The sequence below is a fragment of the Balaenoptera borealis genome (genome assembly GCF_965194805.1).
Source record: "Balaenoptera borealis genome assembly, chromosome: 21".
In the NCBI taxonomy this organism is placed as follows: Eukaryota; Metazoa; Chordata; class Mammalia; order Artiodactyla; family Balaenopteridae; genus Balaenoptera; species Balaenoptera borealis.
The window spans coordinates 32,240,570-32,351,327 of NC_138880.1; the positions used below are offsets into that span (position 1 = coordinate 32,240,570).

The following is a 110,758-nucleotide window of genomic DNA, read 5'->3' on the forward strand; positions in this document are numbered from 1 at the left end:
CATTTTCTTAGTTCCTCTGAGCTAATTTTGAAATACTGTTATATATTGTTTTTGGTGTGCTCCTTTGTTGGTACATTTTTCGAGCAGTTTTTTCTTACACTTTCTTTGACGAGCCATCAATCACGGCCCTTTCCTGTTGCTCACGTGTGATGGGTTTGGATGGAGCAGGATGGTATTCCACCTTCAGTGTTTGGGTGCCCCCCCACCTGTGGGTCCTGTGAAGTGTGAAAAATAGTGTTCGTCTTTGCAGTTACCACTAAAAAATACTCTCCGAGATCAGCTTCCTCGGGCCCCTGCTCACTGATGTGAGGGCTCCGTCTCTACCGCATCAACTGTGTTCCTGCCTGCTCCATTGGGATTCTGCTTCCAGCAGTATTTCCTCAGAGTGGGCTCTGTCCTACCCAAAGGGTGATTTTTTTCTTGTGAGTTCCTAATTATTGGGAACCTAGGCTGACCCAGCATCCTCTGATCTCTTGGCAGCCCTTTAGCCCGTGCCTATGGTCTCTCGGCACTCTCCAGAATTCCGAAGTCTGCAAATTTCTGCTCTTTTTACCATTTGTCCCCCGAATCTGCTTGCTGATATATTTTTACTAAGATGTGGTCCTCCTCTTTTAGAGATGAATATTTGTAAGCCATTTCTGAAGTCTGGCTCTTAGGATCGTCAAACCTCCTCTTATTTCTACCTCTGCACAGCTGCTGATATATGATCATCTATCTATCTATCTCTCTATATATCTATCTATATCCATGCCTATATCTCCACACAGGACTGCATCTCGTCCTACCTACTCGGCTTCTGGGGTTTTGGGTGGTATCTTGTCGCCTGGTTTTGTTGAAAATATTGTCCCTTGAGATCTGTTTTTTGTCTATGTCATTGTCCCTCTCTGTAAGGGAGCTTTGTGATGCTCAAAACTATGCTGCTGCCACTGCTTTATTGATTCGCTATTTAAACAAATATGACTATAGACCAAGAAGCACATTTCTCATGAACTCTTTTCCCTGATTCGCTTATTTCCAGCCAAAGTGAAATATGTCCATTTGGACTGCTAGTCAAAAGCACTGGCAAATCCACAAAGCCCTCTGCTTCTCTGTTCATCTGCTTATGGGGCTTGTTTTCCTTACAGTCTGTCAGTTTTTCTTCACATCCCGTCCTTGTATGGGTCCCATGAGTGAAGGTGGTTCTCTCTGTGGTTCTCTGTGCAGCACCTGCCTACCAGCTTGATTTTTAGGAATACAAACTCCAACATCACAAATGAAAGGGTGCCTGTGTGTGAGCACAAGCGCCACAGAGTGGTATAAAAACATGGCTGCATTTTTCCTCACAGGGATATAAAGATACCCAACTGGATAGTCTTATGCACTGAGTTGTCATCTGCAGAAGGGTCTGCGCAGGTACAATTAAGACTCAAGGTAATGTTATGGGAGGCTGACCAGAGAAATCCTGGCACTTCACATTTTCTTTCAGCCGAATGACATTGCAACCCTGAGGTTGACAAATGTTTCAAAGGAGTGGTTTTTTTGCTGTTAATATTTTTTAGCAGTGAAAAACAATTTCCTACTTTTAATTTGAAACAGAAAATATCAGTGATTGGAAAGATAAAAAAATCAAGAAAATATTTAAGCAGGTGAAAGAAAGATAATGAGACTATATAAGTATATACTCTTAGACAAAAAGAAAAGGAGATAGAAATTTTGATAAGTTTGACTTTTAGACTTGAGTGTCTCAAAATTGAATAGCCTGTTTGCAAGGGATAAGGAAATTTGGATATCAACTAGACCATCTTTATTACACTCATTATAAAACTATCTGAAAACACTCCTCCAGCATGTGGAGGACATACAGCAATGAAACACAGCAGCTTGAGGGAAGTGACTTCCTAACCAAGAAAACACAGAAACAATGTGCCCAGAGTCCAGGAGTACATGTATGTTAAGTCCCAAATTGGGACTGTTTGAAAAGGTTCTAGGGGCACTCAGCTTCTTATTCATTGCAGAGAAAATACAGTCTTCTTAGTGGTAAACTGCTTTTACCTCAAAGCATAGCTGTGTTCCATGGGTTCTTTTTCTATGTGTGAAAATGATAGTAATTAAGGAACAGTGCCTTTTACACACATTGGGAAACATGAAGTGATCCTATCAGTTTGATGTATTAACATTATACTTTAATAAATCTTAATGATTGAACATTTTAAGCTTACTTCCTGAGATAAATCTGACTTTTTGGCAAGTGTGGAAACCTGTTCAAGTAGCTCTCAGGAAGTGTAGGAAAGTGGGCTGTGTCTTCAAAGGTTTCCTTGACTCAGCCTGAGTTTCTGTGATGAGAGCTAGTTTTCCAAGCATCAGTTAATGTCTCTTTAAAGTTTTCATGATAAAATGGAAACAACAATGTGCCCAGAATCAATGACTGGTTTCCATTGCTTTTGGTTTGGATGTTAGGTAATAAAACAGGACAGAGTGGGAAACTGTGTAATTTGTTATTGCTTAATTGAGCAATATTTTTTAAGTAGTGTTAAATGAAAAAAAAAAGAGTATAAAATACAGAGAACGGTGATTCCTTCTGTTTGACTGACAAACTTGTGAAGATATACAACCACACGTGTTGTTCCTATTCAACATTTTTTCAACGTAGTAACAATTAAATGATACTTTAAAAATTTCTCTATTGCTGATTTTTACTCTAAAAACTAGAACTTTCTGTTTTGGTTTTCCCACATTTGCGAAAACCAGGTTGGTCTCTATATTTATGAGGTTATGCTGTGTGAATAAAAACAACTGTTACAGATAGTGAGCTGACGGAAAATTATTTCTGAACAATGAGTACTGTATTATAATCACAAATGACAATCTCTTAACAAAAAATTTGGCCAAGATCAACGTGAGAACATGAAGGTGAGTAATTTAAAAATTATTAAGTCCAAGCAGGCCAGTGTATAACAAATTCTTGAGACGGTATTTAATCATTATTTGTACTTTGTGCTTTTAAATTATACTTCCATTTAATACTGCCAAAGAGCACTTGGGGAATAGTTTTCATTTTAATTGAAAAATGTCATGTATATCCATGAACAAGCTATGTGAAATAAAACAATCCATTTAATTCCATAAAATTAATACCACGCAGAACATTTTTATTTGCTTAAAATTTGATGTCAAATGTATTACTTAAACAAAAAATAGTTTGAAAAGAATCTCATTAAGAAAGTTTTAGGTACTATGAAGGAGAAGGCTCTTGCTTCAAAGGCAATGAGATTATGAAAAAAGTTAGGGAAGAATCTGCTACGTAAGATAAATATATGGAATAACAGGAATGAGATGAGATATAAAAGATCTGAGAGGTAGGCTGGGTAGAACAATAGCTGAATGTATATGTATATGCATGCTCCTGTGTGTGTGTGTGTGTGTGTGTGTGTGTGCGTGTGTGTGTTTAAGTGTAAAGAGATGTCCTAAAGTCCAGGAAGCACTGAAGATGAAATTTGGTACCCTCAATGTCTAACTGTTCTTAAATAGCTTTATTGACGTGTCTTTTATTTACTATAAACTAACTGAATTATAGAGCTGTGCAAGCGTCACCACAAGACACTTACATTTTCCTCATCACATAACGTTTCCGAGTGCCCATTAAATACAACTCCTTACAGATCTGGTCTTGAAATCCTCACCCCCCACCCAGCCCCAGAAAGTACTGATCTGCTTTCTGTCTCTGTAAATTTGTCTTTTTTAGGCTCTACATTAAACGGTATCATAAAATATGTAGTCTTCTGTGTCTCACTTTTTTCACTTAGTATAATGTTTCTGAGGTTCTTCTATTTTGTACCGTGTACCAGTAGTTTGTTTCTTTCAGTTGCGGGTTTTCCATTGTATAGATATATCACATTTTGTTCATCCATTCATCAGGTGATTGTAATTTTGGAGCATTTCCAGTTTATTTTTTTTGCTATTATGAATAATGCTCCAATCGACATCCACATGTGAGTGTCTACGTGGACATATGTTAGCATTTTCCTGAATAGATAGGGGTGGAGTGTCGAGTCCTGTGGCATAGGTTTAACATTTGGATCAACTGCCAAACTCTTTTCCGAAGTGGCTGCACCTTTTTACATCCCCACCAGCAATGAATGAAGGTTCCAGATTCTCTACATCCTTGCCAAGGCTTGTTATTGTACATAATTTTTTCCGTCCTGGAGGATATGCAATGGTATCTCATTGTTGCTTTAATTTGCATTTCCCTAAAGATTAATGATACTGAGCATTTTTTCATGTGCTTTTTGGCCACCTGTGTATGTTGTTTGATGAAATATCTATTCAAATCTTTTGCCCATATTTAATTGTTTTTGTCATTATTATTGAGTTGTATTTTTTTATATTTCACATATTTGTCCTTTACCAGATATATAATTTGCAAATATTTTCTCCTAGTCTGAGACTTACCTTTCTTGATAGTGTCTTTTGACACTATTTTAAGTGTCTTTTAAAATCGTTGATGAATTCCAATTTGTCAAGTTTTTAAAAAAATGGATTGTGCTTTCGGCATGATGTCTAAGAACTCTTTGCTCAACCGAAGGACATGGAGATTGTCTCCTACATTTTATTTTAGAAATTTTATAGTTTTTCTCTTCCAGTTGTATTGAGGTATGCCTGACATAGAGCACTATATAAGCTTCAGGTGTCTGACATAAGGATTTGACTTGCATACATCCTGAAACGATTATCACAGTAAGTTTAGTGATCATCCATCAGCTCATATATTAATTAAAGAAGTAGAAAAGTTTCTTTGTGATGAGAACTCTTAGGATTTCTTCTCTTAACAACTTTCAGGCATAACAGACAGCCGTGTTAATGACACTGATCATGCGCACGTTACTCCCTAGCATTTGTTTATCTTATAACAACTTTCGTAGATAAGAGACAGCATGTTAATTACACTGATCATGCTGCACGTTACTCCCTAGTATTTATCTATCTTATAACTTGGAGTTTGCAGTGCCTTTTGATGGCCTTCGACCAGTTCCCCTCCCTCCACCCTCCATCTCTGGTAACCACAAATCCGATCGCTTTCTCTCTCTCTCTTTTTTTTTTTTTAGGGTCTGTTCAAATCTTTTTCTCATTTTTAATTTGTTTTCTTATTATTGAACTTTTAGGGCTCTTTATATATTCTGATATGTCCTTTATCAAATATGTATTTTTCAAATATTTTTCCCAGTATGTGTTTTTTTGCCTTTTTCTTCTTTTTCTTTTTTATTTGTTGAAACTCTTACATTTAGGTCTGTGGTTCATCTTAGAGGTGATTTTTGTATGATGGAAGGCCCCTAAGTTCTGTTTGTTGTTGCTGTGGTGGTGGCTGATGATGCCACAGAGTTCTATGGTTTTTATCTGAAGTTCAGGAGTTTGGCAAAGCAAAAATGCTGTATGTCAATTATATCTCAATAAAACTGGGCGGGGGGGACCCTGCCAGCTGAGCCAGGCCAAATTACTGACCCACATAATTCTAAGCAAAGAAAACAACTGCTGCTTTAAGCCACTTAATTTGTGGTGGTTTGTTATGTAGTGATTGATAGCTGAAACAATATATCATATTCACTTCATATTTTCTCTGTAAATAGTTATGCCTGAACAGGACATCTTGTAACAGACGTTACAGGAATTTTTACTCTACTTCAAAATTGTTAAGCATATCTCATATCAGAAAGTATAGGCTTTCTGATCTTTTGTACAGATATATGTCTTTTGTATACTTTTTTGGTACAGTAGTCCCTCCTTATCCTCAGGGGATACATTCCAAGATCCCCAGTGACGCCTGAAATAGCAGCACCAAGCCCTGTATATACTATGTGTTTTTCTATACACACGCACCTACGGTAAAGTTTAATTTATAAATTAGGCACAGTGAAAGGCTAACAATAACTAATAGTAAATTATGGCAATTATGACTGTGAGTATTGCCTCTCTCTCTCACGAAATATCTTATTGTTCTGTACTCACCCCTCTTCTTCTTGCGATGACGGGAGAGGAAGTGAGGTGAATGACACAGGCATTGTGATGTGGCGTTAGGCTGGTACTGACCTTCGATGACACGTCAGGGCAATTGGCTGCTTCCAGTGATGCTGGATCATCAGCTGTGACCAAGTGGATGGCTGGATCGACAATGTCGATGGCTGGGGCATCCCAGGCAGGTCAGAGCTGGATGGAGAGAGATTTCATCACGTGACTCAGAACAGACACGCAATTTAAAACCTATGCATTGTTTACTTCCGGAATTTTCCATTTAATATTTTTGGACCACAGTTGACTGTGGGTAACTGAAACCTTGGAAATCAAAATTGCAGATAAGTGGGGAGGACTACTGTATAGATATATATCTTTTGTATACTTCTGTATAGATCTTTTGAACTTGTGCTTATCAAGTTTGACATTTATGTCAAAGTTAGTGAAATCAGTATTGCTTTTGTGGGATTGCATATGACTTTTAAAGCTGTTGGCTGTAAATATATTAGATCCGTGTCTCAAGTTAACATCTACCAAAGTGGCATTTTTTGCTTCTGTTGCCTCCAGTACCTCTTTGAGAAAAATGCAACTTTTTGGAAGAAGGGAAAAACTACTTTTCATTACAGATTCTTTAATCAACAGCAATCAACTCTGCCTTTTATAACCACTTGCAAAGAAAATGATTCCTAATTTCCCAGTTCCAAAATGCCCTAATGTAATAGATTTCTAATTACGTAACTGAAAAAGTAAACACCGTCTAATGGTTGCTCAGACATTAGGGTATATAGGTGTGATTACCAAATGTGTCTGTTTTCCTAGACACCAAATGCTAAATCTATTAGGATTTCCTGCTATTCTTCTGAATGTTGAAGACTGTTTATGTAAATTGAAAAGGTCAATGTATAGACACATTTCTGTGACTTTCTCCCTCTTAAAAGTATAGACTTGATAAAAAAAAATGGAGCAAAAATGAAATTTTTAAATAAAACTCATGCACAGTTCAAATCTGTAATTTCTTCTTACACTGAATACAAGTTATTTTTGCTATAGTTACCTAAATAAAAATATGTCCATATAACTGTTAACAGAACATCATATTTTTAAGTTGTTTGAGGAACTATATGCATTTCATTAGTCCAAAGTTAAATTATCTACCATAGTGCTTTACTATATAGCCACTTAGATTCTAGGAGCCCAACACCTATATACAAGCTTGAAGAAGATTTGACAATTGATTATAAGAACACATTTTAAAAAACGTGTAGCCCAATGAATATTACTTTTGTATTTAAAGTAGCAAGAATCTGAAAAGGCCATCCAATGGAAAATATGTGAAGTAAATATTTCTGCTATTCATTCCTACTTGGAAACAGCTTTGGAGTAGGATTTGTTCAGTTATAATTTTGTTTCATCTTAGCATGTCTCTGGCCCGAGAAAATTTTTAATCTTGACAGATCATAGAGTAGAAAGATTCCTTTTGTATATAATGCAAATATTAGACACTTAGGGAAGGGGGTGGAGGAGGAGGGTTCAGACTCCAAGTTTCTTCATAATGTTTCTCCCAAACGGACTCTGTAGAAACTTAAGAAGATTGAGTCTAAACCTGAGGTGCTGTCTTATTTGTCCTCAAAGATGTGATGGCTATATTTCTAGGCAGGCAATTTCACTGAAAAGGTTGGCTATCCTTTTATTTTAATCTGAATGAGTATGCTTTGTTTTTTTTAAAATAAATATTCATTCTCCTTTTAGCGATCCCTCTGAAGTCAATCTAATTCTTCCTTTCAAAGGTTTTTCTGTGTTTGGGCTATTGTGAAATTGTGACTTTACTGACCTGCTGCTCTGCGGTAAGCGAGCTGGGAAATTGAAGGAAACTTGTAAAAAAGAAAGAGAATTTCTTCTTCCTTTCACGGGGAAGATGGCCGTTAAAGTGTGTTCCACAGACCAAGGGCATCTGCATCATTTGGAAGATTTCTCAAAATGCAGAATCTAGGGCCTCACCTAAGACCCACTGAATTTGAATCTGTACAATGACAAGATCCCCCATGTGACCCTAAAATTGACATGCACTACCCTAGCAGAAAGCACTAGATAAAGCCCATCAGCCTTCCCCTCCCCAGTGGCCCTCAGAAGGACCTCCCTCTTCTCTGGGGTACCACTAAGAAAAGAATACAGAGGCAAGCAGCTCTGGGAGTTTGCTTCCGCTAGGTCTGGCTTTGGGGAAATAGTTTAATTTCCAGGCTTCTGTTTGCTCTTTGTCAAATGATCTAGTATTTTGTGACATACCTCTTGCGGGTTAGCATGTTATGACTTACTCTTATTTGTTAACACTGAGCCCAAATCATTATTTAGGAAGAAAAAGTCTCCTCCTTTACCCAGGGGACAAACATTCACTTCACCAGCACATACTTATCCTAGTTTAACACATGCCAACTAAATTAATTTAATTTGTTTCAATTTAAGCTACCATACACTAGATTGATACAAATACAGTTGCCACTGAAACATATTCTTAGGTAAAAATAACCAATCATTAATATATTAGTTGATTTACATATCATATTTTTCCAAAGGAAAAACTGTAATGAACTGCTATTCATTATAGTTATAATACATCATGTCTTTAGTTAGTTAGCTTCTAGGAAACTACTTGAGATTATAGTATACTATAAACTTCCTGCTGCAGATATATAAAGATGTACATACTTAAATTTATCTTTAAAACTCAAAGGAGAATACTAAAAACAAATATAAAATATATTTTGATTTACAAATTTACAAAGCTCTTCACCCACATAAGTTCATTAAAATTTGAAATCTATGCAACTTTCCATTTTATCCTTCTATCCTTATCCTTTTATCTTTATCTTCCTTTCCATGCTATCCTTCGTAAACTGGCTCTTATTGTAGATTTTGTAAATTTCTTTGAGATCTTTCATTTAAAGCATCATAAAAGTGGGTTTATTGTCATTTATTATGCCATAGATATATCTAGGATAATTGTTTCATAATTGTTCCTGTATGTTGGTGTTCTAAGGGTTCAGGTTAAGGAAATCGCTGTGTTTCCCCAGAATTCCTTCTCACTACATATGTTAAGTCCAGTATGTTCAGCCTGAGTTGACATAAGGTGCAGACACTGAGGCACCAGTTTACCAGGGCTGATAATACTTAAGACTGATACTCTTACCTGATATCTCACTTTCAAGATATATGAGGCATTGTAGCCTTTGGCATAAGAGCTCCAGATTCCACCCCAGTATTTCCATCATCCCCTCTCCTCCTGCCTACCCTCCACCTCCCAACGTGCACACCGCACACAGCACACTACTCTCTAGCGTCCGTCCAACCACTTTCCCTTCCATGCCCTCTCTTAACCTAGACCTTCTCTTATCCTGTTACTTTTCCATGGAATGCTCCATTCCCTGCTCCCATTTACCCCTCCCTGTCCTTAGAACCAGAACTGGAGAACTTGTTTCTTTTATTGGAATTACCCAGTTACTCTTAAATTTACGTCTTCTCCCCTGAGGCTCACTTTATCCCCGCATGGTAAGGCTGCCTGAGGGTTGAACACTGCCTAGGTCACTGTTACAACCTGTCAAACGAGGATGTTTGATGATTGCTAAGTTAATCAATATTAGAAAGTTCTCACTGCAGATGGATTTAGTATTCCTTCCACACATGTAACCCTGTGAAAACCAAGCAGAGTGCGTGAGCTTGGGGGCGGACTTGGAGAGGTAAAGCGTGTTAATTTCCAGTGCGATGGGCATCCTGAGTTCCACACAGTCTGTGCTGCATCAGGATGACTTGAAGACCTGGTGTAGAAACCGAGGTCTGGCTCCTGGGTGGTTGTTATTCTAGCTAACGGCAGTGATCATACTGTCGCACTTTTGTGGATATCTAATAAAAACTCAGAGAACAGCTTGTAAAAGGCAGTACTCATTCCCGCTGAGAGAAAAAGGGAAACAAGTGAATCATCTACTAAGCAATTTCAAATGTTTCTGCTGTAACCTTAAGAGCATAATTTTAACTTTTTGGCACTGGGTGAGGTCGGCCTTAGTGTACTTTGAACTACGCATTATAACTGGAAAATTGGATGCAGAGGTAAAGGGGAGTTTCCTTTTCTCAAAAGTTGTTTAGCCAAGATACACAATCCGTGAACAAGAGTAATTTGGTGAGAACACTAGTGAGGTGTATACCTGGATAAATATTTGTTTTCCCATGTTCTAAAATACCAAAAGCTTACTTCCTTTAGGTTCCCATTTATATTTATTATTAATTTCATGTCATATTATTTTCATGTATTTTAAACTGCAGACTGGGTAATTTATTTTATTCAGGATATTTAGAAATCTAGGGGGCACCATTTAAAATGAGTATTTCTTGCCATGAATAGAATTTTAAAAATTACATTTGACTGTGAGGAAATAAGGGTGTATGCAAAGCTTCTAGCATCTAAAAAACATGCTTAATTTCTAGTTTTAAGAAAGCGATGACAACTTTTCCTTTTTCATACTTCCAGATTCTTCAAGGGCCATTCAAGTCAATCGTTTGCTAATAATTGCATTGGCATTGTGCTGGCTTGAAGTGTGACCAAAGAGAAGCATGTTTCAGTATAGATTACCAATCACACTATTAGCAATTCAGGCAAGTTAATGACTAATATTGCATTGGTATAATGGTAATCACTTTCAGGTCATTCAATAAGAACTAATTCCTAACCAAGACAAGAGTATAGTTAAAGAAAGAGTATACGAAAGGATGATAGATACAGATTTACAGTAAATCGTTTTTAACTGAAATCCAACTATTAGTAAGAGATTATCGGGAAGGGATTTACTTGGGTAACCCCCCATAATTTAGTGCTATTTTTCTTCTGAAGACTACCTAACACATTTCAACTTCTGGAGTATGTAACCTGGGCTAGAAATCTCTCGGGAACCAGCTCCCTCACGATCTTTGTGGTATTTCCTGTTTGAGTCAGACTGGAAATATCCCTAACAGGCTCCGCTTTAGGGATTTAGCCCTTCACTTCCACAAGTAAGAGAACCAAGAGACAAAAGAAGCTGAAACAAGAGAAAGGCAGCCAAACCATGGTTTTAATTTTTCAGAATCTCCTGCTTCGTTTAAGGAGAAAGGTTTATGGATTGTGGTCCTCAACCAGCCATTATATATAAAACAGTATTTAGATCCTTTCTTTGCCTACTAACTTAATGCATCACTGACTGTAGTTCCATTACAAAGTGCTTGAGTCAAGGTTTGGAAGATTTAGACAGAGACAAGTCTGGAGCTTCATAAGCAGAACAAGGGTGACATAGCATCATAGTTACATGAGCTATAAATCTGTGAAGAGAAGATGTTGATTGTCACAGGTTCATTTTTATCTTGCTGCAGAGCATTGATGGTCAGTGATCTACTTTATTTTGCAGGGCTATTAAAGGAATTCTTAACCATGTGTTGCGATTTTATTTAACAAGTAATGGTGCCCCTTTGAAGAGGATTTGTACATCCTGTTTGATACCTTAACAAGTTAAGCCAGAACTGAGATATATTCTAATTTCTCACCTGGGCATAAAAATAAATAAATAAATAAAAATAAATAGAAGGCCAGAAAAGGAAGGGGAGAAAAAAGCAGTTGCCATTCAGGATTTATAAAGAATAGTTACATTTGACAGCTAAGATATATAACCACTTATCTTCGCTGCTGGTCAAAGATTATTTCCTCTGGTTCTTTCTATTTGAATCCACCCAATAATGTATAAGGTGTTTTTCTCTTAAGAAAAAAAGGTATTCTCTGAAATTACATGAAATTTAAATGATTTAAGTCCTAGTTAGAAAATTTAGCTTGAAATGTAATGGTGATTGTCACCTTATATTTCAGTAATATTTCATTTCCCACACCTGCCTTCAAGGGCTGTTTCAATCATGAATAACAGTTGGGGAGAAAAATGATAAACATTATGCGTGCAGCAGAGGTCTTAGTAGTTATGAGCCAAGCTGGAAAGAGGAACAACTGTCACTGCAGGGCTGGACCCGGTGGGGAGCCTGGAGTTCTGCCCTAACAATCCCGGACTCTGCAACTTTATATGCTCTCTGTGGTTTTAAAAAGACTTGATCTTTCTAATATTACATTCTGAAAGCCAACTTAATAGATACTCTATTTCTGGAGAGCTTTGTAGCCAGAATGATGGAAAATTCTTGTGGTTGTTGCCGTGTTTCTCGGTGAAAGAGCAAAGCACAGCCTAAGTGTGGCTGATCTCTGTGAAGTTTGCATATCCACTGACAGTGGTGCCGGGGTGGAGCCTTCTTTATGCTGTAGGAGAGGAGAAGCATTCTTTCCAGCAGCTGGAAGGTCGTTTCGGGCTTGGCCAATGTGCTTGGTGTGAACCTGGGAAAGTCAGTGCAGAGTTTGGTGAAGGAAGGAGAGAGAGCTGGCACTTTCCAGTTGAAGCAGGTGTGGCCCCGTGTGATGTGATGCGATGTGAGAAGAGTGAGGAGGCTTCATGGTCAAATCCATCACCTTATCGTATAGAGTTAAGCACATCCTGTTTTCCTTCATTCTCTTTCCATGTATCACTGATCATCTGATGTTTAGCACAAAGAGTTGGGGGTGCTCGGTCTCCTTGCTCTATAGCCCCAGCATTCCTTCACCCCGAACTTAATTCTCCTCACTTATTTTCCAAAAAATAAATCACTTTCTACCCCCTCCTCGGTTCTACTGCTACCTGAGCATCTCTGAAGGCTCATGATCGATCTCTGCTGCACAAAGGGCTATAGGTCCCCTCCTTTAAAGGTATAGGAAGTGGAGGATTTTAAAGTCAATTCTTTTTATTTTCCTTTCCCACACATTTCAGATAGTAACTGAGAGGGGTGTAGACACTTAAACTGCTAGAGCAATTTCCCTTCCTTAAGAGCCCCACCCAATGCAGGCAGCAGCTACAATGAGCTCGGCTCTAATCATCCCCCCTTGTCTTTGTTTCAGAAGTGTGTTCTTTAACATGATTCAGTTCAGCAAAAGTAAACCATCACGTGTTTTTGAGAGGCTATGATAAGGATCTCTGCAAGATAATGCTCTCTCAGGTCAAGTCCCTGACAATCATGAGTTTATAGTCTACCCAGAAAGGTTAGAGACCTATCAGAAGCAAGGGAATTCATTACACATAGAAAGCAAGTAAGTGTTGAATGCTAAGTGATGAATCGGTGATATAGAATATACGAGCTATGCTTTCTCAGTGTCCTGCACTTCTTCATAGCCTTTATCGCAATTGCCATGAAAGGAGTTATCTGGATATCGTTTGTTTAACATCTTGTGTTCACCCTGCACCAACCCCTTGGTTCAGGGTCCTTGCTGGATTTTTGGTTGCCAGCCTATCCCAAGCGGAGAACCGTGAATCCAGAAATTCAGAGAAGGAAGCACCCCTGTCATCTGGGCCAGTTCCCAGCCGTGGCCATCAGGGACGGCTTCTCAGAGGTGCTTCAGATCCAGCGGAGGGAAAGTCCAAAAATTGCCGTGGATTAGTCATGTCGGCCTAAACCTCTGTCTACGCCACAAGCCTGTAATGACACACTTCTTTATCTGGGAGTCCCCAACCTGTTGCTAGAATCAGGAAATGGTGGGTGCCCCCCATGCCGGTGTGGCTTGGACAGCCTGCCAGTGTCATCTGGTTTGCTCCCAGGTGTGGCCCGGATTCAACTCACCCCAGAGACGTGTCAAGTGCCCACGGGTTTGGCATGGGTGATGGCAGCCTGGGCTCCCAGGCAGCCCCCAAACCCGGGCGGTTAGGACTGTTTACATTTTGAGAGGAGCCCCGGGCAGCACCATCCCACTGAAAGTCCTTACTGTCTTCAGTGTAAGAGTTCTCTGTCTTCCATTCTTGTTTCCAACTCTCCTAGGATTCAGGAGAACATGAAAAAGAAAACTACAGCCAGCCTTTCTGTGGGATTCATAACTCTGTGTACAGCGTAGGCTGAATAGGAAGAAATCGTTGAACCGTAAACAGGCTTTTTAACCTTCTCTGCTGCTCCCGGAGAAGAGAAGCGGGCAGCTGGTAGCACATCTCGGCGCTGCTCCCTAAGACCTCCCCTCGCTCGCTCTGCAGGAAGAGAATGAGTCATCTCCACCCAGTGGTGCTGTGGTCACCATGCATTACGATGCACAAATAGCAGTCTAGCCTTTGAGTCTTTCTTTTCCTATTTCTCCAGACAGCTTCAGTCCAAATAAGGATCTTATCCCTCCTGAGATAATTCCTAACGTTTCTAAATAGGTTTCCAATTTCCCACTAATTCCACTATCAGTAACGAGCACCACTTTTCACAAATGGGCCAGTGGGTCGTACAGATGCCCATTTTATTTTGCTTGAAATACTTTTAGGAACTATGGAAAAGGAGTGGTTGATTTAGAAATCAGGGGTAAACACAACCTTACAATTATCACGTGAATATGGGGCATTAGGAAAGATTAGAAACACCACCACTAGGAGCATTCAAGTTATTCCACCCTTCCTTCATGCCTTGAAATACTATGCCTTTCGTTCCACTCATGTGATTTTGGTCTCCATTTAAAAAGTCACTTTAAGAGTCTTTTGAATATTTTCTGTGGTGATAGAAATTTGTTCTTTGAGGATTGACTTGAATTTAGGGAACCAAAAGATAGAACTAGCCCAGTGAATAAGGTGGATGATCATGGCAGGTGATACCAATTTAGTTTTACAAATAAAGGGAAATGGAAAAGATTTTCTCCACAAGGTTTTTTACACTATAGCATCTGCAGGCTAATACTGTAACCTTACCAAATGCCTCTTGTAAGAGGCTGACCCTAGATTGGTAGGTTTTTTCCTCTTTTCATACAAGTTCTGTGTATTGTGGTTTTATTTATGCTCCAGTTTGTATGGAATTATGTCCCTAAATAATGCTGCTGGAGCTCGGTCTTACAAGATTCCTGGAATTCTAGCCCACTTCAAACAAGTACTTAATAGACCAAATTAAGATAATTACATTGTGCTTTTGCTTTGCAGAACACTAAAAGCAAAATCGCTCCTAGATTGCTAAAACCATTTAAAATGCTTTTGGAAATGTTAAATTATCTGTAGGTGTGCACACTAGATTCTTCGTTCAAGTCCAGTTGGTACCTTACATTGTTTTGGTCACTCTTAGAACATGGGTTCAATTGAAGTTGTCTGAGAGGGGAAAATCAACATTCTCCAAATACGCAGGCAAAGCTTTCGTCCACAGGGCAGAAGAATCAATTGTTCTCCTTCTTGGCTTCAGCCGTTCCTTTGTTTTCACTTTTCTTCCCCCCAAGTTCACACTTAAGGCCCCTTTTAATGCTGTGTGTCCACCACCTTTTTCCTGTTATTGTGTTTCTTATTATAGGCTGCCCTCCTTAGAACTCTTATCTTTTCATCACCTCCTCATCCTTTTCATTGAGATGAACTTACCAGAGGCGGAGAAGGACTCAAAGGACTCTTCCTACCTGAAGGGGGACCACACCATAATCTGATAAAATAAAGGATGACTGTCCAGTGCATTTACCCTTGAGTTGTGGCTTTATATTGTTGTTCGAACTGCAACCCAGAATGGAACTTCTTTTAAATTTCAAAGACTTTTTTTTTTTTTTAACCTCCAAGCCTTTTTAAAAAAAAAATCTAAGTTTGGACCTTAATGTGTCGACAGGTCTCTTTTACATTATTTTTGGCTAAAGCCAGAAACAAATTGTGTTGAAAATTATTATGAGAACACCTCTCCTTCTAAGATTTCTAACTCGGTAGAGTAGACTCCAGAGGTTTGGATTAATCAGGTAAGCCTTAGAAAAACATCCGCTGTTTCAGACGATCTGCTTAACCAAATCCCAATGCTGAACTGCTAAAGGTTTTCTTATCTAGAATGAACTGTGTGTTAGGGGAGTGACCTGATGAACTACTACTTATATATGAAGGGAATCTGAAACCTCACAGTTATACTTTTAATAATGTGGCCAAAAAGTCACGTTCATATATGTTTCTAAGACCAATATATATTTTGCAAGATGCCCGTCTCTGACATGATTAAAATATGAACTGTGTGACTGAATTAACCTAATTATTCCATAATAAAAAAATACTATTTTTTATCAAACTACTCATTTTGAGATTACTTAAAAATACATTTTACGAGAGAGGACCTTCAGGATGGCGGAAGAGTAAGACGCGGGGATCACCTTCCTCCCCACAGATACATCAGAAATACATCTACACGTGGAACTGCTCCTATAGAACACCCACTGAACGCTGGCAGAAGACCTCAGACCTCCCAAAAGGCAAGAAACTCCCCACGTACCTGAGGAGGGCACAAGAAAAAAGGAAAAACAGAGACAAAAGAATAGGGACGGGACCTGCGCCATTGGGAGGGAGCCGTGAAGGAGGAAAGGTTACCACGCACTAGGAAGCCCCTTCGCGGGCAGAGACTGCGTGTGGCGGAGGGGGGAAGCTTTGGAGCCGTGGAGGAGAGCGCAGCCACAGGGGTGTGGAGGGCAAAGCGGAGAGATTCCCGCACAGAGGCTCGGCGCCGAGCAGCACTCACCAGCCCGAGAGGCTTGTCTGCTCCCCCGCTGGGGCGGGCGGGGCTGGGAGCTGAGGCTCAGTTTCGGTCGGATCGCAGGGAGAGGACTGGGGTTGGCGGCGTGAACACAGCCTGAAGGGGCTAGTGTGCCACAGCTGGCCGGAGGGAGTCCGGGAAAAGGTCTGCAGCTGTCGAACAGGCAAGAGACTTTTTCTTACCTCTTTGTTTCGCGGTGCACAAGGAGAGGGGATTCAGAGCGCCGCCTAAACGAACTCCAGAGACGGGCATGAGCCGCGGCCATCAGCGCGGGCCCCAGAGACGGGCAGGAGATGCTAAGGCTGCTGCTGCCGCCACCAAGAAGCCTGTGTGCGAGCACAGGTCACTCTCCACACCGCCCCTCCCGGGAGCCTGTGCAGCCCGCCACGGCCAGGGTCCCGTGATCCGGGGACAACTTCCCCGGGAGAACGCACGGCGCGCCTCGGGCTGCTGCAACGTCATGACGCCTCTGCCACCGCAGGCTCGCCCCGCCTCCTCTGTACCACTCCTTCCCCCCGGCCTGAGTGAGCCAGAGCCCCTGAAGCAGCTGCTCCTTTAACCCCGTCCTGTCTGAGAGAACAACAGACACCCTCAGGCGACCTACACGCAGAGGCGGGTCCAAATCCAAAGCTGAACCCCTGGAGCTGTGCGAACAAAGAAGAGAAAGGGAAATCTCTCCCAGCAGCCTCAGGAACAGCGGATTAAAGCTCCACAGTCAACTTGATGTGCCTGCATCTGTTGAATACCTGAATAGACAACGAGTCATCCCAAAACTGAGGAGGTGGACTTTGGGAGCAATGAGATATATTTTTCCCTTTTTCTCTTTTTGTGAGTGTGTATGTGTATGCTTCTGTGTGTGATTTTGTCTGTATAGCTTTGCTTTTACCATTTGTCCTAGGGTTCTGTCTATCCGCTTTCTTTTTTTTTTTAACTTAAAAAATTATTTTTTCTTAATAATTATTTTTTATTTTAATAACTTTATTTTATTTTATTTCATTTTATCTTCTTCTTTCTCTCTTTTTTTTCTCCTTTTTATTCTGAGCCATGTGGAGGACAGGCTGTTGGTGCTCCAGCCAGACATCAGGGCTGTGCCTCTGAGGTGGGAGAGCCAAGTTCAGGACACTGATCCACAAGAGACCTCCCAGCTCCACGTAATATCAAATGGCGAAAATCTCCCAGAGATCTCCATCTTAACGCCAAGACCCAGCTTCACTCAACGACCAGCAAGCTACAGTGCAGGACACCCTATGCCAAACAACTAGCAAGACAGGAACACAAACCCACCCATTAGCAGAGAGGCTGCCTAAAATCATAGTAAGGCCACAGACACCACAAAACACACCACCAGACGTGGACCTGCCCATCAGAAAAACAAGATCCAGCCTTATCCACCAGAACACAGGCACTAGTCCCCTCCACCAGGAAGCCTACACAACCCACTGAACCAACCTTACCCACTGGGGACAGACACCAAAAACAACGAGAACTACGAACCTGCAGCCTGCAAAAAGGAGACCCCAAACACAGTAAGATATGCAAAATGAGAAGACAGAAAAACACACAGCAGACGAAGGAGCAAGGTAAAAACCCACCAGACCTAACAAATGAAGAGGAAATAGGCAGTCTACCTGAAAAAGAATTCAGAATAATGATAGTAAAGATGATCCAAAATCTTGGAAATAGAATAGAGAAAATACAAGAAACGTTTAACAAGGACGTAGAAGAACTAAAGAGCAAACAAACAGTGATGAACAACACAATAAATGAAATTAAAAATTCTCTAGAAGGGATCAATAGCAGAATAACTGAGGCAGGAGAATGGATAAGTGACCTGGAAGATAAAATAGTGGAAATAACTACCATAGAACAGAATAAAGAAAAAAGAATGACAAGGATTGAGGACAGTCTCCGAGACCTCTGGGACAACATTAAATGCACCAACATTCGAATTATAGGAGTCCCAGAAGAAGAAGAGAAAAAGAAAGGGACTGAGAAAATATTTGAAGAGATTATAGTTGAAAACTTCCCTAATATGGGTAAGGAAATAGTCAATCAAATCCATGAAGCGCAGAGAGTCCCATACAGGATAAATCCAAGGAGAAACACACCAAGACACATATTAATCAAACTATCAAAAATTAAATACAAAGAACAAATATTAAAAGCAGCAAGGGAAAAACAACAAATAACACATAAGGAAACCCCCATAAGGTTAACAACTGATCTTTCAGCAGAAACTCTGCAAGCCAGAAGGGAGTGGCAGGACATATTTAAAGCGATGAAGGAGAAAAACCTACAACCAAGATTACTCTACCCAGCAAGGATCTCGTTCAGATTTGATGGAGAAATTAAAAGCTTTACAGACAAGCAAAAGCTAAGAGAATTCAGCACCACCAAACCAGCTTTACAACAAATGCTAGAGGAACTTCTCTAGGCAGGAAACACAAGAGAAGGAAAAGACCTACAATCATAAACCCAAAACAATTACGAAAATGGTAATAGGAACATACATATCGATAATTACCTTAAATGTAAATGGATTAAATGCGCCAACCAAAAGACATAGACTGGCTGAATGGATACAAAAACAAGACCTGTATATATGCTGTCGACAAGAAACCCACTTCAGACCTAGGGACAGAAACAGACCGAAAGTGAGGGGATGGAAAAAGATATTCCATGCAAATGGAAATCAAAAGAAAGCTGGAGTAGCAATTCTCATATCAGACACAATAGACTTTAAAACAAAGACTATTACAAGAGACAAAGAAGGACACTACATAATGATCAAGGGATCAATCCAAGAAGAAGATATAACAATTATAAATATTTATTCACCCAACATAGGAGCACCTCAACACATAAGGAAAATACTAACAGCCAAAAAAGGGGAAATTGACAGTAACACAATCATAGTAGGGGACTTGAACACCCCACTTTCACCAATGGATAGATCATCCAAAATGAAAATAAGTAAGGAAACACAGCTTTAAATGATACATTAAACAAGATGGACTTAATTGATATTTATAGGACATTCCATCCAAAGACAACAGAATACACATTCTTCTCAAGTGCTCATGGAACATTCTCCAGGATAGATCATATCTTGGGTCACAAATCAAGCCTTGGTGAATTTAAGAAAATTGAAATCATATAAAGTACCTTTTCCGACCACAACGTTATGAGACTAGATATCAATTACAGGAAAAAATCTGTAAGAAATACAAACACATGGAGGTTAAACAACACACTACTTAATAACCAAGAGATCACTAAAGAAATCAAAGAGGAAATCAAAAATACCTAGAAACAAATGACAATGAAAACACAACGACCCAAAACCTATGGGATGCAGCAAAAGCAGTTCTAAGAGGGAAGTTTATAGCAATACAATCCTACCTTAAGAAACAAGAAACATCTCAAATAAACAACCTAACCTTACACCTAAAGCAAGTAGAGAAAGAAGAACAAAAAACCCCCCAAAGTTAGCAGAGGGAAAGAAATCATGAAGATCAGATCAGAAATAAATGAAAAAGAAATGAAGGAAACGATAGCAAAGATCAATAAAACTAAAAGCTGGTTCTTTGAAAAGAAAAACAAAACTGATAAACCATTAGCCAGACTTATCAAGAAAAAAAGGGAGAAAACTCAAATCAATAGAATTAGAAATGAAAAAGGAGAAGTAACAACTGATACTGCAGAAATACAAAGGATCATGAGAGATTACTACAAGCAACTATACGCCAATAAAATGTACAACCTGGAAGAAATGGACAAATTTTTAGAAATGCACAACCTTCCGAGACTGAACCAGGAAGAAATAGAAAATATGAACAGACCAATCACAAGCACTGAAATTGAAACTGTGATTAGAAATCTTCCAACAAAGTCCAGGACCAGATGGCTTCACAGGTGAATTCTATCAAACATTTAGAGAAGAGCTAACACCTATCCTTCTCAAACTCTTCCAAAATATAGCAGAGGGAGGAACACTCCCAAACTCATTCTACGAGGCCACCATCACTCTGATACCAAAACCAGACAAAGATGTCACAAAGAAAGAAAACTACAGGCCAATATCACTGATGAACATAGATGCAAAAATCCTCAACAAAATACTAGCAAACAGAATCCAACAGCACATTAAAAGGGTCATACACTATGATCAAGTGGGGTTTGTCCCAGGAATGCAAGGATTCTTCAATATACGCAAATCAATCAACGTGATACACCATATTAACAAACTGAAGGAGAAAAACCATACGATCACCTCAAAAGATGCAGAGAAAGCTTTCAACAAAATTCAACACCCATTTATGATAAAATCCCTCCAGAAAGTAGGCATAGAGGGAACTTTCCTCAACATAATAAAGGCCATATATGACAAACCCACAGCCAACATCGTCCTCAATGGTGAAAAACTGAAACCATTTCCACTAAGATTAGGAACAAGACAAGGTTGCCCACTCTCACCACTATTATTCAACATAGTTTTGGAAGTGTTAGCTACAGCAGTCAGAGAAGAAAAAGAAATAAAAGGAATCCAAATCGGAAAAGAAGAAGTAAAGCTGTCACTGTTTGCAGATGACATGATACTATACATAGAAAATCCTAAAGATGCTACCAGAAAACTACTAGAGCTAATCAACGAATTTGGTAAAGTAGCAGGATACAAAATTAATGCACAGAAATCTCTTGCATTCCTATACACTAATGATGAAAAATCTGAAAGTTAAATTAAGAAAACACTCCCATTTACCATTGCAACAAAAAGAATAAAATATCTAGGAATAAACCTACCTAAGGAGATAAAAGACCTGTATGCAGAAAATTATAAGACATTGATGAAAGAAATTAAAGATGATACAAATAGATGGAGAGATATACCATGTTCTTGGATTACAAGAATCAACATGGTGAAAATGACTCTACTACCCAAAGCAATCTACAGATTCAGTGCAATCCTTATCAAACTACCACTGGCGTTTTTTACAGAGCTAGAACAAAAAAATTTCACAATTTGTGTGTAAACACAAAAGACCCCGAATAGCCAACGCAATCTTGAGAAAGAAAAACGGAGCTGGAGGAATCAGGCTCCCTGACTTCAGACTATACTACAAAGCTACAGTAATCAAGACAGTATGGTTCTGGCACAAAAACAGAAATATAAATCAATGGAACGGGATAGACAGCCCAGAGATAAACCCACGCACATATGGTCACCTTAGCTTTGATAAAGGAGGCAAGAATATACAGTGGAGAAAAGACAGCCTCTTCAATAAGTGGTGCTGGGAAAACTGGACAGCTACATGTCAAAGAATGAAATTAGAACACTCCCTAACACCATACACAAAAATAAACTCAAAATGGATTAAAGACCTAAATGTAAGGCCAGACACCATCAAACTCTTAGAGGAAAACATAGGCAGAACACTCTATGACATAAATCACAGCAAGATCCTTTTTGACCCACCTCCTAGAGAAATGGAAATAAAAACAAAAATAAACAAATGGAACCTAATGAAACTTAAAAGCTTTTGCACAGCAAAGGAAACCATAAACAAGATGAAAAGACAATCCTCAGAATGGGAGAAAATATTTGCAAATGGAGCAATGACAAAGGATTGATCTCCAAAACATACAAGCAACTCATGCAGCTGAATATCAAAAAAACAAACAACCCAATCCAAAAATTGGCAGAAGACTTAGACATTTCTCCAAAGAAGATATACAGATTGCCAACAAACACATGAAAGAATGCTCAACATCATTAATCATTAGAGAAATGCAAATCAAAATTACAATGAGATATCGTCTCACACCGGTCAGAATGGCCATCATCAAAAAATCTACAAACAATAAATGCTAGAGAGGGTGTGGAGAAAAGGGAACCCTCTTGCACTGTTGGTGGGAATGTAAATTGGTACAGCCACTACAGAGAACAGTATGGAGGTTCCTTAAAAAACTACAAATAGAACTACCATACGACCCAGCAATCCCACTACTGGGCATATACCCTGAGAAAACCATAATTCACAAAGAGTCATGTACCACAAAGTTCATTGCAGCTCTATTTACAATAGCCAGGACATGGAAGCAACGGAAGTGTCCATCAACAGATGAATGGATAAAGAAAATGTGGCACATATATACAGTGGAATATTACTCAGCCATAAAAAGGAACGAAACTGAGTTATTTGTAGGGAGGTGGATGGACCTAGAGACTGTCATACAGAGTGAAGTAAGTCAGAAAGAGAAAAACAAATACCGTATGCTAACACATATATATGGAATCTAAAAAAAAAAAGAAAGAAAAAAAAGAAAAAAAATGGTCAGAGAAACCTAGGGGCAAGACGGGAATAAAGATGCAGATCTAGTAGAGAATGGACTTGAGGACACGAGGAGGGTGAAGGGTAAGCTGGGACGAAGTGAGAGAGTGGCATGGACATATATACACTACCAAATGTAAAATAGCTAGCTAGTGGGAAGCAGCCGCATAGCACAGGGAGATCAGCTCGGTGCTTTGTGACCACCTTGAGGGGTGAGATGGGGGGGGTGGGAGGGAGGGAGATGCAAGAGGGTAGAGATATGGGGACACATGTATATGTATAACTGATTCACTTTGTTATAAAGCAGAAACTAACACACCATTGTAAAGTAATTATACTCTAATAAATATGTTAAAAAATACATTTTACTAGTGAAAATTTGTATTCTTATGTTTGTAAGAACAAGCAATTAAAAATTTTTTTCAGTTTATGAACAATGGTATTCAGTAAACGCTTTGAGAATCTATTCAGTGCTATGACAGGCACGGATGATAGCGGGGTAAGAAGACAGTATCCCTACCCTCGAAGAATTCTATCTCATCAGAAAGACAGGCAAGTTAACACACATGTGCAATGTAAATGTGCTATGAGCTTTAACGCAATCAGGTAGAGGGCTCTGTGGGAACAAAGGGATTGGCACATCTACTGCTGCAGGTGACACCTTAGATAACCTACACAGTGGTTGGAAAATCCTGAAGGTAAAGTATAAATTTTCCCCATGGTGGGAGGGTCAAAGACGTGTAGGCCATGAATTTTGGGAACAATTTCATATGCCAGGTGATAAGTTAGAAAACCAGATGCTGTCATTTCGTGTAACTTAACATTCTCTTGTACCTACGTTGTGCTATGCTCTATACTAAACATTATAAACTCTCAGGGCCTTAGTTTTTCATGTGCAAAATTGGGATCATGTTAGGTTTCTCTGAAGATTAAATATTTTAATCCACATAAAGCACTTAGTGCCCAGAATATAGTAATAATAAGTTAACTATTATTAACTATTATTTTCATGTCTATCCATTCTCACTGATAATGCTACCCAGCAAGGCGGCAGGGTGGGTGATCAATTCATTCACTTATTTACAAACATTTATTAAGCACTTATAGGCACCAGGCATCGGGGATTCAAAAGTGAAACAACCAAGTACCTGCTTTCATGTAGCTCAAAATTCCAGAGTTGAGATGAAAGAAAAGCAAGTAAATCATCAAATGAATAAATAATATAAATTCAGAGATCAATAAGCATTGAAAGAGCATGACAATTCTTGGGGGTGGAGGAAGGCATTTCATATACTGTTATCATTGAAACCCTCCTGGAAGAAGTGGTAACTTGAATGTTGAGATGGAACCAGCCCTGTAAAGACCCCAGGTAGGAATACACTTGGCATGTTCCAGAAATAGACAGAAGACCTGGATTTGGAATAAAGGTAATGAGAGGAATAGAAATAGGGGATGAGGCCGGAGAAAGAGACGCGCACAAGGTCATGCAGGGCCAGGTAGGGAAGGTAAGAGGCGTGAATCATTTCAAGTGTAATGGAAACGCTCTTCACTATAAGGCACAATCAGTCAGTCTTTCAAAGAGCTTCCTTTACCTCATTCTGCCACCAAGCACTCTGCTAAGCATGGCTCTCCTGAACTGTTGATGGGTCCTTCAGGCCCTCCCAGCCCCCTTCAAAGGGTAACCTAGAAAGCATGCGGGGATATATCCTTACTCTTCTTCTAAACCGGGTCTGCCTTTATACCTTGGTAATACCATTTGAGTATGTTTCTTTCCTTTTATCTTTATTACCACATCCTTCTCAACCATAATATGTGCAACACTTGTCCTGTGTCCCAGGCACTGAATGAGCCTCCATGGTTAACTCTGTGAAAAAGACACAGTTCTTGCTCTTAAGAAGTTCATTGCCAAGAGGGCTCAACGGACATATTAAGAGACATCAAGACATGGACTACATGAGTGTAGTGATTGGGATGAGCTCAGGGAGAGTGTGGGAGAGCTCATGGAAGAACCCCTTCCCCAGGGACACCGGTGCCGAACACCATATGTTCTAGAGAAAGAAAGCAGTACAGTGTGATTTGAGATGAAAACAACTCCTAAATTTCATTCAAATTCTGTTGCTTCTACTTCTCTTGAGCCATGCTTCCATAACTGGCCACTACTGCCTTTTTTGTCAACCTGGTTTTAAAAACAGTATGGGTTTTGGCAAGATATTGACTCTGAATATCAGTCATTTAAAATGCAAATTCATATGTCATGGTGAGTTTGAGAGAACTAAGTCCACACCTTCCAGGGTGGATTTATAATTGATCCATGCCTCATGGGGGTGGATGTGGCTAGCAGAACTGGTATAGAGAAAGTGATCAATAAACATGGGCCTAGTTCCGTGCCTCAGGTGTTTTTAAGAGAATATATTGATTGTTCAAATTCCTCAACACACTACTATTGCTTCCATTACTTACTGAGGGGCCTCTCATTCTTTCTACGTTTTCCTTAAACTCTCTGTACTGTATTACCACTCCTGTCCTCATCTTGTCTATCCCACACCTCAACTAAAATGTGTGCATTGACTCCCTTTTGAAAGCACCTACTTTCTGTATGTAAACCTCCTCTCAGGTTTACAATATTGTAAAATCTTTTTCATCCTTCAGTATCTTTTACAGGTAGTTTTCTATGATATATTGTGGGAAGAGAAATTGTGAATTCTCCCAGAATGTAACTTCTTTAAATCTGACAATCCATAAATCAACTCTGATAAGCCTTTCCTTTTCAGAAAAAAATGAGATTGAGATATATTTATGATTTTTCCTTTTTTCTCCATTATCTAACTCTTTTGATGATTAAAATGAATAAAACCTCTAGAGATATTTTTCATATTTCCATTCTTTTTTTCCATCAAATCTTTGAGGAAATAAAAAATAGAATGAGGTCATCTTGGGCTCAGATTTACTGATCAAATACCTATGCTATGATTGTCATGCACACACCTTATATGAAGCTTTGTGGTTGAAGAGGGCTCTGTGTTGAATTTCCTGGTTTCCTGGGACGCTTGAGGCAGATGAGGTACAAGCCATAAGTCAGGACCATTCAAGGATCTATTGACTTGGAAACCAGCTAAGACAAGCTAGCTGGATTCTACATCATAGAGTCAAACTAAGGCCTTCAAAAGTTTAATAAAGTTACAAGCAAGTTCTTCTGTTCTCATGACCTCATTTCACCAGCTCTTTCCTTTGTCCTATTTGGCACAAGGATTGCTAGACACATGTTGTTCCAGACCTTAAAGGAAAACTGCTGGCAGTCTCTCATTATAGAGCTCTCTTGTCTCTTGAAATAGATGATCCTTGTTCAGCAAATGTGAATTCAACCTATTTGAATTTGGATATAAGTGTAACATAGGTTTTTCCTCTATTTGACTCTCAGAAGGTGAGCCCATTTTATACAAGAGGAGAAAATGAAAATCCTACCAAAAGTACTAGTGAGCTTCATTTAGCAGTAGCACTCATCATATCTTACCCCTTCTTTGGGTCCAAAGGATTGAAAATTTCATTTTCACCTCATTTTAGGGAGCTGGTTTGGATTGAAGTCACATACAAAATGAACTTTCTCCAACATCTACATCAGGAAGTAACTCAAGCTCAAGATAAATGTCACTGGTGGGGCAACAGGCTTGCGTTGCTTATTCTGGCTTCTCTTTCCTGTCCTGGAGATTAGTTGGAAGAGCTACCATGACTTGTTCTTTATAAGGTTTAAATGTTGAAATAAAAGCTCTTGTATGTTGATTAGCACTTCCCTTGATGAAGAATACAAGTGTCATGTAAAACAAAGTGGATTCTGCTCATGATGGATTTGAATGGACATTCCACCAGGGTATCCTTGAGCCAAGACCACAATATTTTGGCTCCTACTTACTCATGGAAACTTCTGATTGATTGCTTCAAACCACTTGCCAATTATTGCTCTAAAGAACAATCCCTTGAAGTAGAACTTACATGGGTCCATGTGTCTCTAATGCTGAAATTTATTTGAACTCTATTGTGTCTAGGATTTTACCCATTGAATTTATTTGGAAGCTTCATGGGCTATTTAACAGGAGATTATATTTGAAGAGATATTAGTGTAACATGTGAAATTCTAAATAATTCACCATCTTTTAAAATGATCATTTAACTACACCATTTGAAAGGCATTAAAAGACAATATTTATAAGAGGTATATTTTTCAGATGTAGAATGTTTAATTATCTTAAGTGAATTATAAAAAAATATCTGTTGATAGTTAAACTGATTTTAAGGTTACTCAGTGAAAAGCCTTAAAATAGAGCAGTTTATGTAGGTATAAAACACTTATTAAAAATTATCTTTTTACTTACATGGTAATATGTTTGACTCTCCATATTTTGAAGGAAAAAATACATAAATGGACTTACATTGGTCAAAGATATTAGAAATAAATAATCTATTCTAATTTGTGAAAGGTTTGTTCCAATGTCCATATCTTCCTGAAATTTCAAAGAAATGAATTCAAAACATTTGTAAAAAATTAAAAATATCAGTAAAAATAAAGTGAAGTAATAAGTTAAAAGAGACCAATCTAATTTCTTCTAGTGCCTAGTTAAACCAAGGATTTTTTTTTAATAATTATGAAATTCTATGTAATACTTTTAAAAAAATCAGATAAGTAGTAATATTCTGTATTTTTCATCAAATTTATATATAAATACAATATTACATAAATTGAATAAAGTTTTTAGATATTTCAGTACTCAGAGTACTCTGAGTATGTTTTGTGAACATGGGCTATGGGAAAGTGTGTTTCATCTGTATCTATATTCATTCACTTATTAATTTTTTATATGAAAGGCACTGAGGAATACATTGATGTTTAAGCCAATGGGTTGTACAAAGGGTCCTCCAGAAAAAGTCACAACTATTTAATTTATGGTTCTTGATTTCAAGTTACTTTAAAAACTGCCTTTTTTCTTAGACATTTTAATGTTTATCATAGAAATTTTTAACAATACATGTGAGGAAGAAAACATTACTAACATTTTTCACCACTCTCAACATTATGGTATATAGATTTTCAGTCTTCTTAGATGTGTACATCTGTCTTTAGATGTTCTATGTAATAGCTTAAAGGCTACTTCTCAGAGAGCTCTTTATTGTGTAATTAGGTCTGTCTGACCTGTTATCATAGTAACTGGATTATGCATCACATTCTATAATTTTATTTATTTGTGTATTCTGCTAAACCTCTCTGATCCTCTCAAATACTCAGCTGAATTCTATCACACACAGTGGGCTTCGATACTGATTGCTTGGAGAAGTAGAGAGAAAAAATTGTGTTCTTTCTTTGGGTCAATGCAGTAGAAAAGATAGCATAGAAGGCATGATGTGAGCAGGATCCAGATTTCACCAGGACGAGAAATCAGGACAAGAGGTGACTATAGGACCATGAAATCATTCCACACTCCACGCCCCCTTATGTGAAGGACAAGGGCTAAAGCACTGTGAGCTCTTAAAATGTTGTTTCTTTTGCTGACATTTAATTCACTCTCAGCCCAAGTGTTGTGTACTTACATTTCTTTAAATTTCAGCTCCCAGATACTTGACAGCCTCTCTAAAAAATTTTCCCTTGCTGCCTTTTAGTCTTAATTGATTAAAACACAACCTTCATATTTAGTTTATCCTAAATTAATCACGTTTAGTTTAGCTTAAATCAAACTTATGGAAACTTCCTTATCAATAAAGTGATTGGTATGTTAATAAAATAAAGTGTACAACACGGACTCAAGAACTTTGAAGAATTTTATCTGCAAGTGCTAAGTATCATTAAAATTAGATTCACGTCTTTGTTCTGCCATTTATTAGCTTTGAGACTTTGGGCAAATTGCTTAACCTCTTTGCGCCTGAAGTTGCTTATTTGTAAAATGACACTGACTGTGCCTGGTATAGATGTGCTATGAGGTTTAAAGGAGATAAAGAACATAAAGCATGTAGCAGAGTGTTTGGCACTGGTATCTACTCAAGAAAATTTAGTTCATGTTACTCTATCTGGACTAAATATAGTTGCTGGGGTTTCTTTGTTTTTTAAAAAAATATATCAGTAGGAAGTAAAATGGAATTGGCAGAGAAAAAAAAATAAACCACGAAATTCAAAGTTATCAGGCCAAGTATCTAATTAAGAGTAAACCATGGGCAGGGAATAAAATTATACATAGGACATAAATTCTAATTATATGGATTCAAATTATTCATAGATAATTATGTTTAAAAATCAATGTCAAATTTTCCTCTCAAATGTACGATGTGTGTATTATTGTATTCTGAAATATAAATATGGCATTTCTGAGAAATTTTGTTGCTTTCAATTTTTTAAAGTGAAAGGCAGGGAGGCCCACTAAGGACACAGTTACTGCTGACAATTCAAATAGTCACTGCCCATGCTTGCCCTCAGCTGTGGCAGTAATGACAGAAACATGCACTTGAAATTACTCTTCTTCACCATTGCTATTTCTGGGCTTGTAAACAGGCTTCTTTCCCCATAAGGCTTCAATATCTGCAAAGCACTTTTAAATCTCTATTTTAAATTTTAACTTAAAAGATTTTTATAAATATAGGTCACAATCAAGTTGTACAATTTGATTTATATTTTATTGTCTTATTGACACAAATATTTAGGCTTTACTATTAACTGCTGAATGTGTTGCCATCACCAATGGTAAGATTTTCCTTATAATCATCTTTAAACTTATAATATCAGCCAATAATATGGTTATATTCATTCTTAGTGAATTAATGACATTGGGGAGTCAATACTGATATCACAGCCAGATACCAATATGTATTATTTTGATAAATCATATTCAAGATCTTAGAAAACAAAAATGTCATGACTTTCATCATCCAGATGAAATAGATATAAATTTTTAAAATGACTAAAATGCTCCTTTACTAAAGGCGAAAACACTCAGAAATTTCCAGAAGCAAAATTAATAGCTATTTACCCACATGCTTATAATAATCCAGATCAATGTATCTCTATATTTGATTTGTAACTTTCTCTTCAGAGCTTTTTGTTTTTCAATTTTTATTTTGCTTGAAATCCTTTTGACACCCAAGAGGTTTCATATATAAAAAATGAACTAAGACTTTTTAAAAGATACACACTGAGATTTCCAACTGGATTTTCTAAGATGAAAGACTCTGCTTAATTCTCTTTTAAGAGCAATTTCCCCGTTCCTTCCTGTTCTCCAATTGCATATATTTGAAAAATCAGTCCCCCAAAACACCCTGTGTCAGCTACCTCTCCATCTATAACAATAATTGTTATAAGTGAAATAACTTTTTTCATATGGGTGGTTGTTCATTCTTTCCTTTAGTTAGTGTTATTTAATATTTTTAAAGACTGGAACTTTTGACCTTTTTCTGGCCACATTTCATTTTCAAAGATTTGGGATTGAGGCTTCACAGAAAACTGAATAAAGAGACTCTTCTATTATTTCCTGATCAAAGTATCATCTCAAAGTTTACCATTGAATTTCAAACACAAGTGTAAGAAAAACAAATAGATCTGATACTATCATTATTATCTAAGAGGAAGTAGAAAACAGCCTTTACAACAGATACAAACCAGACAATTGAAAATTAAGTACTATATTTTCTCTATACTGCCTACTACTTGCTCTCTTATACTTTTTATCTTGCCGTATGAGTTTTTCTCTCCCTAGTTCTTTTCTCCTCATTAATTGCCTTTCCTTTTCATCACATGGATTAGATCTCCCAGCTGCTTCCCCCTTCCTCCCTGGTGTATTTCTGAACCACCAAGTTCTGTAATGAACTTGGATAATTTATAAACAACGACAGTAAAAAAGACATACTATGTAAATCTTGTATATCCCATCTAGCTCCACATTTTACCTACATGATTTATTCCCATATAGGACACACATTATTTTTACCCGATTCCACTGCTTTAGGATAGAGTCATCAGACTGTTTTAACAAAGAGCATTTCAATTTAAGATGCACCTGCACGATGTGTGCAAATATTCCCACGTTCCACAGTCGATCAGTGTTCTGATTCATTTCGGTGCTAAAATTTTAATTCACATGAAATATTTCTAAGTAAGCAGTGCCAAAACGTTCATTCTGATCTGGTGTTTCTGCCCAATTTAACAGAAAAAGAGAGGACGTGGAATAGTAAATCCTACTGAAACCAACAGTGATGGAGAGGACAGTAGGATCTCAGGTTCATTTATGCAGTCATGTTGATGGATTAGTTTATATTATACATGGGTTATGTGCCAAATGATGCCTTTTGATTCTGATTCCAAGGAAAACAGCAGGGATCTTGAGCACTGAAAGTCCTGAAGGAGTTGTTATTTCTGGCCCTTTGGTAGAAATAAAGGGAGACTCATGGCTAAAGAACATCAAAGTGTCAAAATCAGCTTCACATGTAGTTCCCTTCTCTGATGAGACATAATATGAAGAGTTAGAGCGGGTCATGATTCAACAGAGTTTGACAAAGTTTCTCTGTGTCCCGTTAGCTGAAAGGCTTCCTTTTCTGTGTCTCAGGTACTGGGACGTCTGTGCAGTGAGGTCTGAGGTCAGCCTCATCTTCTCAGGCACCTCCCTGTAGCATGCGAAAAGCAGGTAAGCATTCCCGAACACCCCAGGAAGTACACAGAAGGGGCTGAGCAGACAGACAGAGGGCCTGGCGTCGAGGCTGAGGAGCACATTGGAACAGGGACCCGACGGCTGAAGGCCATGGATGGATGTCAACACCAGCAGAAGAGGCAGCAGGACAGGGGTCAGTGCTCAAGGCCAGAGGGACAGGTCTTGCAGGGGCCAGCGAGGGCAAGGTGGGACAGGACAGTCTCCCCTCCTTGGTAACAGGGCAATGGAAAAGCCAACTCAGCAACCCAGATCTCACCCGGAAGAGGAGAATTAGAGATGTGAGCAGGGCGCTTCCTGAACTGACAGGTAGATACCCCGGACTATATGAGGTATACCTTGAGTGTACGAGGAAGGTATGTCACTACCAAACAGTCCTGGAGTCTCATGAGCTAAGTTTAATTACAGAGAAATAAAGCTACATTTTTGCACATCTGGGTGTGTGACAAGGTAAAATGTCAATATTCTACTTCACAATGGGCTACACGTACAGAAGGCAGATTTCCCATTTCATAGTAAGTGACAGAAAGTACTCCCTTTTATTAATCTAATACCAGTCTGTAAGTTTATAACAAGAAATGGCTTTTTGTCCTTTGATTTTTTTTTTTAGAAAATATAGGATTTACAGCACAAACACTCTTGTTTGTGTTTCCATTCCACTGTCATTTAGCTAGATTTAAATGAAGAGAAAAGAAAGCGAGGTATCAAATATATATCTATATCTATCTATCTATCTATCTATCTATCTATATATATATATACATATTTAGTATTATATAGATATATATTTAGTATACATATATATACTAAGTCTGCATTTTTTAATACACTCTTTCATGGTGATATTGATATGAATGTCAGATTTGCTGAGAGGTAACATTTAGTCACCCACATGTATAAGTAGGGTCTTTGTCCACTAATGAGCGTTCTTTCTTGTTACTGGTTTTGTAAAGCCTTGAACTGTGAATGGACCGTCAATCAGCTCACAGCTGCACTGAGGCCGTCAGATGGCCGTATCCATGGTGACACGCCAAAAATGGCGACACAAATTAATCCATTTGTGTGAAATTCTCAGTGAGAGTCCACTTTCATCTTTCAAAGACTACTGTTAGGAAGTGGAGTGGTCATGTGAAATACGGAACAAAAGCAAAATAGTGACGGACTAGCCACAGGGTCTTCTCCCCGCAAACGGTGGGGCTTCTTTTCCTTTTTATCTGCCAGAGATGACAGAGAACAGTTGGGGATTTGATATTGCCACCATAATGTTCTTTTAATAAAAGTTATATTAATTTACTGCTCACATGTAAGCTCTTTTTTTACCTTCTCTCAGCAATGCCATCTAATCAGACCTGAGAATAAGTACAATGATTTACACAGTGGTACAAAATTAAAAAGTAACCTTTTATCTCGCTGTTTTATTGCTAATAGTACTCGTGTAACATACAGCACGAGAGATGTCTCCAACATCAGATTTGTAATTGTTAGCCTGCTCTCTTCTATGAATAGATGAGGCTAAGTCTTTGTTTTTTAGAAAAGTAAAAAAACAAACAAAAAACCCCCAAAAAACCACTGAGCGTCTTCTTTGCCTTGTTAGAACCTTATATTAGTCCTGCATCTCGGTAAGTCTGCTCTTCAATAACGTCTTAGAAAACCGTATTATTTTGCCTGGCTTTAGAATGAATTTATGTAAAGTGAAATTACAAATCTTTTGTCAAAATTATTTGGTGGACTATTGAAGCAGGGTAACTTTTCACAAACTGAATGTATATGGCAGATACTGCCTTTTAATTTGGAATTTAAGTTCATTGTTAAAAGATATTAAAATGAAAGCAAAAAAGTAATGTATTTTATCTTTTCTTGTTACTCCTTAGCTTGGGGACCTGAGTTGCATTTTTACATACCGAAATGAAAGGAATTATTCTCTATTGTGTTGTTCTTAGTTTTTCAAATCATTCAACTCTTTAAGAATTTACTAAAAGCTTTAGACCCCTTGAAAAGTACACAGTATGTATGCTATACAAATTTGCCTGCATTTTTAGGTGATTTATAGAGCACAGATTAAGCAGATGTTGGTCAAATTAGTATTTAAAATTTCCTCTTGAACATTCAGTTCAGACCTCCAGTTTCAGTCGCAACATTAGGAGAGCTTGGAAGTTGTAGCTTCCACACTTACAACAAGAAAGCATGGAACAAACTGAAAATCAATGACTTTTCTTGGACCTACTAGAGAACTGAGGTTGTGGCACTGATTACCACGCTGAAAACCAGAAAGATAAGTGAATCTAGAGTCAAGCTGACATCTACTTTCCTGGAGCAGAAACAGCTACAGCCACAAAAATGAAAGAACACGGAAGTGGTGTTTCTGATGAACGGCTGGAGGCTAAGAGTACACTAGCTTGAGTCTGACAAACTCCAGTCTTACGGGGTCTCCAAACTTTCCTAGGTGTATTTCAGAAATTTCATCTGGTTCTCATGGTGAAGAACCCAAAACATTCCCTTCCTGGTTTTGGCAGGGGGAGGGGTAAAGTAACCTATGTAAAATACCCCCAGAATGTTCTGCATAACAACTGTCTACTCTACAGGGAAAAGACTTTACCTGAACCATGTCACAGCCAGAAAGGACATTCCTCCTACTCTGTTCCCAAGTTGCCTTGTCTTATGCAAGGTGGGAAAAACATCTGCCAAGGTCACAGCGCAGAGATATGGGCAGACTAAAAGACTGAGATATTTTCATAAGATTATAGAATGCTCCTCCCAGACAACTGACATGCTAATTGGGGTCCAGTATAATAAATAACAGTGAATTACAGCTGAAAGAGTTGGAAGACACAGACTTTCTCCAAGGAGGATGACTTAGGAGAGCTCAAAGGTAAGAGAGGAAACAAAACAAGGACAATAGCTGTAGACTTGGGTACCTACAAGCACAGTGATCATCAGTTAAAGCCCAGTCCTAGCCAGGTAAATGCAAATCCTCACACTAAAGGCCTATTTACCTCAGTCACTATTATCCAATATACAATGTCTGGTTTTCAACAAAAATTTATAAGATAGAATAAAAGGCAATAAAAAAAAAAACATAGACTGAAGCAAAACAATAAATCATTGGATCCAGATGCAGATAGAACACTGGTATTCCAATTACCAGGCAAGAAATTTTATATAACTACAGTTCATAAGTTAGCGGCTGTAATGGAAAAGGCATGCAATATGCAAAAACAGCTTGGTAATGTAAGAAGATTAGAAACTAAGAAAGAATCAAAAGGAAATGTTAGAAATAAAAACACTGTAAGAGATTGAAGAATATCTTTGATAGGCTCATCAGTAGACTGGACACAACCTGATAGAATAGAAAGAAGAATGAGTAAATTCACTACTATAGCTTGAGCCGTCAATAACCCTCTTTCCGTAATTGATAGATCAAGCAGGCAAAATCATCAGTAAGAATAGAATTGTCCTGAACAGCTGTGAGGCTAGCATTTCCCAAATATCAAAATAAGATAAAGACATTATAAGAAAGGAAAACTAGAGACAAATATCTCTTATGCCCAAGAATGTAAACAAGATATTAGCAAATCAATCAACAATGCATAAAAATAATTATACACCACAAAGAAGTGAGATTTATTCCAGGTATGCAAGTCTGGCTCAACATTCAACACCAATCATGTGATCTACCACATCAACAGGCTAAAGAAGAAAATGCATATGATCATATTTGAAGCAGAAAAAGCATTTGAAAATAATCCAACACCCATTCATTATAAATTTTTTCAGCAAACTAAGAAAATAGGGGAACTTGAGCAACTTGATAAAGAACATCAACAAAAAAATCTACAGCTACTTAATGGTGAAAAACTGGATTCTTTCCCCTAATACTAGGAATAAGGCAACTATGTCCTTTCTCACTACTTCTATTCAACATCATATTGAAAACCCTGGCTACTGCAATAATACAAGTAAGGGAAATAAAATATATACAGTTTGGAAAAGAAGGAATAAATTGTTTTTGTTTGCAGATGGCATTATTGTCTACGTAGAAAATCCCAAAGAATTGACAAATGAAAAATCTCCTCAAACCAATAAATAAGTACAGTAAAGCCACAAGACGTAAGGTTGATATAGAGAAGTCAGTTGCTTTCCTATATACCAGCAGTGAACAACTGGAACTTGAAATGAAAAATAATACACTTTACAATAGCACCCCCCAAAATGAAATACTTATATATAAATCTAGCAAAATATGTAGAACATTGATAAGGGGAAAACTGCAGAACTCTGATGAAAGAAATCAAAGAACATCTAAACAAATAGAAAGGTATCCTAAGTTTATGGACTGGGAAAATCAAATTGTTAAGATGTTAATACTTCTGAAATTGATGAAGCAATTCAATGCTTCCATCACAACCTCAGCAATCACAACCTCAGCAAGCTATTTTGCAAGTGTTATCAAACTTATTCTAATGTTTATACAGAAAGCGAGAAGATCTACACTGGCCAACACAATACTAAAGAAAACAGAACAAAGTTGGAGGACTCACGTTACCCAATTTTAAGACTGACTGTAAAATAGGTAATTAATAAGAACCTACAGTATAGCACAGGGAGGTCTACTCAATACTCTGTAATGACCTATATGGGAATAGAATCGTAAAAAGAGTGGATATATGTATATGTATAACTGATTCACTTTGCCATACAGCAGAAACTAACACAACATTGTAAATCAACTATATGCCAATAAAAATTAATTTAAAAAAAGACAGTGTAAAAGCAACAGAAATCAAGACAGTGTAATATTGGTAAAATACACAACTGATCAATGAAATACAGTCAACTGATCTTTGACAAAGTAGAAAAGGCAATTCAACGAAGGACAAAACTTATAACAAAAAAATTGCTTGTTCAAAAAGAAAATGAACCTAGATAGAGATCACACATGTTTCACAAAAGTTAACTGAAAGTATGTCATAGACCTAAATAAAAAATACAAGACAGGGCTTCCCTGGTGGTGCAGTGGTTGAGAATCTGCCTGCTAATGCAGGGGACACGGGTTCGAGCCCTCGTCTGGGAAGATCCCACATGCCGCGGAGCAACTAGGCCCGTGAGCCACAACTACTGAGCCTGCGCATCTGGAGCCTGTGCTCCACAACAAGAGAGGCCACGATAGTGAGAGGCCCGTGCACCGCGATGAAGAGTGGACCCTGCTTGCTGCAACTAGAGAAAGCCCTCGCACAGAAACGAAGACCCAACACAGCCAAAAAAAAAAAAAAAATACAAGACAATAAAACTTATGCAAGAAGACAGAGGAGAAATTCTACATGACCTAGCATCTGGTGATGGTTTCTAGATACAACACCCAAAGCATGATCCTTGAAAGAAAAAATAAATATATTGGACTTCCCTAAAATAGAAAAACATTTTTCTCTGTGAAAGAAGCCGTTAAGAGAATGAGAAGACAAGCCAGAGACTGGGGGAAAATATTTGCAAAACATATATCTGATAACTTGTATCTAAAATATACAAAGAACTCTTCAAACTGAACAATAGAAAAACAAAAAACCCAATCAAAAAATGGGCAAATGATCTGAAAAGACATCTTACCAAAGAAAATAGATGAAAGAAAATTAAGCACATGAAAAGATGCTAAAAATCATTTCGCATTAGAGAATTGCAAATTAAAATAACAATGAGATGCTACTACACATCTACTTAGTATGGCTAAAATCCAAAAAGACTGGCAATACCAATTGCCAATGAGATTGCGGAGCAGCAGCAACAGTTATTCATTGCCGGTAGGAAGGCAAAGGGGTACACAGTCCGGAAGACAGTTTGGTAGCTTCATACAAAGGTAAACATAGTCTTACAAGGTCCAACAATCATGCTCCTGGTATTAGTCCAACTGATTTGAAAACTTACATCCTCACAGAAATCTGCATGCAAATGCTTATAGCAGCTTAATTCATAATTGGCAAAATCTGGAAGCTGAGATATTTCTTAAAAGGAGAAAGGATAAACAAATTGTGGCACACCCATACAATGGAATATTATTCAGCAATAAAAATAAATGAGCTATTAAGTTGTGAAAAAATGTGAATAACTTAAATGCATATTACTATCTGAAAGAAGCCAGTCTACCTACTGTATTATTCTAATTACATGACGTTCTGTAAAGAGAAAAACTTTTTTATTATGGAGAAAATAAAAAGATCAGTGGTTGCCAGAGGTTCACGGAGAAGTGAGTGAGCTTGAATAGGTGAAGCACAGGGTTTTGTTTTTAGGATGTTAACAGTTCTGTGTAATACTTTAGTTTTTTGAATTTTTCAATTTTATTTTATTTTTTTATACAGCAGGCTCTTATTAGTTATGCATTTTATACATATTAGTGTATATATGTCAATATATACTGTGTAATACTTTAATTGTGTACATGACACTACACATTTGGCAAAATTTATAGAACTTTACCACAGAGAATGAAACTTGATGTATGCAAATTTTACATAATCATTTTGGAAGCTGGGAAATCTCAGGATGAAATGCAGAATGTGACAAAATAATCTATACTTTATGTGAATATAAGCATGAAACAGCCTTACTGAAGGGGTGGGGAAAAGGTGCTGACCTAAGTTACTTTGGAAATGAATAGAGTCTGTAAGACTACAGGCAGAAAAGCAACTGCACACAAGCACTTTAGCTGGTAAAGTTGGTTCCCTTGGCGGGTGGGCTTAACAATTCAGACACTGCTATGCATGTATGCTGGAAATGAACAGTTAAGTGAATGGATGGAGAATTATGTATGCTATCTTAACCTTCAGCCAAAAGATCGTCATTCTCACCTAGATTCCCTTATTGTTTTCTAACAAATCAATTCCTGAGCCGTTTAAGATATTTATAAACTCTAGGCATGCTTAATTTTAGAATCTATAATCCTCATCGTATCAGCTATGTTAAAATACTCCCACATCTCACATTAAAAATGATATTTTGCTTTGGGAATAGTTTTTAAATTTGTTTATGAAATTATTTGGTGGTAAGATTTTATTTAATGTATAACCAGTTAATATTTTTGAGAAAATTTATGGTTGCTTAATAGAAATTATCATATACTTAGGACTTATAAATGGGAAGAATTCAAGTCTCAAATTGTTTCTTTTCCAAATTTTTTTAATCTAATAACATTTAGATTTTAAAATAAACAATTTTAGTATATTATTTTTATAGACATTCAATTAAACATTTGTTAATTTTGTTGTTGTAGCATTCTTTCTCAATAGCCTTATGAGATTAGTACTATTTTTCAAATGAGAAAACCAAAACACACAACTCTCTTAAGACAGCACAGCTAAGAAGTAGCAGAGCCAGAACGTGAAACCAGGGAATCTGGTCCCAGATCTTTACTGTAAGTCATTACCCTCTTCTGAATACTCTAGGAACATTATTCTCTTGGCTTTTAGATAATTTTTGTGCTTCAGGTCCCTTGTGAACATGTTTGTTAACTAGGTGATTCTGCCCAAGTATATTAAACTAGAGACCAGAGAACTCTGCCAATATACAGAGCATACCAGCTAGGTATTTCATATATGTAACTTTTAGATAGATGAGATAAAAAGAAGTGTTACTTAATGACACCATTTTTAAGAATTTTAAGAATTACTATGCTTTTAATGTATAGTTTTTAAATTCTTAATCAGCATAATCTGTGTACCAGACATTTCCTTTCAAAGTCAATACCTTGCAAGTATGATCTCCTGATTACTGCTTTTTCCCCCTCACTGTCAAGGGTACAAAGCATAGTATTTCAGACAATATGATGCTTGAGTGTAAATCATTCATCAGTGTTGTTGCCACATTTGGTGAAATGTGTGTTTTTCTTTATTAACAAATGCTTCAGGTTTTGAGTTACTTTATGCTGTGACTCTGATCACGTTAGAGAAATTTACCCTGAGATGATTGCCAGCAACCATGCCCTGGTTCATGCAACATACAGGCTAGTTTTACTACTTCTGGCTCACACATCAGTAATCTTTGACTTTTGAGGTTACATATGGCATTCTTCTTGCCTGTTATATTTATAACTTTTGGAATCCACTTTCAGGAAAGAATGTTCGTTAACAAGGTAGCTGTCATGTTCTACTAAGGCTAACTTACAATGAATTCCCAAGAGCTGCAAAATGTGACTACAGTGTCTTCATGCAGGTAGGCAATCGGTGGGAATTAAATGCAGCTGTTATCTATTTACTTTTCCTTATTTTGATATTATTGTCAAATTTAAAGTGGCAGTTGTGAAGGTTTACTAAATGTACTAAGTTCTAAATGTTTTAAACAATTTAAGTGTAAAGGTAGATTATATGCCTGTGACGTGGCCAGGAAGGAAAAATATGATTATTCCTGTGAGACCAGATGTAAAATTGTAACTCCTACTAGCTTTTTTCCATTCTTCTATCCCTTATTTTTCTGTCTGCTAAACAGATAAATTTTCTGTAAAACGTGTCTTGAGAAAATTTAAACAACTCAGCTATTAGAGAGAAGTCAGCAGAGAATCAGGCGCTGATATCGGATGGAGAGATAACTCATGAAGGGTTATTTGAGCTTAGGGAGTGACTAAAACAGCACTTTAATTTTCACGAAGGGCGGTTAGGAGAAATGGCCTCATGGCAGGAATATGCACAGAAATCAATCCTTTAGGTTGAATCCAAAAGTGATTTGGTAAAAACTATAGTTATTGGAATATGTATTGCTGTATGCTTTGCTGGGGGAGTTTTCTTAAAACTCACTGAATATGGTGGGTAAGAAGTCATCTAATTCTCACTCAATAATACATCCAACTTACATTTATAAATTTATAAACTCTTAAGAATTTTGAGAAGTGAGAACAAATAATCCTTACTATATTGAAAGTGCAATATAATGAAATAGATTTCACTTATCTGGAAACCCCCCCAAATAGGAATTTTTATATGTTTGCTTCACTATGATTTTATATTTTACATTTCTTGCATTTATATGAGAAAAAAACACATGCACGTTATAGTGGAATCAAGACAGCAACTTTCATGATATATCACAGGAAGGAAAGTATAGATTAAATTTAGTGGCTTATATCTTCTAATTATAGCGTATTGTATAATGATGATTAATACACTGTTTTTTATTTGATATTTTTGAGCATCCCTATTTTCTAGACAAGCCCTTTCTACACTAGGAAGGAAGCAATAGGTAGATGGGTAAGATTTGCCCTCCCACTGTGTAGTGACAAATAGATGTATGTACCCAATGTTTTTTGCTACCAGAGATAGAATTCCTGGTCATGTGAGCAAAGGTGGGTGAAAAATTCTGTTATCAGAGGAAATCAGGAAAAGCATCACAGAGGACTTATATTTGAATTTATGAGTAAGAGCTTTGAAAGATGACATGGAAATAGAAAGGATTTTCTGTTTTTAAAGGAATGGCCTGCGGGGAAAAAATAACTCTGGATCTTAAAAGGCTCAATGTGCTTGGGAACTATGCTAGGAGCTTTCCTGTGACAGGAAAGTGGAGAAAATCTGGAGCAGGAAATAATCCCAGAAGGGTAGTTTTGTGTCGTGCTGGGACCTGAAGTAGGAATATGGAAGGATCTTTGGGTTTGGCTGTTTTCACAGTTTTATACAGTTCTTTTTAAGCTTTGAAAACTGGCTATCCAGTAACTCAGAGACAACAGTGAAAAATATTTGTTTTACTTCTCTCCAATCCTGTTCCATGATTTTGTTTTTTTTTTTTTTAAGTAGGGGTTACAAATTTAGATGCCTATGAGAAGGAGACAGGTAACGAAAACAAACAAAGAGGGCCAGGTGAAATATTTGGCTTTTCTCCTGGAATAAGAGAACAGGGCAAGTGTGGTGGTAGGTGACCAGTGGGACTCGGATGCAGTTTTGGAGGGGGCAGTGCTGCGGGCAGTTACTGGACTGCTCTGGACCAAAAGAGCCGGCAGCACCCCAGCTCCACCCATCTTGCCCCATTGCACTATGGTTCGCATTGCCTGACCTCCTAATTTTGCAAAAAAAAGGCAGAAGTCAGGATTTTTACGTGATATCTCCTAACTTTTAAATGTTGACATACCCTTCACAGTTTTTTTTAAACACTGTGTGAGTCAATATTAAGGCACAGCCAAGCAAAACAAGGCCGAGGCCCTTGTCAGACTGAGGGCTGTCAGTTTACCATTGCTGGCTTAGGTTGTTGAGATCATGGGCTACACTCAACATCCTGCTTTTTTCCATTAAGATTAAAGCACAATAGGCTTATTAGAAATTCATTGGGACTTTTTTTAGTATGAAAACATTTTAAGTACACAGAAAATTAGATTATATACTAAACATACATATATTTACCATCCATACTTAATTATTAATCTCTTATCTTGTTAGTTTTAAGCCTATCTTTTCAAAAATACTGCTTCACTGACTAGATGAAACCTCCTTTGTACCTTCTCCAATTATGTTTTCAGCTCTCCTTCACCAGAGACAACTATTCAAAAATTAATATGCTTCATATTTATATTTTAGTGGTTAATGATTTATATCCATAAACAGGAATTACTGTTTGTAGATTTAAAAAATTTAAATCAAAGGTATTACACTTTATATTTCATTCTGCATTGTTTTTTTAATCAGTACTTTATTCTAGAGAGATTTAATCATGTTGGTTTGTAAAGATCAGTTTATTAATTTTTGTAGCTATATAGAGTAGCATTATATAAATATATCTGTGTTTATCCATTCTCCCATTGATGAGCATTTTTTCCCAATTTTTCCCATGAAAATTATGCTTCACTGGGCATCTTTATACATGTTTCCTTGGGCACATATGCTAAGTTTCTTTAGAGTTTATACCAGAAGCATGATTTCTCCATTCTAGGGAGTGTGTATATTCAACTTTAATGGATGCAAATTTAAAAATTGCAATTAAGAATAACCAAATTGACCTCCCAGAATAGTTGTACCAACTCACCCTTCACCAACTGCCTGTGATTACTTTTTCCCTTTCTTTGCCGGGATTTGCTATTTTCTGCATTCAAATTTTTACCAGTTTGATGAGTGAAAAATAAGGTATTAATGGGGTCTTACTTTGAATTTCTCCAAAGACTACTGAGCTTGAGCATCTTTTTTTATGTTTATTGGCCATTTGGGTTTCCTTTTCTATGACTTCCTTGTTTATATCCTTTGGCCATTTTCTTTAATCTCCCTGGAATTTATTTTGTGTATGTTGTGATGTAGGGATTTGATTTTTTTTCGTATTAATAGTCAATTGTTTCAGCCCTATTTCTTGCCTAATCTCATTTCCTATCCTGCCAGTTGCTCCCTTTCTAGAATGTTTATTTATCTCCTTTCAATCTATCTTCCAAGCCAGGAAGTATAAGAACTTAAAACATGTTTGTATTGTTTGATACTCAACTTAGAGGCGTCAAAGCTGTCCAGTTCAGGGCATTCGCTAGTTTTAGCTCATGTACAAGTGGTGACTAAAGTACTGCGATAAGAAATGAAAAAAAAAAAAACCAACTTTAGTGGAATAATCTCAAGACATCACAGAGGTACAGCAGTTAAGAGTTTAAGGTTTCCGTCAGTTAAACATTTTGTTCCAGCTATTTGATTTTAGGTTCTAAAATCTAAAATTAATTCTCCTTCCCACTGAGAAAGTGGAAAGGAGCCTTTATCTGTTTATTCTATGCTGAGAGCTTCATAATATGTCAGCATCTGTTCTATGAAAAATGTTTAGGTAAAGTATTTTTATTGATTACAGTGACTGTATCCATTGCCTCTTCTACAAGGGCTTCATGGAAAAAAGAAAAATGTTCATGTCTATAGCTATTGCCTCAGATGATGTAAGACTGCTTATATAAAGCTACACTTAAGCCTAGAGCAGAGCCCTTTAAGAAACAAATAGCTCGAAATTAGTAAAGCAACAGAAACACTATCTATCTTTAGAGCTCTTAACTCAAGAATTCCCTCGATTATGAAATATTACAGTGCAGTTATCTTTCTTCCCCCAAACCCTAAAGATGCCAGTATTCCTTCTTCCTTTTCAGGTATTTTTCACTCTCCGTGACTTGTGAAACTATCTTCTCTGGTTGGTAGACACCTGATAACTAGCTTGCTGTTTGTCATCTCAGAGAAAAGATGGATTCCAGATCAGTCTTCTTCATCTGGATTATTTTCCCACTCTTTCCAACTATTGAAGTCCATATAAAGCCAACTGAAGTCTGCTTAATTGAACTCAGATTCCCTTTTTTCAATCAACAGAAGATAGATGTGTCCATTCTTTTGTGCTTTGGATCATTTGATCCATAAAGTGAAAAGTGTTTAAATATTTTAATTAACATCTTCTCCAAGGAAGCTTAATGTAAGTCTGCGTTTCTCCAAATGTACCTTGACAGCTTTACTGTTGTCTGAAAAAAATATATCATCAAAATGCAGTCTCTTCAGTGTGTGTGTGTTTGTTTCTCTCCTTAAATCTCCTCCCTTCCCTCAGGCAACAGCCTGCGGTATTTTTTTATGAAATACTTTCCCACTTGAAGTCATTAAAATAACTCTGCACCCTTTCTCTCCAGGCTCTGCTCTGCTTCTCTAAGCAGTGAGGTTCACAGTGAGGGACACTGGGTGAGCTCACAGGCTTTTGGCTGAATTCAGGAAGCTGATGGGGTTTCCTGCATTTTGGGCAGGAAATGTTGAGACGTAGATGGGAGGAAACCAGGGAGCAAAGCAGCCAATGGCCTTGGCCGGCGCTTGTGCAAGACCCGGGTTTTCACTTTGGAGCAGTTTGGGCAGTGCCACTTCCATCTGCAGGCCTGGGTTGGTTCATTATCACCCCCGCCCAGGTGGATGGTTTTAAATCTTAGGCCAGGTGAGATTTTGGTCTTGGCCAAGTGACTGCACCATGTCCGGGAGGCTCTCTCGTGGTGATAAACCTGGGAAATCACAGTGTTCACTTAATTTGTTCCCAACTCCCAGGAATCACTTTTGTTTGCTGCCTGATATCCAATGTCTTGAAAACCATTATTTCAGGTACTTTGCCTTTTTCCGTTGTGTTAGGTAGGAACTTAAATCTGGTCTCTGTTACTCCATCTTGACCGGAAGTGGAAGAACACTCCTGTGGTTTTAATGATAATGACAATGTACTCTTTTTATACAGATTGTAATTTGTATTCTTATTTTCCCACATTAAACTTAAGATCATTTAATTATATTCCTCCGCAATATACTTCACGGGTTTCTATTTGAATTGCACTACATTTTCCAATTTAGAGAATGGACGTGTGTAGTCCCATTTATGAATACAATCAGGATGTACATATTATACAACTTCATTGTGTATCATTCAGAGAGTGTTCTGTAGGAGAGAACCCCACTGAAGTAAGGTAATAAGATGGTACCAAACACAAGTCTCCATTTTCCATGATCTTTCATATTTTTAAAAAGAATGTTAATATTTTCTTCAAAAATTGTATGCATTCTTTTAAACTTAATTCATAGCTATTTTATCCATGTTTTGTTCTTGTGAATATCGTATTCTCTGTTTCATTATTTGCAGTTGCTGAGGCAAAGGAACATTTTTGGTTTTGCTTTTTAAAATTTTTATTTTATGTTAGAGTCTAGCTGATTTACAATATTGTGTTAGTTTCGGGTGTACAGCAAAGTGATTTAGTTATACATGTCCAGGTATCTATTCTTTTTCAGATTCTTTTCCCATATAGGCTATTACAGGGTATTGAGTAGAATTCACTGTGCTATACAGTAGCACACTACTATACACACGACTATACATGAAATAGATAATCAATAAGGACCTACTGCATTTTTTATTTTAGCATAATGATCTTGAACTTGTCAACCCCATTTATTATTGTGACCACTCTGAGATGCAGAGGTACCCTCACCCAGGAAGGGAGACTGGCTTGTGCGGGTCTGTGCAGGGGCAGGGGCTTATTTGGTTTGAGTCTCCTGTCGGCACCAAAGCAGAGAGCACCAGGGCTTTCTTACCAGCGAGCCCAGATGGGGAGTGGATGGAAGAGGGAGGGGCTAGGCTTCAAAGCTGTCAGCAGTCAAACATCGAAACCGTGGAGTCAGACTCTTTCTTACACTATTAAACCTAAAAGTTCATCTGTTGAGAAATTCTATGAGTTTCATAGAATTTCCCTAGTAATGACCGTGTCATCTTGAAATAAGGACAATTTGATCTCTTTCTATCTAAATCAAACCACATTTCTATCTTTTCCTGGTCCTCAAGCATTTTTTAAGATATCCAGCAGTCTTCAGCAACAGCAGTGAGAAATGGTATTTCTGACTTATCTTGACTTTAAGGAAAAATAATTTAAATGTTTCCATTAAATACGGTGAGATCTTATAATTCATTTTGCAGGTAGTCTACATCAAGTAAAGAAAGTTCTCGTCTATTTCTATTTTCATAGAACTTTGTATCATAAGTGGGCGTTGAATTAAAATTCATATGCTTTTTTTTACTTCAACTATTTAGTTGCTAACATAGTTGTTCTCACTTAGACAATGTGGTGAATCACGTTGATAAAATTTCTGCTACTAAATCATATTTGTTTTCCAGCAATAAACTTGAGATGGGTATATTTTGATGGACCTAGAGATTATCACACTAAGTGAAGTAAGCCAGACAAAGACAAATATCATATGATATCGCTTATATGTGGAATCTAAAAAAAAGATACAAATAAATTTATATCCAAAGCAGAAATAGACCCACGATATAAAAAGCAAACTTACGGTTACCAAAGGGGAAGGAGGGAGAGGGATAAATTAGGAGTTTGGGATTAACATATACACACTACTATATATAAAATATATAACCAAAGACTTACTGTTACAGCACAAGGAACTATACTTAATATTTTGTAATAACCTATAAGGGAAAAGAATCTGAAAAAAATTATATATGTATGTAAAACTCATCATAATTTTATCAATCACTCTGCTGTACACCTGAAACTAACACAACACATTGTGAATCAACTATGCTTCAATTTTTAAAAATTAATAAATTTTTAAAAGATGGATAGATTTCACTTAGAAATATTATTTGAATTGCATAATTAAGAATTTATTTAAAGGGGCTTCCCTGGTGGCGCAGTGGTTAAGAATCTGCCTGCCAATGCAGGGGACACGGGTTCGAGCCCTGGTCTGGGAAGATCCCACGTGACGCGGAGCAACTGGGCCCGTGAGCCACAACTACTGAGCCTGCGCGTCTGGAGCCTGTGCTCCGCAACAAGAGAGGCCGCGACAGTGAGAGGCCCGCGCACCGCGATGAAGAGTGGCCCCCGCTCGCCACAACTAGAGAAAGCCCTCGCACAGAAACGAAGACCCAACACAGCCATAAAATAACTTAAAAAAAAAAAAAAAACAAGAATTTATTTGGGATTTTCATTTCATACCTGTAAGATAAATTATGTTATATATTTTTTGTTTGTGTGTACTGTCTGTAACACGGTTGGTTACCACAGTTATGCTAGCTTTATATATTGAGATAGGAAACTCTCTTTTCCTCTGCATTCTGTTTCTATAAATTATACATTCACTTTATTTGGACTTTCAACTTTATGTATAGTTACACACAATAACTCTTTATAATTAAAAATTTGTTTTATATGTTATTATTTATTCCACTATAAACTAAATCTTTCCTTTTTTGTTTATCTGTCTTGCTAAAGGTTTATCTTACTGGTCTTTTTAAAGATCAAGCCTTTGTTTTGACAGTATTTTGTAACTGTTTCCTATTTCATTCCTTACTGCTTTCTCTGTTCACCTCTCTTCCCCATCCCCGCCTTCCTTCTTGAACCTCAGATGGAAAAGTTAAGTTAATCATGTTTCTGGGGTCAACGTACGCATGAGCATCGCGTCATACAAGTTTCCTTTGCTTGTCTGCCCATCTGAGCCAGGCTCTCCGGAAAACAGAGCCCGAGGAAAAGGCATTTGTGCTAAGGAATTATTAAGAGATGCAATCCCCGGGGACAGAAGTGAGGCTAAAGGAGAATGAGGCAGGGAGGAGGAAGAGCAGATGGGAGGCAGCAAGGAAATCTGGTTATTTGGTTTTGCAGAACCTATCTTCCAAGAAGCTGAATAAATGACTGTTTTTCAGAACAGTCTGTGTGGGGAAGAGAGGCAAGAACGGATCCACCAGCTCGTGCTTCCTTCTGGTCTAAGCAGCTGGTGAGCAGCCCTCGCTCGGTGTTGAAACATCTTGTACAGCTTTGTGTCAGAGGGGCAGCTCCTGCCGGGAGCTGATGCGTACAGCGGACGTGCCGGCAGGTGCCGGCAGGCTGTACCGGTGGGAGGCTGGCCCGTCCCACATAACCAGCCTCTGCAGCAGCAGCAGGGGCAGGGCAAAGTGGCCAAAGCCCCAGCAGGTGAGGCCGAGAGGGTCTGAAACGTCACTAGCAAAGTGACTGAAAAGCCCCTCTCTCTCCCTTCCTTTCTATATTTATGAAGTCACATTCTCCACATTTAAATTACTCTTTAAAATTTTTTACTTCTTCCATTCAGCACTACGTTTGTTTGTTTTTTTAAAAAAAATTTTATTTTATATTTGAGCATAGTTGATTAACAATGTTGTATTCGTTTCTGGTGTACAACGAAGTGATTCAGTTATATTCAATACATATACACGTATCTATTCTTTTTCAAGTTCTTTTCCCAATTAGCTTGTTACAGAATATTGAGCAGAGTTCCCTGTGCTATAAAGTAGGTTCTTGTTGGTTATCCATTTTAAATCTAGCAGTGTGTACAGGCTATTTCTAACATTCCTCCATTACTTACAATATCTGTTGAAGTTTTGGGTTTATGGCTGTATCATTTGTGGTTGCTGTGCGGGACCATAGATTCTCTTCTGGCTAATTTAAGCAGAAAAGGGTTTAGTAGAACATATCATCAGCAAGAAAGTCGGACACCTGAGCTTGGATCCTGTGTAACCGGGAATAGATCCGCATGAGAAATGCCCAGCCACACCGCGGCAGTTCTGTCGTGCAGCAGCACATGGTGGTGGCCTGCCACTCAGCACCCAGGTCCTTTGGGACCAGATGCTCTGACACCTGCCTCAGCTTGCCCAGAAGAACCGCACCTCCACCACCGCAAGCCAGTGTCTACCATTTACCTCTAGGTCTCCTGTAACAGGTCTGTTTGGCAGAAGCCAGGTCCCACGCAGAACTCTAGCTGTAATAAAAGCACAGAAAATGTAGTTTTTAGCTGTCTGACCTTGGTAGTTCAAGAATTCTACCAGACTTGTACTTAAATGGGTACTGAGTCAATGTACAGTATCCACCACGAGTTCAGAGGTATCAATACAAGCAAATACTTTTCCTAATTTGTTAAAGAGCTTTTTAAAAATTACAAGTGCCCATAGAGATTTCTCAAATGTTTTTTCTGCACCACAGCCTCAAGGTTTATTGTATGACTTTGCTGTTTGCTGAGTCTTTTTGTGAGAAAGAATGAGTACGTACACAGAAGCCCTCGTGGGACCCTGACCCTACTTTATCTCCTCAATTGCCCTGCTAAGCATGGAGTTTGGGCCCCAAAGAGAGGGAAGTGATTAGACAATCCATTTTTTGAAGGTACATTAAGTCACAAGGCAAGTTTACCATAATGAATATTTAAACATTTTGAAATATTCTGTCATAGTAATGTGATTATTCTCCAATACAGTGAGTTACATTGAGAGGATTTCTGATGTTGAAGCATTGCCACATTCCTGGGGCAAACTCTATTTAATTATTTAAATAATAGTTAATGTCTCCTGCTTTTTCCCCATGTTTCTATGAGCTCTTCATAAATAACACTGTTAATAGTTACATTTTAATTATTTCTAATTTTTGCTTTTATCAATAACACTCTAATATATTTTCGAACCAAAAGTAAAACGATGGGATGCTAAATTGTGTTTTGAAAGAGTTGCACCAAACTACTCCCACCGGCAGCGAGGGAATATGACTATTTTGCTGCACCCTTAACCACACTGGGTATTTCATCAAACATGGGAATAAAAACCTTTGCTAATTTTAAAGCAAAGAATCGGTATCTAGTTGTTTGAATTTCCACTTTGATCACTAGTGAGATTAGAGATTTTCCCAAGTGTTGGAAAGCCAGTATTACTTCTTTTTTTTTCCTCTTTTTAAGAAAAACTTTATTAAAATCTCGCATGCAGAGAAGTGCTCAGACTTAATATACATCTATATGTAGAACACTACACGCCAAAACAGCAAAATACACATTCTCCTCAAGAGCATATGAAACATTTTCCAGGGTCAGTAAAACACCATAAAACAAGTCTCAAAAAATTCAAGTCTTATACTCAGGAAATGACATATATTTATATCATTTATTCTTTAAAACTGACATATTTCTCCATTGCCATTAGAAGGCTTATTTGTGTTATAGAAACGAGTTCCCTTCTACTGCAAAGATACCTTCAGTCTTATTTCATTTTTTATGTATTTTTTTCTGTCTTATTTTAAAACCAGAATCCCAGTTTAATGGCAATGTCACCTAGCTGAGAACACTAAGCTTCAGTTTGGTTCTCTGGGATTAGTTTTATTAGCTGATTTTTGTTTTGAGCCACCAGGAACCATTTTATATGTTGTTTTCTCTTCATCATCCAACTTTTCACTAAGTTGGAGCAAATATAGATTCTGAAATCTATATTATTTTAGCACTTAGGAACTGTTTAGGGGAAGTCATTGTCACGTATCCCAAGTGTCTGAGAATGCCATCCAATTTAGAAGGCACACCTAAAGCCAAGAAACAATCAAATGACTGATTTTTCCCTCCACTCACTGTGACTAAGAGGGAGTGTTTTCATCTTCACAATAAGAGGAAATCTCATTTCTTTGGAAAAAGACTTCCAGTGTTATCTCTATTCACATTGCCTAAGAAGAAATTATAATAGCAAATAATTTTGTTTTAAAAGTAAGGATGATTTGAGGTTATGAAGCGTTGTCTTTTTTTTTTTTTTTTAAGATCTCTGAGTCAACCTTAACGGCAGATTTATTTTAAATGGCAACGTGACCAGCAACGCTTGAAAAATTCTCAACAATGTGTCCGTGGAGTGTTTACAAAGTCCATTTCCAGTCTCATCTTCATGCCCTACTGCAGAATTAAAATTTGTGACTAATTACTTTCACTATCTGAATTCACAAACATGGTTTTCTTTTTTGAAATTCAAAGCAGTTTGATTACTTTTGTCTTTCTCAAGACTCAAAAGAAAAAGCATGTTCATATGCTGGATGTTTTATAGGCAGGATATTTTCTTCTCATGAACTGAATTAATAGGCTTAAGAAACTGTGATAACAGATAAGCACTTTCTCAGTTGGGCGACTTTTATGCCAAATGATAATACCTAACAGTTTCCTGTAAATCCTGTGTCTTTTTTTCCCAGAATGGATCACAGACAGACATCAATTATTGGCATATTTATACATACAGAAGTATTTTTGCCTGATTTGGCTAGAGTGAAATTTGTCAAATAGAAGAAGTTATGTTTATTGTTATAAATAGGGTTATATTTTGAGAAAGGAATGTAAAACAGGAAGAGAGAAATTGTGTAGACAAGCAAAGATAGAGCCAACCACAGAAAGAGTAATATAATGAAAAAAGTAATTCAACATTTTAAAGTAATGATAGCTTACTATGTATACTATGACCTAGAGAAAAATATATGGGATCACAAGCAAATTCACTGGTTAGATTATAAATAATAACAAGACATTTGGTTGTGTTACATGAGTAACTTATATATATATATCTATATATACTTTTATATATATATATATTTATATACACTTATATACATTACCAAATGTAAAATAGACAGCTAGTGGGAAGCAGCCGCATAGCACAGGGAGATCAGCTCAGTGCTTTGTGACCACCTAGAGGGGTAGGATAGGGAGTGTGGGAGGGAGATGCAAGAGGGAGGAGATATGGGGATATATGTGTATGTATAGCTGATTCACTTTGTTATACAGCAGAAACTAACGCACCATTTTAAAGCAATTATACTCCAATAAAGATGTTAAAAAAAAAAGTTCTACAGAGAACAAACTAGTGGTTACCAGTGGGGAGAGGGAAGGGGGGAGGGGCAAAACAAGGATAGAGGATTAAGAGGTACAAAATATGTACATTTTATGTATAAAATAAGTAAGATCCAAGGATATATTATACAGCATAGGGAAAATAGCCAATATTTTATAATAATTTTAAATAGCATATAATCTACAACAATATTGAATCACTATTTTGTATACCTAAAACAAATAGTGTTGTAAATAAACTACACGTTAATTAAAAAAAAAAAGTACACTCTTTAAACAGCTATATTTGTACCATGATGTAGTCTTACATAACATTTTAATTTTCATTATTATATATTTCAGTTCCTAAACTAAAAGAATTTTAAGCATTCATCTTAACCTCATTACAGTGAAATCTTTGTAGTATTTTTTCTTTAAAAGTTTAAAATGTTTTTCACTGTTTGCCGAAGTAGGAAGTACAAAGTACCCTTTTAATATTTTACTTTGTTTTCTAGCCAATATTATCTGGAATTGCTAATAGAATATTTATCATAAATTAAGCACTTGCAATATGAATGATATGGACATCATGCACAATTACTTCCTAGAGAAAATTTTGTTTATGGCATCAAATATAGATAAATCACACCATAGTATAGTCAGTAATCTTTATCAGTACACTGAAGACCAGAAAATGAAACAACTCAACGCAGTTTGGGCTTTAGGATATTATTCATGTTGAAAAGCAAGGTTCTCGTATTTGGTTGGAAAGAGATGAGACCCCAGGTAGTGCTACTTCTCATTTATTATAATAACATTATGCAATTTCTTCATCCTACAATTCTATTAGATTGCTGGAGAGGACTCACAATTCAAGGTGCCAAGCAGGAATAAGCACTTTCATTGCCATCTGTAGATGAACGTGAGGTAGGGAGTAATCTATCGTGCATCAAATGAGAACAATCATTCTGCAGGACATCAGGCTCTAGATTCCAAGAACTGGAATGAAAGGGCTTGGCATAGCATGTGTCACCCTAAGCAGAAATGTGCCATCTTTTAAAAACCTCATTTTGTAAGATTTGCTGCTTACCTGACTGGCTGTCTATTCTGGGCTTTAGTCTATTCTGGGCTTTAGAAGTTTGATCACAATTTCCAGTGGAGATCCAAATGTCTATCTCTAAATCTGTCAGTAGGGGCTCTTTAACTCAGCACTCTATAAGGACAGCAAGAATTAATAGGCTCATATATATACACTACCAAACGTAAAATAGATAGCTAGTGGGAAGCAGCCGCATAGCACAGGGAGATCAGCTCGGTGCTTTGTGACTACCTAGAGGGGTGGGATAGGGAGGGTGGGAGGGAGGGAGACACAAGAGGGAAGAGATATGGGGATATATGTATATGCATAGCGGATTCACTTTGTTATAAAGCAGAAACTAACACACCATTGTAAAGCAATTATATTCCAATAAAGATGTTAAAAACAAACAAACAAAAAAGAATTAATAGGCTCAGATTTTAGCTGAAGCTCTGCTACAAATTACCTTCATACTATGCGTGTGTCACTTGGCCTTTCTTTTCTCTTTCCCATTTCCTGAGACCTTTTTCTAACGGAGAGCAGTGAGGTGTTCATTACCTGCTAGCAGATTAAACCTACTGTTAGCTTCCTTCCGAGTCTATTAAAGAATGTCATAGTATAAGGCTGAGGACAGAGTATGGGGTGAGCATCTCTCCTGAGTGGACTTTGGCCCATGTTCCATGGCTGGCTGTGGAAACTTGATTTCTTTTTTTTTTTTTTTTTAAACATCTTTATTGGAGCATAATTGCTTTACAATGGTGTGTTAGTTTCTGCTTTATAACAAAGTGAATCAGCTACACGTATACACACGTTCCCATATCTCCTCCCTCCCACCCTCCCTATCCCACCCCTCTAGGTGGTCACAAAGCACCGAGCTGATCTCCCTGTGCTATGCGGCTGCTTCCCACTAGCTATCTATTTTACATTTGGTAGTGTATATATGTCCATGACACTCTCTCACCCTGTCACATCTCACCCCAACCCCTCCCCATATCCTCAAGTCCATTCTCTAGTAGGTCTGTGTCTTTATTCCCATCTTGCCACTAGGTTCTTCATGACCTTTTTTTTTTTTCCCTTAGATTCCATACATATGTGTTAGCATACTGTATTTGTTTTTCTCTTTCTGACTTACTTCACTCTGTATGACAGACTCTAACTCCATCCACCTCATTACAAATACCTCCATTTCATTTCTTTTTATGGCTGAGTAATATTCCATTGTATATATGTGCCACATCTTCTTTATCCATTCATCTGATGATGGACACTTAGGTTGCTTCCATGTCCTGGCTATTGTAAATAGAGCTGCAATGAACATTTTGGTACATGACTCTTTTTGAACTATGGTTTTCTCAGGGTATATGCCCAGTAGTGGGATTGCTGGGTCGTATGGTAGTTCTAGTTTTAGTTTTTTAAGGAACCTCCATACTGTTCTCCATAGTGGCTGTATCAATTTACATTCCCACCAACAGTGCAAGAGTGTTCCCTTTTCTCCACACCCTCTCCAGCATTTATTGTTTGTAGATTTTTTGATGATGGCCATTCTGACTGGTGTGAGATGATACCTCATTGTAGTTTTGATTTGCATTTCTCTAATGATTAATGATGAAACTTGATTCCTTAATATGTAAATTGAAGTGATTGGATGGGCTGGTATCTCTTTCTAAAACACCAGTGCTAGTTTATATAATCCATCAATTGATGCACACATAATACCCATTAGAACAACTGCAGGATCTTTAGATCTATTTTTTTTAAGATGCCAGGGAGCTGGACATTTATTTCTTTTTGGAGCAGAAGCAGGATTGGAATGTTCTATGTTTTAGCATTTGAAAGTCAAACCTCTTAGCCTTCACAGAGAGCAGGCAAAGCTGTAACAGACCTTAGTTAAGGCAGGGGCTCTTGTGGGAATTTATGGGGACTTCAGGGTGGAAGGGGAGCTACATTTGAATGGGAGGGTAAATGACATTGTTTTGAGATTAACTATCCCCTTGTCCAGCAGACTTCTGTCTGTTAGACCTTGGAATGGAGATGGAAGTAAGGGATCACAGGTCCTACTAGAAAGAACAGGATGAAATTTTCTCAGTCATAGTCCTTGAAGGGCAACTCACCATTGCCAGAAGGATCTGAAACAACTAAGGATATAGTGCAGGCTGTTGACCAACCACCCTTTTGCCCTTGGCTCCTTGGACAGCAAGCATTCAATGACCAAGTCTCTTATTTCTGACCTTCGTGAAATTAGATAGCAGTAAGATAAAAAATTTATCTTTTGAAAACACTACTTCTGACCACGTATAGTGTAGCATTTGCTATCTTAATTCCGTAATTCCAAATTCTGGTTTTAAATTAGAGTCTGCCAAAAATATTCCAAATTTTCAGTCCCTCTTTGGGATTTTGGTGAGCCGATTTTCTAATATGGTATTTCCTGTGGACAGCTGAATGAGTTCAGCGTGGGTGGGTTGGCCCAGTTGGTAAGGACATGGTGCTAATGAGACGCAGTTGGTTGGCTTGGTTTCTGCCTCCATGGAGGACATTGGATGGTGATTTGTTCGTTGGCCCCAGGCTGCAGACCCAGCTTAGTAGTTATCTATCTCCCAGATGCTTTGGCCCACAAAGGAATGAGGTGAGAAAGTGTGGACTAATCGTGAAACCCCATCACCACTCCTGGGAAAGAATTCCTAGTATGGGTCAATACATGTATATGACCAAACAAAGCGTTTGAAATTCCAAACCTGGGGGTACTCTAAGTTCACTGTATTCAACGTTGCTGATGGAGTCCAGAGTCTGTTAAAACATAAAAAGCATGTGGTTTATATTTTAAAGACAGAAGATGGTGTATTTAGTTGGCATATTTGAATGTTTATTTCCTTAGAGATTTTCCCTGCTAAATGGGACTTTTGCAATGGGAGAACAGCATGTGCAGGCAAGGTACATATGGAACTTCATACTTCTGAATTAACTGTAACAAAGCATACAAATTCTTTCTAGGCCTTCCAGCATGTTTCCTTCCAAATTTGGGGCCCCAAAAGGACAAATTATGCATGAAAGCTATCATCATCTTATCTAATTCAGTTCAGTAAGAAAGCTCAGTCACTTTGCTATTCAATATACTGAGTGAACACTGCAGAAAATGGAAAGGAAAATAGGTCACCACTCATGATTTCCAGAGGTTTACATTATAGTGAGGAGGGTGGGTATGGATGAATTAAAGATAATACAAAGCAGACCTGAAAAACAACACACATGGAGGTACAAGGGAGGTGAGCTCACTGGGGAAGAACTGACCACTTCCATCTGGGGAAGCTCTAGAGGGTTTCCTGCAGAAGTTATTCAACTTTTAAAGAATGGGTGACTCTTCCTTCCCACCTGCCTCCCTTCCTTTCTCTATTCATTTATTCCACAAATATTTCTGAATTCCTACTATGTACCAGTTATAGTGGTAGGTGCTATACTACAGGATCATGCAGTCTTGTGGTGGAGACAGATTTTAAGCAAATTATCATATTACTTACTATGAACTTATATAAGTGTTTTGAGGAAAATAATTGGTCTGTATGAGCTCATATACAGCTATATGAGCAATAACAGGGGAAACAGATTTAGACTAGAAGTTCAGGGAATGCTTGACCTGATATCTGAAAAATGGTTAGGTATTGACTAGTGCTAAAAGGCCAGTGGGAGACACACTTTTCAGTTACAGGGACCAGCAGGAATATGGGCGAGTCCATGCTAGTGAAAATAATAATTGTTTTCAGAGACAATCTGCTATGTAGAGAGAGAGAGACTATACTTGTTAAAAGCACATACTCTAGAGCCAGACTGCCTATACAGTGGTCCTACAGAATCTGCAGGGGTTTGGTTCCAGGACTCCCCAACCCCGATACCAAAATTCGAGGATGCTCAGGTCCTTTACATAAAACGGCACGGTATTTGCATGTAACCTACACACCTCCTCTCCTGTACTTTTTATCTTCTCTAGATTACTTTAAATACCTAATACAATTTAAATGCTATGTAAATAGTTGTTACTACTATGTAAATATTATGTAAATAGTTGCCTGCTCTTGGCAAATTCAAGTTTTGCTTTTTGGAACTTTCTGGAATATTTAAAAAAAAATATTTTCCATCTAAGGTTGGTTGAATCCTCCATAGATGCAGAACCCATGGATATGCAGGGTCGACTGTATTAAAATCCTGGCTCTGATACCTACCAGCTGTGTGGTCTAGGCACTTTGCTATCATTTGTAGGCCTCTTTTCTTCTCTGCAAATGGGACAATCATAGCACTGACCTCAGAGACTTGCTTTAAGGATTAAATATATATATATAAAATATTATACATACTATTATATATTATATATAGTATGAATGAATTAATCTAAACAATATACAACATTAACATAATAATATTAAGGATTAAACATATATAAACCATTTAATCCTTAAAATTACTTCTTGAGGTAAGTCCTGTAATATATACATTATATGAATATATTAGAATATAATAGATATTATAGATATGTAGTAGAATATATATTAGAATCTAACATACACTTATGTACATGTATATATATAAGAAGAGTTTGTGGTTCATATTATTATTATTTTTATACTCTTGAGTCCAAATTGGAAATCTGAATTATCTAATTTAATAAATTTGCATTTGGCCATATATTCCTCTCCCTTACATGACACCTTTTCAATTCTGGAAATGATTAGAATCTCTGAGCTTTCTTTTACTTTTTTTCCTGAAAGAGATCATTCATAGGACAGAATTTCATCACAACTATTTCAACTATGTTGCTGAAATAGAATATTCTTACTCAGTCAAAACAGTGTGATTCTTTTAGAGAAGCCTCATACTTTGAGTGTGTTTCATGAGAGTGGGTTACAGAATAGTTAAAATAACGCATCCCTCTAAGTTTTCTATTCTACAATAATCTTTTTTCCTCCAAATATTTAAGCTCTTATCCTTTTTTGCAGACTTGCCCATCTTAAGATCAGTAACACATGATTTTGCTGTGCCCATAATTTTACTCTTACCTGTTGATACGTACGAATTTATTTTAGCAGCATGTTCTTGAATTTTTGAGCCATCATGCCATTTCCTTGACTTTCTTTGTTTTGGCTTTGATATCTAATTTCTTATGATTTTGAACAGTAGAACATCTTATTTTATGCCTTATAGTTTCAATACTCATAACTCTTCTTTTTCTATTAAGATTTCCCCCAGATTTAAATAAATTCCTGTCCATTGAACCTTTATTCAAGCACACCATTACATTAATTTACATTACAGCACCACACATGGTATTCAACACGTAAATATGTATGAAACAGAATCATGCATGTACGCTATGTCTTTCCAATTAGATTAACCTTTGAGGGTAGGAGTCTCCCCAAGTGTCCATCACTGGAATCAGGAAATCCTAGTTGAACTGAACTGAAATACTTCTGTATCAGAGCTTTGCAGGATTTATTTTGGGGCAGCTTTCTCAGCTTGTAAGTGTAAATGAGAGCTTAAGTGACTGTGAAAGAAATTATCTTAAATTAAATCAAATAAAAATGTCAATAATATTTCCGAGTTTCCAATTTTGTTCAAGAGTTTTGAAGGACAAAAATAGACTTGCCCATTCTCAACTGCTAACTCGTCATACAAAAAGATATCCGAATAAAACAATGAGATGGTGTAGTTATATACAACGTATTTCGAATGAAATTCAGTTACTTGAATTTTGAAAATGGTTTTAATGGGCTAGAAAGATATAAAATGTTGAGCTATTGTGCTTTTATAGCAACTAAGTTCAGTGTATGACTACGGTTATAAAAACATGCCATGTGAAGGTATCAATCTGCCACATCATTTTCCTGACAGAATTTGTGCATATTCTTCATTTCTAAAGCCATTATCTGAAGATAAAACTCTGAGAATGAAAACTGTCAGCTCAATCATTTAGCCTTCTAATACCCCAGTCTAACAGTTTACTGAAAATTACTATGGGGAAAACTCAATCATCTCCTTTGAGTGACATTATTTATACCTCACTTAACCAACTGATTTAGTGATATTATGGTGTGAACATTTAATGATCCACCTATATTGCCAACTGGCAAAGAGACTAAAGTTTTATATGTGAAAAAAACCACTTGGAGTGTATAGAGCCTTAGCTTACACTATATAATTTGGTTTACATAACACTATATTTCTAGGTACCAAATGCTTCTGATTAGTTAAAACCACATGAAATAAAATGTGCTAAAATCAAATTAAATTCCTTGGAGTTTTCCTTTTTGGTTTCCAACTTAAGTGCATACTAATCCTTCCACCACATGCTTTTCTATTTCCTAATTCCTTGAACCTCCATGCTCTTTTCCTCCTTAGGAAAAACATCTTCTTAATGAAATTAACTCAGATTTTGAGTGGGAGCAATGGAGCCGGTTCCATCACGGAAGGAACATGACACGATATGGAGGGTGAAGAGTGTTTTGCATGCCATGGGGGCTGAACATATGGAGAAGTGTTCGTGAGAAGAAACTCAGGCAGACGTGCCACGGTCAGGATGCAGACTTTATCTTGTAGGCAACTGAGGAGCCAAAGAAGTAGAAATAACTTTGCATTAACTTTAAAATCATTCGCTAATGCGTACATTATTTAAATGTACATATTTTGGCCATATGTTTGGTTGTATAAAGCTGTGTAATATTTTAATTATTATCATCTGTATTTCTCCTTTTAAAAATCATCTTGAAAAGACAAAGAAAAGAGAGTAATTCTTTTTCTCCAGCAATTCATAGGTAAGTGTTTTCCAAAACACTATGGTTTGTTGGAGTTAAGTCATAATGTAAAAGAAACCACTTTCTGGGACTTCCCTGGTGGTCCAGTGGTAAAGAATCCATCTTCTAATGCAGGGGACGTGGGTTCAAGCCCTGGTCAGGGAACTAAGATCCCACATGCCGTGGGGCAACTAAGCCTGCGCGCCACAACTACTGAGCTTGTGTGCCTCAACTAGAGAGCCCGCATGCTGCAAACTACAGAGCCCACGTGCCCTGGAGCCTGCGCGCCACAACTAGAGAAGAGAAAACCTGCACGCCGCAACTAGAGAGAAGCCCGCGCACCACAATGGAGAGCCTGAATGCTGAAATGAAAGATCCTGCATGCCTCAACTATGTCCCGATGCAGCCAAAAATTAAAAAAATAGATAATAAATAAATCTATAAAAAACCCAAAAAAACCACTTTCTGTCTACATAACATAATAATCCAAAACTCCAGTCTTCTTAAAAGCTGGAACAGCACAGAAAATTAGCATAGAATGAAGTTTAATGAGTAAAAACTATAGTATGTTGCATCTTGCTGCAGTAATTTGTTTTGCCAGGTGCTGTGGTAGGTAAATGAACATACCTTTTCTTGATTATGTCTGCAAAACAACTGATATGACTATTGCTCACCAGATTTTATCTCAAAATGAGATAATAGATTGTTGATTCAAAGCCAGAAAGTCAGTCAGGCTAATCTCAATACCAGACCTGAAATAATAAATCTCTCCATTGTATAGGAGCTCATATTTGGCTGATGAATTTCTTTTAATCTTTTGCGTACTTTATTTGTATCATGCCCTTGATTATGGCTATCTGAGCAGTAATAAATGGCTTCATTAAACAAGTAGCTAATTAAATAACTACCTAGATACCAATAAACAGTTGAACATAGAAACCAAAGATGCTTAACAGAATTTAAATAAAGGTAGAGTTAGCGTCATTGTTTCTAGTTTCTTGCCAAAGATTAATGACTTCATTTATATAAACAGCTGAGACTGTACTATAGCCATTTTGAGATTGGGGAAAAAATTAACAGAGGTGTCGAATGGTCAATTTACAGGCCAAACTACCAGAGACGACTGGCTTTTGTACAGAATCTATCCTGATACCATTACTAGTTTCTTTTTAAACTTGAATTGTATCTCACTTTTTGGGATTAACTCATAAATGTCCAGTTGCTTCCACTGAGCTACCGGTTACTAATGTATTACTTACTATGTTCTTAAGAATTGGGATGCATTGATAAGTTAGATTCTTCCTACAACTGTTGTTTTGTTTTGTTTTCTTTTTTTTTTTTCCCAGAGACTCCTCCTCACCAGGAAGAACTGTATCCCTATTTCTAACTGCAGTCTCAAGGCTAAATCCTTAACTTGGTCTCTGCCTCAAGTAGATGCACATTTGTTGATTTGTTTATTTACTCATTCACTTAGTAATTAAATTAATCCACAAATATATGGAAGTAGTGGTCGGAGAGGAGGATTACAGACTAAGAAGTCCATGTCCTCAAAGAGCTTCCGATTTGTGGGAAGCCATTAATTGTGAAAATGCAATGTAATGTTTAAACTCAGATCTTATGTCTAAGCTCAGTTTGATGGGGTGTGGTTGTAGGGCTTTGTCTCAAAAAGTGTAGCATCTAAGATGTTTTTTGATAGGAGTTAATAGCTTAGGAATAGTGTTGGGGGAAGGAAGTTATTGCTGCTGTTAGAGAAGTAAGGAGAAATCAGATGATGAAGGGACCCTCATGCCAACCTCCTGAGGTTGAATTTTGTCCTGAAAACTAGCTCAGAGCTTGGGCAGAGTAGTCTAAAGGACTTCCAATAACAGCATGATCAGGTTTGAAATTTAGAATGATTTGAAAACCTGTTAAACGAATATTAGTTGATTAATTCTAAGATTAATTGATTGATTTGATCACATTCTGATTCCTTTGACCACACCTGAGCTCTGACTTTCTGGTTAGCTACATCCCCACTGTCATCTCATATCAAGGATCCCACTCTCCCAGCACTGCTTCATGTGTTTCCAGGTCCCTACTTCAAGGACCTGAACCCTAGTGATTCTTTAATTCCATCAGGATTGATAATCTACTGATTCTAACAGCTTTTCATCCTCCTTCACCACTCAGATCTTCTCATTTCTGTCCTTCCCCAGTTTATATTATGTGAAATAACCATCCCCTTCCCTCCCCTCCATCTGAAATAGTTACCAACCTGCTTAATTCTCCCTCTCTTTTAAACTTCATCGAGGTTGTTGAAGAAAGACATGGAGCGTGGCTGGCTAGTCTCACTTTATATTGGTGATCTTTTAGTGCTGCCTGGCAATTCTATTTTATTCTTTCTATTTTACTGCAAAAATAAAAACAATCAGGAAGGAACCTCCATGGTCCCACCCATATCCACCAAGCTACGTGGCTCTGCAGCCGTCCGCCTTTGCTCCTGATTTGATGGATGACTTGTCTCCTCCTAAGTCAACCCCTTCCTTGTGCACTGCATTCCATCACTTTGTTCACCAAGTTACTGCTCCAGAAATTTTCTCCCACTCTCTCTACAGGATTAGGTTTTCTCTCTGCTGGATCATTTCCATCAGCTCACAAACATCCTATACTGTCCTGAAAAAATAACTCTGCATTGATCTTGTCTTCAACTCTGTCTTTTCATGTTCTCTTCCCTTTTACTGAAGAATTCTCCCCCAAAGCTGTCTGTATTTGTTGTCTCCTTTTTCCCTCCTCCCTTTCTTTCTTAAACTCATTCCAATTAAAATTTCACCCTCCTATGCCATGTCAGTGACCTAACTCTTGTCAGTGACCTCTAGATTGTTATGTCTCCTGGTCATTTCTCCATCTTTATTGACTCAAACCAGGCCCCTAACTTGGAACCGTTGATCACAACTTCTTTTTGGAAACACTTTAGTTAGTGGAGAAGTTGGGTGAAGATTGGTAGGGGGTAGAGGATTGAAGCAGTGAGGGGAATAGCTTTGTTTTTAATGTGTTCATTAGGTAAAAACACTATGGTTATATAACATTTGCTTATTTTCTAAGGTCACCTAGAGACAACAGGATGCATTCTTGAACAATCAAAGTCAAATTTGATTTGTATTTCTATCCCTTTTGTGGACAAGGTCAGTACCTATGAGGTGTCTTTGATTTCATTTAACTCCTTCCAAATTGTACACTTTTAGTTTTTAATATAGTTTGGTGAAATACATTTAAAACCCCATGGCATATGATGATTATTGTTTCATACAATCAATATTCAGTGGGATTTACCACATAATACTCTTTTGCATTGCTCTGTATTCCTCCTTGCATTTCCTTATTTGCAACTGTGAACTTTATATTCTGATCAACTCACTTCAGTATTTTAGTGTGCTTCTGCTGGTGATAAATTCTCTGTTTTTATTTATCTGAGTGTACCTTTATTTCATCCTCTTTCTTGAAGGCTATCCCCACTGACAAAATTATGGGTTGGCATAATGGAATTTCAGCACTACTTTTTCCTCTGGTTTCCATTGTGTCTTCTAAAAAGTCAGCAGGTGGTTCATCCCTTGCTCTTTTGAAGGTAATTTGCCATTTTTTCTCTATGTGCTTTAATATTCTATCTTTACATTTGGTTTTCAAAATTGTTAGTATGCTATTCTTTTGTGTACATGTAAAACTATTTATCCTTCATGTGTATCCTGCTTCAATTGATTTTTATGTTTCAACAGTTTTGGAAATCTTAGCCATTCTATTTTCAAATTTTCTTCTGTCCTATTCTCTCTCTCTTTTCTACTGGAATTACCATACCTTTTTGTTAGACCTACTTTCTGCATTCCTTATGTCTGCCACCTTCCCTTCCATATTCCTAACCTTTTGTATCTTTTTGTATTTCTTTATGTATAGTTTATTCTTCTTCACTAATTCTACCTCTGACTAATCTGCTCTTAAACCTGCCTATTAGTTTCTTAGTTTTGCTATTATTGGCCTTTTTTCAACTCTGCTTTATCTTCTTTTATATTTTACACTTATCTGTCCAGTTTCTTCACCCTGTCTTTTATTTACTGAAACACAAGGAGCTAAATAATTTTTAATTCCCTGTGGATCTGTTTCTACTGACATTTAATTCTGCCTTAAAAAAAAAGGTTTATTTTTGTGTGCCAGGGCATTTTTTATTGTGTGCCAAATATGTTCTTAAAAATTACAGCAATAAATTGAGAGTAGTCGTAGAACTTGAGAAGATTCTCTGTGGGGATTCATCATAACTCTTAGAACACAGCTCACTGGTATACAAAGCTAAGTGCATAGGGTTTACCACACCCCACTCCCACTTGGAGGACCATGAACTCTAGTGTGGGTCTCATGGAAGGTCTGTGGAGCTTCTGAAAGTTCTATTCAGCTTCCTAACCTCTCAGCCACCTTCTCCAGAATCAGCAAATGCCCATGATAAAACAGGCCTCAGATCTTGGGTTCATCATTTGGAGTTGATGAAAAAGGAATAAAAAAATTCAGAATTAGAATACAATGAGACTCCAAGCGTCTGTGCAGATTAAACCATGACCACTTGCCTTTTAGCTCTCTGACACGTTTAAGAAAATAGTTTTGATCTTTTGTTTATATATTTGGTCCCACATTACTGGAACTGGAAATCCTTCCATTGCCTTGGAACACTTTCTTCTACTGGATTCCAGAGTATCCACTTGTACTTTTTAAAGCCCTTTACCCTACTCACACTATTCTTCTATAAATGACTAAGCCTCCCAAGCTCATTCTGCAGCCTCCTCCTTCTCTGTTCACACTGGCTCCTTAAAGGTATTTGCCTCCAGTCTCATGGCTTCCAAGAGCTTGTGTGGTCTGACAACTTCCAAATGTGTATGTCCAGCTAAGTTTTCCCTCCTGACCTTCAGATTTATGAACCAAATTGACTGTTCAGCATATTTGGATGCCAAATAACATTTCATACTAAATATGCTCTACAGTGTGTTTCTAACTCTCTACCCTAAACTGGTTCCTTCCTCGGTCTTTCCTATCTCAGGCAACTCCATGCTTCTAGTTGACTGAGTTGAAGAAGCTGTGCCATCCTTGATCTCTCACTTGCTCTTAAACTTTACCTCTTGAACTATCAGTAATTTTATCCAGAACAGTCAGGCCATTTCTCTACACATCCTATGTAATACTCTGGATTATTGCAATAAATGCCTAACTATTCCTTGTTTCCACATCACACTCTCTCCCACTCCTTGATCTACTCCACACTCAGCAGCCAGAATGATCATTTTAAAAGTCGCTGATGAAACTGTTAACTTTTTCCAGTACTGACAGGCACTATTCTAAGTACTCTGAATAAGTGAGCTTTTAAAAACTTTATACAGCCTTTTCAAGTAGCATCATGAAGTCTCCTCAATTACAGAGGAGGAAATTTAAGAACAGAGAAATTGAGTGACTTCCCAAGGTTATACAACTGTAAGTAGCAGAGCTGGGATCTGAACCTGACAATCTACCTTTCCATCTCAGAGTAAATCAACAGCACCATCTGTCTCTATGGTCTATGTGATCTGCCTCTGTCCCCTCTCCAATCCCATCTCCTACCACTCCCTTCCTGGTCACTGTGTTCCAGCCGTAATGGTCTCCAACATGCCAAGCACACTTGCATCTCAGGGCCTTTGCACTTGCTTTCCCGGTGCCTGGAATGTTCTCCTCTCAGGTATTCAGATGGATTGCAAAGAATCACAACCCTTACATGATTCTCAATCTCTATAGATTTAAATTTCTCTACAGCACTGATCACCACCTGACCTGTTTTATATGTCCTCAAGGATGGCAGAGACTTAGTCCCGTTTGCTCATTACTATATCTCCTGCGCCTACTATAGTACTTGGTACAGAGGAGCCATTCAAATATTTGTTGAATGCATGAATGAATGGATAACCAATTTACTTAGCTACTTAATGATGGCTTTGGGTGTAGCACAGAGCAGAAGATGTCACACCTCTTTACTGACTACCTTCTGTGATGGAGTACACAGGAGCAGGGGCACGTGAGAAGCAGCATTGTGATGAAATGAGGTCGAGCCCTGGCTTTGTCATCAGTGAGCTATGTCATCTTGGCTAATTGAATTCATAGCCTTGGATCTCCATTCCTTACCTTTAAAATGATGTACTGAGAGAAATGCTTATTTAGGGACATGATAAATGATAAACTATGTCAGAATTTATGTGGTTATGGAAACCACTGGTAGAAAAATCAACTTAGTATACAGCAATAAGTTCTCAACCAGGGTTACTTTTGTGCCCGGCATCCTCAGGGGAACTTTGGTAATATCCAGAGACACGTTTGGTTGTCACAGCACGGGAGGGTGAGGATGAGCTATTGGCATTTAGTGGGTGGAGGCCAGGGCTGCTGCTAAACATCCTACAATGTACAGGACAACCACCACTACCCCCAGCAAAGATTTATCCAGCTCAAAATGTCAAAAATGCTGTAGTTGAGACACCCCAGTATGGAGTAAATGGGGCTGCTTAGGTATTAGGATGAGGCCAAGGGAGAAGCTCAAAGAACTTGAAGACAGGGGCGGCTAATATAAAGTAGAAATACATCCTATTTACATACTGGAACAAAGATTACTATCTTCCGGAACACTGATAGCAAGAATATCAACACAGCGGTGGGTGGCATCATGCTTGAACTTGGAAGACAATGACCACAGATGGACATGAGCTTATCTGAGAGTGCCTCAAACTAGTTTCCCTAGGGCATTTTGTGATTACGCACATCCCGGCTCATTTGTTTCTAATTGCAGTAAAGACCATGCTCTGTTATATCATTAAGGTGAAGATCATCAAATTTTAGAGGAAATAATTACACAAGATGCTCCATAAAAGTAATCTCCACTTTTTGGCACCCAAGTCTATCAAGCATGGATGAGGCAAGCAGGAAACCTAATGAAAATAATACAAGGAAATCTTTTCATCAACACCCATCCCTAATGTCTCAGCTATCAGGGCATTGTTTTTGCTTCTCTAGGAGGAATCGGCATGGGCAGCCAACATAGGAAGCTCTGATGTTAAACAAGGCTAAGTAGTCATTTTTACCACATGACTGAAACCAGTTAAGTGGTGCCAACCCTGCCTTAGTGAAGATGCAGTGGTTTTTAAATGTGTTTATATTATAGTTTCTGTCTCTCTCATGCACAAGCAAACACCCTTAGAGACACCGGAATAGGGCGTTCAGTGTTTGTAATGTAGCCATTTACTTTTTTTTTTTCCAAAGGAACATGCACAGAAAAATTTATGAGTTTAAATATCCTTGCTTTATTGGCAAGGATAGCAATGGAATTAATTTGATGTTTTGCAATGACTCCCTCTGTCTCAATGTGAGTAAAAATGACCATTTTATAATGCTGTAATTGTCTTATTTTACCTGTGAAGAGAGTTAAAGATGAAAATGACTTTCTACTACGTTCTCTAAAATATCGTGGTGAAGAAGTTAATAGAACCCTGTGATAAAGGATGAACCTCAGGGTCAAAAATCCCATCAGGGTATATTTATTGAGGTAAGCAGAGTTGCGTGATTGGCGTGTGAAGGCAGGGATGGGGGATAGGGCAGGGACAGGATATCCTCTTCATCAGACATTATACATTGCTTTCCTCATCTTGAACGTAGTAGAGTTACACAAAGTGTCCTGGCTCAAACGCTTAGAGGATCAGAAACTGAACCCACCCTTCCATTAGGTTCAAAGTGAAATGATCATACAAGGAAACTTGTAATGTCCTGTCTAGAGAATGGGGCCAGATAATGAGGCTTTAAAACATGGCCTGGTGGCACTGGGAATAGGTTAACTACTTCTGCAAGGTGCAAAGGAAACATAAGTGATCTAAATGCTGGAAGAAAATAAAGCTTATTTGCAGGATTGTTTATATTAGAATGGGCTCAGTCCTTTCTAACTCTTCAGGTAGAATTTCCACCTTGCTTCCTTGGACAGAAAAGCTCAGAATATGAGCAGGCATTTTACTGGTGCTTTGGTGCTTGGTAGGAGTTCAATAAATAATTATATTTTAAAAATCATTGAGTAAGCACCTACTTTATGTCAGGCACTGGCTAGGAGATATAAAAATACAACAAAATAAGGACATGGTTCCTGAACTCCAGTAATTTAAAATGGAGTTACAGATGAGAGATCCACTAATTACGGTTTGCAGTGGTTGGCAAATTATGGACCATAGGCCACATATGACCACTGCCTATTTTTGTAAATAAAGTTTTATTGGAAAACAGCCATGCCCAGTCACTTATGTTTTATCTATGGCTGCTTTCACACTACAACAATAGAATTAAATAGTTGCAACAGAGACCTTATGGCTGTCAAAGTCTAAATTATTTACCTTCTGCTCCTTTATGTAAAAAGTTTGCTGAATCCTGGCCTACAATGTCACATACATGGAAATAAACTTTATAAACATTATCACAGTTAATTCTCACCATTGTCTATTCAGATAACTACCATATTATCCCTTGTAGATAACAAGACTGTAGCTTAAAAATTAAATATTTCAAGGTCTCCATGTTACATAAGCCATAAGTGGCTGATCTTGAATTTGAAACCAAGCAGTCTGATCTTATAGCCCATGCTCTTTACCGATGTCTGAGAAATTAATTTTCTTCGTTTTCCTATAACTGAATTAAATTTCTCACTTGTGTTCCCTTTCTCTCGTTGGCAGAATTTTATTCAGTTTCAGCCAGTTCAGAATTTGCCCTCTTCTTTCTCCAATGGTTTGAGCTCTGCTATGGCAGATTGATAGCCATAAGGGTCCTCATTCTTCACACTTGCCGTATCCATGCCCTTTATCACATAACTTCGCAGTGTATTCCCAAAAGTGCTCTGACTCTGACGAAATGCCCTTAACCATTATGACTCAGCTGCCAAAGAGCTGACTAAATAAAAACTCCCAACCAAACACCAGTGGAACTTTTACTTCTCATGGTTACACAGATGAAAAATAGTCATGAGAGAGCATCTTCAAATTTCAGAGTATACAGTGGTAGGTAAGCCAGAATACCAGATTGGTTTTATTTAGCCAGACCATAACTCAATCATGTATTTAAGACTTTTTCTTCCATCATGGTGGAGTAACTGGTATAGGATTTAGGACTTGCCCTCTCGCCGTAAGCTACTAGGGAAATAGAAAAAAATATAGGAAAACACCCCCTGTTTTTAGACACTGGGCAATGGGCAGCACAGCACTATGATCCCTGATGGAACAGGAACAAATGAGGTGAGCCCTACGATTGCTCCTTCTTTCTGCTGAAAAGCACTTACCTTCCAGGAAAACAAAACTCAACACTCTTTAAAAGAAAACAAAACAAAAAACAAACAAACAAACAAAAACCACATTCAGAACATCAATGTCATTTCATTAACACTACCTTCCACCAAATCAAAAATTTCCAAGAAGAAAAGTTTTGCAATTAAAAATGGGAAGAAGAGAAATATGAATCATAACCTGGAGAAAATCAATCAATAGAAACAGGTCCAGAGATGACAATGATAACAGAAGTAGAAGACAAGGACTTGAAAGCGCTTATTACACACATGCTCAAGGATTCAGAGAACAACATGATCCAAATAATAAGAGAAGTGGAAGATATATTTTTAAAAAATAAATGGAAATTCTAGAGAAGAAAAACACAATATTTGATGGGAAATTTTAAATGGATGGGCTTAATAAAAGATTGGAGCCCTGGAGGGGTGGGGATGGTGGTGTGATGAATTGGGCGATTGGGATTGACATGTATACACTGACGTGTATAAAATTGATGACTAATAAGAACCTGCTGTATAAGAAAATAAATAAAATAAAATTCAAAAATTCAAAAAACAAAAAAAAGATTGGACATGGGGAGAGGGGAAGGACAAGTGAAACTGAAGACGTGGCAAGAGAAAAAATTCCAAAATGAAGCATAGAGAGAAACAGACTGAGAAAGAGTTAACTGAATCTCAGTTACCTGCAACAAAATATAAAGTGGTACATAACATAGAGGTCCAGAAGAAGAGGGGAAATGAAAAAAAATTGAAGACATAATGACCAAAAGTTTACACATGCAAAAATCGAAATAATCTCAAATATGATAAATAGATAAAACAACACCGTAATCACAAAACTGTAAACTAGGGAGGAGAGAAAATATTAAAGAAGTCAGAAAAAAGATAAACATGTTACCTATAGGAGAGTACAGATAAAAATGGCCGCAGACTTTTAAGAGAAACAGTGGAAGCTGGGATCCAATGAAGCAATCATTCTACGTTCTGAAATGAAAAGAGCCAATCTAGAGTTCTGTATCTGATAAGTGTCTTTTAGAAATTAAGGACAAATAAATAATTCTTTAAACAAAATGAAAGCTGAGAGACCACCACTAAAAGCAAATATGTGGGTAAATATGTCAATGTCTCTTAAAAGATCACCGACTGCTTAATTTTTGAAAAGTATGTTGAATGTTATAACTCATAATAACAAAAGCATGACAACACTAGCACAAAGGATCGATCATAAGGATGGGAAATCTACTGTTGCAAAGTTCCTTTCATTATACATAAAATGGTGTGATATCATTTGAATGCAGGCAGTTATAATTAAAGACGCTTTTTGCAAATTCTGGAGCAGCCACTAAAAAATCTTAGAATAGCTAGTAATTCAACAGTGGAGAAAAAGTATAATATCCAAAAATACTGAATCAAAAAAAAAATATATATATATATAATAAGGTAGGAGAAAAAAGAAACGAAAAATGTGACAAATAGAAAATAAATAGCAAGATGGTCGATTTAGGTCCAACCATATTGATAATCAATCCAATTTAAATGATCCAAATACTACCATTAAAAGCAAACATGGAGATGCCTCAGGCTGTTTCTCCCAGAGCATCCAGGAGTCATATTCACCTTTTTTTCTTCACGCTTCCCTCAAGGCACTGAGATGCTGCAGTTTAATCCTGGTTGAATGTATTTGGATGAGAGAGCGAGCAGCCATAGGAGGGGCAGCAACAAGCAGCCTGGCCTGAGAGCTTTGCGGAGACAGATGATAATGCTGTCCCTTTGGGAAGCCCGCAGTGAAGGGGACCTGCAGGGCCCGCCAGCTCACACCCCAGTGACGGGGGGGGAAGGGGCTGGCGAGGTCAGTGAGGCAAGCAGGCCTGAGGGTGCTGCACAGGTGCAGGGCACAGATGGGACGAACGACTCGTACGAGTCTCTTTATGATGGAGAAGCAATGAAGTGGACATGGAAGGCCCAAACCAGACCAGGGCCAGGGAATAAGCCAGGGCAGGGCTTAGCAAACTAGGTTCCCTGGGCAAATGCAGCCCATAAAATCTAAAATATTTTCTCTCTGACCTTTTACCGAACATGTGGCTTTCTGGCCTAGGAAGATCAGGCAGCAGTTGCTCCGAGGCCCCTGGCCAGCTCCACACTTCCCCGCATATCCTGCGGCACTGCTGGTGGCCCCGTGTCTGAAATCACACACTGAAATCACTCCTGAGCTGTTGCAAGGGCCTGACCTCCCAGACTCCTCTCAGACCATCAGCCTGCCCTGAAATCCTTTGAGCCTGACCCACCTTCCTGGACAGTAATTTGCCCCTCGTTTGTCAGGTCTGGCCCCTCTCTACCCCTCTTTAATAAAGACATGGAAGCTGATCGAAATAAAATGCAGAAGTTGTCAGATGGGAAAAAAAATCAACTATTTTCTGTCCATAAGAAATCTACTTAAATATAAACAGATACGTTACAATAAAAACGGTCGAAAAAGATATAGTAGTCAAATACAATTCACAAAGAAGCAGGAGTGGCTATATTAGTATCAGAAAAAAGAGACTTTAGGACAAGGAATATTCCTAGACATAAAGAGTACATTTCATAATGATCGAGGGTAAAAAGTAACAATCCTAAATGGGTATGTACCTAATAACAGAGTTTCAAAATACATAAACTGAATAAAATAGAAAATTGACAATCATAACTAGAGATTTCAACAATCCTCTTTCAGTAAATGATAGAACAAGTAGACAAAAAAATCAATAAGAATATAGAAGATTTAAACAGTGCTACTTAAATAGCACTGTTTAAATCTTCTACTTGATGTCATTGATATTTCTAGAAAATTCATTCAACAACAACAGAACACATTCTTTTCAGATATGCATGGTAAATTCTTTGTAAACCAAGTCTCCATAAAGTTCAAAAGTTTAAATATTACACAGTATGTCTCTGACCATGATGAAATTAAAAGCAATAGCAGAAAGATATTAGTAAAATTCCAAAATACTTGAAAATTAAGCAACACATTTCTAAATAGCCAATGACTCAAATAAGTAATCACAAGGGAAAACAGAAACTATTTTGAAGTGAATGAAAATAAACACAGCATGATAAAATTTTGGAACTACAGCTAAAATGTGTTTAAAAGAAAATTTAGAGTTTTAATGTGTATATTTGAAAAGAAGGAAGTCCTAAAATCAATGATGAAACCTTCCACCTTAAGAAGTGAGATGAAGGAGATAAAACTGAACACAGAGGAAGTAGATGGAAGAAAATAATACAGAACAGAAATCAGTGAAATAGAACACAAATAATAGAGAAACTTAATAAAGCCAAAAAGATGGCTCTTTGAAAATATCAATAAAATTAAAAGTACCTTTAGCTAGACCACTCAAGGAAAAAATATAAGGCACAAATGACAAATATCAGGAATGATAGATCCTGTGTCAGCCAGCCTCTAAGACGGCCCCCCCCCCCCATTATTCCTACCTCCTGGTATTCATGACTTTGGGAATTTCCATTCAACCTTAATAGACATAACAAGCAGGACCAAAAGGATACTGTGAAAATGACCAAGTGTGACTCCCAAGGTTAGGCCTTGAAGACATGGTGACTTCTGCCTTTCTTGACATTAGATCATTCTGGAAGCAGCCAGCTGCCATGGGACACAAATAAGAAGCCTGGTGGCAAGGTTCACGTGACAAGGAGCTCCTGCCAACAACCACAATCAATTTGTCAGGCTTGTGCATGAGCCACCCTGAAACTTGAAAGTAGATCTTCCATTCCCAGTCAACCCTTCAGATGACCGCGGACTTAGCTGATATCTTGACTGCAAATTCATGAAAGAGGCTGAGACAGAACCACCCAGCTAATTCCACTGGTTGGATGCCTCACCCAGAATCCAAGGACCCATAAGAGATTTTAAATGTTTGTTTTAAACTTCTAAGTTTTTGTTTACGCAGCAACAGATAACACCAATTCTACAGAAGGATAAACAACTTTCTAACAACTTTATGCCTACAAATTTGACAACTTCAAAGAAATGGACAAATTCTTCAAAAAACAAAAATTACCAAAACAAAAACTACCAAAATTATCAAAAATTACCAAAACGGTGACAGGGAGAAATGGAAAATCAGAAGAGTCCTAAATCTATTAAAGAAACTGAATTCATAAATAGAAACATTTCCACAATGAAACTTTAGGCCATGATGCTTCACTGGTGAATTCTACCAAACATGGTAGGAGAGAACAATACCCATCCTACACAAGCTCTTGGAGAAAATGGAAGAAAAGAACATTTACCAATTCATTTCACGAAGCCAGAATAACTCTGATATCAATCCCTGATTAAAACATTGGCAGAAAAAGACCAATATTCTTCATAAACATAGACGTAAACATCTTTATCAAAAAATAAATTGAATTCTAGTTTAATATTGATTATACAATATAGTGAGATTTAAAAGTAAATCTCATCTAGGTATTACACCATCAAAACATAAGTAAAAAAATTTTTTTTAAGTCTACACTGTGTGGAAACATGATTCCAAATTATAATGGATAGCTAACACTCAGGAACTCTATCCATAAATCATTGTGATACACACCATTTTACCAGTGGGTTAAGTTTAACCTGTGAGGTTACATCAGGACAGCAGGTAAACAGCTGACCAACTCTACAGTATTTTCCACCACACATTTGCCCAACTCTTATCTGACAATATTAAACGATACGACTTTGGAACTCTTCTCTCTCTAGTGCTTGAGCTTAAATAATGTCTCTTTATATGATGATGAACTACATCTATACAACATATTGCTATAGTTTCAATCACAGTATATGAGGCTAGCAAAACAATTTCCCTAAAGAAACTTTTCAGGATAAAAGTTCAAAAGTAAACTCAGTTGACATGAAGACTAACAATAGGAAAAGTTGAATTTTAATAGTAAGAAGACTTGGCTTTCTGCAGGATTAAATATATGAGAATTGACTATTAACATAATTCGAAAAGTATATTATTGAGCTAGAAGCTGGGGTTGTCTCAACCCTGTGTTCTCATCATGAGGGAAGTTAAAATATTCTTTTGTTAGCATAAGAGTGATAACAGAAGGCTGCAATCATCTAATATTCATGCCTATTACAGTTTAAAGCATAATGTCCAACAAGATTTTTTAAAAACATTTTGGGAGTTGATTTAACCTAAATTTTTTTACTTTATTTTCTCCATTTTTAAAAAGATGATATGTTAATATTCACTTTAATGGTTACTTAACTGTTGGCTTCGATTTTCAATAAAAACCTGCTGCTTTAATTGCCTGAACCCTTCACAGTCATAAGCTCTGAGGGTTGATCCCACACAGGCAAAAATGTGAAATGGGATCCATGCTGCCAGCCTGCTTCCTATCAGCCTGACCCAGGGTCTGCAGTCCATCCGTTAGATTCCACTTAAAGAACTACGGCATTGTCTTCAGGAGACCAGATAAGAGCAAACGTGGAACTTGAGAGACGGAACACATTAAGCAATAATCTTCTAAAATTCTGTGAAAACAGTCATTTTCGCAGAGGAGGAAAGACGAAAATGACAGTACCTTCCTCATGACCCCTGAACAGCCAGGTTCTGTGGTGCAGCTACACACGGGTTAGGGAGTGTCTGGAGGAAACAAGGAGATGAAGACAGACAGGGAAACTTGCTTCCTTCAGAGCTTTTCTGCACTCAAAAATGTCCTACCACTGTGTTGAAATTGAAATGCTTTGAAACTGTGTCAATGTATTGAAACTGTGTCCAATACATTTCTGCCTTCTCTTCTGGAGCTATGTGAAGTCTACCTTTTCCAAAAAGTTTTCCTTGGTTAAAGAGTTCTGACCCTGTTTTGTTTTCAACAGTGTTTATGTGTTCGATTCTGTGATTTGAGTTTACTTCCGGGAATTGCTTTTATCTAATACTTGCCTCAACTAGATTAGGAATTCCTGGAGTGCATGAATCAAGTTACCTTTTTAAATGAATTCCCAAATAGCATCTACCATGAATTCTACATACAAATATTAAATGCTAAATATGATAAATACCTAGATCAATCACTAGCAAATTCTTTTTTTTTGCCACTAACTCATTTTTCTCCTTCCCTCATTGAAACACCACACATTTTTCTTTATCTTCCTTCTTTATGTATATATATATATTTTTTTTTTCCTTTCACCTGTTTATAAACATTTATTACTTTCCATCATTTGTTTTACTTTTGAATTTTATTTATTTAGTTTTTATACATCAGCTTCTTATTAGCTATCTATTTCTTGATGTATATTTATATTCTTTATATCTTTATTGTTCAGAACGAAATATTTGAGGAACTCTGTCCTGTATCCTGCTTCTCCTTTTTTCCTGGTGTCTGTCCAAGTTTGAGGCCTGAGGCCACACTGACAACTTCCCAGCAGCTTTCCTGCATGCAGGACACAGGGAAAGGAGAGACAGAAAGCAGGATTGTCCTCGGCTTCGTATAGCAACAAGAATGACATTAGCTGTGAAAAGTAAAAGCTGTTCTGTCATCAAGAATAGGGGTTTCTGATGGAGAAGTCACATCACGAAGAAATAGCACTTTTTATTGAGGGCTAGTGGTGGGTCACACAGAGTCCCCCAGAGTAAGTGTGTGTGTGTGTGTGTGTGTGTTTGTGTGTACTAGTGTGTGCTATAAATTAGCCTCAGAGTTTGGCTGTAGCACACTATTAATTCCGGGGAGCTTTCTATAAATCCCAGTGATAAAAATTTTCCATCACATTCATGGAGGAATGGTTTAACATCACCAAGCTGCCTCCTTACAGGTGTAGATAAGAAGGCTGGCACCACAAAAAATATATGGACCCCACTTTTTACTTCCTTGCTGCCTTCAGCAGGGTAAAGATCGAAAAATAAAAGAGTAACTGCTCTCACCTGGGGATGGATTCCTCCATTTCTCTTTGGGACAAAAGAAAAGAAAAGAAAAGAAAAACCAAGATGAGGCAAAATTAGAAACATTTCGCCTAGCTTTCAGGGGTTCCCTCCCACTTTCCTCTCTTTTCTTGGTCCTTCAGTGCCCAGGGCCCTCCTTCTGCCTCATGGTTGTCCTCTGAACCTCAATATTATCTTTCCTTAAAGAAAATTTCCTTCTCTCTCTCAGATGTTGAGAGACACACCTGGCATCCAAAAAACTTGACTAGGACAGTTGCTTGTTGATCCCTCAAATTGTAGAACTGAACTTTAAATTGGTTTGGGGAAAACTATTTGGTAGAAAGGGACCCTTTTTTTTTTTTTTTTTTTTTTTAAAGATTTATTGATTGATTGATTGCTATGTTGGGTCTTCGTTTCTGTGCGAGGGCTTTCTCCAGTTACGGCAAGCGGGGGCCTCTCTTCATCGCGGTGCGCGGGCCTCTCACTATCGCGGCCACTCTTGTTGCGGAGCACAGGCTCCAGACGCGCAGGCTCAGTAGTTGTGGCTCACGGGCCTAATTGCTCCGCGGCATGTGGGATCTTCCCAGACCAGGGCTCGAACCCGTGTCCCCTGCAATGGCAGGCAGACTCTCAACCACTGCGCCACCAGGGAAGCCCCGAAAGGGACCCTTTTACACTAACTTTAAGACAAAACCACACTCTAATTTACTATTTTTCCTTATCTCCTCTGGAAGCTGAGGCACAGGGTTTCCTCGGGCTGCTCTGAATTTTCAGTGCAGGAGTTGGAAAAGTCTACAGCTGCAACCACTTAGAGAAGCTGCATCATTTCACGCATATTCAGTGCCTGCTTTGTCTTGATCCTGACAATGAATATTAAACCCTTTTGACTTCCTAGCTCTGGGCACCTCTCCACAGGAACAGCTCCATTTAGCTGTTGGGAGGCAATCATCCATGGGTCGCTTGTATTTCTGCCCATCCTGAGAGGAGAGGCACTGATGGCCTTCGTCCCAGAGCCTCTTTCCAACAATGTACACAGCCTTGGAAGGTAGAGAAGGTGCCTCCCTCGAAAGCAGAAGGTAGAGTTGTCTTCTGACAAGTTTAGTTCAGCGAATGTCTCCGCTGCAGGGCAGCCGGTAGGCAGGTGAGTTTGCAGCCCATAATGAAAGGTTGGGTTTCCTAAGCTCAGGGCTCCTTGGCCGATCATTGCCCCTGTGGGACTTGGAGGCACGGAGAACAGGTGCAAACATGCAGGTCATTCTAACCTCTCTTCCATGAGCAGTAAGGTGTTTTGTCTCTGACCCAGGAGCTTCCTGTCTTCTGCCAGATCTGTGAACTGGTGTTAGCAAAGTTGTTACCTTGCAAGTTGGATAGAATCTCGGACACTTCACAGTTTTGATACAGTTTCCTTCAGACTTTTCCAAATGACAACTGGAAAAATCTCCCTTCCCCAATTCTAAGGAATATATAGTTCAGGTTCGTTCCAGAATCATAATGTGATGGAACAACTAGATAGGCCACATACGAAAGAATAAATTTGGATCCTTAACTCAAACCATACACAAAATTAACTCAAAATGGATCAAAGATCTAAACGCAATGGTTAAATTCAAAAGCTCTTAGAAGAAACATAGGAGTAAATCTTTGTTACATTTGATTTGACAGTGGATTCTTGGATATGAGCCAAAAAACACAAGCAGCAAATGAAAATTAGATCAACTGGATTTCATCAATATTAAAAACATTTGTGCTTCAAAGGACACTATGAGGGAGTGAAAAGACAAGCCGCAGTTAGGAGAACATATTTGCGAGTCATATATCTGATAAAGGACTTGTATCTAGAACGTATAAAGAGCACATACAACTCAGTAAGGAAAAGATGACCCAATTAAAAATCTGAATAGAGCTTTCAAAGGAGCTGAATAGACATTTCTTCAAAGAATATATATATTCCATATATATACATGAATAATTACACAGGAAAAGATTCTCAATATCATTATCTTCAGAGAAATGCAAATCAAAACCATGGATGCCACTTCACACCCACTAGGATGGCTATAATAAAAAAGTTAGATAGTTACATGTGTTGGTGAGGACGTGGAGAAATCAGTATCCTCACATGGCTGATGGGAGTGTAAAATGGTGCAGCCTCTTTGGAAAATGCTTTGGCGGTTCCTCAAAAAGTTAAACAGAGCTACCGCATGACCCAGCAATTCCACTTCTAGCTATGGACTCAGAATAATTGGAAACAGGTATCAGATATTTGTACAATATATCAATGTTCATTCTAGCATTATTCACAATATCCAAAAGATGGAAACCCAAGCGCCCATCAACAGATGAGTGGATAAACAAAATGTGTTATATCCCTACAATGGAATATTATTCAGCCATAAAAAGAAGTGAAATGCTGATACGTGCTACAACATGGATCAACCCTGAAAATCTACGTGAAAGAAACCAGCCACATAAAAACAAATAAGATGTCATTTACATGAAAGTCAAAATAGGCAAATATATAAAGACAAAGTAGATTAGTGGTTTCTTAGGGCTGGGGATGTGGGAGACTTGGGGATATGACAGATGAAGGGTACAAGGTTTCTTTGGAGGTGATAGAATGTTGTAAACTTGATTGTGGTGATGGTTGCACAACTCTGTAAATATACTAAAAACCATTGAATTGGACAGCTTAAACAGGTGAATTTTATGGTATGTGAATAAAACTATTAACAAACAAAGACAAATACAAAAATAACTCCAAGCACTCTTTGCTTCCGTAGAGCACAAGCCATGCTAGCTCGGTTCAGCCAGTGTCCACCCAGGGAGGTGACATGTCATTCTCCTCTGTGGTAGCAAATCCACCATCTATGAATGTTTCCACTAAAGACCCCTTAAATGGGGAAGGGAGGTAAACACACAGCGTTTCCACCACTTACCCGATAATTCTTTTCCTCCCTCCAGATCTGTTTCTCATATAGAAACGAGAAGGTAATGGTACCCACAGAAAGATGGAGCATAGATTGTATATAATTTTTGGCTCTTTTAAAGAAAATCCTACATATATGTCTACACTTTTTGTAAGATTATGTGTGAACTTGATACATGTTTTCTTCAGCTGCATTTCTAAGATAGGAGAAGTCACATTTAATACCTAATTACATAAATTCTTTGTAGGGCTGGTTTTCTCAGCCTATTTTTCATTAAAAGCAGGCCTGGTTCAGGAATATTCACATTATTCAACACTGTTTCCAATTACAGTTTTGTGTCATAATTGGCTGATATTATAGAATTCTATGCAATTCTATTTATCTGCAGAAGAACATTTCCAGCTTAATTTGACCTTTCTGTAATTTCCTCCTTTACTCTGAAGTCTACATAATGTATCAACCCATGAGCTCAACTTGAATTCTGTCTTTTAATATCACTACAAAAACTGTGGTTGGCAAGAGGAATTCCCTTAACGATCTGACAACATATTTCTTGTAAAAGAAAAAAAGAGAGCATTTTCTGATTCCTCCATTTTATGAAATTATGGCATTAGTAACCTTGCTTAGATTTTCTTCATGTATGTCCTTGCCACTGAGAACAGGTAATTCATAATGTTGTCTATTATTCTGATGATGTAATTGTATCATCACAAACCCAGATCGACCACAAAACAAAATTGATCCTAGAGTCTAAAAATTGGCAAAGAAAAGTGTTTGAATATTAATTATTTGATAACTCCAAAACCTTCTTTCTCAAACATTTTTCAAAATTCAACTGGTTAATATCATGTTATTTTTTCACAAGCTGCCCTTGGTAATAGGAACGAAGAAAACAGTGGTGAACAGAATAAATATTCTTGCCCTCATGGCTCATTCAACGCAGAAAAGAAGAAGAAATAAGAATAAGAGTATCACCACCAAAGCATCAACAGCATAAACTTCATAAATGCATTGACGCTGAAATATATAATAGGAAAACTTAAATTAGGTTTATAGAAGGGAGTGTGGAGGGAGATAACAGAAAAGACATTATTAGAGGATATTTAATCTGGAAGTTTTAAAATTAATTTATTATGGCGGTTTCATTTGAATTCTCTGTCAGTCAAAACACTATTTAATAACTTTGGCCATCTTGTTTGCTGGAGAATTTAGGAGAGTCTATAGCACATTTTTTTTTTTCACACATTGTTGTGTTCTGCTACTATTTCCTGGGGAAGTTTCTGGCTTTGTCTTTAGACCTCCAGGCGCCTACCTTAATATGGAAGATTGTTTCCACTCTGCCATGCTGACAGTTGGGAAGCTATAAAGAACAGTTGAGCCCACAATTTCTCTTCCTATATGGGTCTAAATGTAATAATAATTTAGACCTCAAAATAGCTAAATTGTATGGAGCACTTACTATGTTCCAAGAGCAAAGGCCTTAAATATTAGCTCAATTAATCGCCACAAGATGCAGATGAGATAGGCACCACTGTTATTTTCATTTTACAGATGAGGAAACTGAGGTACCAAGATGCTGAGTAACTTGCTAAAGGTCACTTAAATTGCAATGGGAATCACCACCTTGTGACTTCACTCTCCTAGCTTTTCCATGGCACTAAGTCACAGAAATTACAAGGCAGTTTGGCTCACCTGTAAACTGAATTTAATTCCCTTGCCTTTTCTCATAGCTCCTCAGTTTGCCTAGCCTATGGCTATTTTAACAAGAGAATTGTCTTGAATGACAAGCATGGAACATTAAAAATCAAGGGAAGAGGGAAATGGAGTGGAAAGAACAACTTATAGGGTTTCCTACTGCTTTTAAAAGCAAGTTATTGGATGTAGTTTAACATTTTAAAATCTCAGTCCCTTTAATACATAAAAGGCCTGAAATTAAGTCAGAAGTTTTATTCTTAGCACCAAACATGGAACCATCATCAGCATTTGGGTTCACATTATTTTATTTGAAATACTATTTTATGTGGTAGTGAGTAAAAATGAAATATGATGATGAAATGGATCTACTAGAAATCTGTCCTACAAGCCACCAGAACTTTCCCTAAACACATTCTCTCAGTTGAGTTTTTATTAATTCAGAGAAACCAGTGTTTGACTTCCCAATTGTTGCTGGCAGGTGGATGACAAAGGATCATAATATAATACAGCTTTCTAACATGTATGTTGTTGTAATTATTATTTAATGCTTATTAGGTCACCAGATGGTTCAGCCTGCTAGGGATGACACATCTTTCATAGGTTTTATTTCCTCATAAGGAAAATCATGCAGAATTTGGTTACTTTCCTGTACTTGGTTCACTTTTTGGTATTTTTTTCTCACTTGGAATAAGCTTTCTGAAGTTTGACATGAAATGTCCGCTTTGAATTCTGAAATGATTCCGCTAGGTTTGTGTAGATCATCTGATGGACAAATTGCAGATCACATGGATTATTTGTGAATTGTGGGTTTTCCTTAAAAATCAGTTCATTAGAATTAGCAGAAAATTAACAAAAACATGATGCAGGCACAGGGTATGGCAGCACTATTTGTGACAGCAAAATACAAGAAACAACCCAAATATCCACCATTACCGGAATGGTTGAATAAATGGTAAAATAAAATGAAGACTATCCTTATGCATTTCGATGTGTCATCCCAGGATGTGTTTTTAAATGAACAAAAGGAGGGTTCAGAAGAGTGTTTATGATACAATCAATTTGTGTGTGTGTCTACACACATATTTGCGTATGCTTGTGTGTGTGCACACTTGCTTGTATTTTCAGAAAGCAACAGTGGAAGGTTAACCCCAAAGCACCTGAAAATACCCACCTACCTGGGAAGGAAGGGCACAGAAGGAGGCAGGCTTTGGAGCTAATGTTGTCTGAACATCCTTATTTTTTACTTTGACTTTGGAAAGATGCTCCGTCTTACAAAATAATAAAACCAAAAAGAAACAAACAATCTATCTCCCACCCCAAGAAAATCTAAAACTAACTAAAAAAAATGTTGGTTGGCTGGTTGGAAACAAATCTTAATAATCGTAGAGCAATAAAGTGCTCAACAGTGCAGACAGGTAGATAGATGAGCCAATTTATTTTCATTGAGAAGAATTATCTGAGGAGAAAGTTAGCCTTTTCTCCATATGTCATTAAATTCTAAATCCATTACCGAGGTTTTGATATGTGCCATGAACAAGATCTAATACTGCAAAATGTCTTCTTGTCCTCTGGGTATAGGAAGAAGCTAAACAACACATGGAAATTAGACCAAATGGTTGTGGGATGATCAAAGCGGAGCGGGAAGGGATCCCTGTTCCTGTTTGCCTCCCCTTTACTGACTTCTCGAGTTTCTTACCTGTCAGGGCTATAGAATCTATCGTGTCATCAGATTGCACGGGTTTGGAAGGAGGATGACCCCAGAGGGTTTCCCCGTTGCCTGATGGTACGAGCATTAGTTCGCGGCGGTCATGTACCAGTAGGTGGGGATCCTTGTGATCTGCTTCCAGATGGATTGATAACTACTCCTCGGCTTGCTGATCTTCTCGGGGTTTGGAGGGTGATTCCTGATTGCCCAAACTTTTCTTCTAGATTTTGCCTGCCTTATACAAACAACTATCAGCACGACTATTTTAAATGGGTTTGTCATTTTACATGTTACAGATTGTTCAAGTGAGTGGCAAAATAAAAAATGAAACAGCGAAAATATTGACCTGAAGCAGAACAATGGACAATTATGATATGGTAAACTGTATAGATTATATAGTTGTGAAAAGCTGGAAGCGTTGCCAGGAGAGTTCCTGGTAATTTAAAAGAGGTGAATTACTCTGAAGACAGTTGTGTCAGAAACAAACATGGTATATAAATTGAGCTGCCAGAAGGCTGCAACTTGGAGAATCAATCACCGTAGTATACAAACCTAGTTTTCTTTTACTTATTTCATCAAAGTGAAATGAAGTGCCAGAAACTTTCTTGGAAATTTTCTGAATGAAATTGACTAGAAATTGGACTGTTCATTATGAAAATACAGCTGCTGCCATATTTTAAGAATTTTTTACTTGATTTTTCCCCAAGATAAACAACAACTGTTTTTTGACACATTATCCTCTTTAATAATGAAAGAACTTTGACTCTAGTTATACTTAGAAAATGGCCACAAAAGGTAAAATGCCATACTGCCGCTCTTTTCCATAACCATGGAAAGTTTAAAAATTTTGTTTAAAAAGTCAAAAGTAAATTGCCAGGTTTTAATAAGTTTCTTTGGTCTAAACGTGGGAATAAATCAAAGGGCATCCCAGCAAAAAGGTTTGAAATTTGAAAATCCCTGGAGCCTTCCAAAATGTTTACACATTCTGTTATCAGAATACAGAAATAGACTAGTAGACAGGCTCACTTACATTTCAAAGTAAACTTGATTTCTCAAACACCCAACACCCAACTCTGGTTTTCAACACCGTGTAAAAATGTAATCAAGGAAAAAATTAATACATTTTATGAAATATCATGAGCGTCTGATTCCTGATGAACTTTATCAGTGATACGGTTTTTTATGTGCAATAGTTCAAAAACTTTGTATATCATGTTATTACCTCTAGTATCGATTATCTTCCTTTGAATGTGGGCATTTGGAATGCTTATCATTTCCCATAAATCTCTTAATCCATTTCTAATCCCAGAGATTTATCCATAAGGACTAAATAGCAATTTGGTAAATATTCTACCTTTCTTATCATCTAAATGAAATGGACAAAGATAGCAGCCCTAGGCGTTCTAAGAGCACTTAATCCAGTGACAGAGGACTCTCTAATCCTTTTGTTAATTTTATATTATCACGAAACAGGAAGATCTAATATGTAACAGGTTTAAAACAAAAAACGACCAAAACCAGCTAAACGAGACTAGATGTTGACAATAAGGACCAAGTGGGAGGTCTCTTACTGTGCACCGAGCTGCACAAACACGGTAGGTGAGAGGGCTGACTTATCAGTCCTAGAGGAAGATCCCCTCTCTCAGGCAGAGACTGAATTGCAACATGGAGCTCACAAACGTCTAAGAATCAAACTGGAACATTCGATACGAAGAACAGAATGCAAGATCGGTTGTGTTATGCTTCCTGGGCATACCGGCCACAGATGACAGTCACATGCAGGCTCTGAAGCCAGCCTGCTGGTGCGTCTTGTCCTTTCCTGCTTTCTGACATGGGGCACCTGAACTAGCCCGTCAGTTCCTTGGTTTCCTCATCGGTAAATTGGGCACAACATTAGCACCTCCTTCCCAGGTTTATGTGAGGGTTTAGTGATTTAAACCATGGGTGCAACTGAAAGCAATGCCTGGGACATAGTAAACTTTCAAAACGATAGTATCTAATACTCCTCTTTCAGGAGAGGGGACAGAAATGTTGCATAGCACCATAAGTTATAAAAAATAATATAGGTTCATGTCAAAGAGGACCCTCATTACCGTTTCATAAAGGATGAGGAGAGATCGTCCCCTGCAAGAACTGTACGTAAAGAAATCACTGTACTGATGAAGACTGAAAATTACCATTGCTATTTCATGGCCTCACGAAGCTATCACAAAGGACTTAGATTTTAGGCGGGTGCTCTGGTTAGGAGTGTTCATCTAAGACAACGTCACCCAAAGGTGGTTTATGTGTAGGAGCTCTCGGTGCTCCTTCCACACCCTGGGCACCCGCCTTCCCCTGTGGACTGAGCCTAGAGTCTCCTGGAAACCTCTGCCCAGGGGCTTTTTCTGGCATGCCTCAGGAGTTGATGCCCCTGGAGCAGCCTCTAGGAGATGATGTTTAGCAATCGGGGGATAAATAACCCAGCTTCCTTCCCTGTGAGGTAGAAGCAGGAAAGTGATTTCTACGGCATCTGCCAGAAGTCCTAAACAGTAATCTGCTCCTTGGCACACCCTTTGTTCACGTCATCCCCTTTCCTTCCTGAGATCACCTCCCAAAAGTTGCCCTTTAATCCTTAACTCAGCATCTGTTTCTAGCAGAACCTCTAACTCCCCTCTACTAAAGAGCTCTAAGATTACACATAACAAGTTTTTTTAAGTGACTTGAAGAATGTTCTCTCAGGGTCAGGAAGAGAGACTATATGTCATTCAAAAGCTATCTTAAGCTATGTCATTCTCTTTCCAAATATATGACAATTTGTTTTTACAAACATTCTAATGAGAATTTCTCTCTCCTATGAGATGTGACCCCCAGGAGAAAGGAAAAGGACGTATGGCTGGAATCCTGAGCCTTGAATTCTCTATAAGCTTCCCCCTGTTGTTCAGGGGCACAAAGAAGATATGGAGAAGAGACATTCCAAAAAATTATACTTGTAATTATTTTAAGTCTTTGGCCTCAGATCCTGAGTGTTTGGGCACTGGGCTCCTGCGAGTGTGTGGAACTGGCTTCTGGAAGGAGGAAACCCTGGCCTTCTTCCCACTCTCATCTTTGTCTCAAGGAGGCAAGGCAAGGTTTTGAATTGTTCGGATTCCAGGGTGCTCATGCCAGCCACGGTTGCTGGGGTGGTGACTTACAGGTGGAGGAAACGTGGTCTCTGTGTTTGTTTCCGATTCGGGCAGGTGGGGCTTCGCATTTCACTGTTATGGTGAGTTCTGAGACGCTTGTTAGAGCTTTGGGAGAAGAAGGACAGGCATCACAGCCTCCTTGTCTCAAGGATATTTAGACCCAACTAGCATAAGAGAAAATAAAATGCTTCCACTGGATTCAGCCTGACTCACTGGGGTTCTGCTTTGGCACAAAATCCTAGCTTATACAAAGTACTATATTTCCTACGTTGCCACACTTGTGCATACAGGGCCTTTTGAGGAGGAAGCTTGGCTAACCAAGGCAGAGAACAGGAGATCTGAGGATTCTTGGAGCACTGTCTTTTTCTTTTAAGATTAAAAAAAAAAAATTATTTATTTTATTTATTTATTTTTGGCTGCGTTGGGTCTTCGTTGCTGCACATAGGCTTTCTCTAGTTGCGGCGCGTGGGCTTCTCATTGCGGTTGCTTCTCTTGTTGCGGAGCACAGGCTCTAGGTGCACGGGCTTCAGTAGTTGTGGCCCACGGGCTCAGTAGTTGTGGCTCGTGGGCTCTAGAGCGCAGGCTCAGTAGCTGTGGCGCACAGGCTTAGTTGCCCCACGGCACGTGCGATCTTCCTGGACCAGGGCTCGAACCCATGTCCCCTGCATCGGCAGGCGGATTCTCAACCACTGCGCCACCAGGGAAGCCCCTGGAGCCCTGTCTTAAAGTGACTCTTGTATAAGATCACCCTCTCATTTGCCAGAAACATAAGAGCCAAGGTGACTTCATTTGTATAGACTACACAGAGTAAGGGAGTCTAGGCTAAAAATAGGCTTCGTTTACTCCTTCTTTTTTATCCACATCCAAACCTTGGCCACTAAGGGACCGCTCAGATCACAAGAGGCAAAGGAAAATAAACCTCACAAAAATTACACCAAGGGAAAGAGATATTTTATACTCTAAAATCCAGAGCATAGCAGGCATCAGCTAGGATGGTCCATCCCCAGGCATTTTTGGGTGGTACAGGGAAGATTTCTCAAAGAGCAGGCCTTGTCATTCATCCCACACTTATTTATTGAGTACCTACTGAACACTAGGAATATCACAGTGAAAAAATTATAAAGTGCCTGCTTTAATAGAACTTACCACACGGTTGTAGCAAAATAAAGAATCCAGAGAGAAATTCCTACTCCAGTGTGCTGCTTCAAATAGAAAAGATTATTTATAAGCAGAATCCACAATTATGAATGTACATTAAAGGATTTAACTCATTCACGTGGCAAAACGACATGAGGAAAGTCTGCTAGAGGCTTCTGCTTAACTTCTTCTTATTCATCACACAGAGACAAGGAAAGTCACTCTTTTCCCCATAGAACCTGCACTGATACTTCCCAGAGCCTTGATGTGAAATAGCTTTAGGAGGAATCCAGCACTCTGCAAAGCAGAGAGAAGAAACAAATAATCCGAGCCCTGGCACACATTTCTGCTTTGGGAGATTAAATGATTCTGAAGCCTGTACTCTTTATGGATTTCCTTTTATGTGAGATTCTAGACTAGTTGCACTAGCATTGGAGGGGTTTCTTTTTTTTTCCAAATACAAATATTTTCATGGACTTAGAAATTGATATTAGGAAGAGTGGCAGTCAGAAACCCCAGGGAACTGGAAGGCACCTGAAATGGGTTATTTGGTCATCTGAGGTTGAAGGCAGTGTGGTATCTAGATGGTATTAAGGAATGGAAATGTGTTTGTTCATGGCACGCAGTGGTAAACAGCTAAACCAGATACCATCTGCGGCGTCCGTCAAAGGCAAGGATGTGAGGGGCTGGCTTGCCGCTGCTGAGAAATAGCATTGATGCTATGGGTTGGATAGCTGATTCTATGGACAATGAAAAGATTGAAGATTAAAGAAAGACAATGATTAGCCAGTTTTTAAAATTCTTGACTCCAAGGATAGATGAAATCTCAGGGGCTTCCTAGGATTGCTAAATGAATCTCTCATCTTTTCATGAGCAGAACTGAAATAGCTGAAGAGCAAATGTGTTGTATATATCTTCAGGTTGTGGATTTCCACACCAGTTGACTTTACAACCTTAGCAGAATCTTGTGAGACAGTTAGGGCCATGGCTGGTAATAATGGAACTCTTGGCATTGGATTTGGATAATCTAGTATGACTTAGAGGGGTAAAGGAACCAGGATCTAACTTCCTGCCTTGTTTAAAGACTCAGAATCTCATTGCTTGAGAATCTCATATTCTGGGGGATATGTTTGTGCTTGCTTGAGCAAGGAGAGAAAACCTAATTTTCGTTTGGGCTGAATTTCTTTATATAAGTGCCAGAATTCTGGATTCAGTGGAACTTCAACAGCTGGAAATAATGCTAACTGTTTCACTGAGTGACTAAAATAAGGTCTCGGGTGGCTCTTGCTAACTCAACCTGAGAGGGCAGAAAAATTTTGGGATAACATGAGTAAAGAAATCCAAAGATATTGGGACGTAAAATAGGTTGGGGTAAATTGAACAGGTGTGGCTGGCTTCTCTCCTCCTCACTTTGAGCCAGGGAGGGCCCTGAAGACAGAGCGTTCATCAGTGCCTTCTGAGAACAATGCCGGCAGGTCAGACATATTTCCTGGCAGTCTGTAGGTTATAGAGCTGCTGGAGAAAGATGCTGAAATGGAAATGACTCCCTGATTTCAATGGATAAGGGAAGTTCCTGGGGTGACAGGGTCACAGGGTCATGCGTAATCACCAAGAGCAAGAGACATGTGGTTACTACCATAGGCATCTGGCACTGCATCGTAATCAGTGCGGTTCGGTCTGGTCTGCAAGATCAGGGATGGTGGCCAGATAACGTGGGGTTCCTAGGATGAAAACTGATGGCGAGCCCATTCGAGTCCTACTTGATTTGTACATCTGAGCAAGGACAGTTCAGGTGAACAAAGGTCTGTCTTGGACACAGGGATAACGGCAATCCTTCGCCTGATTCACAATCTCAGAGCCCTTTGACTGAAGGAGACGTCAGGAATACATAAGAAAATCTGTGCAATAGCAACCCAGTAATATTCTTTGAGTCTCCCTATTAGCACTCCTCGAAGGACTCTACCATAAAATAAGAATAACCATAAAAACAAACAAATGAATATAACAAAACAGAAACAGACTCATAGAGAAAACAAACTAGTGGTTACCAGTGGGGAGATGGCTTGGGGAAGGAGCAAGATAGGGAAAGGGTGTGAAGAGGTACAAACCACTAGGTACAAAATAAATAAGTTACAAGGATGTAATGTGCAGCACAAGAAATATATCCAACATTTTATAATAACTTTAAATGGAGTATAATCTATAAAAACATCAAATTTTATTGTGTACACCTGAAACTAACATTGTAAATCAACCATGTTTCAAATTTTTTTTTTTTAAAAAGAATAACCATAAGAAGGGAAAGCGAGATACCCAGTTCTTCACGATCAAATGTAGGTATTAGCCGATCTACCTCTGATTCTCTGCAGGCAAAGACTCCTGCAGATCTCCCTGAAAACTGCTCTAGCAACATGTTTACAGCAACCCAGGCTGGTAGAGTGTTGGCGGAGTGGACTCAGGCTACAGGTTCTAGACCCCAGACCCCTGATCACACCAGGGGAGAAACTTGGACACCAAGGATCTGCCTTGTTTTACTATCATAACTGTAAGGCTTGAACACCAGCCTCTGATCATGCCAGGGGAGAGGCTGATACTTCTCTAATCCTAGAGCTTAAAAGTCCCAAAGCCCCAAATTTGGGGTACCTCTCTCAACATCAGTCAGATGTTGGGACCCATAACATCCATCTGTGCTGTTCCAGAATTCTAAGGGCCACAGAAGATCACACACTCACTATTGCTTTTATCTCTGTAAGTTTCTCCAATGAATGCTGTCTCAGAAGACCTAGTAGGTAGAGCATTAGATCCTTCACACTTATTCATTTGACAGTGGTACCATCCAACAATTGCTCTTACCTGATTCCTGAGGCCAGTGAATATGAGTACAGTCCAGCGAGAGCAGAGCCCATTAGGGTCAGGAGATAATAGAATTCTGACCAGAGGACACGACCGTGGCTATTTTCCCAATTACCAAATGCAAAATTAAGATACAGTGGGTCCTCATTATCCACAGATGCTTATTTGAGAATCTGCCGACTCAATAAAATTTATGTGTAGCCTCAGCATCAATACTGGCAGAGCTTGTGCCATCATTCATGGACATTAAGTAGGAATCTTTAGTTACACAATTATACATATTCCCTACTGAGGTCCATCAAGGAGATGCTCTATTTTCTTGTTTCAGTTCTCATATAGAGATGCCCGGAGGATGGAGACAGCAGCGGGCAGAGCTCTGCAAGAAGCTCCGGTTCTGGGGCTGGCTGAATGGGGTTTGAAACCCAACTCTGCAGCCGCTGGTGAACAGCCTCAGGCAAGTCACGTAACACTTTTGAAGATTGTTTTCACTTTTGTAAGATCAAGAACAGAGCATTGACCAGGATAAACTGTTTTTAGGATTTAAAACACACACACACACACAAACACACACACACAACTTTAAATATATATATTTCCCCTAGGAGCAATGGCTCACTATTCACCAATCCACTGTTGGGGCAACTTTATAGTATATAACTGCCATGAATAACAAAAAACAGAAATCAACTGTAGATATTTCCATCAACAGATGGAAACCACATTGGCTCCCTGAACTGTGATAACTCCTGTTATAAAGTTGGATGATAATACCATGTATTTCTTAGGATTGTTAGGAAGTTAGATGAATTAATAGATGTAAATAAAGTTCTCAAAATAGTGTCTGGACGGTAGTAAAAGCGATACAAGATTTCGTTATTATTACTATCATTGTTAGGAATGGGTAAGTGGAAGCTTCTGGAGTTCTTCCTGCCCACAATAGGAATATGTCAAAGGCAATACCACAGCCCTGTTGGAATTACAAAAATTTGCCATGTCATTAAAGGCTTGAAAGATGTAGGAGTGAAGATTACATCACTTCCATAGTTAGCTGTCCAGTTTGGTTAGTGAAAAAGACGGATTGATTACAGAGAATGACAATAGATTATCCAACATTTAATCAAGTGGGGATTCGATCTTGCAAATTTGTACAGGATGTGGTCTCTTCACTGGAACAGATCAATATAGCCCTTCCTAACCACCCACTGATTTGACAAATGCTTTCTTCTCTATCTCCAAAAGCAGTAAATAGCAGAAATTCGTTTTCATGTGACAGAGACAGCCATACATCTTCACTGTCTTGCCACAGGTTTATATCAACTTTCTAGTTCTGTGTCCCAAGTCATTCTGCAGGGACGAGTAGTTACCTCATCAGTGCTCTGGACATCACCCTACTGACATCATGCAGATAGAAAACAGAGCAGGGTCCCTATTACTTTGGTAAGATGATGCACACGAGTGCCACAGCCTGGAAGATAAATGCCACAGAAGTACAGAGACCTTCCACTTCCATAAGATTTAGGAGTGTCCTATGGTCTAAAGTATCTGCTCTTCCAAATGGAAAAAAAAAAAAGTGCCATTCTTTGGTTTAAAAAAATATGTGTTATAAATTAAATATCTGTGAGTTGCACTGACCCATATGCAGTGGCGCTAAACAATAGCCCGTTCGACTCAGAGAACAAGAATGCTCTCCCACTGGTGCAATATTTGGTCTTTATGGCTCAGTGGATCCTACGGATGCAGAATAGACCCTGTGGTGAGAGAAACAGCCGGGGCTCTGATGATTTGGGAGAAAAACCACGGCTTCTCTATTATAAGTAAATAGATCTTGACTTGCCACTGAGCCCTGGCAGGCTGTAAAGCCCTGACTGCAAGATCTCGTGTGACTGTTAGACCTTGGCTGTTCAATATCAGCTGAATGCTGTCTGACTTACTGTATCCTAAATTTTGGTATTCGTGGTGGTTGAGTTTTACGCTTAGTAAATATGTGAACTTGGGCAAGTTTCCTTTTTGTGCTTTGGTTTCACATTAACCAGAGGTTAATGATAGTAAAATACCTGGCAATATTTTGATGGGATTACATGCATGGACACATGCAGACCACTTACAAGTGTCTGGCACATAGTAAGGGCTTCTTAAGTGTTAACCGTTATGGTTACTGCCCTCCTTTGAGGACATGGACCTGTAACCTGATAGATCCCAGAGGTGTAAGGTTGGGTCATTTGGTGCTCGTTACTCCTGCACCCAAACCAACGTACTCTTCCTACTGGGGACCAAAGCATCATATAGGGGTTTCTAATTCGGTATGTAGCATGTATCCTGGGAGATGGGATCCCATCCTCAGAGCATTGCTCCTGAGCTGGTGCTTCATTGTGCCTTCAGATGTTAATTGCAGAATGCTCATTCCCCCAGGTATGGGCCAGAGCAGTAATCTTAGGTCTGGAATGTGCTGTTTCTATACCTCTCCAGGGGTGAAACCACACTGGCTGTTCTCTGACCTTGATGGTCATTATGATCACTGTGAACCCTGCCCACTCCCCCAGATTCCGGTGTTTAAAAGCCAGTAACTAGCTTCTTTGCTTCAGGCCCAGCATCTCTGTTGCTATCAGTGAGGAAGGTTCTAGGACAGCTTCTCTTACCCTCAGTCCTGGTCTGCACACGACAGTCACCGCTGACTCCTAGTGAAGCTGATGTCCTCTTAACCGGTTAATTTGTGAGCCTCTTGAGTGCCCAGTATCCCCTGAGCCTTCCTGTGGAAGGAAAAAAAAAACCTGAATGATTTCCTGGCCTCACAAAAATATTACCACTCTAGCAGGCCCGCTTCTCTGAGCCTTTTAATCAGTTCTCTACAATCTGCCATAGCATTTTGGGAATTTCAGTTCTGTTCAACGTGGATCCCTTCTTTCTCCAGGCTGCTAGGAGTCATCTCTGCATCCTCCCCTGCGGTTCTTGGCAGGGGGTTAAGTCCCATATCACAAGAGAACGCTCCAGGTCAATAAACTCTCCCTGGTCATATCTTATTTGCCAGTCCCCTTGACCAGGAAACCTCCCACTGCGATCCCACAAGGACTCCCTGTCTCCTGCCATCCTACATGGCTGTTGGTCATGCTGACTAATTCCTGCGGTTCCTCTGTGGCCTTGGCCCTTTATTCCTCTAGCAGGTCTGATAAGTCCCCGTCCGGGTGATGCTGTGACCTAACCACGCCTATAGGCCTGGCAGCCACAGGAGGGGTAGGGGCACATCCTGAGAGAACCCCTGTGGGCTTGCGGTGGAGAGCGCCGTACTGTCCCCCTCCGTGGGCGCAGGGCCCGTTCTTCACGGGAGGGGTTCGCCTCTGCAGGCTCAGAGCGTTCAAAAGAGTCTGGGTGCCCGAGCAGGGAGCTGAGCGTATGCGGAAACTCTCTGTACTTTCTACTCAATTTTGCTGTGAACCTAAAAGTGCTCTGACAAATAAGGTGTAGGAATAATAATAACAAAAAAAATGTGGGGAATCAAAATCTCAAGAGGCATCTACCCAGATACCCTGATCTCAGGGCCCTGAGCTTGGTGTAACAGGCCTGCTTCAGCTGAACCTTCAATTGTCTTTGAAGATCAGTGACTATGGTCTAAATCCTTAGTTTTGTCTTAAGCTTTTTTCTCCTCTCCCGAGAGAGGAAACTGGCCTCTTTTAGGCTACCAAGGAGGCCCTCTGGTCTTCACATTTGATTTTCAATTATTTGTTCAATACTATTAGCTTTTCATTAGGAAGGACAGTGCCGTGACTTAATGACAACCACTAAATCCACTGTCCTGTGCACTGCTTCCATCAGTCATGACATTTCCTTCGCAAGAAGAGGCTCCCAAGTCGCCACCAGCAGCTTTCCAGCAGCTGGGCTTCCTCCCGGGTCACGGAGCGCTCGGGCTGGTGTCCTCAGTCCCAAATGGTGGCCAGCGAGCCAGTCCTGGGACCACGTCTTTGCTGCTGGCTTTCTTGAGCTACTCTGGGAGTCAGCTGCGTTCTCTGGGAAGCAGACACTGGCGTGGAGACAGGACTGCAGAGGATTTTTGGGAAGGAGAAAAGGAGGAAGCGGGATTGCGCAAGAGGAGCGGTCAGGCCACGATGCGGAAGAGGCAGATCGGACACAATGTCTGCCGGGCCGCGGGGCGCTCCAGAGCGAGGTCAGCGCGGTAGAGGCTCCGAGCTGGGCGGAAGTGGACGGGCCTCTGTGCCCCGGCCTCGCTGGGCACCCACCGTCCACGAGCCTTCTGGAAAGAGTGTGACCTTGGCTCAAAGGCAGTCGGCTGACCACACTCCCCAAACTGAATTCTGTATGGAGAAAGGACGCGAGCGACCCAGCTCTACTTCATTCACACTCTTACCACCAATTCAGGTACAGGAGTCCCTCCGTATCCGCAGTGTTCGCTTTCCGGGGTTTCCGCGGTGGGAAGTTTTACATCGCGCGCCATCCTGAGTACCGGGATGAACTCTCGCGAGGTCAGCTGCCGGGGCCACGCGAGAACCACGCCTTTGTCCAGCGAACCCCGCCCCTAGTCACTCATTGGCCCCTGGGTTATCAGAGCCACGATCTCAATATCGCGGTTCTTGCGTTCCAGTGACCTTTATCTTCCCGAGCAATGACCCCAAGATAAGAGTGATGCTGGCAATTCGGAGATGCCGGAGAGAAGCCTGACGGTCCTTCCTTTAAGTAAAAAGGTGAAAGTTCTCCACTAAATAAGGAAGGAAAGAAATCCTGTGCCCGGGTTGCTGAGACCTACGGTAAGAACGAACCCTCCATCCGTGAAATTGTGAAGAAGGTAAGAGAAACTCGTGCTAGTTTTGCTGTCGAGCCTCAGACTTCAAATGCGTGTGTGTGATAAGTGCATACTTCAGATGGAAAAGGTGTCAGTTCACACAATAAGATATTTTGAGAGAGAGACCACGTGCACAAAATTTTATTACGGTATATTATTATAATTGTTCAATTTTACTATTATTGTTGTTAACCTCTTACTATGCCTAACATAAAGTAAACTTTATCATAGGTATGTGTGTATAGGAAGAGACACATATAGTGTTTGGTACTCCTGCCGTTTTAGGCATCTGCTGGGGGGTCTTGGACCGGGTCCCCCACGGGTAAGGGGGAACTACTGTAGTTAAATACAGTGATGAGGTTAATTTGCAGTTTTCATAATGGAACCAGGACATTTCCTCCTCAGCAGGAGAGTTTCCCAAGACGAGTGTCTTTAAAATAATAGTTCATTTTAGCATCAGTGTCTTCCTGAGGGACAGAGAACAATGTGAGTCCACATTACAATAAAACTTCAAAATTTTTTTCATTTAATGACATTTCTTTATCAAATAACTGAGATCAAATTAGAGATCTAATCTGGAAGGTATTCAGAGTAACGATGAAAATTATGTTGCTGCTTTTCACATGTTCTTTTAAAAGTACTTACATAAACATTCTCTCATTTGGTCCAGACAATAACCCTATCTATCAGGTGGGCAGAGCAGCATCAGAAATTGTCTTGGTCAAATTTTATTGTTATTCCATAACTTCTAAGAGATTTTCATGACACCAGAAAATTTAAAAAAAAGATTACCAGATGACAATATGTGCCCCTAGGTGCTCTAGAAGTGATCCAAGGACCACTAATTTAAAAATTGAAATACCAGCATATTCTTAATAACCTTGCTCTTATTCACTTCAGTTTTTGTCATGACTTTAAGTTCATATGAATCTGATGAATTTAAAAGGTAAGTTATGTTATTTGTTTGCATTTGAATTTTAACGTTACTACCTGAAATACAAAACATTAGGAAATTTGATAAGGCATAACATCCACTAATTATAACACAAATTTAAAATTTCTGTGATCTACCCATCTTTATTTATGTGCATTTTTACATTACTATAAATATTTATATATATAATTTTCTACTTTGCCTTTTTTCAAACTTAACCTCATTCCAAAGAATTCCCAAGATCCGTAATTCTATGTCATCATTACTATAATTTTAAATGACTACCTAATATTATATCTAGTGTTTTAAAATGTTTTAAACATGGTTTGAATGGGTATTTTAAAAAGAAATCTCATGGGAGATAGACATTTGGGGATATATAAAGTAAAAAAGACATTTTAAAATAATATAAATACCTTTTGATTTTTTTAGAAACTGGACCAAAACATGTTAAAAATAATTTATAACATTGTTCTTCCCTGTGAGACTTCTCATTGACCTTTCAGCCTGAATACAAAAATAGAAGACTTTATCATAGCTTTAGCCTGTAGGCCTATTTTTAAATATACAACGTCATGAACTAAACTTAATAAAAATCCAACACAAAGAGATGAAAGTGGGAACCTTCTTTGCAGAAATTCCTTTGAGGCTATATCCTGCCTTAATTCTACAAGAAGAATTCCCACAGAAATCAATAGGAGATTAAAATAAATATCAATGGCAGGATACAGTCCAAATTATGAACGAAAAACTTTAAACTTGACAGGTTAATTGTTTTTCAGAAAGAGTGGAATTTGGGAGCAGTATTTTCATGAGGGAAAACCAACATTTCGGCTGTAGATAAATTAGTACACAGCATTTTGTACAGTAGGGGCTTATCTATGGGAGCTGTGTCTACCCATTGTGTTATGACATTGGTTTCTGCCATTTTGGAGGGAAGTTTCCTCACCTGCATCCAGATTTTGCATTAGTTGGTCAAGTTTCTAATATGCTTTTATTTTAAGTAGGATAAACAGTATACAAGGTGAAAGAAATTTATTTCAAACTCTCCTTGCTTAGTCGCATTATTCAAAAATTGTTAAGAAATAAATTCTAATAATATTACACCTGAAAAATTCAAAGGTAGAGTTGGGTAACCAGTAACCTGATACCCTTTGGCTCCAAAATGTTACAACTAGTACAAATGTATACAAAGTGTTCAGGTTGCCAAATTTGACATCTAGAACACTTGAATAGAGGTGTGTATAAAAATCAAGTTCATTCATTATTCAACTTTGCCACTGTGCCTTGCACAGCCTCTCTGAGTCACTTTTTTCCTTTTTTGAGAAGAAAGGATAACAATACTTTTCGGCGAAATGAGGATGAGATTCAAGAAAGAGCAACATAATGTACTACTGTTAGAGCACTAGCTATACAGGGCCACAATTATACTGCAGAGTGGTTGGCACGTAGTATGTGACCAAGAAATATAAGTGGCTGAATCAGTAATATTCATTTCGGAGATGATATTCAATTCAATTAACATTTGATAAGTGCCTATTATATTCAAATTATGTGCAAGGGCTGTAAGAAATGTAATGATTCTAGCAATGCCCCTACACTGATGGGGACTGTAATCTGATGGGCAGGTGAACTTGAATCAAGCCAACTCTAATACCAAGTCATATGCGTTAGGAGCATAACTAGAGATTTAAATAACGTACTCTAGAAATATAAAGCAATAGCAATGATTTTCCACTGCAAATTAACTGGAGAATTAACTAGAAGATTGAAGAAAAACCCACGGAGGAGAGAATCTAAGAGGAAAAGATCAACTTCTCCAATAGTCAAGATTAAAATGTCAGTGACAGTACTTCATGGTATGATTCGTGTTTCCTTGGAAGTGAAAGAACAGACTTGTGAATGAATCTTCTGAGAACAGTGACAAGAATGGTGGGTTTGTTTAACAATTGAAAGTACATATAAAGGACATCTGTTATGACATTAAATGATTCTAGTATGAAGATAACAGAGAAGAAAAATATGGAAGTTAAAATGAGATGTCTAGTCCACAGGGAATAAAGAGTACTTGGTTGAAATGGAAGAAGTTTTTGTTTGTTTGGTTTTTTGTTTGTTTGTTTTGGTTTGGTTTGGTTTTTGTTTTCCTGTGAGACCCAAGATCTTGAACAGAAAAAAAAAAAAAAAAGTAGAAAAAAGTTAACCACTAGGAAAATGATATTGCTCTGATTAACTTTAAAAGTTAAGCACAAATTTGTTATCAAGGAAGGCATTAAGGGAGCTCCAAAATAAATCGATATAGTTCCAAATTTGCCTTAGGTTGAAAATGGTCCAATCAAATTTTTTTCTCCATACTGTGTGGAATGAAAACCTCTATCTAAAGCATGTTAGTGTCACTACATTACTTTCTTTGAATACTAGTTTCAGCAGATATTTTAAGATGATCAAGGCGTGAAAATCTGTCTGAGATTAAAAGCCTGCTGTTAGCCCAAGGAATGTAAAAGTAATGAAATGTCAGGAAGAATTCCATGTACATGTTTGAGCTTGTAGAACAACTGTGTTCAAAGGAAATTAAACTGAGAAAAGAATTCTGTTTCAATATAGCCAATACATGAGTAAATTAGATAAACTCTTACAAATAAGTATACATTCCCTTTCTCTGATGGTAAGAGCTAACGTTTATTGAGCATTTACTATATTCCAGGTACTGTACTAATTACATTACCCATTTTCTCATTTAATTTTCACAGCAACCTGATGAGGCTAGAGGTAGAAACTATTTTTAATTCTCTTTCAGTAATGAGGAAACTGAAAAGTTGTCTGTGATCATACAGTTACTAAGCAGAAAGGCAAATATGGACCCAGGACTCACTCCAAACTACCCTCTGATGTACTTGGAATCACCAGGTATATTTTTTAAAAATTTTGAAAAGAACTTAGAAGTAGATATAATTATATAGCCAGTTCCCATCAATGAATAAGCTTATCTCTGGCAATGAGTTGTTCTCAATGTTTGAAAAGATTTTGTTTATTTTGCTAGGGAAGTATAAAATCTGTTCTGTGTTATAGTAACCAAAAGAGTTTAAGACGTGTCAAGACTATAGTATTCAGGTGTGTTTCCTTTTATATAGTCTCTTTAATGTTTAATGAGGAAATCTTGTCTGATTTTCTTTCTTTAAGAGGGGAATGTTCATCTCCTAAAACTGTACATTTAACTATTGTTTTATTCCAGGTAACAATAGTTTTTGAAATTAAACAAATATATATATATAAGCACAGGTAAGCCACTCCAATAAAATAGAGTCTGCGTTTGAATACTATTATCATTTTTAATGGCATTATATTGAACTTATATTGCTAGAAATACAATCTTGTTTCATTAAGTAACTGCTTGTATGGTTTCTACAAGCCATTCCTCCCCTACGTTGAGTGTGGTCCTGGGGAACTAGGTAAAAGTTGGGGGGTGGTTTGAATTGCTGGAGGATTTGGGGTACAGAACAAAGGGAGATGGGGATCTGAGGGGAGAGAGAGTAAGCTGGAAGCTAGGAAATGTGGGAAAATTTAAGTATATAAAATCAGCCAGTGCACACACAGGCGCTCAGGGAAAGTATCTTACAGAGCATCTCTGAGCCAGTTTGGAAGGTTGAGCCTAAAAGGTTCCCCCTGTGCACAAGATATGAGGTAAGGCTTCTTTTATAGCTTGGCAGCAGTAAATCCATATGCTGGGAAAGAGATCAATTTTAGACACTTAAAGTTATTAAAGTCTCATTTTCACAACAGAGTCTCGCAACGGTGGACTGTGCAGCTAATGGGATAATTTAACCAAGAAAGGAATTTTTCCAAAAAATTCCTTATGGACTGATATTAGGAACTTTTTACTAAGGCAGCAAAACCAGAATTTACTAAATTGTACCATGGACATTCTACAAGCAAATCTAATATTAAAAGTATTAAAAGATTTTTTACAACCATATCCATGGGGACCTTTATTCCTTGACCTCAGTTTGCCCCTAGATTCATACAAATTAAGTGGTGAAAGCTGACAGAATGCTTGAATTACCTTAAAATGGCACATTATGAATTTAGAGAAGGAGAGATGATAACCTAACATTTGCTTAAAGTAACAGATTTACTAATTGCAAGCTTAACAGAACAATTGTTTGTGATAATAAGACTATCTTAAGGAAATTACAGTTTCAGAGAATTTCCTTATGATGGAAAAATCCTCTGGTTTGCGATTTTGTACTTGGTGAATTATTATAGAGTAGAACAAAATAGAATTTAGGATCTAATAACCACAGCTCCCATATGTTGGGTGCCCACTGTATATCAGACACTGTGTTGTGCTTGACTTTGGATATATTATCTCATTTAATCATTGCATTAACCCTCCAGAGTAACTGCTACTCCTTGTTGTACAGATGAACATGAAGACACAAATTTTAAAAATGGCCTCAGTGAGGTTATGTGATTTGCCAGACCTGGGATTAGAAGTCATATGTGCCTGGCTCCAAAACTCCAGTTTTGAGCACAGGATAAACATGACTATTAGTTATACCATTTCCTGTGTTATTTGTTGTTACATAAACAAAGAAAATATATACTCCAAAGGGGCATCCTGTGAACACCTCAATCATATTTAGGTTGATTGTGATAAAAACATACAATCAAAAGGACATTTTGTATCATTACCTTTGAACATTTCAGACCAAATCCTTTCCCTTACTAGAATTTTGACAGAAGTGTTGGTTTCCCTGGTGGGGATATAACCCTCTTCTTCCTTGTCAGATTCAAAACAAATTGAGGAATAAGATGAAGAGTAAAATATATGGAAAATCAAACTGTTGCTTAAAATAAAAAACTGATGAAGGCTTAGTTGTAAGGGCCAATGGGCCTGGTAAATGAACCCCAGATTCGTCAGCCTTACCCACCCAGTCACGGCATGTGTGAGGGCACTGGTCTTGGGGGAGAGCCTGCACCCAGGAGCGATGGAGAACGTTGGCAGCCGGGAGTCGAGCGCTCTCAAGAGGGAAATCGATTGGGCTGGCTCTGCATGCCCAGTTCCTTCTTTTGAAAGTTGTCAGTCAGATGAATCACTCCACCTGCTCAGGGCAGAGTAAAGGGGCAGGGCAGGAGCGGGTTTTACAGTACTATCACTAGAACAGCCTTCAGAGGAAGAAAGCATTGGCACTCCGCCTCAGCTTCCCCGGGTGTGCTCTGCCCTGCTCTGCTGTGTTTTGTTTTGTTCCTCCCTGGCTTAACTCCTCAGGCAGGGCTCTCTCTGTCTGGGAGATCGTGTTCCTAAGACCATTCCTCACCTCTCTCTCAAAGACGAATCACGGGTCCTTTGGAATCCTCTTGGGACCACTCGTGGGAAAGATACATTTTACCCTGAAAAAGCTCCAAAATGAGTCTTTTGCTCCGTTAATTAATCTACTCCAGGGGTACTCTATTTAAAGTTGAACATTTACTCCCTATTCTGTTTCCCGTATCCCAAATTATGTCCAACCATGCTTTCTGAGGTAACATAGCCCTGGTTCTGCAATGAGATATAATAACAATATTAAGAGACATAATAAAATATATAAGTGCTGCAATAATAAAATGCCAGAAAACTTCAATAGAAGCCCTCGTCTGCACTCAAATTCTCAGGGGGAACTCAAGGCCACACCTATCGATTCAGAAATTAATGTTTAAAATTTAATTTTCTTGACAATACGAGTTAAAAGTTAGAAATTAAAGTAATTCCCAATTTTTTAATTCTGCTCAATCTGTATTAGAGGTTTTTCTCAATGTATCTGAATATGTGAGAGTGGGGTTATTTCTTCAGGACTTCATACATTTTATTAATTTAACACAAGGTATCAGATACATCTGTCTTTCTAGTGTCCAAAGGGTAACAGGACATAAGATTATAACCACGCTGCCCCTATATAAACTGACTTTAAGAAAGACAGACAATCCTCAGGCCTTAGAACAGTTTTCCCAGGTAAAATTCCTTTGAACTCATTAAACGTTAGCTAAAACTGTGGTTAAAACTCAGTTATTTCTAAACGAAAGGCAGAGTATTAATTTATCTATTGCTGTGTGACAAATCACCCCCAAACTTAGCAACTTAAAACAACAAGCATGTATTATCTCACAGTTTCCGTGGTTTGGGAATCCCGGGGGAAGTTTTCTGGTTGGTTTTGGCCCAGAGTCTCCCATGAGGGTGAGTCCAGCTGTGGCCAGGGCTGTCGTCATCATTTCCAAACACTGAAGACTCATTTCCAAACTCACTCATGTGGTAATAAGCAGCCTCACGCTTCTCACCAGCCGCTGGCCAGACACCCCAGTTTCTTACAACTTGAGCCTCTCCGTGGGCTGCTTGAGTGCCCTCAAAACATGGCAGCCGGCTTCCCTTGGAGCCAGTGATCTGAGAGAGAGAGAAAGCAAGGCAGTGACATAGCACTTTCGTTTATGGTCTCACTTCTGAGTCATACACTGTGTCTTCTGTCTTATTCTGTTTCTCAGAAATGAGTCACCAAGTCCAGTAATACCCTCAGCAGAGAGTGTTACACAGGGTTAAAATACGAGGAGGCTGGAAGACTGGCTCCCCGCAAAGAAGGTGATGGAAAAAAGTCTCAATTTTGATCCTCACCAAGATGCCACTGGTTGGTTGATAGGTGTTCACTAGGAACTCTGACTTGTTCATTTAAATTTAGTAGGGGTCAGTCTCCAGCAAAGGGGTTTAGTGCAGCGCACCTACCATTTCTGGAGGAGAAATCTGCCCGTGCGTTGCTTCTTAACCTCCATTTCCTCGTTGAGCTCCGTGTTCTTGGCACTTTGGTCTGTATAGACAGAGAGCTCTGTCTGCTCATATAGCTGCCATGTATCTTGCAGAAAGACATTTTAAATCCTGTGCCATTGTGGCTAACGCCTCTGCCTTTTGTTCTGGAATGGCCTAAGCCTAAGAAGTTTGCTTTTTAGTGATGTTTTTCATCTTGCGCCCATATTTATTTCAACCAGAAAAGCATTTGCGACATTTTTCTAAAATGAAACTACTGTGGATGCTTCTGACGCCTGTGCCCCTTCGGCTCCGATGAGACCCAGGGTGTCTGTCTTGTGCTCCTCAAGACACTGTCCTTCCTCTGCTTGTGAATTCCCTAAGCTTCTCAGGCAGATTCCCTCACAATACTATGAAGCCAGTGAAAGCCCCCGCTATAATAACTATATCACTTTGAAAACTGTCCTGTATTTCTTTGAGTCGTTTCCATTTGAACCTGTGGACAAGCCTCATAAATCCACAGTCCTTTTCTTGGCTGTGAATAGAGAAAATAATTTGGGGCAGTTGATCATTGGTCCCTTGCTGCTTATCAGAGCCTGGTGACAACAATTTAAAGATAGAACCTCAGAAAGACTTCCCAGCACACATGAGACTCAGCTGCCTTGTAGTTTAAAAGCAGCTATATCAGGGTCTACAAATTTACAGAAAAACTCCAGTTCTCTCTAGACTTAACTCTCGCCTGAGCTGCCCTTGAGCACTAAGACCTCTGCAGCCACAGGCCTCTGTTGGGGTTTCCGCTGTCAGCATATCACATGAGAGTGTACTTCTAGGTCAGGAAGCCACAGCTCTAGCCCTGCGCTGCCTGTGCCTGCCGAGGGCTTTCACTACCTCAAGCACCTTTGTCAGGGCCCTTCTAGACTTACCTCCATGGAAAGGTGCCGTCCCGGAGAGAAACAGGCCATAATCTGCGTCCATAGATCCAGATTAAAATACCATGTGCCCTAAGGTGCTGGCCCATGCCACAGCAGCTGAAACTTGGTCCAATATAAGTCACTACAAACAAAGTATTTGCTGTAAAACTTACGGTGAAGGCTCCAAACCACATGTTTTAGCCACAATTCAAATTCTTTCTATGCATTTATTTTCTTTTCCTACTCAACTTTGCGCTTTCACCTCATTTCACAATGTTTGCGGCCAATACACCAAATGTTGGTGTCTTTCAGGCTATCCCTCAAAACTTCTGGCCCCCCAGAAAGATAGGAGACCTGCCTGGAAAAAAAGCAGCTGTGATTGTGTTCTTTCTGCCCCGAGGCTGGTTCCCAAAGAGATAAATGGAAAAGAGCTGAGCATGTCCAGTTTACCTTCCCCAATTACCAACTGGGTAAGTACCTCACTGAGGTGGTCTGAGTTGGTGAAGGGGCAGAAAGCAGCTAGGAGTAGCTTACGGTGATTGAGTGTCCTCCAGAGGCAGAAACCGTCAGGACTGAGGAGCAAGCTTTCTCTTGTAACAAAACGATTGAGGGTCTCTCTTAGGCTTAGAGCAGAGACTAAAGGAGGAAAACGCCCACGTCTTACCCTTGGAACATGTTGAGTGTTCTTGTAAAAGCGTAGCTGTTGCTTTGTGACGCTGTAATCCCTCCGCTATGGGGTTTGAGGAAGAGGTGGCCACATTCACCAGGAAAGAATCAATTCTGCCAGAAGAGGTCGCCCTCTTCTCACAGGCCCTTCACGCTGCGTATCATAGTGGTCTGGTGTCAGGTGCCTTTTCCCCCCAACCATCCTTCTTCAGTGTCAACAGTGATCCCCCAATGCTGAATCCAACAGACATTCCTCAGTTCTCTTGCAACGTGATCTCTCTTTGATATTTGAGACTATGCTTTTGGAAATGGTGTGTTTTATTTTTCAGTATCTCTTGTTCAAAACCTTCTTCTGCCTTGGCTTTCTTAACCCTGAATTCTCCAGGGTCTTTGGCCACATCTTTGAAAGCTCCTTCCCTTCCTCCTTCTCAGAGTCCTCACGCTTTGTGCCTTCCTTAAAGGAAGTAATGCCACAGACATCTGCCCCCAGCTCTGGTGTCTTCTAACCGTGTGCTCAGTCATGGCAAGGCACTCTTTGCCATGGTTTCTCCAACAGTCTCCACGAGAGTGACTCAGAGCACATTAGCCTTAAGTTAAACTTCCATATATTTTCAATATTCAAGGTAAATGTGTTCAACACTATATATGCGTGCATGTGTGTGTATACATATATATGTTTATTATTTACATAATGTTTTCCCAGAAACCTGCTTTCCCTCATATGTTCCTTACCCCAGTCAATGGAATTCACATTTTTCAAGTCATGTAGGCCATAAACAACATGGTCATCTTTCATTTCCACATTTTCCTCATTTCCCATGCTTACCTAGGCAGGTTGGAGGGTATTTATCGTAGGGATTTGTCATGCTCCAGAATCAGTTAGACCTGGGTTCAGTCCCACCTCTCCCATTTCCTACCTATGTGATCTTGAGCAAGCTACTTAACCTCTCTAATCTTCAGTTCCTAAATCTGTGAAACAGGCATAAGAAACAGAACGTGCCTCATGGGACTGTTAGGAAGATTTAATGAGACAAAAGTGTGTGGAACCCTTAATACAGTGATGGACACAGAGAAATCAGGCCGTATATATTTCACTACTCTTAATATGTGGGTTCTAACTCTGGACTGTCTTTCGATTGTGTGCCCTTTTTATATTTCCACTGCCACTGCCTTTGTTTATTTCCTTTTCTTTTCTCATGTGGATTATTGCATCTGACTGGCCTCCTTGTTTATAGTTTTTCACCCTTTAAATCCATCATTCATACTGTCACAAGCTTTCTTTTACTGAAGCCCAGACCTATTCATGCCACCCTCTGCTGCTTTAATGCTCCAGTGGCTTCCCGTGGTCTACAGGATAATGTTCGGTCCCTAGCACAGCATCCGGGCGCTCAATAATCTGCTTACAGCTTACTTTCCTCGACACACGCTTTAGGCTGCAGTCACACTGAACTCCACTGTTCCTGAGTGCACTTTTCAAAAGCCCATGACTTTTTTGCCAAAAAAAAAAAAAAAAATCCTGCAGCCCTAGCCTGAAATTCTCTGTGCTGTTCACCCTTCAGATATGAGCTAACATTCCTTTCCTTTCTGCTCTGTTAGCAGATTTCCCTCTTACGGTCCTCCCCCTTTTTAACCTCATCACAGTGGCTTGTATGTTCGTTTCTGCAAGAACACTGTAAGCTCCTCCAGAGCAGGGACCATATCCAGTTCTTTGGACAGAGTTGTACCAGCGAGCATGAACATGGCAGATGATTAGAAAACACTAATGTAAATGAGTTTGTAACTCTAATGAACATCCTAAGTTAGGATTTTATCACTGTGAATTCTGCTCCTTCGCCAGGTTAGTTTGTTTATGTTTTGGTCACTATTTGCCTCTTTACTCCTTCAGTGGTACTAAGGGAGGACACCCATGACCCGTTACCAGCAGCGTGCCATGCTAGCTTGCCTGTGAAGAACAAAGGGAAAGTGGGAGGCAGTATGTTCACAGTAGCATAATTAAGGTGTTAATTAAAAATTAAAAATAAAAATTAAATCTGAGATATAATTGCTAGTTATAATAAGTAAACAAATCAATATAAGATTTTTAAATTAAAATAGCAAGAACAGTAGCAGCAAGAATCCAGATGGAAGGTGTTTCATGGAATTACTATCGGTCTCTCACACCCTGAGAATCATCAGTTCTAACTTTGCTTAGAAACAGGTACAGTTAAAAGAAATGCTACTTTATTTAGTACCACATAATCAACAGATACCTTTCCAGTGTTCATGCAGTTTTATTTCACAGTCTCATTTATTTCTTGGTTTTATTGAAGTTCCAGGCCAAATATGAGCCCTGTGGAGTTAATGAACAAAAGCAGCCTTTTCTGCCTCTGTTAAAACTTGACTATAGGCTGTTTCACAGTGAACACACCTCAGCTTCTTAAACGAGGTGCCAATATGCCCTGCACCACTTATAGAGAAATTAAGAAAGGCACCTCAGTGTCATGTAGCGGAACCACTCCAAGTCCCCGAATGCCTGCTAATACAGTCTTTTTATTTTCAAAATAAATGAAAACTCCATTCACTTGGTTGAAGCACAATTTGTCTGTTTAAGCCTCTGCTTTTAAACATTTATTACACCCTATAATTCCTCCTGTGATTCCAGTGTCCTAATTGTAAGACTTACCTTCAAACATAAATGCTAGTAAACATAAGAAATTCTTTTTTGTCTCTCTTTTAAGTAAAATATTGATTATTTTCTAAATATAAAATCCATATTCATTATAGTAAAACAAGAAAATACAAAAAAAGAGAGAGAAAAAAATTTTTTGTAGCTACTCTTTGTACTGTAACATTTTAGATGTCTTCCTATGTGTTTTACAATGTTTTGTATAGCTGTGATCTGCTAGACAGTCTTGTAGAGTTATGTCTTTATTTTGTCATTTGACATTTAACACATTTCCCACATTAATAAAACTATTTGTATATAAAATTTAATGGTCATACGAATATATCATCATTTACTAACCATTCTCTCATTAAAGCATATTTTAGTGTGTCTTAAGGTTTTAGTCATTATAAATAACGATGCCCTAAACAGTTTTGTGTCATAAAATTTTTCTTCATGGTTAAGATAGACAGAAAATCGACTGTATTTTCAGGTCTTCCCATTTCATAGGAACAGAAACCCAGTTCCTATGGGAAATTCATTTCATTACCTTATTGAAATCAGTGTCAGCCATGCGGTGAGATGCATGGGCATGGTCTTCAGAACACTACCTCATTTTCCTGGAAAGTGTGATTGGTTCAGAGAAAGGCATATGACGTGGGCCGGCATAATCAGAGATTTTCCCAGGACTTCTTGGTTGGGCTTTCACTCAGGCTGCTAACCTGGTAGGCTGCTAACCAGGTAGGCAGCTTTGCTCATTGTTAGGAGGGAATCTGCCTGAATGACAGAGAAAAAAATAGAGCTTTGAACTATATCATTTAAGCCATATATAAAACATTTCCACCCAACAGCAGCAGAATAACACATTATTTTCTCAAGTGCACTTACAGCTGTCTTCAGGATGGGGCACATGTTAGATCACAAAACAAGTCCTAACAGATTTAAGGTTGCAATCATATCAAGTATCTTCTCTAACCACAGTGGAATGAATCTAAAAATTAACAGAAAAGGAAAACTTGAAAAGTCACAAATATGTGGAAATTATACCACACTCTTGAACAACCAGTGGCTCAAAGAAAAATTGAAAAGGGAAATTAGAATATATTAGAATATATCTTGAGACAAACAAACGAAAACACAACATACCAAAAATGGGATGCAACAGAAGCAGTACTGAAAGGAAAGTTTACAGCACTATACACCTACATTGTAAAAAAGAAGTGTCTCAAACAACCTAACTCTACACATTAAGGAACTAAAAAAAGAAGAGCAAACTAAACCCAAACTTAGCCAAGGGAAGGAAATGATAAAGATTAGAGCAGAAATAAATAAAATATAGAGTAGAAAAAAAATGGGAAAAAAATAAATAGAACTAAAAGTTGATTTTTTAAAAAAGATAAAATTGACAAACCTTTTAAGGTTATCAAAACTTTTAAAAGGTAAACAAAATTGACTAATCAAGAAAAGAAAAAAAGGACTTTTTTGAAATGAAAGAGGAGACATGACAACTGTTACCACACAAATACAAAGAATTATGAGACTACTATGAACAATTACATGCCAACAAATTAAATAATCTAGGAGAAATGAATAAATTCCTGGAAATATATAACTTTCTGAGACTGAATGATGAAGAAATAGGATATCTGAACAGAACTATAACTAGTAAGGAGACTGAATCAGTAATCAAACACCTCCCAAAAAAGAAAAGCTCAGGACCAGCGGCTTCACCATGAATTCCACCAAGCTCTTAAAGAATTAATGACAGTCCTTCTTAAACTCTTCCAAAAAATTGAGGAGTGAGGAACACTTCCAAATGTATTTTATGAGGCAAGAATTATCATGATACCAAAGCCAGAAAAAACCATTACAAGAAAAGAAAACTACAGGCCAGTATCCCTGATAAATATAGATGCAAAAATCTTCACCAGCATACTAGTGAATCTAATCAAATTCACAGCACATTAAAAGGATCAGATACCATGACCAAGTGGGATTTATCCCTGGGATGCAAGGATGGCTCAACATATGAAAATCCATGTGATATTTACCACAGAGGGTAAAAATCACATCATCATCTCAATAGATGGAGAAGAAGCATTTACAAAATTCAACACCCTTTGTGATTAAAAAACACTGAACAAACTAGAAATAGCATGACATTTCCTTATAATAAAGACCATATATGGAGAGTCCACAGCTAACATACTTAATGGTGAAAAACTGAAAGCTTTTCTGGTAAGGTCAGGAATGAACTAAAGATGCTCATTCTCACCACTTCTATTCATCATAGTACTAGAAGTCCTAGCCAGAGCATCATGCAAGACAAAGAAATAAAAGACATCCAAATCGGAAAGGAAGAAGTACAATTGTCAGTTTGCATATGACATAATCTTACATGTAGAAAACCCTAAAGATTCCACAAAAAATTGTTAGAACTAATAAATGAATTCATTAAGTTGCAAGATCTAAAATCATACAAAAATCAGTTGCATTTCTATACACTAACAACAAACAATCTGAAAAGGGAATTAATAAAATAATCCCATTTACAGTAGCATCAAAAAGAATAAAATACTTAGGAATAAACTTAACCAAGGAGGCAAATGATTTATACATTGGAAAGTATAAGATATTAAGGAAAGAAATGAAAGAAGGTACAAATAAATAGAAATGCACCCCATGTTCATGGATTGGAAGACTTAATATTGTTAAAATGTCCCTACTACCCAAAGCCATCTATAGGCTCAATGTAGTCCCTATCAAAACTCCAATGGTGTTTTTTACAGAAATAGAAAATATAATCCTAAAATTCATCTGGAACCACAAAGGACCCTGAATAGCCAAAACAATTTGAGAAAGAAGAACAAAGCAGGAGTTCTCATGCTTCTGATTTCAAAGCGTATTACAAAGCTAAAGTAATCAAAACATTATGGTCCTGGCATAAAGATAGGCGTATAGACCAATGGAGTAGAATGGAAAGTCCAATAAACCTATATATACAGTCAACTGATCTTTGACGAGGTTGCCAAGAATACACAATAGAGCAAGGATAGTCTCTTCAGCAAATGGTGTTGGGAAAACTGGATAGTCAGATGCAAAAGAATGAAATTCGACCCTTATACCAGAGATATAAAAAAAATAAAATAAAAATGGAGTAAAGACTTAAGTTTAAGACAGAAACTGTAAAAGTCCTAGAAAAAATATAGGGGAAAAACTTCTTAACGTTAATCTTGACAATGATCTTGGATATGACACCAAAAACACAGGTGGCAAAAGCAAAAATAGACAGGTGGGATAGCATCAAACTAAAAAACTTCTGTCCAGTAAGGGAAGCAAGCAACAGAGTGAATATGCAACCTATAGAATGGGAGAAAATTTTTGTGAACCATATATCTGATAAAGGGTTAATATCTAAAATATATAAGGAACTTCTTCAACTCAATAACAAAAAACAAAAATAAAAATGGGTAAATAACTTGAATAGACTTCTCTCCAAAGAAGACATACAAATGGTGAATGAAAATCTCAACCTCAGTAAGCGTCAAGTAAATGCAAATCAAAACCACAATGAGGTATCACCTCACACCTATTAGGAGCGTCATTATAAATAAATAAATAATTTTAAAAACCAGAAAATAACTTTTGGCAAAGATGTGGAGAAATTGGAACCTCTATACACTCTTGGTAGGAATGTAAAATGGTGCAGCTGCTATAGAAAACATTATGAAAGTTCCTCAAAAAATTAAAGATAGAACTACCGTATGATCCAGCAATCTCACTTCTAGGTGTTTATCCAGAGGATTACAATCCGGATATTGAAGAGATATTTGCACTTTCATGTTCGTTACAGCATTATTCACAATAGCCAAGAGATAGATATAACTTAAATGTCCATTGACAAATGAATGGATAAATAACATGTGTTATATAAGTACAATAGACTATTATTCCATCATTAAAAAAAAAACCAAATCCTGTCACATGCTACAACATGGATGGACCTCAAAGACATTGTGCTCAGTGAAATAAGCCAGTCATAGAACAAATGCTCCACGATTCCACCTATGTGATGTTTCTTTATACCCATCAAAGCAGAAAGTAGAATGGTGGTGGCCAGAGGCTGGGGGAGGGGAAAATGGAGTGTTGCTGTTCAATGGGTGTAAAGCTTCAGTCATGCAAGGTGAGAAATCTCTAGAGATGTGCTGTACTACGTTGTGCTGTAGTGAGCAATACTGCACGGTACACCTAATAATTTGTTAAGAGGGTAGATCTCATGTTATATGGCTTTTTTTACACAATAAAAAAAATCAGATCTTCTCAGCAGAATTACTGAGTCAAAGGTATGAATATTTTTGTTTCTTGATAAGGATCATGAAATTGCCTTCCAAAGTCTTGTATCAAATTATATTTCCATAGCATATATAATGGAGTCCCTTTTATTGCGTCCTTGTCGAAACTGGATATTCTCATTTTTAAGTGTTGGTTATATTTTATTGTGAAGAAATGATTTACCTGTTTATTTCTATTTCTTCTGTGGCCTGTAAGTTTACTAATGCCTTTCTTCATATAGAATTGGTTGTGTTTAACATTCTTAAACATTGCTTCTCTGGCATATAAATAGCTTACTATTGTTCTGTTTGTCAGTGGAGGGTGTGGGTAAAAGTGGAAGAATGTGGCTGGTAAAGAGGCAGTTAATTATGAAAACTCCTATTGTTTTAAACCTGAATGTAAGTAAAAAATTCAGAAGCTCGGTCATTAGAATGCTTCCTTTCTAATTTCTTCTCCTTTCTAGTAGTGGAGTAGGTAAGCATTCTCGGAAACAGCATGTATTTGAAGTCTATGGTTGATTATCTTAAATTTCCAGG

The 110,758-nt window shown here is 38.3% G+C and overlaps 1 long non-coding RNA gene across 2 annotated transcripts; it reads right to left on the reverse strand.

Annotated features, from left to right (window-relative positions):
• Positions 1 to 4,884: 4,884 nt before the first annotated feature.
• Positions 4,885 to 104,750, reverse strand: LOC309619444. 2 transcript variants are annotated; one of them, XR_014238966.1, is made up of 3 exons: positions 91,820 to 104,750; positions 48,695 to 48,753; positions 4,885 to 6,177 (listed from the first exon to the last, which is right to left on the reverse strand). It is a non-coding gene; the product is annotated as an uncharacterized lncRNA (long non-coding RNA). The 2 variants fall into 2 exon arrangements; XR_014238967.1 differs by lacking the exon at positions 4,885 to 6,177 and adding an exon at positions 23,133 to 32,278 and having other exon boundaries at positions 32,315 to 48,753.
• Between the last annotated feature and the right edge of the window lie 6,008 nt (positions 104,751 to 110,758).